This window comes from Numenius arquata, chromosome 2 (genome assembly GCF_964106895.1).
Source record: "Numenius arquata chromosome 2, bNumArq3.hap1.1, whole genome shotgun sequence".
NCBI lineage: Eukaryota > Metazoa > Chordata > Aves > Charadriiformes > Scolopacidae > Numenius > Numenius arquata.
Window position 1 is genome coordinate 41,405,670 of NC_133577.1, and position 121,896 is coordinate 41,527,565.

The 121,896-nt window shown below is 37.3% G+C and overlaps 1 protein-coding gene across 3 annotated transcripts; it reads left to right on the plus strand.

Annotated features, from left to right (window-relative positions):
* Positions 1-59,392: 59,392 nt before the first annotated feature.
* SYT14 (synaptotagmin 14) lies at positions 59,393-120,826 on the plus strand. 3 transcript variants are annotated; one of them, XM_074168217.1, is made up of 7 exons: positions 59,393-59,552; positions 65,882-66,100; positions 94,251-94,519; positions 96,492-96,941; positions 112,573-112,762; positions 115,931-115,987; positions 117,130-117,443. In XM_074168217.1, the coding sequence occupies exons 1-7, from the start codon at positions 59,441-59,443 to the stop codon at positions 117,441-117,443; spliced, it is 1,611 nt and encodes a 536-aa protein (XP_074024318.1). In that variant the 5' UTR covers positions 59,393-59,440. The 3 variants fall into 3 exon arrangements, with proteins under 3 accessions (XP_074024318.1, XP_074024317.1, XP_074024316.1); XM_074168216.1 differs by lacking the exon at positions 115,931-115,987 and having other exon boundaries at positions 59,441-59,552; positions 117,130-120,826; XM_074168215.1 differs by lacking the exons at positions 59,393-59,552; positions 115,931-115,987 and adding an exon at positions 60,747-61,789 and having other exon boundaries at positions 117,130-120,826.
* Positions 120,827-121,896: the final 1,070 nt, after the last annotated feature.

The following is a 121,896-nucleotide window of genomic DNA, read 5'->3' on the forward strand; positions in this document are numbered from 1 at the left end:
TTTTCTATGCCTATTGCTTTTTCTTTTCATCTCCTGCAGGAGGGGCTCAAGGAGAATTTGGCAACGCACAGAGATGTGGTACAGAAATTGTGCCGCAGCTTGCCTCCTTCCTCTAACGCGGAGGGGAGGAGAGAGCAGCAGGACTCTCAACAGCCTGCGGGAGATTAAGGTTAGTGTTTTCACAGTATTGTATCTTACTGAAGTTGTTGAAATAAAGAAAATATATTCAATAGGTAACAGAGAAGCACTGTTGATCATATTAGCTAGAAAGCTGTGTCCTTAAACTTCTGGTCTTACGTGGTGTCCTGCCAAATCTTTTTCCTTGGTCAAAAGAAACAGAATCAATGGCAAATGTCTTCCGTGGGCAAAATGCGAACACCTTCCGTTGGCAAGTGATGAGTAAGATGTCAGGGCTTTTCAACAGAATAAGGAAATAAATAATTTTATTAGGCAAGGTTTAGAGCAGTCAAACCTAAATGAGAGTTCTTTGCCTGAACTCACCTTCTGCATGAACTTTTCAGATGCTCGTGCGTGTGTGTACTAGTAAATTAAACATATAGAAGGGTCCCAACTTAGAGAAACAAAAAATGAGCTATTTGGGGTAACTTCTTTCAAACTCTGGTTCCATCCATTTTTATTTTTTTTTTTGCCCCAGTTTCTGGATACAAGGACTTGGTGAAGGCAGGTATGGAGAGTGTCTTGTTGTGGTCTCCCTCCCCAGGTACTCTGGCTGGGAGGTTCTGGGACACCTGCTTTCTCTTAGGTGGGCTGCAAGACCTGCAATGGTGTGTAAGCTACCTCTGCCACAGGCAGGGGTAAAGCAAGGGGCAGACTACAGTAGTACCTCCAGTGCATTTAAGGTGTTTCTGGTCCCAGTGTGGACACAGAGAAAGAAGGTCAGGAATCAGATCTTGTTCCTCCTGCTCCCTGGAGCCGGTCAGTAGGTGTGTTATTGCGTATGTTCTCGTGTTAAGAAATTCTACTTCAGACAGTGGCACTGTACTGAGGAAACCATTTTAATGCCAAGGCAGAAGTCGAAGGCTGAATCGTCTCTCAGGGATTTTCTGTTACCTGCAGAGTGTTTGGCTCAGGCATTTTCTTGTACTGTGCTCCCTCTACCCCACCCCTCCCCCCAGCACGCAGGTAGGTTCCCAACTGACCTGTCAAACGCAAATAATGATGAGAAGTCTCAGTGATTCACAGCTAGGACGCGCGGAGTGCTCTGTTCTCTGCTCGTACTGTGAGGCAATTAATGCAATTTGTGTTGTTTGGCTGAGTGAACAGTTTGAAATGAACCATCGAGCCATCTGTTCCTCCAGCTGACATCAGGCGTGTCAAGAGTAGCAGTTAGCTTTAGATGGGAGAGAAACATCTCACTGTCATTAAGGAAAGTTCAGGAAAGAGGGGGTGTCTGTGTGGGGTTCTTCCCCTTCTACTAGCTTTCAAACAAACTCTTCCTTTCATTTTTCCTTGTGGCTCACGCTATGTGCCCTGGAGACCTTTCTGGCCACTAGTCAGGGACTTGGGAGCAGGGAAATGGCTACACTGAGCACCTTCTTCCCTCACCTCTTGCATGCTTTTGGTGGGAGAGGGAGGTGCTCTACGGGCTCTGAGTTTTACACAATTGCTTTGCTCTTCTCTTGCTCTGTTCATCCCTGGATGCTGCTTTCTTCAGTTAGGGGCTTCAAGAAATAGTCTCCCTTGAAACCAGCTCTTGGGAGGGTTTTCAAAAAGTCTTTTGGAGGTCGTATTTCACCCCCTGCAATTATTAAAAGATACCTGCTACAAGAAAAAGACATTATCTCATTAGTAGTATCCCATTAGTAGAAGACCAGGAAAAGGTTTGGCCTGTTTCTCAATGGAGAAGTAGTGCTATCTGCAGATGACACAGAGGAATTGGGTGTTTGATGCCTATTCTGGGTTTGTGCTCACTGAAAGAGAGTTCCAGGGAACAGACGGTTAGTGCAGCTAATGCTAGAGGCAAAGGGAGAAGGGGAGCCTGAAACAGAGAAGATTTAAGCAGAGCGGTTTTAAGATTGACCAGGCCTGGGGGACTGCATCCTTCAATACACAGAGGTGTGATGCAGGATTTCTGAAAACTTGTTGTGGACAGGCAAGGAACCAGCAGATTGGGAAAAGCTAAAGCAGTGCCTGTCTTTAAGAGATATATCCGGGGGCAGGTAGAGTAAAGTTAGGGAACTATAAAGCAGTTTGCATCAGCTTAAAACTTTTAGGGCGAATTCCCAAAAACAGTTTAAAAGCACCTGTAAGTGACTGATTTAAAAAAAAAAAAACAACAAACACACACAAAAAACCAAACTAGATCACACCAAGCTCATTTCCTTCTAGGAAAGAGTGGCTAAAGAAGCCAGAGATGCTCTCTATCTTGATTTGCAAGGCTATGGCATAGTGGCACAACATTCCTGTTAGAAAAGCTAGGAAATCACTGAAAGGCCTGAGGGGAGGGTTTGATGCCAAGCTGGAGGAGCAGCATCCCTGGAGGGCAGCAGACATTACATCACAAGCTTTCCATTATAGTCTGTTCTGGAGCAAGTCTTTTAATGGGTTTGTTAATAGCCACTGCTGGACAAAGGCCTATGCTTATTACATTTGCAAATGATAAGAAGCTTCTGGGTCTTTAAAGGGCAGTATTTGAATTCAAGATGTTATCTACACATAGGAAAAATGGCCTGGAAAAGAAAAAAAAAACCAAAAAGGAAATTCAACTAGGACAAGATCAACATCATGGTCCTAGGCCGGAATAACCAAATGCACAATACCAGGTAACAAAAATACCTATAAAAACACAACAAGGTGGTATTGTGGACCACAGATTAAATAGGAGTCCACAGTATGATGATACTGATAAAAAATAAATATAATTGAGAGTTATTTACCTTTGCAGGAGTATAATCTTTAGGTCTTTTGAAATAATCCATCCCTTCTACTCAAAAACATCAGACCTCCTCTGGCCTGGAGTATCCATCTAATTTGGGACACTGCATTCAGAGCAGGTGTGGGCCAATTAGTCCAGGGAAGACTGGAAAACAAAAGAGGTGATTGAAAGGTGAAATGCTTAGGTCCTCAAATGCATAAAATCCTATTGCAGAGAGCAGGAACATCTGCTTTTTATGGTGGATAGGGTACACAACAAGGAAGATTAAGGTTCAAAATTAGGAGAAACATTTTAATGGAGATGGTACGAAGGCAGGGGAACTGACTGCTCGTGGAGGTGGCATTTGTGTGAACTTTGCTGTCTTCTAGGGATAAATGGAAGCAAAACTGCTGCTGTGTGCCTTGCCACAGGAAGAAAAACTGCACATCTGTGCCCGGGGGTGGGAGAAATGGGAGGGGACACATGTTTGTGTTCTGAAATGGGAGAGTGGTCAGGGCCCTGAGGGCAGCAGCAGGCCCTACCACCTCTGTCCCACCCCAGGGCTCAGCTCCCCATCCTGCTGCTCTCCTCCAGGGGTGCCCCAGGGCTGGAAGGGCCCCAGGGGAGGGACAGTGCCCAAGGGGTAGGGTGCCCTGGTGTGGTGCAGCCTGGCAGAGCAGGGTTTGCTCTCTGCTTTGTCAGAGGGCACCTGAAGGGCTTGGTCTCGGGATTGAGTCAGGTGGGTGAAGTCTGAGGGAAGGCCACCCTTTAAGGTGCTCAGCTACCCATCATCCTGCTGCAATTGCCTCAGCGGTGTTTCCCCAGTGAACGCCACCTCCCGCTGTTGGACTTCTCTGTTTCTAGGAAAGAGTAGACATTTTTAGCAGAACAGCTTTTTGTTGGCCAAATGAACCGGGACTCCTCCTTTACTATAGAATGCACCTGCACTAAATGGACAATAATTTAACCAATTTTATGGTCCGTTATCCCATATAGCAGAAGAAAGCCAACTACTGTCTTAAGCAAATAGATACTAGATAACAAAATAATTTATTTTTAATGCAGAATTTATGTTCTTCAAGCCCTGTGCTGTCATTTTTTTTCCATATACCAAGAATTGCAGCCAAACCAAGTTACATGGCTCATCTCTGGTTTTTTGTGATCATTTCATTTGTTCATAATTAATATGTCCTATGTCTTCTAAACCCAAGCAACAGCATCTGAGAGCTTTTTTTTTTTTTCCCTCTCTTCCTTTCAGTAGTCAGTAAACAGGCATCTGCCTGAGACGTGCTTGGCATTGTTTAACCAATAGACAGTTGTGTTTTATGGGACTGTGGCACACTGGGCCAAATTCCAGTCCCACTGGAAATCCCTGGTCCCACTCCAAGGAATCCAGGATAAGGACAACAGAGACGTCGGGGCTCAGTGTTTTTGTTCTGGTAGGTGGATACATCCATGCCTTATCGACAGGTCTTCACCAGTACAGGGGATGTTGCTCTAAAGCTGTTCTGGCAGGTAAGGTGTGGATTTACGTGCTCCATGGCAGGCTGTGAGACAGAAGGGGATGAGGGAGTGACTCAGCATCTAGTAATTAGCCTGATAACCCATCTATTAGCTAAAGATGGTGGCCTTTTTCCAAAAAAACATTTATAAATGGCCCCCAAAGACATTTTGGCTGCCTCTGCACTTGTTATTTCTTATAGCCCATGCGATCCTCTTACCTGTTTATTTGGAGAGCTGGTTAGGATTCCTTAACAGGTAGCACTTGATTGGAAAATGATGAAGAGGTCAATTGTGCTGCACTTCCAACTCAAGCAATTTAGGATGTGGTTTCACAATCGTTTATCTATTTTAGTAGTTAAGAAAATAAAATGTAACTAATTAAGCGAGGTTATCCTCCTTTGGTATGGGCTTTATATTATTCATTGCACTTAGCAAGGTTTTATCCTTCATTTCATCTATTCAAGGTAAACATCCCCTTATAATCTACACTTGCTAAACAACCTTTCCATAATCCTTTCCCTAGGGTATTTTACCAGGATCTCATTGACAAACCCAGTTGTTCTCCTGTTTGAGACAGGAATTGTCTCTTAACCTTACAAAACCCGTACCCTGCCGGGACTTGCCGTCCAGGTAAGGGATGAGCATTAAATCCAGCGAGAGGCTCCTTCTCCCAGGGTACCTGAGGCGGGTCCCCGCCCGGGGCGGGGGAGGAGAGCACTAGGTGGCAGCCCGAGCCCAGCCTGGGCCAGCCCGAGCCCAGCATTGGCCAACCCGGGTGGGCAGCGGGAGTCCCCCGCGGGAAGCGCCGCTCCAGCGCAGCGGACAAGAGGAGCCGCAGCTGCCTCCTCTCCCTCTCCCTCCTCTCCCTCCTCCTTGCTGCTTCCCACGCTTCTCCAAGTGACAGAAATTTTTCATTAAAAGGAAACGCCGGGTTCCAAAGCTCGGCTTCCTATTTGTATTCAAAGGCATTAATGAAACTATTTTCCATTATTTAAAATTTAAATGGAAATAATTTATTTATCCCCTTCCTCCTCCTCCTCCAGAGGAAGGCCAAGAGAGAGCCAGAGCTGTTTTCAATGTCCCAGAGCTCCTCAAGCCTTCTGGGGTTCATGACTTTCTAGTGTGAACATGGTGATAGTTGCTTGCCAGCTAAATATTCTGTACATCGCAGGAACATTTTTCTGTGAGGGCAGATGGTGTTCGATTGATAGTCAGAATAATACATGAACAGCAGAGAAGATGTGGGTTGATTAAATAATTAGCATACTGTGACATTCTATTGCTTCGCTGTAACTTAAAGCTAGGTCAAAACGTTGGTCTATATTGCACCTCCCTCCCTCCTTCCTTTCTTCTGGTTGCTTTTATGTTCACTCCAAAGGAAAGTTTTAACAGAAATTATATCCTTTCTTGGTAGCAAAATGTAAGAATTGGTTACTCTGTTCTGCATGTTATGGAATAAAAGTAATAATGTAAAGGAAACTATATTTTGCTAAATGAATTTAAGTTGCCAGGCAACCCATCATAACCAGTGTGGGATCTACTCCAGCATTATAGCGAACAAACGGCTTAATGTGTGGCGCAGATCAGTGCTTAGACCAAACGGGATGATCTCAGGAAGCCAGGGCAACGAGGACTAGCGGAAGGGCTGAAGGCTGGTTTTCAGCCACCGGGTCCAGATGGATAGCTCTTGGCCTTCACAGTTTTTTTGCATGTCCACCAGAAGTCTAATAGTTAATCTTATCAACTCTACACCCCTTCCTGTCCCCTCACTCTGTAATTGTACAATAACAATAATTACAGGCAGTTTGCTGTCATCCAAGGAATAAACACAGAAAACATGCTTCTCTCAACAAGGATATCATTATTCACTAACTAAATACAACCCACTGAATTACTCATCCTCTTCTCTAAGTCCTGTCATCTATTCTGGGTTCTTGGAGACTTTCTGTGAATAAAAATGAAAGAAGTTGTCCCACTAAGAAATCACTATTTTGTAAAATGTTAGTGCTGACTAAAAAGAGAGCGGTACTTTTGGCTGCCATGTACTCACCGGGCAGGGTACAGGGGGGAAGTTGCCATGGTACCTGGCAGGTTCAGGTGTCTGAGACTTTGGATGGTGGTGTACCTCCAGCAGGAATTCTTACCCTCTAAGTGCTAGTGCTGTCTCCAGAGAATTCTTCTGGACGTCCCCAGTGCTGCAGCTCTAGTGTCTTGTAATGTCCAGGAAGAGGCCCACAAAGCTGGTGAATCTCATTTTCTTGTTTTGCTTTGAAATTAATGTTTTCCTAGCTGATGTCAGTCCTGAAGGCGAGGATTAAAATTTCATGTCTGAGGACAACCATGGTAAACTTGGCTGGAGGAGGCAGTTCATGACCTCTGCTAAGGCAGGCTGACACTGTGATGGGAGAGAGCAGGAGTGCTCCTGAAGCAGCTTGAGAGGACCTAAGTTCTCACTCCAGCATCTATCTGAAGAAAAAAGTTCAACATTTCTGTGTCAAAGTGTGCAAAACAGCCATAACTGACAGCAAAACCAAACTCTAGAAGAAATGCTTATGTCAATGGGTCTCCTCAGAGATTACACTTGGATATCAAATTTCTTGAGGTTCTTTTGCTACTTTAGAGAACGAATGTTCAAAAATTATATTAAAAGAATCCAGTAAAGTTACATAAAGTTATCTGAAATATATTTTAATACAAATTCTACAGTTAGCTATTTTTATTTCTATGACCAACTCAAAACGTATTGTGTGGAAGTAGAGTGTCAACCAGAAGGAATATAAAAAGAAATCATGTGCTTACAGATATGTATTGAGCAGGAGGAAACAGCTGCTTTTAGTGCAAAAGGATTGCCAGAGCCTTTCATTGTGAAGCTGACAGCTCAGCTCAAGACTGATTTGCCCCCTCCTAAAGCCTGCGGAACCTTTTACTGCTCAGGTGTGTGGCATAAAGACCCAGTATTACTCCTGAAGACACCTGCTGCCTCCCAGATTTCTGGATGAACATTTATTTGGAAATTATGTTCTTCGTTTCCTGTCCTAAACTGTTAGTATAATACTTGCCCCTTGTGCTAAGCAGAAACTTTCTTCTTCTAAGTAATTAAATTCCACTGCTGGGAGAACTTATTCCAATGTGATCTTGTTTATCTTACAAAATATTACGTAGCTTAATAAATGCATAATTTTAGAATCTTTAGGTATTACTGCTACTATTAATTTTTAAAGTAGCTTATTAATAAGATGAGAGGTTGGAATTGTTGCCAATTTATGCCCTCCCTGCTCTTGAACTAAAGGAATGACATGATGAAGAAACTTTCTTACTTGGGTACTGAGACCCACAGCTGCATTTCAAAATGTAAGATAAATTGACTTAGATCACATGCCTCAGATTCATTTACTTGTTTTAATTTATAAAATGCACCTTGAAAAACGTTTGCTTAATGTAAAAGCTCAAAGTCAAATATAGACAACTGGACTGAAGAGAACAAACAATTCAAAACTGGCATCCATTTAGCTCAGTCACAAGCTGCAAATTGACGGCGCTCCTAAAGTTCATATTCACCAGATGAGTTATAGGATTAATTTTCTCCCTACCCTAATGGAAGGAAGAAACCCAATTACATTCAGAATCCTCAGCAAGAACAGGTACAACTTTTCATCTAGTTGTTAACATTTCCGACTGTAGTCAGGGGGATTGTTTTGGAAATACAGCAAATCCTCTTTCCTTCTTGACCTCTGGGAGAATTGAAAATGCCGAGTATAAAGCAGTCGCCATCTATAAAACATTGACAGAAATGGTCAGGTTTACACCAGGGTGCTTAGTAAAGATGCAGATAGTAAAGACAAGCTGTGAGTACAAAGCAGATGATTTTTGAGTAAGAGTACACTTGGAAAAGTATGTTTATGGCATTAAGCCGTGATTCTGAAGGTCTGGGAGGGCTGTTTATACTCAAATTCAGTTTAAAGTAAGTGGGAGTGGTGGCGTGATTAGTACATTACAACTCAGCTGGTGATGCTCATCTCAATTTTGTAATAAAACCCCAAACAAGCATACAGAATTATCCAGCACAACATTCTTAGCAAGCTCCAGATATAAATGACTTTGTGGTCTCATTCTCTTAATTTTGCTTTATCAATTAACTATGTTCTTATAATAAATGTGAAGAGGCATCATATTAATGGAACAGGAGGGAGGTTTAGGACTTAATGTCATCCCTTGGTTTGAGGGACCCCTGAGACATGCAATAATGCAGTCATAGTCCACTCGGGTAAAGTGGCAGCAACAAGCCTTAAAAAACATTTATGTTTGCTATTTGAGTGTTATACAAGTAAAGGGGCTTGATCATGCACCATACAAAATTTAGCAAACTTTATCAGTTATCCTCCTTTAATCTGAAGGAATTACTCTGAATAAAAAGCTCGCAAAGATACCAGTTACAGTGTACATGAGTCCTGGCCAGTCTTCATTTTCTTCAAGCTGCTATCTAAGGTCTTTTAAGTAAATCTGTTTGATTGGGAACCTGATCTTGAGGTTATTTCCTAGTGGCAAAAATCCTGACGAAACAAAGAAACGTTTGGGGTTTTGTTATGATTTTTGTTTGGTTTTTGTTTTGTTTTGTAGGTTGTTTTTTTTTTTTTTTTTAATAAAAAATGCCAACTCCACCCATTTTCCTTATAAACAAAAGCATCTTTTTGAAGCTCCTGTGGAACTGGGACCCATGTGATACTCTCTCATACTGCATAAAAGGAGCTTATTCTTCTTTATTATATCTGCATACATTTTGTTTTTCACCATTAGTTTAGAATATTCCTGTTTAGTTACTGCTAATGTTCCTTGCTTGATAACCTCTTTCTTATTTCTAATTATTGTTTGTCTGAATTATAAAGGAGAGGTTGCCATCTCCCACTGCAAAATACGCTTGACCGGCTGTATCAATAAAACCTGCTAAAAAAACAAGGGAATTTTAAGGTTGTATTCTGGATTCTAGCATCCATCTTCTGATTTACTGAGAAGGTAAAAGCATATGAAGCATATGGATGATGTACTGTTTTGAAAGACGCTGTGACTAGAAGTGTTGAAACACGAGACGCTGACTCAAAGGTGAATTTATATGCACCATTATATTTGTTTGGGTTTGTTCCAAATACTGGTGGAATGAACTTTAAAAGCTGCTCTTTCTACCTACATGGATGAAAGAACAAAAAGATTCAAAATCATCTTTAACTTGCTGCCTTTCTTTGGCATTGGCAAATACTCATTTTTTCCAGTTAGAAATAGAAAACTTCTCAGTGCTTTATTTTGTGCAGTACAAAACTATTTTTGAAACTCTTGCTATGTAGGAAAGTATTTAGCTTCCTCTCTGAATTTGCCCATGGACTTCATGAGAAGAGGACCAGCTTGTTGGTCCTGGTGATCCAGTCCTGCTGGACACCCCATCAGATAGCTATGGAAAGCCTCCAAAGGTAAACTTAGTGCTCCCTCGTTGTTTGTCAGCTGCCTGCAGGTCTGGTCTCCCTGAATAATTTAGAAATGTTTTAAATTACTTGGATTGCAAATGGCCTTGAATAGGAAAACAAGTAGCTGAATCTGGTGGGGCCCAAAAACATCCTAGCTGTGTTGCTGAACATGTCTCCATTCATTCCCTCTCTGCTAGCAGGGTAACACAAGGCTTCCTTTGTATGTTTGTGCTCAACTTTGTATTCAGTAGCAAGCAAAGGTTTATTTTAGTATATCAGAGTAGACACACTGCTGTCCAGAGGAAGGATACGCTCCTTTGAGGCTGTACTGCACGTATTGTATTAACCCCATTTCCCTCAGGAAAATTTGCTTGAACAAAGATGGTGGGTCAGGTCCCACCTCACAGTTGTACTTTGTCTGTGTTTGCATTGCTCTAGAATGCCTTCAGCCCTCCCGTTTTCTGTATGTGCATTTAATTATTCATTTTGGACATAGAAGTTGAATTAAAAATGTTAAAGCCTAGGCGTTATGGTTTTTGTGGCTGTGGAAAGTGAAGTGAAAGGTGTTTCATAATGATAAATAGCAAAACTGATATGCTATAGTTCCTCTTCCAAGGTGTAATTATGAGTTTATTACTAATATCTTCAATGCAGTCTTAATCAGTTGTATAAGTTTAGTTTCTGCAAATATAAAACCATTTTCTTATGAGTTTAGCGGTTTTGGGTTTTTTTTTAGACCTGTGCACGTGAGCTTGATACAAATACTGTGCTGGTGCCAGACTGATGTTTGAACTTGTAGAGTTTGACTGAAGGAGGCAGACTGAGGTTTCAGGGATTGGCACTATCTAAAATTAAATTTTAATTTGGTTATATATTGTACTTATAACATTTCATGTCAGTAGCTTCAAAATTAAGTAGCAATAATTAATTAGCAATAAAAGCTTTCCATTAATAAATCTCCATCAATCAAAAAAGTTGTCCTTGCTTTATTTTTCATCATGGTAATGAGTTTTAAAAATGATTAATGATCTAAGCTGTTGATTTTCAAAAAGCCAGGATAGCAAACACATGTATGTATGAGTTGCCTACACAACACCCGCAGCTTTTTGTGTTCTGCATGTTTGAAAAAAGCCAACCCAGGCTTTCCATGTCAGGGGAAATTGATTTCCAAAGCATGGATTTCAATCATTAGTACCTACACTGAAGAAAACTCCATGTATGCAGAGAATAGTGTGATACAAGTCTCTGGAAATAGATATATTTTGTAGGATACTTTTGGATACTGAAAACTGATAAAGATTTTTAAGAGATCAATCCCCCCAAATCAATACTGGAATATTATTTTAAGACTTGTTTATTTCTTGCACTCCATAAAGCATTTACGAGAGATCTCAGCTTGGGACACTCTATCGTTAATGTTACCATCAACGATATGCTGCCAGAAGGTACCGAAGCTAATAGAGCGAAAAATAAAACAGTAAACAGCCCGTGGCATATGCTGGAATGCAGCCACCCATTAATGAATCCACATATATAAACACCTTCAGTAACACCGGGAGATGTGTTTACTCCCAGGTGTGTTTACTACCCAGGAGAGGAGAGCTCAGGCACAAATGCATATGTAGCACAGCTAATGTGTATGTAAAGAAACAGGAAACTAAAAATCTTTCTTACAAATTCTTTCATTGGGTAAACCAATAGTTTACTGGAGCCAGCATCTCCTCAGGATCTTACTTCCACTAATTAACAGATTAGTTGCCTCTATGTTTTAAATGTGTAGCTTAGATTAGAAACTACGGGATAAGATAAAAAAGGAAGAAGCTGAAAGGAAAGAGAGGAATTCACTTCAGAGTGAAAATCTTTATCTTGTGCATAAATGATATGATGTAGCTCTGGAGGAACACATTCTCTGTTTTTCTGTTTTGTGTTTTAGACTCCACGAACTGGTTGTGTTTGGAGACAATGCATAATTGATAAGAAGCAATACTGACTTGATACATTTCTGGCACTCTTGCATACAGTTGGTAACTAAGATAAACTGCTTAACCAAGAGCTGGGAGGTGACAGAATTAGTGCCTGCCCCATTCATCCTGAGCCCCACAAAAGCCGGGAATTATATTTCCAAATATTATTTCTGCACGTCAGGGGAAGATTCTCTCACTCCAAGCAGCATAGAGATGCAAGCGCATTCAAAGAGACCTGCATACAAATACATAAAACAGTACTATCTGGTCAAGTGGAAGATCAATTCCTAATTCAATACAAAGCTTTTATCTTAAATAAATACTCTAATTGCAATCATCCTAGTACGTGGGAATGATAGGTAGGCTGTGGGGATCGTACTGAGCAATATGCTCCCTGTATTACAAAATTGCTTAAATCTGGGTCACTGCTTGCAACAAGTAATGTAAAAGAATGCTTTTTATGACAAAGTAAATGAAAGGAGGGTCAGATTCAGGTATGAATAACTATATTATCCCAGGGGAACTGTAATGATTCTTTTGGTTATTTGGTGTTACTTAATTACAAGAAGGGCTATGTAGAATAACATAGCAAAGCATAACATTTTAATAAAAAAGTGGACTTAAGATGTTTCCTGTGGGCACTGTATATGCAAACTCTTTACAATAGACTTAGGGTTAGGTTAGGAAGGCCATATGTATCCTAGAAGACAGAAGATAGTGCTGCCTTTTTTTTTTGAGATTGTCCTTTTATTTGCAAAACCAGTTGTCTTGTGATTCAGCAGTGGGATTCTCTTCTACCCATCTGATTTGCATCTCTGGCTTGTATTTTCCAGGGTGCAGCAGCTCCTTTCCGAGTTCCTTGCTGTGCGTTGCTGTGCAATGCTACAGCAAATGTGGAGATTGGAAAACAGAGGAGTGAATGGGAGGGAGGCTGGAAGTGGACATCCAGCAGATCCACATGTTCACCAGTAGGAAAAAGGTTGCACATGAGACAAGTAAGTTGGGGAAAGTATTTGTTCCTGTCCACTGAACAGTTTTCAGTGGCCTTGGGGGTAGGGACAGGGTACCACTTCTGTCTGGGACTCAGAGAAAGAGATTCTGGAAAAGGATTTCTGCTATATGTGGTGAACTGAAGCTTAAAAGCATTGATTTAAGTATTACATATCTTTCTTGTGATGTATGGATACATTTCTAGGATTATATTACAAACACTATTACCTTGTGTTGCAGAGTTAGCATCAGAGACTCATTATGGAATTCACTTTATGAAGCTGCATTTTTTCTTGTGGTTGTAGCCTTTGAGCACATTAGTGTTTTACTGGAAGTTTTCCATTATGATAATATTTACCATCTTAATTCTAATATAATTAAGTGCTTTGCTTGGGAATTTTCATGGTCACTAATTAGGTTAATAATGATCATTAGAACACAAACATAATTAATTTCCCATAGTATTAAAATTAGTCACACGTTTAAAGCTAAATTAGATTAGTCAACAGTGAGAATGAACAATGGCTGCATTTCTGATTACACCATCTCAAAGTTTCCCAAATAAAACCTTCACTTGCGCAAGAGAGATGGGCCACGTGTGTGTTTCAATAACTGTCCATCAGTAACAAACTAATTGGAGGGTAAAGAAGAACCAGGGCTGATATTCCAGAATATGCGAGGGAATCATTTAATCTTTTTTGGGGATGCAGAGGGAATTTGGTTTTACTTATAGGCTTTTGCTTCTTTGCTGAACAAAAATAAGCAGGGGCTTCTGAAGATCAAATTCCCCCCAGCTGTGCTCAGCAAAAGGGGTCCTCTGGGTCTGCTGGTTTTCTCAAGCTATTTAGGAGGTAAGGCTTCTAGAGATGTCTACCACTCCTGGGGATGCGGTGTTGTCTGGGCAGCCCTCTGCTGAAGGGTCATATCAAGGTTTCCTCAAAAAAAGATAGTGTTGTGAAACAGAATTGCTGCCTTCTAATTGCCCTGCATCCAGCTTTTACGGCAGAGTTTGGGCCCAGGGTTATCTATATTGGTTGGGTCAGGTGGATACCTCCAGTGGGCTATCAGGCCAAAGAGGATCAGCAAAGATAAATATTGTCACTTTAGGTTCCTGTAATGGTCCTTTCTAATCCTTCAGCTTCCTAGGACACGGGAAAGAGGCAAGAAGTCAAAAGCAATGGCTTCCGCAGGGCTTCCCCCAGGAACCAGTATGAGAAAAGACTCTTCTTTGCATGTAAGCCTCGCCACGTGGTTCTTTCCATTGGAGGTGGGGAATTAGCCCACTGGATTTAACAGAAAATGTAATTAGGGTTAACCTGAATTTAAATAATTGTTCAACTATTAAATAGCTATTAGCATGCCCTATCATTTGCTATCAGAGAAATGCAAATATGCGTCACTGCATCAATTCACGAGAACAAAGATGGGAAGCTGATAATTGTTACTGTAGTTTCCCACCCCAGAGACCCGGGAGGTTTTTGTTCTTACATTTCAAACCACGGGGTTTGCGATAGCCTCTCTGTTAGCAGCAGTAAACCAAGGTGGGTGTTGGCAGAAATATAAAGACATATTCATTCTGCATTTGCAAAACAGATTTACCTTCAGTGATGCAAAATGGAATATATCCAGAATCAAAGCACTGTATGTTTTTATATAGTTTTATAGTAATGATCCCATCCTGCTTCTATTAAAAATTCAAAATTTTAATGAGCATTAGTTGAACATGATCTTTTGGCCTGGGCTCTAGAAGTGCACCACTCTCTAAAAAATACAAGTTATTAAGAATAACTGCAGTCAAATGTAGCATTATGTACTACTTTTGCAAATGGACTCTCTGTGTAAGTACTCAGAAGCTATAAGTTTGTTAACTTTGTCTTCCCAAGCTGCAAAAGGGCGCCATAATAGCAATTTCTCTTGGTTTGCCAGGCATTGAAATTAACTCTAGAAAGCTATGTAACAGATGATTCAAAAGAAAGCAGTATCTAAAGACATAGTGTCTTGTTATTTGCATTAATTACCTCTAGCAAGAACTGAGTAGCAGGTAAATATAGCCCATAATATATCTTTTTTCTTTCTTAGATGAAAATACATCAGTTTTAGCAGTTCTATAAAATACTGATCCTAGGATAAAATTCATGAGGTAGGTCTAATCCATGGCTATTTTTACATGAAGCAGTCCTTGATTACGAGAGAACGCTGTCACCATGTAATGAGAATATAGTTTGATCTGTCTTTTTAAAATCACATTTCTTTGAATGCAGATTAAATTTCTTTTCTTGGCATTTATTCTTGTGCCACCAGTGTCAAAACAGAAACTGCAAGCATTATGATAAAAGAAAAGTTATTTCATTTCCCTGCAGCTTCTGTAATTGCCTTTGTGTCCTTTTTTGAACCACTGTTCTGTAACTCCTCAGAGCCTCTTCCTTCAGCGAACAGCAGTTCCCTGTTCTGAACTCCTATGCCTACTATGGCAACAGGACCTTAAAACACAATAGAAAAACTCCAAGTAGAAAAATCTCCAAGTTGCGTGGCAGCAAATAAACTGATTATTTCTCTCCATTCATATTAATAGATTCTGTTCTTGAAGCTTAATTCCGTTCGCTGCCCCAAGCAAAAATGAGAGTGTTTAGCAGAGGTATACTGTGTCGGTAATAAAGCCGCCCCCGATCCTTTCCCAGGTTGGGCAAAATTAGCATAAGTACTCCGTGCACACAGCTGGAGCCTTCAGCGGGCAGGAGCTTCTGCAACAGCTTCCCTTCCCCAAGAGGGGATTTTGCCAGTGGAACGACACTGGCATGGATTCATCAACCATACGCCTCCTCTCGCTTCCTACGCACTCTTTTGTACTGTCACCACAGATGAGTGTAGGAGCGCAGCTTCACAGGTCAAAGCCTGGTTAGACGCTGCTAAACGCGCTTCCTAAGTGCTGTTCTCTTCCCTGTCCCCAGACAGCAGAATCTATTTCTTTGGGCAAAATGTAAGCCAGATGGGAAAATGTGTTTGAAAGCTTGAAAGTCAGATCCTTTGAATTTTTTTGCTTTATGATCTTAATTTATGCACATATGAAAGTGAAACATGGCTTTTTTCTTTCTCTCCTTGTCTCGTTCCCATCCAAAGCATCAAAAAAAAAATCAATCTTTTCCAACAATGTTTTAAATTTTTTTTTTAAATTTGGAAAGATAACTCATGAAAAACTGTTCTGACAAACAATTTTAAAACAAAACATAAACTTTATTTTTTCCTTTCCCTTATCAGCTGTATAAGGAATATCTGTCTAAAAAATGTTGATTTGTCTAGCATAGCATGAGCAGTGTGTGGTAGAGCTGGCAATAAAACACAGCTCTCCAATGCCTGCCCAGTTCTTTATTGAGTAAACTATTCTTTCTCTCCCTACAGCTCCTCATCTATTACAATGGGCATCTTAATGGTTTCTAAAATAAAGTATATGGGTTTTACAGAGATGACTTTCCTTAAAAAAATAAATGTGATTTTGATTTAAGAGCTCTGTTCAGTCTGTGCTCTGAATCGGAGAAGTCTTCAATGAAAACAAGCACGCACCAGGAAAGCAAAGATCCGTTCCCAATGTGTTTTGGTGCCTTTGGTTACTTCAGAACAATGTGGGCACATTTAATGAAATGCACTGACATTTTCAGAGCAAACTTTCAGATTCTACTGTTTCTGTGCAAATGGTAGTTTACTGTGACTTCCACAGGGGACCACAAAATATGTTGGATTTAGACTTTGACTTGTTACAAATCCCTGTACTGAACCAGGGAAGCGGTAGAGCCAATAGACAGGGGAAAGATAAGCGTTAATAGGTTAATGTTATTGAAACAATCTTTTCTCCAAAGTGCACTCTCACAAACAGAAAAAAGTTTGTCTAAATTTTCCAAAATTTACTCTTAAAGCTGACACTAAAACTGGAAAACATTGGGCAAATGTTTTAAATTTGGCAACTCTAGAGGCAATTGAAAACAAGATATTATAGGGAAGGTTAGGCAACCAAAATAATGGAGTGCTAAAAGGCTCACCCCATTAGAGTTATTACTAAATAACTCTTATTACTGCCATTGTTTGCAGGCAGTGATGGCAAATGCTTGCCTATGTCTTCTCCAGAAGCAGAAAGTTTTAGTGGCTGGCATTTAACTTTGATGTTATGGCTCAGTACATTTTTTTTCTACAATGATACATTTATCACTAGAGTCACTCAGGACTCTGCCTACTGAACATCAGCACGTAATTGCATACTTTCTGTTCAATCACGTATTGCTGGCTCATTTAGGACACAGAACAGTATATTATCTTTAAAAATAAATGTCTGATCATTAACTCAGAAGATAAATGGTATTCATTTTGCGGATCTGACTGGTCTAATACAGTTGTAATGCTGGCTTGAAACAAATGCAGGCTTTTAGAAGACCAGTATATTTTGTGGCAAAACCTGTGAGTGGGAACTGTATGGCATAGATCTTATTTTGCATAAAGCTGGATTATCTCTACTCTTTTGGCCTTAATCATACCACGTGGGGACATAATTCTGCTAAAATTCCCCAGTATAAATACCTGCAGACGAGGTAGAATTCAGTTAAGGACTTTCAACTGTTGAATCTGTAAATCTCTCCTTAAAATTATGGAAACTTTATTCTATACAAACAAGACACTTTATCCACAGATCACAGTTGAAGCCTTGATCTCTAAGCTGTGTCCAAAGGTAGCTAATTACCAGCTCAAAGTAACTGAGATAGAGACATCCAATGACTTGCTCGTGGTCATATGCAGGTTAGTGGCAGCAGTGGGAATATCAAGTCTTATGACTCCAGTCTGGTGCTCAGTGCATTAGATCACAATTGTTTTATTTATTTCACTGTATTTCCTGAAATGTTGTTTTTTTGTTGTTTTGATTTATATTTTTTTTTTAAATCAGATGCATGTAAATTAAGTTGCTGGCTGTAATCAGAAATGTATTTATCGCTGACTCTGGCTCACAACCAAGTACACTGTTATTTTTGCAACAGGACAGCATGTGCTTCTCATTCCAAGGAAAAGTTAATTATGAATGGCAGCAGGGTATGTCATGATTTTGTGGTGACCAGTTGTCCTCTATTGTGTCACTATTGCAATTAGTTTCCTAATTCTCCTTTGGTGCAACAGCATTGACTTCAATGAGCTGTAGTTTTAGTATGCTGATAAAACGAAGCAGGGTAGTTTTATAAAGCTGGTCACCAATGGCAAGAAATAATCCTGATGGGCATGTTTTATAACTGAAGAAGGGTGAGAAGATAAAAAACCCTTACTGCTTATGCTTCAATAATCATCGGATACCCCAGCAATATATATCAATTTTTTTCATCAAGCAAGTATATTTTGAGGTCTATAACCCATCATGTCAGAATGTAAGCTCTAACTTCTGTTTGCTGTGCTATCATGGTAGCAAAAAGCTTCCACTTGAAGGATGGCTGCCTAGATTTGCCTTAACTAAGAGAACTGTACTCTGTGCCAAGGAAAAGGTCTGGTAGTACTGGTCATTTGGATGGATTAAATGATGGCACTGGTCTGCTAGATTGAATATGCCGGATTTCTGTTTGTCTGGTTTTGATGGCAAAGTTAACACATAGTTGAGTGGCAGAGTGTTTCCAGGAAACATCAGGCCCCATATGTTATCTCCTCTTACAGTTTGTATATTAATTCATTTAACATAAGTCTATGAATTCTTCTAAGTTCATTAATTCACTTTGTAGATTAATTCACATTTCACGAATTGTGAATCATAGAATCATAGAATGGTTAGAGTTGGAAGGGACCTTAGAGATCATCAAGTTCAAATCTTATCAACTTTAATAGCTAAATGACTAAGTATTTGTTTCTGTTTCAAACCATATTTTAGGCTAGAGACAGGTAATAGAAATGCCAGAGCAATTTTCATAAAAAAAAAATACTAACCCAAGAGAACTCAGCCACCAGAGAAATATTGCCGAAGATGAGATCTGTTTGAAAATAAATTCCCTAATGGCTTATGGAAGCAACTTTTCCATAGAGAGAATGAACAAAGCCAAATTGTTTTACAATGGTGTCATCTTCCATGTTATGAATTGCCAGGTATCAGTGTCATTGTGTTATCTGTTCACTGAAATACAACTTGTAATGCGTAAGTTTACATTCTAGAGATGGGCCTTGCATTGAATTAGTGTAAGAATAATCTACTGCAATGGATTTTCATGGCTGGGCAAAGTGACCATAGTATATCTAGATGACCTAGTAAGTTTAATTTAAGGGATACGGATCCCTGCTTCAGGGAAGACCACTTATAAAAAGCCTCATAAAAAGCTTGTAAGCCATTTGTGACACCAAAGTTCTTGACACTGGGTGCTACAGAAAAACCTGGACCAGGTCTCTGTACCCTACATAGTTCTCCAACAGGTTCCCAGCAGGCTTTTCACCCGTAACTACCTCTTTGTACCATCATATCATGCCCAATGGCATGCAACACCTACCCACACAGCAATAAATACTATGAATATGCACTCTGATGGACTGCATGTAGCTCTTGCATTATTTGAGACATTTGGAGTAGAAAGAGAGTCATGTATACAATAATAATGTCTTAGGATTGCAGAAGCACATCATGAGACCAAAAAAAAAAAACCCCAGGGCCCTTCACAGTGTGGAGACATCCAGGCTGTATCAACTGACCCCAGAGCCACTGGATGGTCCCTGGTCCTGTTTTACTGAGCAATGTGGTTACAAGCTTCCATAACGCTGTTATTTATCTGTAAAATAAAGGAAATTTTAATTCCTTACCTTGCAATAGTATTGTGGGGATCAATACAATGAAGATGTAACCAAAGGAACGTGATTTCTCTTTGACTAAAATATTCTATTATGCAACAAATGATTAATCTCATTAAATAATTGAACAGAGGGCCAGAGCCTGTCCTAAACTATAGTGATATAATTCCCCTGGAATATTTTTCTGTTTTGGAGAGTCACACAGGCTGCAGTTGGAAGAATATCAAAGGTGAGGCTTGGAAGCCGGTTTAAGTGAAATACAGAGCCAAAGAATGACCTACCAAGGATGCGAAGTGTGTGTAGAGGAGAGGGAATGAAACACACAGATGATAACCAGCAACAAAGGCCAATGACTTTTGGAGAATTGGCAAAGAAAATGGTGGTGGAGAATACAGCTTTCACTTGGACCACCTCTTGGACTGAAAACAATTTTGGGAGCCAAAAAGAACTGCCAAGGCAAAGTAATTGTGTAGATTGAGATCAGAAATGGAGAGTTTCCAGATGCGGAGTAACATGTAGCTGGAAAGAATAAAAAATAAGTTTAACATTGGAAAGGGACAAAGAAGGCAGAAAGTTAGAAAGCACCCTTCTAGACAGCTGTTGCCTCACAGTTTTAACAATATTGTAATAAAAAAAACCAGCATAGTAACTTGGTTTTTAGGATAATTGAAGTTTTGTAGTGGATTTGTGAGTATTTTTCACATTGCCCTTGGATTTTCCATCACATTTTTTCAAAAAGGTAATTGTGTATCTACCTCTCTTAGAAAAGATGTGAGTACTAGATGGACATTTAATACATTTGAAACTAAACACTGTTTATTTCAATATGTCTACCTTAAGCTTTTCGAAACGCAGAGAAATTAAGATACATCTTGTGAAAAACATTCAGATGGCTAAAGTAAATTCATGCCAAAGTCAAACTCACATCAAGCAGAAACACAGGTTTTAAAGTTATATGGCTAATGCATTACTATCCCTGTCATATTTTTCCCTACGTTACAAACACACCTCACCCATTCCCCCACCAAACCAATCCTGCTTTAGTGCCATCGTGGCCTGGCAGCTCTGCCTAGTGCCAGCATCCCCAGGGGAATCATGTTTACTTATCTGGTCTTCTACAGTTGGAGCTATTTCTGTAGACAACCTCCTCAGTTAGATATACATATTTGCAGTATTTGAATTCTTTATTACCATGGCGTATTGGTAGGATGAGAGGACAATTCAGGCTGGAAGGGAATTTAGGAGGTCAGACTAGAATATATATTGCTTTATCTCTTCTAATGGAAGAAGCTGGGTCTTGGGGAAGGAAAAAGCAGGTTAGCTGATTGGCTTTTAAACAGCTTGTTTTACGTACTTCAGTTGCAAAAGATTGGCTTGTTACTGAGTTTTCTTCTTTTTTATAATTTCTGCCCCTGTGAAGTTCCCCACTGATGAGTATTTGCATTTCAAAAATCTTTGTGGAAGTTTCTGCTAAATAACAGCTAGACTGGAAGCTGGGCAATTTTCAAAATCGCATGCTTAAGCTAGCAAATATAAAATGGTTTTAATGAACTAATTCAGTATCTTTTTATTCATTACATTAGAAGACGTAGATAAAGCCTGCGTCCTTCATACAAATAATACTTCAACTTTGTGATTCTACAGCTCTTCTGCAGAATTCTCAATCTTGCTGTAGTTATATAAAGGAGTAATCTTCAAAAGAAGCAGGACTATACTTCCAGTTTACATATAATGTGTTTTTTTCCCACGGAAGGTAGTCTTTTAACAAGGCAATAGAAATGTTAAACAGAAAATGTATTTAAGTAGGTTCCTGCATTTAACAGTGATTTTAACAATTCTGCAGGTTGCATACATTTTTAGTAAAAATGTTTCTTTAGATTCAGTAGTGTCATTAATGCATCAATAGAATATTTGTGGTGCCATCAGAATGAATGACATATTCTGGTAGTTATTTTAAAAGAAAGAACAGAACATATGTTCAGAAACAGCATTAAGAACAGCTCTGCTAAGTCCAAAAATCAGAGTAGATCATATGTTGCTGTATACATTCGGAACATTTGAAACAACTAAAAGGCAAGCTAAAGCTTTTATCAGTAAAAAAAAAAGCATGAAATTAGATGGACACAGCCTTTTGAACCTTTATTACTTTTACATATTTTTATAATACTGCTCCTAGGAGCTAAGTCCAAAGGGAAAGTACTGAGTACTCTGCAGGCTTGAGCTCTCAGCTGTGCAGGAGCATACACAAAATAAGTCACTGCAATTAGAAAGAAATTTAAATGCAGTTTATATTCTCTGCACAAGCCTCCTGGTAGGAATGGTTAAGGACACCAGTTTGTTCCAGAGGACCCTAAGAGGTCTGGCTGTGGCTACAGCCTTATCCTGTTGCTAAGGGGACAGTGTTTGTCAAGCACTTTCTTTTGTTAATGATACTGTCATCCTTTTCTACAGAGACCCATTTCACCTCCTTTACATGCAGAGCAGCTACACAAAAGTACTCTGTGCAATCCAGAAGCGGTGGCTTTGAGCTAACCAGGTTACAGGTGGGAGGGCAGAGAGACAAAGCAGAGCATCAGAGAGTGCACTAAAGCAATTAGAGGGTGATGAAGAGTGAGAGTGAAGGAAGCTGTTTCATGGCAACGGGACTGACTTCGTCAAGGTTAGCCAAGAACAGCAACCGTGGGTAGATTTGGCCAGGGCTAGTCAATAAAACAGGACTGGCACATGCACTGTAAGTAACTAACACCGTAAACCACTTTGTGATTCTGTTATCATTTCCCCTTCCTTGGGGGGCAATTAACTCCCTGCGCTGCCACCACCGCCTATGCATGCACCACTTTTACGAGCTACCTGGGCCACAGGGAGGTGAATCTCTCCCACTACCGTATTCTCAGCGCCGGTTGGTGAGCAATCAGCTTTAAGAACACCCTGACAGAAAAACCTTTGTACCATTTGAAACAATTTGAGATTAAAATGTGTTAGCTACCAACACTGCAACAACTTTGCCTCTGTGTATGCTACGATTTTACAGCTTGATACAGCTCAGTTTCCATTCAAACTGTCTGCAGCCCCTCATTGTGCTATCAGATTGGGTCGTGAGAGCAAGGTCATTTTGTGCTGGCATGAACCAGAGCAGTAGGCTCTGTTAGCATCCAGGATCTTGTTCTTTCTGAAAATAGCCCTCGAGGAGAGCTGGATCATATCTTCCCAGCCCCTTTTAATATTTTAAGTGTGAATAACGGAAATTGAATTTGGTTTTGTTCCGTGGTACTACCTTTGATGACTTTTTGATGAAGAAGATACATTCCTTAAAAAAAAAATAGATCTGATTTTCTGAATGGCTGTTTGTTCGTACTACGAATGGGCCTATTTTCATATCATGCTATGGTTTCTCTAATTAGAAGTCCACATAACCGTTCTGTAAGAAAGTATGGTAATTCCCATTCACTCGTATGGTGGGAGATTCGTATGTGATACCTGTCTTTGAAAAATCGGGGGCTTTTGTTTGTTGTTGTTAATTTGTATTAAATTGTATGTTTTGTTTTGCAAGTGTAGCTGAATGGCTCATTTTTCATATTTTGCTGGAGTTGTGTAGGCCATTTACCGGGCTTTGAGACTTTTAGCCTGATTTCCCAAGCAAATGAGGCTTACATGAACATGCTCTCTTTGTCAAATGCTTTTACCTGTCATAGCTGATGGAAGCTTCAGCTTTGAAACAGTTGGTCAAGATCACTGAGATCCCAGAAATAACTAGGTTCCTTCTAGTTTCATGGAAACTAACTTCTGTGTAAAGAGAATGAAATTAGTGCACCCATTGAAGAAAAGGCCAGGAGAATTAATCAATTATGACATTTCATTGTCTATACTTTTTGTTCAGCAGCTTCTTGACTGTTCAAACAGCATGTGGAAAGCTCTGGAAAAATCGCAACATGTCTTGTTATCACTGAGGATATAACAGAGGATGTGATGGGGGTGAGTTAGGGATGTCCCACTGAGGACGGATGGAGATATGTGGTGAAGAGCTATGTCTGCAGGAAAGCTGCTTTGTTAGTTCAGCTTCTCATGGAAAAACTGGCATGTCCACATGAATGTTGCATTAATTTGGCACAGGAGTTTTTTGGCACAGGTCTGGTTCATGATTTCTGTGGTTTGTATGAGCACATGCGCTCATTGATAGGCACATTTCCCTGGAATTGCACTTAGCAGTCCTAGCTGTATCTTCATGCTTTTGTTTTGGAACAGTGCAAAGCCATGCAGTGGAATAATGTTTACTTTAGTAACTTGAGCCAATTAAGTTTTTTTATGAGTGTACCAAGAAGAGTCAGTATCTAATTTATCCAACTACGAAGTCTGCATGTGACTCATGGCTAACTGAATATTAGCTAGAATAATTAGGCACCAAAATTACATTTTTATTTATGTTTTCAGGTTTTATTTCTGTAGCAGATGCATTGCCCATAGGTTAAGAATGCGAAACTGAACAAAAATCTCTGCTTTTTGCTTTAGCTTATAGGACTTTTTCCAACTGTATCTCTGTCGGAAATCTGACCTTGTTGAGTCCCAAATTTGGCAGAAGGAATGTGCTTCTGGAAATATTCTTTTCCAGTTTCTCAATCATTTACTCATGAATACGAAGTGACACAGTGAGTGGTATGTGGCCAAATCATTTGCTTCAAGAGTCAGGTTTGTGATCCTTTTCCAACAATTACAGACTTGAGGGTATCTGGTAGATCGCTTTTACCAGATGCAGCTATGCAATTTCTGTCAGAGGGCCCAGGCTGTCTTTCCTAGTTTTCAAAACCTATGAGAAGCTAAGTAAGAGTCACAGATTATTTACTTAGTGCCAACAGCTTGATAATGCAAACCTTAATATTGAAAGGTCAGGTATTTAATGTCCTAATAAAGAACACTTTGTGTGAGAAACTAATCTGGATGGACATTAAGTTGCAAATCTGATTGGCAGTGTTTACAAAATTGCTGCCAAAAATTCTTAGGGAAAGTTGTAAACTGATATCCCAAATGAATCGGGGCATGGCACTGTATTATAATTCTTAGCCATCTTTTCATCTGCTAGAGCAATACTATCTTTGGGAGGTATCTCTCGAAAAGGCTTCAGAGGTCACGTTTTAACTTCAACATTATGGGTTAGAACATTTGAGTTTGCCTGTCTCTTCGTTTCAACACTGCTGCACCAGATTCTTTTGCATTCCTACAAATAATCTGTAAGGGTAGAATACCCTAGAACCGCACATTATTCTGCTTCTTGCTGGGGCTTTTGTAAGGCTCCTGGTTAAAAAATAACAACAGAATTTAAATTTTTTGGGAGTTTTGATCTATTTTTTCAAAATCTGTTTTCATTCCAGATTGAAATACAACCAGAGAAAAGGCACACAAACACACAAAGAGGTGCGGATGTGTGTGCACATACACAATCTTGGAACACCCCATTAAGTGAAATTTCAACAAAGGGCTGAGTTTTCTAACTGAAAGATTTTATATTGATAAAATCAAGATGGTTCATTTAAATGTCGGTATAATATGAAGTAAAAAGGCTTGAGATTCAAAATTTTTTTTCTGAAATGAAAGACTTTGCATATGCTCTTAATTTCACTCCCCTCCTCAATGGCATTTCAGTGAAATCATTATGTTTCTGCAAAGTACCTACATCTGAATGAAATGGCAACATTCCATGGGAAAATTTACATCCAGCTGTTAGAGTCTTTCTTCCACTGTTTGTTTAATTGTGAACTCATTTTATTCACATCATGACATTTATAGATAGCTTATCTGTCTGGCATCTTAATTAGCAGATTACTAATCTAGGACTTCAACCTTTCTGGCTACTGACAGGCTGTGTTTTCTATCGCTTCAGTTAGTCTTTTCATTGATATATACTATGGTTTTCATATATTCTATGTCTTCATTAAGCACAGGCTCTTTAATCATATCTGTTTGAATACTAAGATTATGGCTAAGGTGGAAGAGAAAATCCAAACAGGTTTGGCGTGGATCATGCCTTAAATGTGCAAAGAATCAGTTTATAACAAGGATCAGATAACTTAGAATTATGAGGCAATCTCCCATAAAATATTTGCTGGTTTTGAGAAAAATCGGTCCAGAGTTCTACTCAGAAAAAGCAAATATTTTTATATAATGAACATGCACAAAAATGTATATAAACAATGGCACTACGATACATTAAACAGGCTTGGTCTTAAAATGGAATTATATGACCATGCTATCTATAAAAATAGACTATATCTCATACATATATATTACTTTAATACTGTACTTGTTTTCCCAATAAGAGAGACCTTTGTGATCTTTAATGTATTTATCCTCCTATGGCCCTCATGCCAAAGTTTCCAGCCGCTTTCAATTTTAATTGCCGAAGTGGCTTCACATCAGTGCAGTGGGAGAAGTTTCTCCTGTGTAGGTAGTTTGTTGAAAGTTTTAGGGCTTATGGGATAAAACTTATCCTATACATGTCAGTCATTTGTATTAGTGATGCAAACTTGCTGTCGGCAAATTTGTTGTTGCAACAGCTGATAGTTCTTTCCTTTGATAGGAAATTCTTGATAATCTGTGAATCATTTGTACACCACTAAATTATCACTGCTACCGAAGGTCTCGTGTTGAGCTGTAGTCACGATTGTGTACAGCTGTCCATTTCTGCAAATGGCACACTCATAGCATCACGTGTAAATGCTTTCAGCAGAATGAATTGCCCATTGGATTTAGTAGAAAGCCTCTGACACAGCCTGAATTGATCAGCTGTGCTCGTTTTATGTAGGGAATGGATGGAGCTATAGCTTATACTGTCGCAATTATACCATGGGAACAAAACCAAAATAGCTGCTTTTGGAAGTTTGTTCAAGATTTGTCCCTCCTGGTAATGTTGAAAAAATGAGACTCTTATGGTGGTGGGCAGGAATATCTGATGTTTGAGTACAGCTTAAAAATTTTAAACATGTGCCTGTGAAAGTAAAGCACAAATAGAACTGATTTGATTCAGCATAGCTCTGAAAAGTCATGTTTTGGTTCCTCACACTTAGTTTTCATACCATCTCTTTGTTGATGTGATGCTTGTTACTCTTGTCCTGAAACTGTTTTTCCAAATGGAGCAAATCACTACTTTGGTAGAAATTGCGTGTTTCTTTTGTGTTTTGAAAACCAGAAGTCTAGACTAAGAGTTCCAATCATAATGTTACTAATTTACAAACATATATTCATTCCTCATCCTCAAAAAGAGTTTGTCCAATGATAAGAACTTCTGCATCCCACTATGTTAACTGCATACATGAATCACAGAAATGTGATGACATGTGAGGTTCTCCAGAAAATTTTAGATGACTTTTTAAACATCTTGCAAACTGAATCCCAGATTCTATATGGGAGGATGTCTGCGCCCTGGAAAGTTCTGCTGACATCAGTGACAGTTCCTTCATATGGGGATGCTGCCAAAAGCAGTGGGGAGATATAAAAACAAAGGTAAAGAATAATAACTCTAACTATGTACTTGATCCCACAGGAGTCTTCATTCCTGTACTCAATACAACAATACCGTCAGAAAGATGGCTCTCAAGACAAATTGTACAGAAAACTTCAGGGCTGGAACACTTCCTAGGAACGAACAGAAAATCATCGGGGTATCTGAGGCAAATGTCAGTGCTAGTGCAGAGAAATATATTTGCCATTAAGCTCTGCTGACATTTTCTCTTTTAAGATCCTTTTTACAGTTGCTCCTTGTCTGGACAAATGTCTGTCATTTGGGACTTGTGTTTTCCAAGATGGTCATTTTGCTTAAGCTAACTTTGCTTCTTAAACTCCTCACTTTTAAGTTGCTTTTTCTAACTGAGGTGAAGATGGAAATTGAGGAAACATGCTGATTTTTCCATATGACAAAACATTTCTGAAGGCTGCGAGGCTGAAGGAGATTAATGCTTCCAGGATTTGAACAGTGACATAACATTTGGCAGAAAGAATATACTGGTATGAGAGATATTCCTCCTCACAATCTTGTGAAAATTTTTCTTTGTTTGTCCAGTCCACACACGTCTGAAAAACTAGTTTGCATGTACTGACGTGTTCTGTTTCCTTACAACTCCAAATACTAGCGTGACTTTCCTACACAGAAACAGTTTTACGTACATATTGTTGTCTTTCACAATATAAAATCCATAACACAACTGGTCTGCTCAGCTGTTTCCTCTCTTGGTCACAGGAGCCACGCGTGGCATGGCTCAGACATCCTTCTGGCTGTGAGGATCCTTGTGCTAAGTGGTGTGGGGCCCTGTGAGACCCTGTCCCCTTTGCTCACTGTGCTGCTCCTTTAGCATGGAACTTCTGAGAGGTGAGGGCAGAAGAAGGATGTCCTGGGTGGGACAACACCTGCAGACCTCCAGGGGAAGAGAGGCTGGTCCAAGTGCAAGGGAGACGAGGAAAAGGCATGGAAGGGAGAGGAAGGACCTCTGGCAGGTAAGACAGAGGAAGAGTAGCAACAGAGGCAGGACCTGAAGGGTGGAAAGGAGGAGTGAACAGGGGGTATAGCCACAGAAAAGTGCCTGCCATAGCCAAGTTTCAATGAGAAAACACCCCTGCTCCCGTCAAAACCACCTGTGTAAAGTACTGCAGATCCATTAACCCCTTCTAATTTCTTTGAATCCCGTTTAGCATTAAATTCACCTCAAGCATCTGTCAAAGATTGCTATAAATTCAAAGGTGTCAAGCCCTTCTGAAGATACACAGCATGCTTGTGAATGCTGCTCCACATGACAGAATGTTATTTCAGTATTACACCCCCAAACCTATGGGAAATTGGACACTACAGTTACAGAACTCTACGGTTAGAAATGGAAGCCACCAAACCTGAGATTTACAGTACCTTTATTCACCACAGGATCCTGATTCACTCTCAGATGCCATCTGTCTTGTGCACCAAGTCAGTCAGAGGTACGACGGGAGGAAAATAAAGAGTGTGATCACACAGCAGCACCACCATGTTGTGATGTATGACCTGCGCTGGGGTGCACGCCAAGACTGCACGGGCAATTTTAATTCTGACATTTCCTCTCTTTCAGCTGCTTTACTTAGCAAAAGTAAGACTTTTTTCAGCATTTTCACCGGGCTTTAGGGGCACTCAGTGCAGTTGTACCTGCATGAACACAGGCAAGGTCCATACAAGTTCTGGACATAGAATCATAGAATTGTCTAGGTTGGAAGGGAACTTTCAGATCACTGAGTCCAACCGTCAGCCTAACACTGCCCAAACCACCACTAAAACATGTCCCTCAGCCCCACGTCTACCCATCTTTTAAATACCTCCAGGGATGGCAATTTCACCACTTCCCTGCGCAGCCTGTGCCAATGCTTGATAACCCTTTCTGTGAAGAAATTTTTCCTAATATCCATCCTAAACCTCCCTGCTCTAACTTGAGGCCATTTCCTCTTGTCCTATCGCCTGTGACTTGGGAGAAGATACCGACCCCTGCCTCTCTACAACCTCCTTTCAGGCAGTTGCAGAGAGCAATAAGGTCTCCCCTCAGCCTCCTTTTCTCCAGGCTGAACAAGCCCAGCTCCCTCAGCCGCTCCTGGTAAGACTTGTTCTCCAGACCCCTCACCAGCTTCTCTGGACACGCTCCAGCACCTCAATGTCTTTTCTCTAGTGAGGGGCCCAAAACTGGACACAGTATTTGAGGTGGGGCCTCCCGACTGAAACCACTGTTTTAACCACTGTTTTCTCTTTCAACCAACAGCTTTGGGAAGAAAACTCACAAAACAGAACGATGGCAGGTGACGAGATCTTCTGTTGACGGATATCACCATTTTCCCCCTCCTATCCCAGAGGTGTTCAAGACACACGCACCCCTCCTCCACACACACCCAGCCTCTGAGGGACCCCTCAACGGCCGCCTCGCGCGCGCGCGCGCAGGGCGGTGGCGGCGGGGGGTGGAGTGGCGCGCGCCGGAACGCTCCGCCCTCCCCTTCCCCGCCCCGCCGCGCCCCGCCCCACCGCCCCCGCCCGGCCCCGCGCGGCGCTCCCGTCTCGCGGCCGCGGCGCCTGCCAGCGCCTCTCCTGCCTGCGCTCCACTTGGTACGGCCCAGCGCGGGGATCATGGCGATTGATGGTAAGTAGGCCAATAACGGGCTCCTCTCGCCCCGAACCGCTTCCCCAGCCCCCTCCTCTCCTTCTTCTCCTCCCCCCCGGGTACGGGGAGGGGGAGGGCTCCCACCGTGGCGTGAGGTGGGGGGCGCACCGAAGCCGGGCTGAGGAGGGAGGGAGGGCGACAGGGGGGCGCCTCCTCTCCTCCTCCCCCCCCCCCCCGCCTTTCCCATCGGGGGCTGCAGCGGAGGGGCTGTTTCATGGGGGGGGGGAGAGGTGAGTGTCGCCGCTCCCTCCTCCCGTCTTCGTGCCGGAGAGCCGGGAAGGGGTAAATAATCCCTGGCACGGTGGCCGGCATCCTTCCTCTCCCTCCTCCTCCTCCTTCTCCGCCACCTGCCCCAGGGATGCCGGGCGCGCGGCTGTGGGCGCCGCGGAGGGGATCCGAGGAGGACGGAGCCATCCTCTTCGTGCCGTGAGCCGCCCTTGCTCCGCTGAGGAGGCGGGGGCGGGCGGCTCCCCCCGGGGCCGGCGGTGGGGCCGGGGCTGTGCCGCCTCTGCCCGCCGCCGCCGGGTCCGAGACGGCTGGGGCGAGGAGGTGTCTCGGAACAACCCGCAGCCTGGGTGTAGATGCCGGTTGCCGAAGGTGCGCAGCCTTGTCCGTCCTCCCCGGAGAGACTTTGCCAACTGTTTTGAAACTCATCGTCCCTCCTGGCCCTGAAGTCTCTGAAAACTGATTTCCCCAGGCGAGGGAGGTTCCCTGCTCTTTGCCGGTTGCCCAGCTGCCGCTAAGAGCCAACAAGCTGTGTAGAAGCTTGTGTCCGCAGATCTTTCTAGTCATCACTTAAAAACAACAACAACAACAAAGGCGTGAGGTGTACTACACACTTGTTGGGTCTGTTTGGAGATGGTCGTCTTAAAAGGCAGGGTTTACGAGCTTTGTTTCGAAACCTTTCCTCTAGATTCCAAGAGCAATTTTACACCTCCTTAAAAATCCTTCAAAAAGAATAAATCCTAGAATTTTATTTCCAGCAAAAGAAGGTCTTTAGGTATGCTGCTTCCTCGCCCGTGATGTTTCTTTCTGAAAGCATCTGTTGTTATAACTTAAAGTATCTAGGAAAACAGTAAGGGGGGGGAAAAAACAAACTGTTCTTGTTTGTTTTGTGTGTGGGATGCTTCTGTGCTGTCAGTTTCCTTGAATTAGTAATTCAGGCCTCTATAAGGAGAAGTTGCACTGCGCAAGCAAAGCTGCGTGTTCACTTTGTCTTGGAAGCTGCACACACCAGGAGTCTAAGTTGGCCAGCTTTAAATTGGCTAGGTGCTTTTCTGCTGAAAAGCCCTCTTAATATTATCAAGAAGATAGCAAAAAATTTCTGCTGGGTCTGCACTTTTTACATAACTCAAGCTCAGAAAAGAAAATTGTCAGTCCTTCAAAGTCTGTCTCTCTTTTAATTTTAGGTTGCATTATCCCAGAAATCTGTGAGAGTTTCTTAGATCTGAAAATGTGGAATTCATGTTTAATATGTTAGAGGAGTTAGGGTATTACTTCTGAAGAGTTAAAGCAAATACTCATGAATTAATTAAGCAATCTAACCTTTGAAAAGAATGCAACACTTCTCATTAGGGCCAGACTTTAGAAATAGCCCAGCTATTGGGCTATTGTAAATGCTTATGTGAAATTGCCAAAATGGGACTTAAGCTCTTGACAAAATTGGGTGCATAGTTGACAGTTAAGAGTGAGATGGAATTAAAAAAAAAAAAAAATCCAATCACATAAGTGATCTGCTAGGTGTTGATTTAGTACTCTCCCTGAAGACAGAAAATGCAATGTAGTTTTCTGCTGTAGTCTGTAGCAGGCATGCAGCATCCTCTTTGTTTTCAACCAAACAGCTGTAGGTTTGTTAGTAGGTGTTACAATTGTTATTCCTCATCTTGGTGTTCTCTCCATCCTGTTTGTGCAACAGTACCTTGCTTTGACTGTTTAGCAGTACTATTTCCTGGCCAGCAGTGTTACAAAATGAGTTTTATTTGGGTGAATACTGACTCTTGAAGTCAGGATCAAACCACAGGGCTTCTAGTCTAAAGTGTCAAAATACAGAAGTTACATTGCGTCCAAGTAAATTTGTACGTGTATTTAGTTAAGTCAATAGGGAAAATAGTTTGCTCATTTTTAAAGACATGACAGTTGTCCAGATTTTTTTGGTAAGGGCATGGGAAATAAGCGAGATCGAAAACTTCTGATTGAAGAATAAATATAAAATAGAATAAATATAAAAGCTCCTTCAAAGCAGAGCATATACAGTTATATGTGAAGAGTGTGCAAAATTAAAAGCTCAAATTAAAATAGGATTTGTTCACTGCAAGAAATTAAGTGCTTTTGGCTGTTCTTAAAAATCTGTAAGTACCATTTCCAGTGTCACTTTGTCAGCATACCAGTTTACATCAATTCTATTGCTAAACCCCAAAGTTTTTAGAAAAGTGACACTTTTTGTATCAAGTGTCATCGAGAATCAGGGAGCCATTGGCCACGGCCAATGACCGTTGTCATTTTGGTCAGTGACAATGCTTTTTTACTTCTCCTTTATGATCACTGACAGACTTTTAAGAGACAAGTATTCTTCATGTGACCAAGTTGGAAGCCCTAATTTAGTGATTGCAGGAACAATTACATCTTTTTCTTTGGAAAGTGAATTTCATGTTACAACATGTTCTTTTTTACTTCTTTGTAAAGATATCAGGTATATAGTTTGCATAGGTCAGGCAATCTCAGATTTGCTAGGAAAAAGCAGAGGGCAAAGTTGGAAAAAGTTCTGGTTCAAATGAGATTAAAGACTTGCATTTACAGTTCTTATTTCTGTATATTTCTCTTCTAAAACAAAATTAGTATTAGGTAGGAGATCTATTTTAAAATGCAAGTTTATTTATTGCTTAATACTTCCACTTTTTCATAGGGAATTAATCTAATACAGAGAGTATCAGAACAGGGAGGATGGCAAATACATAGAGAGTCAGGCCAAACTGGAAGCAGTAGTAAGCCCAGAGTGGTAGGCAGTCTGTGATTAAGATCCTCTCACCTGTAGCTGCCCAGGCCTGGGGTCTTGTGGCAGTTTGGTGGGATTGGGAAGAGAGAGAGTTGAGGATTCACTTCTGAGAATCCTTCAGCATCACCGTGGTAATATTCCTCATAGCAGCATTAATTTGATTTCTTTATGCTGCTTTTCCTCTTTTGAGCAATGGCAAAACTTTGGCACCTTTGGACCTTTGAGGTCCAGGTGAGGAGCTAGCAGTGGAAATTACATTCCAATTGCATGGAGGAGGGAAAAGAAATGTAAAGGTCACGGTGGGTTGCTTTGTAACCTAAGGCAGAATGGCATATATTGGATATCCTCATCCTACTTTTACCAGGTTTTTGGGCTGCACTTCAACATGCTGTAATGTCATATAGGCTATACAATAATGTACGTTTTTCAAGGAGGGGAATATATTTAGAGACAAACTTGTTTAGACTAGGTTAATTCTTTTTGAATTTAAGCTCTTCCTTATGGTTTCCATTGTGAGGAGTTTAGTCTTAAGAACTGAGAAGTATTAAAGAGAATAATGAGCCATACAGATAAAAGGTATCTAGAAGAGAAGAAAGAGTTGCAGGGTGGTGCTGTCATCTGCTAAGTTATTGCTAGAGTAATGAGGCTAATGAACATAGCTTCCCATATTTTCCCCCTGTGATCCTACCAGTGTAACACTTGCACTTCCTGATGTAATATGCCAAGGTCCTCATCGTATGTCAAGGCTTTTGAATACCTTTCATTATGTCCCTGCATCTCCCGAGTCTCTGAAGTGTCCTGAGCTCTCCAATGTTTCTGACAAGATTGTCTTCCCTCTCTTTCTTCATCTGCCAGCTGTTTGGTTGGGAGCAGGCAGCTGCAGCTGCGAGTGCTGTGCATGGATTTATCGGCTGGTTGGCTGTCCCTGTGTTTGTGTTGTGTTTGACTGCCGATTTTTTATGAAACATAGAATACTAAAATTATTAAGTTCTTAAAACTTTCTGTCAATTTTAGCTTAGATTAGCCAGTGAATTTGTAAGCAATAGAAGGATGGGGCAGGAAACGAACTGTTTCATTATATAACCCTTGTTGCCTTGGGAAACAAAGACAAAAATTTCTGAACGAACCTACTTTTTGTTTATGGATATAAGAAGAGAGAGGATTTAGAATGCTGCTTCATATAGGTTACATGAAATCTATGCCTAGCTGCAAATTTCCAGAATCCAGAAAAAGAAACAAAAGAGCAATGAGCTGTGTACAGTTCTTAAGTAGGAGTGTCGTATGTGTGGCTCATAGGTTGAATGTGGCCTAGGGAACAGTTTTATCTTGACTTCCAAGTTACCTGGGATATTCAGGTGTCACTGCAGCATGTACTAGAAGGGTGTAAGATGACAGAGAGATCCTCAAGTTAGCACTGACCTGAATTGGCCGTAATGCTTCTGAGTCCAGGTTGGTGCAGCCAGGGCAGGGGTTGAGCAGCAGCAGTAGTATTAAATAAAGGCTAAACCTAAGAAGCTGTATTTTGTACTTGGGCCCACATTTAAACACGTTTGTTAAATGTGAGCTGGATCAAGTGTCAGGGTATCAGATTGATCAGCCACACACAATCTGTTTAGTGGTGTCTTATGCTCATTCACTGTCTGTGGTGGAAACTATTCAGTGAGTGTTAACTAGTATTAATTTTTTTTATTGTCATTGTAAGGATGATTCCCTGCATTATTTGCTGATGACAGTAAAACCTTGTGCCATATGCAAAATTACTGATTTCCTAGTTGGACTTGTGTTACATCATCATCACTGTAGTGTTATGGATCTGTTGAAATAAGCAAGCCATTAGGTCTCTATTGCCTTTTAGGTAATAGAGTGGGCTACCTTTTAAAAAAAAAATTAATCTAATCTCTAATGCTTTACAGACTTCTTTTTGACAAGCTCCTCATGGGCTGAGATGGAACTATCATACTAGATATAAGAACAGTTGACGTGTTCAGAATGAAGTTCTCGAATTCTGTTCATTTTTAATGCTTAGCACTTTTGCAAATTGGAACTCTTGGCGTTCAAGATGGGCATGCAGGATGGGCATGTGTGTTCACTTACACACAGTTCCTGCCTCATTAAAAATGTTAGCTCATATTACTGCCCATCAAAATACAGGGGATCTGAAAGAGAGGAAAGGGTTTTGCTGTCATCTAGAGAACTTTCAACTGCTTTAACCATTAGGTCATGTTTTCTCTTCACCTTATTCCCAGCTTGATTCAGTTACACTTCTTCCAGCTTTTGTAATGAACGATGCAAGGGATCCAGAGCTGATCCGCTCAGGCTTTTTCCTCAATATTGTCAGGTTTTGAAGTGCATAAAGCAAAGGTCCTGTATAAAACTAAATGTGCACCTAGAATTGAAGTGGGGATTTAAAGTCGGCATTTAATCCTTGTAATTCCGAAATTTTGAGTGTTTAACTCTTGAAGATGGGAGATGTTTTCTGATTTCTGTGTAAACCTGTCTCTAGAGTGAGATAGAGAAACTTTGGGATGGCTTTGAAAGTTAATTGTAAGACAGCAAATGAGTGTCGAATTTGTGAACTAATAGGTCACAATCTGCAGAGAAACATATTCTTCGATGTGAGAAGTGGTAGGTTCAGTATGTTTGACACACATCTTACAGGTATTTTTGTTTTGTAGTCGGCATTAAGCAGTTTTCCTACTAACTGGCGTCTTTTGAAATATAAATTCTTGGCGGTAGTTTCCCTTTGTATCACAAACTTACTGTTTTATCAGAAAGATGAGAAATCCAGTTATTGATACTATTTCTGTGAGCATATTTTTCTCACAATTTCTTTGAGTAACTAAAATTATTAAAATGCACACTTTTAAAATAAATGATACACACGTCCATAGATCATTAATCGTTAAAAAAAATAAATATTTCTCTGCTTACTTTCTGTTGTGAAACTTTGATCTAGAGTGGTGATTCAGTGCTGTTAAGTAAAAACCGTAGGAATTAGCTAAAAGTCATTCTAATTTTTTTTCCCTATTTTGCTATTCATTTTTGTTGTTGACCTCTTTATTTTTATTTCCAGAATATTTGATAGCAGTTTACATTGCTTGGTAATGTATATTTAATCTTGTCATTTGCAGCGAAGTAACAATTCTTGTAGCTGCTGGGTCTCTTTCTATTCTTATTTAAAAATTATCCACACGTTTTATATCAGGTCAGATTTGGACCATTTATCCTGAACCGTTCTGTTGCTAGTTATATTTACTGTATCTCTTCATTTGTACTAGTAAGACTTATCGGACAAAGTATTTGAATGAGAACAAGGTAAAATAAAGAATTTACTAATATTTTTTTTAGTGGAAATTTTATTTCAGTTGTCAGAAGAGTAGGGAAACAGAAATGTCTTGTTGTTCTGTGTAGAAAGGAAGCTGAGATAATATTATTTTTGTGGTGGGGGAGAAGGTCCTTGAGAACCTCTCTATGACATAGTCAGCTTAGAAAATCTGTGCTATCTCCATTTCTTTTTGGCTTCTGTAAATCCATGGAGATGCTTCCATTTATTTCAGTGTGGGTAAGATCAGATGGAAAATCTGTTTGACAAATGGAAATGGCTATGCTATTCTTGATTAATTGTCACTGATTGCTAATTCATTGATCAGTGTCGCTGGTTCTGTTGATTACAAATATAAGTAAAAATTTAAATATTTTCCATGTGAAAAAAAGTTTTAATGTTTGTCACTGCTTTTAAGGTCAGATGATAACAACAAACTAAATATTCTTAATTTAAGCCAGGACAGGTAGATTACCCTATCCTTAGGCTAAGGAATTAATAGATAGCTATCATTTTAAACGGTGCTAGCACAGGAGATAGTCTTTACAGTAGGAGCTTGTATTATAAAACCAGAATGTTGATTTCTAACTTTTACTCTTGAAAACATCTGGTCTTGAACATGTCTGCTGCTAATTTAATCTGATACTTATTTCTCTTATTAGTGGATTAGAGAGTAAATAATTGTTCTTTATTCACCTGCTTATATCCACCATCTGCTGTGTCTTTTTTTTTTTTCAGGTCCAAGAGTCTTAGTCTATTAAATCACTCCTCATATGGAAACCATTCATATTTTATCCATTTTTATTGACTTTTTTTACCTTTCTCTGTGACCTCTGAGATTCTATTTTATTCTTTGAGGTGATGGGACAGAGAGGAGACCAAAACTGCACAAAATATACAAGATGTGAGCGCATAATAAGTATATAAAAGAGTGGATTTGATTTTTTTTTTTAACTTGCTCTTTTCTAATAAATTCAAACGTTTGCTTTTGAGTTTGCCTTTTGACTACTTCCAAGCATTCAACTTAAAACATTTCATGTTTTACATATGTAATACTATTTGTAGACTAAAATTGTAGAAAAAGATACTAAAGGAATGGAGGGGTGATTTTATACCGTAGGTGTGGATGGACTAATGAGTGTTTGTAACCTTTTTAGGAAAAATACTGTGCTGATGCCAGCTGTAGAGTTGCTGTTCTGTGAAAGCCTTCTCAGCTTTGTTTATTTTCCTTTACAGTTAGCTCTCTGTTCATCTAAAACCAGATTCTTCCTTAAAATCAGTTCATGGTATGAGTCAGTTTTTCAAGGAGCAGTTTTGTTGGTATACGCGAGCCAGAACACTTTCATTAGTTATCTTTTAGAATAAGTTTGTAGTATGTTATATGAAACAGCTTAGCATAAGAATGGGTTTCCCAAGTATCCTGTATTCATAGTGAAGCATTAGTATTTCCACATGCTTCAGACACGTTAACATTAACAGTGGGGTAGGCTTTTTCACTTGTATCCCATTTTATGTTTCTGCACCATAATACCTCTATTTTGTGCATTTGCTGCACAGCACTGTTGTTTCCTTCTCGTTTGACAATCCTTCCTGCTTGAGGCAGGTGGCCAGCCTTACCTGTGATCTGTAGATTGACTATGACTTGTGTCTGACGTGGGGTCACAGAGCAGGAGTGGAGCTCTGCTGAAACGCACATCCCTTGCCATTGCTGTGCGTGGGCAGCAGCTACTCCTCTGCAATTTGACAAGGTGGGCTCTCAAGGGCTACAATGAATGCTGTGTCCCTCACCCTGTTCGCACTACTCAACCTGTGCAGGATTGTCATTCTGCACTGGAATTTCACGGATTTGTGAAGGGAAAAAATAGTTGTGTAATGTTGAATAAAATGTTAAGTGAGTGTTGTTTGAATGTAGTCCAAACTTATGAAAATGCTAATTAAAATGCAATACTCAGCAGGAAAGTGATTTATCATATAAAAAGTATGTCCCAAGTTACACCTGATGACAAAGACATCTGTGATACGGTGTAATGTTCTGGTGCAGCTACTAACATGGATTTGTTGCTGACCTGAAGAATAATGTATTTTATACGCAGTACCCTAAGTTGCACTGCAGTATTGATGCTGGGACTGAGACTGTGTGACCTGTTTGTTGAAGGGATGGAATGCACCCCCACTGAGTTTGTGGGTGATGCCAGATAGGGGAGCAGTTAACGTGCTGGAGGGCAGGGCTGCTATCTGGCAGGTGCTCAGCAAGCTGAAAGAATGGGCTGAAGGGCACCACGTGAACTTTAACAAGGACAAATGAAAAGTCCAAGCCCATGCAGCACTACAAGCTGTGGACGGACTGGCCAGGAGCAGCTCAGCACAAAAGAACCTGAGAGTCCTGGTGAGCAGCAAGTCAAACATGGACCAGCCATGAGCCTCTGCAGCAATGTAGACTGACCCTGTATCCAGTGGTGTTAATCCGGTATGAGGGAGACTGAAAAACTGGAGAGACTCCATAGGCATGCTGTTCAGATGGTAAGGGAACTGGGGTACTTGGCACATGAGGAAGGGCTCGGAAACACGTGTGTAGTCTGGGGAAACCTGAAGGGGACTCTTACTGCAGCATTTCACTACATAAGGGGGTCTAAGAAATGGAGATGAGTTCTTCAGGTGCACAACATGTACACGAGGCGAGGCACTTGAGCTACATCAAAGCAAAGGAAGAAATGCTCACAGTGAGAGGGTGACACCTTCCCTGCCTTCCCCTTGCAACCGGTAGTGCCTGGAGAGATCATGGAACCTTGGTCCTTGCAGAACGTGGTTGGTTGAGGCCCACAGGAACCTCCTGTAAAGGTGTTCCTGCTCTGAAGTGTCTCAGAGCGCCAGAGGTTGTTCCCAACCTAAATCACTCTATGATAATGCCTGTGTTAAATTTCCTAGCCAATTATATTCAGCACCTAGTAGTGGAATTTCAGCCAAAGTCTAAACATAGTAGAACCATGAATTTTGAGTTGTACTAGTTTTAGAAAGAGATAAAACTTTTCAATTTAATCAGTACAAAATTCAGGTGGTGCTTTATCTTCTTTAACTTTTCATCTTTTTGGTGCGGTAGTCATCTTGGCAAACAGAGACTTGGTATATAAAATCTCTGTCTTAAATTGAGAAAATTAAACTTCAGGTGTTTCAGCTGCCTCTAACACATCTGGCCGTACTGTTTGTGCTAAATGTTTGAATGATTTTGATTTAAGGGCCACGAGGTGGTCCTTCTTGCTCAAGAAAATGCAAACGTTTTGTCAAATGAGCAATTCTAAAATTACTTCATCTTTAATTATTTCTCATTTTATTTCCATTGTCTGAAATTATGAAAAGCTTTATGTCCTCGGGTTTTTTGTATTCTCGGTTTATATTTTGGACTAAGTATTATGTGGTTTTATAGGCAAACTCACTTAAAACTTTAAATTGTTAAACAGGAGATGATGTACATAGTCAAGATGAAATAGAATTAATAATAATTTGTATCTAAATCAAATTTAAATTTTATTTAACTATAAAAGTATGGTGACCTACTACTATATTAAAATCAATTAAAGTAACGTTTGAAGATTGTAAAATTTATAAGAGTGGCATACCACTGAACCTTTGGGATTTATGGGCTGACACAAAACCAGTCTTTCCAGGATTAAATGCTAAATTACCAGGTGACATCTTGCTGTCATGGAAAATGTTTTCATATTTTCAGATTAGTTTCTTTCAATGACTAGGTTATTCAAAGCTGAGAGGCTTCTTGGGAGTTGGGAAGACAGAAAAACTTGTTTTTGTTTGTTAATCTGTGAGTAAAAGCAAGGTGTCAATAGTCTAATTGTTCCACAGTTCTGAAGAGCACTAGGGAAAAGAAGAATCTGCTCGAGCCACTTGAGGATAATATTTCATGTGTTTAATAAATTGGTTAATTTAAAATAAAAGATGTTTTCTTCAACTTTATTTTTCAAGACAGGTAGGTCACTTGGTGTATTTTTATTTAAGTTGATTTCCATCCAAAAGCAGTTTGGAAGAAGAGTAGTAGATTAATCACCTATTAAATAAGAAATATAATTCAGCATTTTATAACAAAATAAAAAGGAAAAAATTAGAATCCCTAATTAATCCATGTAAAATTGTATAGATACATTAGATAGTCTTCTGATCAATAAAAAGTAACATGAGGATTAATGTAAAGGCTTTATTTAGTGGAACGCCATCATATTTTAGCATCTAAGTGACTGAAAAAAAGATATCTTTCTTTAGAAAACAATAGGTAGCAATGCAAAATCCAAACCTAAAATTGGTATTTTTATGATGAGATTTCAAGCTGGTTCATTTCGCCGAGGGCAGTATATAATTAAAACCTAATGCTGCTCACTGTTCTTCTCTCAGTCATTTCTAGGTGAATTTTTATTTTTAACTACCTGTCTAGCATCTGTGTAATGAGAAAGTCTTGTATTTTTTTTCAGTGATTTTTATTCTTTCTTCACTGCTGAATTTAAGTCTATTGAGGGAAGAAAATCTAGGGAGAAGAGTTTCAGTTGCGCTTTTAGTTTCTCTTTTGTAGCCTGAATATGATTACAGTGACTTCAAAGAAGCTTGTAGTCTTCTCCCAAAGTTTTGTTTGTTTTTTTTTTTTTTAAATGCCTTGTTGTCATAAAACCAGATTATTTTTTTTTTACATCGTTTTTGCTATGTTTTCCTTCCAAAATGCTTTCTGAATGAAAACAATATTGGACAACTTCTAGAATGCACTGAAAAGAGGGACTTGTTATATTGCTGCTGTTACTGGGTTTTGAAATGGTGATGACTATACAAAACTCATGGGATCATCAGAGTCATTGATACTTGATTTTGCATTCAAGAGTATCTTTGAGGCTTGTTTTTCATACTACTGAATTTGAAAAAAATATGTTGACTTAAAATGAGGATTCTTTTTAACTTCATACCTCACAGACACTTAGTTTTATTTTGGAAGAGTTATGTTTTACTCCATTTTTTGATCCCTTTTATCCTTTTTTTTTCGTCTAGCATTTCTTACAGTTATTTCTTTAAAATGTAGATTTAAGTACAAATACAGGTATCTTCTTAAAACTTTTACACCACCATCTGTTAATGTTATCAATTATGAGATTTAAATATTAGTTGATTTTATATCATAATATCCTTTATTATATGGCATAATTCCTTTATTATGGAATTAAGAGAGTAATAAATTCTATATAATGTATTTCCACATTTCTGAGATTTTAGAGAAGAGAATTCTTTCAGCTTGTTTTAGAGTGTTGTGAAGTGATTGGAGTCCTGTAGTGATTAATGCATACGAAATAGATGTTTTGTTTTTGGAATTGTCTGGTTTGTATTTTCATGTGATTGCAGAGAACTGGGTATGAAAACCTAGGCAGTTCCCTTTAGTTCTGTATTCATATACATATACATGCAGTCTCTTGTCAGTGGAAAAGGGCTTAGTGCGCATTAGGGTACGGTTAAGATAGGCCATAGCTTTGGTGTAGCTTAGAATTTTAAGGTTTGAATGCAGGGCCTGTCATTCCAAAATATATTAATTTAAAAGAGAAGAGGATCATGAGCACAGGAAATGTATTCAATATAAAGTAATCATAATAAAAAAAAGAAATCAACTCTACATTAGTTTCTAGAGACCATAAAAAGAATGTCTTCAACAGTTTGCAATTGCCTGTTCCTCCTTCTACAAGGCTTAGCAATAGCTTGTGTCATGTCCCTTCCCTGTATCACACCTTCCTCTTTCAACGTGATGAATTTCTTTGTGGATTCCTTCATTGTCCTCACTACTTATATTATGTGTTGGTGTTTTGTTTACTCCTGTAATTCTAACATTAAAATGTTTTTTATTGAAATGTAAACTAAAGCTTAATATTTCTACCAACAATTTTGTTATTCTTATATACATGTCTCAAATTCTGTACAGCTATTTTTTAATTAAAAAAAAACTCTTAAGGAGAAATTCCAGGTAAACCCAGCCTTTAGTAACAGATTTTCTCTTTTTTTACCATGGAAGATAATAATAACATCATTTGACATTCTGTTATGTTATAAATATTTTTGATATTTTGAGAATTCTTCTGTAGAAGATACTTCCCTCAGAACAGGACATTATGTTTTATACTTAGGAAATATTAGTGTGGCTTCAGTTAATTTGCTTGTGCTTGTAATTTTATCTGTATAAATTCTATGTAAAATTCTTCAAACTCCACCATCATTAGCAGTCTTAAGCCAAAGGTACATTTATTTTTTTCTCCAAAGGATATCGTGTATAAATTGAAAACTTGCTAAATCAATCTTTTGCATTTTTATTAAATGACATGGTTTTACAGCTTTTTCTCTTACATTGTTTATAAGTCTTATTAAGAAGCCAAATAAATTTTATTTGTTAATATTTTCTAATGATTTATTTCCACATAGGTGGAGAACGAACTTGCGGTGTGCATGAGCTAATTTGCATTAGAAAAGGTAAGCAATGATTTGTGAAGGTGAACTTCTTAGCTTGTGAGTAGTACTGGTGAGAAATCTGCTACATTTTCTGGATCTTAGTGTTGCATCTTTGTGTTGCAGAATCTTTGAAGCTGACAATGTGAATGAAAAAAAGAAAAAATAATGAAATAAAATGTGACATTAGAAAATAAAATTTTAATTTTCTTAAGAAGGAAAAATGTTCTCCAACTCTTCCAATGTTCACTGTTGCATGGAAGTTGTTAATGTCGTTCAGCTGTGATAGGAAACCACAAAAACTTTGATCTTTGTCTTGTCCAGATATTTGTAGGATTATTTAATTTTTAGTAGTAGTGGGAAGTTTTGACAATATTTTGAACAACTGATGTAATGGACTGGTAATCTCTGCCTGTGTTTTCAATTGAGACCATAATGACTCAAATTTATTTGAAAACAACTGTATCAGTAATGAAACCAGTAATTGATAGAGCAAAAAACAGAGCTGTGCTCAAGAGAGGACTTTTATAGATTTAAGGCTGAGTTACAATGACTGAAGTTGGAGTTTCACAGTACAGCTCGGCTGATATAATGAGTAGGTACAGTTCTGTTTTCTGTCCCCTTTGCCAGCCCTGTGCTCCTTTCTGCAGCATTGCTGTTGAATCTCTGTATTCTGATCTGAAAGCTAATCTTAACCAAGAAAAAAAAAAGTTTCTTCAAGGATTAGTTCTTTGCATTGACTTACCTTTAGGTCAGAAGAGTCACAGTGCTTTCAAATGGAAAGGAGTAAGAAAGTGCAGCTGGAAAGGAGAAGGGCTGCAAGACTCGACACCTAAGTGTTAGACAGGCTCAATAGTATTGTCCAATAACATCATACTTGGTAGGAAGAAATTTTGTTTGGCCTCTGAATAGAGCTTAGTTTCCATTGCATTCACTTAAAGGGTTTTTAGTAAAATCAGGTGGTTTTGAAACATTTACTTGATATCTCCTAACCTCAGAATTAAGTCTACCGGTTAAGGTCAAAAATAGCTTTATAGTCACAAGTCATCTTTTCCAATTATCTATTAAGAGAGTGAAGGAGTGTTATGTGTGGTTTGACAGTATTGTAATTAAAAATAAATTTATGCTTTTTTAAACTGTAACTAATTTCATTCTTGTTTTTATTGCTTCATTCTCATTGAGGGGGAGGTTACTTTTTCCTTTTTATATTTTGGTGGGTTTTTTGTGTGTTTGGTTTGTTTGTTTAAAAAAACCTTCTTCATTGCTGTCTCTGTTTTTCCATTGATGGATAAGTCGGTACAGACAGTGCTCTATATTCCTTCTGTAATAGGCTCTGGTTTTGTTTCTGAATTATGAAGCTCATTGGAAGTTCAGGAAGCCTCCTAATAAAGTTTCAAAATCTATTAATCTTGCTAATCCCTATTTATTTCAGGATACTGTAGTGATTTTAAGAAAAACAATTTTTCTGCATTATTGGACGCAGTGCTGTATGGTTTTTAATGTTATTGCTGGGAAGCTAAATTGAAAAGATGTGCATTTTTTTAAGGTTCTGTCTTACGTTTGACTATTAGATTCTAAGCTCTGTTTGTTATTTATATGATAGTATAAACATTTTTTTTTTAATAACAGTTGCATGGAACCTGTGTTTTAGCATTGGTGGTTATAAATTAATCTAGCGATGTGTGATTAAGAGAGAACAATACTCTTAGTGCCATTTATATCTCCAATATGTTTGGTTCCTTTTTTCTTCATATGAGTTTCCATGTGTGTTCTAACCTTGTGTGCCTCTATGTTAACTGACAAATTTCTCCTTGCAGTGTGTGGAGCAGGTACATTCTTTTCTGTCCTCTCTCCCTACTTGAGGTGTAAACATAAAGCAGAAGGCGCTTGCCATCGTACTACAAGTCTTCCAGTCGTGTAGTGTTTTGGTTACTTTATCTAAGACTTTACATGATCTCATACGCATTCAAGATGTTTTTGTTGTCTGACTAATGGCCACACTCTTAAGGATTACTTTATTTGTCAGTTGTCTAGGCCTGCTTGTTTGCCAGGGTCACAGTGCATACTCAAGATCCATATTGATCTTCTCGGAATAGGAAAGCCTTTCCAAGCTGAGAATTTCTGGCTGTCAGCAGTCTGGAGATGTTCAAATCAGACCTTCCAGCTTTGTCCTTAATGCCACTGGGTACTCATTTCAAGCTTATACAGGATTGATCTGAAAACTTTTGTGGCATAGAGGTCTTCTCTTTCACCATCTCTTGTCTGTGCCATGAAAGCCAAGCCCTTTTTGGTCCATGAGCTCACTGTGGATGATTGATGGACAAATTAAGTATTCACATTGGCACATGGATAATTCCCTGTAGTCTTGTCTGGTGCTAGGTAAGTTTGCACTGTCCCCCTCTCCTTTTTCACTGCTGTCTGTGTGACTATTGTACCAGGATGGTACACCCTGGCACTCCTAGCGTTCATTCACTCATTTTCATTGAATGCTGTCTATGAGGCTTTGAGAGTTGGTGTGGTGTTTGCTCAAATGGCTCTGCATTTGCTGTTTGCCTGAAAGCCACTGATGCTTTCTGCCAGGTGACAACAGGTAACCACAACTGCCAGGTGTCTGTGTTAGAGTGCCCATGTGGGACCTCTGGAAGAAAGATTAGTAGTAAATAGCCAGTGTAAGTACCTAGAGTTCTTGGACATCCAGCGTACATTTGTGCTTTGCTTGTCTGCCCATCTTTCTCATAGTCCTTCCCAGTATGTTGTTGTTGAGAAGCAACTAATATGATAAACAGCAATGTTCCATCTTGTCCTGTACTGAGTAGGCAACACAGAAAAGCAAGCAAGCATGTCTTCTATGAATAATGCAAAGGAAAACTTTCCGGTTTCAAGTGATGGAGTGTAATTAGAATTTATATGGGGATTATACAACTTCAAGAACACCTGTTGCTGGTGATTAATTTTTCTTTCTGGTTAGCAAAGCAACACATACCTAAATTGTCGTTTTCTTGCCTGCCCATTCATTTTTTGCTAGGAAAATAGGAACCTTGGGGTATCGGATGATGAAATGTGGAAAGGGACCAGAAAGGTCTGCAAGGACCACACCATCTAGCTCAAATTAGTTAATGAAAAGTTCTTACCTACATATGATGGCATAACTGTTAAAATAAAACCCAATGCTTATGCTTTTCTGGAAGGCCTTAAAAACTTGATTTGTATGTGTTTTTAAACAGAGGTTTCTTCTAAATGCATAAATATAGGGTGCATGTGTGTCCTGAAAATATGCATATATTGTGGCAGTTATATAACATCTAATAGCTGCAAAATACAGAACAAGTCACTTTCCAGCTATAGAAATTTGAAGAAGTGCGATCGGTTATTACAGAAATTTGGTAACACAGCACTGAAATTTGCAACTCCTGTGTTTATCATAGCAAAGTGATCGAACTGTTTGTGTGGGTTTGTACTTACTCATTGTTGAATTCTGGAAATTGGAAAAAGAAAAAAGATATTTTTACTTTTATTATAAATGAACTTCTTGTTTACTTTTATTATTTAATGCAAGCTTATTTTATGTGCTCACACATACTCAAATTCTCACTTCTTGTCTGACAATACAAATTGAAGACTTGGCTAAGGAGAGTCCTGCTTAGTTTAGTTAGTGACTGTGTCATTTGATCCAGTCACTTAGAGTTCTTGACAGCAGAAGAAGGTAACAGGGTTTTTCTTAAATTACTCAGTTAAAGGTTTGCCATTTTGCTGACTATTTTCCTAACACAGCTGTTTTTGAGAAAGTCATGAGAGTTATGTTAAGTTGTTACTTCGGTCATTTGCTATGTACATAAAATAATTTAGGGAACTTAAGATCAGACTTCATAAAAATGTATCTTTTTTGGCTGTGTAGTGCACTGTAGCTAGGCTGCTAGTCTAACTTGGAATTTGCTGTTTTTAGAGGTACTAATATTTTTATTAAGGCTGTTTTCAGGTTCTGTTTGTACAGACCAGACAGACCTGTGATAAGTGTTTACAATATTGAGCTGTAACTGAAGAAAAACCCTATTTAGTATATTCTGATGTGTATAATACTGTGTGACACAGAAGTCACATAAAAGCAGAAAATATATATGGCCGTGTTATTTTCAGGTTTCTTTCACCTTTCATTGTTCCTTTGTATATTTTTGAAGCAATGCAAAGCGATATTCCTAACTCGGCAATGTATTTTGTATTTAATTCATGGAAGTGTAGATTGAGTATCTGAGTAAGGTCTGAGTTGCGCAGATTTTTAAAAATTATTTTTAAGCCCTCTTTTCTTTTGCAAGATGTTCTCTTCTATTATCGTGGCAGTCTTGCAAACAAAGGAAATTATTCAGCAAACCGTCTTTGTGGCTAATAATGGAACAGAAGTGCTCTTTAATATGCAAAAGAAAGAAGTGGCAAAAAGACAATGTCTTTGGCTGACAATGAATAATGTCACTTTTAATAATAATTTTGAAAAGATTAGAAGGTATGAATTTTTGTTTTGTCAGAAATATTCTTTAACTAGAGCGATGTCCTCTTTAATGTTCTGGTCAACTATCTTTATCCATTTGCATGTATCTGAATGTTAAGTTGCCAACTGCATTTAATTCAAATAAAAAAAAAATTAATGAGTTTCATTTTACAAGTGAAACATTGTTTTATTGAAAGTCAACTGTGTCTGATATAACTTGAATATTACAGATTTTATGTAGTACTCTACACTAGGTAAGTGCCTCAAAAAGAAGCAAAATAATTTTTCCTCTTTCGTAGAACTTCTTTTTCTTCATCAAGAGAAAGGTGATACTGCAGATGGTAACAAATTTCTTTAAATTAGGTAACCTCACATTAATGTAAAACATTATAAATATATGTTGTTTCTACTCGTTTAAGGGTTCAGATGTGGACAGTACCTAGTAAAATGCATATTCTCTTTTTACAGAAATAGGAATAAAGCCTCTTAATTAAAAAGTAAACACAATTAAAGCTACTTGTATATATACACAGAAAATAATAATTAATCTGTTCATAATTTTGGACTAGTTAATTTAAAATAGACAAATAAGTATTTTTGTCCAGGCTGGAAGAAGTTTTTATGTCCTTTATCCCATGATTACTAAATTTAATAGGTCTGGGAGACATAAAAGTATGGCTACATATTAAAAAAAATGAAAGTAATAATGTTAGAATTAACAACATTGGCTTAGATATTAAATTTTGCACTCTGTTGGAAAGCTAATCTGTATTTATACGTTTTGGAGTAGAGAAAATGTAGTATGAAGTAAATATTTTTCTTTGAGGTGATGCCCATACAGGAAGCAAAGTTAAGTTTCTGTGTGTTCTCCTGTGTTTGGAGTCTTCTGGAAAGCAGCATCTACTGGGGCCACTTAACTCCAACCATCATGCTCTCTTTTCTTTCTTAGCAAATTCTGTGATTAAGTACTTTGCTATATCTAAACCCTGGAATTTCTTTACTTAAAATGTTCATTTAATTGTTTTGACTGCACAGTACTTTGCTATGTATCCTAGTTAATCACTGTGCTGTTCAGAAACCTGGATCCTGCATTGTCTTGCCCTTTGCTGTTAATTGTAGCCACTGATAGGAAAAATGTGGGTTTAAAAGTTTTTTATTATGAAGATTTCTTTTCCCACAGTAGTGCAGCACTACTTTATAGTAGCTATGAACTTTTAAACCACAAGCCTCGAGACCCCTGCAGGTCTTTAATACTTTTGCACTGGGAGTGTTATTTGAGACTGCCGTTAAAAATCTATAATCACACCCACTGTGTGGAGAATACAGTTGTGTAATATGCTATGTAATTGCAACAGATTATTGGGATTTCGAGGTAATCAAGATGGTTCCATGATCTATGTCTATTCCAAGTAGCAATGCGATGTTTCCTTCACTGTTTCTTTTGAGAGTTTTCTGTTGTGAGATGCTACTTAAGAGGAGATGAATTCCATATTAGAGAGAAAAGACATTGAGGGACTGGTAAGTCAGCAGGGGTGGCAGTTTGACAACTTCCCCAGCCCATAAGGATTTAGGAATTAAAAGATTTGTGTCAAAAGTTTGAATCTCCGTCTCAGATTATGGCTTCTGTTATTCCTAAATTCGTTCTTAGATCAGTAATATTTTGGTCCTCTTTTTCCTATAATTAAATTTATCTCCAAAAGGCATTTTCTGCATGGTATTTTAAAAGAAAGGGAAAGAAATCCTATAAATGACAAACTGCAGAGGCAGTACTAGAGTTGATACAAATATTTATATGCAGTTATGTATGTGATGATTAACTTGCTGAACCAAGACCTTTTTAACACAAACTGTAATTTATGAAATATATTGAACTCTATTTGATATAAATATTTAGTCAAGTAATTTAATTGCTCATAATAAAATTAAATAAACTTAATTTTTTAATTAAAATACATTTTAGACTTTCTTCCTGTGTGAAGGAAGTCCTGGAACCTAGATGTTAAAACATATTTTTTCTTATTAGTCCTTGTAATTAGATATTAAGAAAACAAGGGGAGGGGAAAAAGTCCTGATTTATCTCTGTAGCAGTTCAGATTATCCTTAAGCTAGCATGAAGAGACATAAACCAAATGATGAAAACAGTTATTATTCCTGATAACTTTCCACTGGAATAAAAGTGACACTGGAGTTCAACCAGTGTAATGTACCTGATGTGATACAGTAATTCCAGTAATTTTTTTCATGTAAACAAAAACATTATTTTTTTACTTAATGATAGGTGTATGATATTTTTTATAAATTAACCTTTAAATCACATCACATAACTTTTCAGATAATGTAGATTTTCTGTTTTCCCCAGTATTACTTTGAAAGGTTTATAAATAGAATTTTTAAAGAGTATTGTTATTCCAAATAGAAAGTTAAAAAATCACTTTCATCCTGATTTCATTCTGTCAGTCTTTCATAACTTCTGAAAGGTTCATGTTACTAAAAATTATTAATAATTTTCTTGTTTAGGAAAATCTCTTTTCAGTTCTGCATTGAAATTCAAATTGTCATTTAATGTTTATGTTCAATTAAACTTGCATGTTACTCAGGGTAACATACGAGGTATATATATTTAAAGTGTTGAAATACAGGTTGCTCATGTTGCACATGCTTGTAATTTGTACCAGAGAGTGTGTAAACTTGCTGTATAACAAAGTGCAAGATGGAGGAGAAACAAACGCATAGGAAGGACCATCCTTAGACTAGCAGTAGAACATGTGCATTAAACATAGTAAGCTGACAAATGCAGCAATTAGTAGTGGGCTAAGTTAAGAAGTCTGTGCTGCAGAAGAAAGCAAAATACAAGTTTGAATTGAAGGGGCAGTGACTTTACCAGAAAAGTTTCAGTTTTAATGTAACCTAAATGTAGCTAAAGAATTAAAAACATTAATAGATGACCTTTAATGGCATGCTTTAAGTTGAGCTAAAATACTTTTCCTGATGTTTGTTTTGGCAAAACATAAAAGAAATAAGTAAAATTGAGAAAGGAAGTACACCGTTGCAGTGTTTTATATGAGAAAGAAGAAAGATAAAGACAAAATAAAACAGGGAGCGTAGGAAATACATTTGGAATTCTGTCTTGTGATACACTTGATAAAATGTTTAGAGAAAATTCTGAGTTCATTGTCATTGTTTTTTAGCAGAAACATCAGCTAGTCAATTTTTGTGCTAAAGTTGCTTCTGTTTCTTATATGGGAAAGTATTCCAGTAGTTATGTCAGCTGCCACGTAGAGTTTATCTTGTTTCTAAAGCAGTGCAGGTAGTCAAGAATTTAATTTTTTAAATCTTCTTACACAACACTGGATAAAATGCTGCCCTCTGTAGGTGTAGCATTTTGTCTAGGCAAACTAGGTTCTGTTGACTTGTTATTGCTTCTTCAACTACTCCAGCAAACAGGAAGATAATAATTCTGCTAAATTATTGTGAAACTTTGTGTGTTGAGTATACCTTGTCAAAGAAAAGCTGTTTAGAAAGACCACAAGATTTTAGGTAGCCTTTAAGTTCAGTTATTTAATTCTAGAGAAGATACCATCCTATATAATTAGTCATAAAAGAAAAAAACATAGTTATATGTAAGCTGACATGTACATAAGTACAGTTCTTACTTGTGCTGAGTAATCAGTCAGACCAAAGTATTTTCATTCGGAGCTGACTCTGAAGTATAGGGGGTTTTGTTTGGTTTTTTTGCCATTATGACATGAGTTGTCTGTGAGAAATAAATGTGTGCTGTTTGGAGATAAATAATTCAAGCATGGAGAAAAGGCAATCAAGGCATGAATCTTATTTTGTGGTTCAGTAACCTGTTCAGCTTTCTGAAAATATGTTAATTTCTCATGCAAGTTGGAAAGTTGTTATGAAGTGATAAAGTGCAGTGAATAGCATTTGAATGAAAATATTTTTGAACTGGACAGTATAGGTTATTTTCAGGTAATGTCAAGATGTAGTGGTGTAAAAACTAACAACAATAAATAATTCTTCAGGACTAAATACGAAACAACAGTCCTGTTTCTTTAAAAGAAATTAAAAGGCTAAAATATCCTAGATCAAGTTATAAAAAAAGAGAAAACAGAGGAAGTTATAAATTAAAAACAAGCTTACATTTTTCATTTCAAATGTTTTCGTGCTAGGATCTTAAAGCTAATTGAGATTCTTTGGATCATACCTCTAGTTACTTAATTTGTGCACAGAAGAGATAGTATTGCAATTGTAAATGAATAATTAAAACATCACTAAGGTAACTATGTGGCTTTGTACATTACTAGCTGAGTGAGCAGTATGATGTGGAGTGTGAGAGCTCCAAAAACAATTGGATATTAAATAGAATTGGGAGGAATAGTTACATATTAAACAATTAACTGCTTTTAAATTCAATATTAAAAGCATTAAATGCTTTTATTATGTCTGAGGATTTTTGTTGTTTTGGTGATATTTATTTAAAGATGCCATTATTTTCTGAAGAGTTTGAAACATCTTTTGGAAAAGAAAAATTCTTTAATTACAGGGAAGTTGTTATTTGACAAAGAGAATCTAATTTGATATTTAAGATGAAGAGATGGTAAGTTTCTATCTTCTAATAATCCTAATTCCAGTGATGATGATAATAAAAGTGAATTAGTGATGTTAACATAATACTTCTGTAATGAGTATAGCTTTCTATGCTATTTCTATAGCCAGCAAATCAATTAGTCTTAATAACTTTGTAGCAAAACATTTGTTATTTTAGTATTTCTGAAACTGTTATACGATTATGAATTTCAAACATTTATAGTTGTTTTTCTTAAGAACTGAAGATAATTATGAAGTTTATGAAAGTAGGACATTTGAATTTGAAATATGACTACTGAGAAAGTATTGGTTTGTGATTATAGAAGAAACCACTGGGAACCACTGAGAATTTTTAAAATTGTCATTTAATGTTTATGTTCAATTAAACTTGCATGCTTTTCATGGTACAATTAATGCCCAAACCAATCAGAATTTATGACAATGTGTTCTGAATCAAAATAGTCCCAGTGCAGAATGTAGCACAGACGTATTTTATATGAAAAAAAGTACATTTCTTTATTTTTTCTACAAAGATAATGTATATTGATGTAGAAAACCTTTATTCATGGATAGGAATCCATACACATTTGCATGTGGAAAATTGACTACAATTTTATTTGGTTTTTTTTTTTCTGACTTTATAATGGTAATACATTAAAGGATTTGAACTTGATAATATACTTAATCTGTGAACAAGCATTGTAAGATTCTTTACATGGATGCAAGTTGATATGGAAATAAAATTTTCAAGTCCTGTGTTCACACTGAATTACATAAATAATTAATTAGTCTTGCTGAATCTAAAGTTTCGTTCTTTTTGTAAGGTATCAGCCAATGTTTTTTTTTTACTCCAGGAAGATGTCATCAGATCCTGTGTTTCCATAGAGAACTGTGCAGTTTGCATTCAGTGCCTTTTTAACTGATTAATATCCGGGAAGTACTTGAGAAAAAAACAAAAACATTGTGTTTTTGAATTACTTTTGGGTTGTGGTTAACTTCAAAGCAGCTTTGATTGCTGAACAATATAAGCATAAGTAAAAAAAAATAAAAATTAAAAAATGTAAACCTACAGTTTTAAAAGATCAAATGTGAAATACTTGAAAGTGCACTTTTCTCTGAAGATGTACAGTTAATCTATCCTATTAAAAGGAAACCCAGCAACAGGACAAGAGGAAAGGGGCACAAACTGGAACACAGGAAGTTCCGTCTGAACATAAGGAAAAAACCCTCTTTACTTTGAGGGTGACAGAGCACTGGAACAGGCTGCCCAGAGAGGCTATGGAGTCTCCTCTTTTGGAGATACTCAAAACCTGCCTGGATGTGTTCCTGTCCAGCCTGCTCTGGGTGATGCTGCTCTGCCAGGGGGGTTGGACTAGTTGATCTCTGAAGGCGAAACATTCACTGTCCTTTATTGTGAGTCACAGAATGATTGGAATTCACTTCAGCCTCCTGCTCAAAGCGATGTTGACACTGAATTCAGGCAAAGCTGCTTAGGACAGCCTGCTCTAATAATAAATCCGTTATCTTCATAGATAAATTTCTGTGGTTACATTTTGTTTACCTGTCTAGTCTTCCTAATCTGTCTTCTTTTTCTGCCTTCTCTTCACTTTCCAACGTGTTCTGTGTATTCCATCCCCATGTTGCACCTTCTTCCTAACTCGTACTTCCCATTTCCTTGCTGGACGCCATTAACTTGTGCCTAATTGCCATCTTCCACTTCAGTCTCACTACTGTTGGTCCCTGTGTCCTGGTGTATCGCAGTTTCTTCTTTCTGCCTTTTCTGACACTGCCTCTGTGCTTGATACAACTGGAAGTTATTGAAGAATGAAGATTTTCTGCTCTTGGCCCAGCCTCTAGTCTCGTTTGGGTCAGGATCATTAATTCAAAGAAAACTGGATGTTGTTCCAGTAGACCCAGATATTCTCAGTTATCCATACACAGTCTTGGGAGGGGAGGGAGCATGCCTACTACCAGCAGAACCTTGGGAGATTTCATCTGTTAAACTTTGAGGTCAAAAGTGGATATACACAAACTGAGGCTTTTGTCAAATCTGAGAGTTTTCCCATATTTAGGAAGATTCCATGAAAATGGTAAATGGACACCTGACAAGTGATAAATGAACACCTGACACGTGGCAAATTCCTTGCTTTAAATCAGAGAACAGTAGGGCTTTAAAAAAAATAAATTAGTCACCACAACAGTGGTAATTTTTTTTTTTTCTTCAGCTCATTCTTGGTCATGGCTTAACTTTTTTTTTTTTTTTAAACTTAAAAATGTGCAAAACCCCTTCAGTATGAGGCAGAGTTGCTGTAAACTTCAGCTGTAACAAGTGATTTAAATTAAATTATGAGCAACTCTAAACAGGGAATGAAGGGAATATCAGGTAATCTTAGTATGATGTGCTGCCGAGGTCTTTCATGAACAAAGGGATTTCTTTTTCTATTTGTTCATGGTAATGAAAATGTTAAAAAAAAAAATTTAGCCTCCCTTCCTGTAGGTCTGGAATAGAATTCCACTTCTCTCACCTTGTTGCTTGGCTTGATGCAGCACAACCTCTCATCTTGAAGGGCTGATGAGGAACTTAGTAATTGTATCTGTCTTTGTATTTCTGTTAAACTGCCTGAAATTGAAAATAACACTTACGTTCTCTTCCCTGTTGCACTGTTGGTTTTTTTGGGTTTGTTTTGTTTTGTTTTATTTGGGCTCTATTCAGCAGTTCTTATATTATCAGTAGTTCTTATATATATATATATATATATACACTGTGTTCTTATATTTCTCATTCTGTCTTCAACTTTAGTGGATTGGAAGGTGAAGGTCAGATTTTGAAGGCTGCCAATTATTTCTCGCTTTGCCTTCAGCTCTTCAAAAGACAGTGCTCTCAACTCAGTTGAGAGTTGTTCATGTTTTTCCCAACTTTTCTGATACAATCTAATAAAACAAGAAAAAATTACTCAGATTTGATATTGACTAAATAGAGGTTCTAGGCTAGTTGGGTTTCTGTTTATTCTTTTGGGGTTTCTTTGGTTGTCATTCTGGTATTTTTGTAGTAATTTTGTCAGTGTAGGTGGTTCAAAGCTATTGACAGGTTCCTTTTCTTGTGAAAACTTTCAGGGTTCTAGGCATAACATTACATGATCTGTTTTGGTCAGAGGTAGAAAGTGGAATAAAAATAATTTTCGCAATTTCAGGTGGGTCTGGACATCTAGCTCAAAATAGAAGTGCGAATCTGACCAATTCCTTTTAGATTGTGGAAGGTGCATTTCTTTTTATCTTTTTTGGTTTTTAAAACACAGCTGTATAATTACTTAAGAACAGCACCACGAACACAAATCTTCCCTGTCATCCCAGAAATAATGCCCCCAAAACAAACTGAGGGGGTTGTGGCTCTGTGTGTTTCTCAGTCAGCACCTTTACATAAATGTATGAGCCCAGATTTACAAAGGGCATATGAAGACTCAGAGAGCAAAGGCTGCAGCTCTGGCTGGGGGTTCTGCACCATCTACCACAGCTGTGGCTGATGGTTCCACCCAGATGGAGGTGCTGAAAGGAGAGGCTGCAGGGCAGACCTCAGACTGCAGGAGGTGCCTTGACCTTTCTCCTGGGGCAGGGGTTTGTGGCACACCTGCCTGCAAAAGGTGTGCCCAGGTGGAGGACCTCCTGCAGCCAGGTGGCTGAGCTGCAGGAAATAGTGAGGAGGCTGCCTAGCATCAGGGAGGCTGAGGAGGAGTTAGATAGCTGGTTCCAAGCACAGTCTGCAGTGGCCCCACAGCCCGTGGTCTGCATAGATGAGCAAGGAGCTCCTGGACAAACTTAAACAGAAAAAGGAAGCCTACAGAGGGTGGAAGCAAGGACAGGTAGCCTTGGAGTAATACAGAGAAATTGTCCGAGCAGCCAGGGATCAGGTTAGCAAAGCTAAAGTCCAGAGTTAAATCTGGCCAGGGACATAAACGGCAACAAGAAAAGCTTCTACAGGTACATCACTAATAAAAGGAAGACTAGGGAAAATGTGGGCCCTATCCAGAAAGAAAGGATGGACCTGCTTACCTGGGATATGGAGAGGACTGAGGTACGCAGTGGTGAAGACTGACACAAAAAAGCCATTAAGTGCTCTAGCCACACTGCCCAACTCGCAGAAGGCAAAGGCAGGGACTGGGACAATGAGGTAATGCCCACTGTAGGAGAACAGGTTCAAGACTATCTAAGGAACCTGAAGGTGCACAAATCCCTGGGACCCGGTGAGATTGATCTGTGGGTCCCGAGAAAGCTGGCAGATGAGATTGCTAAACCACTATCCATCATATTTGTGAAGTCATGGCAGGTTGGTGAAGCTCCTACTGACTGGAGAAGGGGAAACATAACTCTCATTTTTAAGAAGAAAACAAAGGAAGACCTGAGGAACTACAGGCTGGTCAGTCTCACCTCTGTGCCCAGCAAGATCATGGAGCAGATCCTCCAGGAAACTCTACTAAGGCACATGGAAAATAAGGAGGTGATTGGTGACAGCCAGCATGGTTTCACTAGAGGGAAATCATGCCTGACAATTTTGGTGGCCTTCTATGACAGTGTTTCAGCATTGGTGGATAATGGAAGAGCAATTAACATTACCTACGTGGACTTTTGCAAGCATTTGAGACTGTCCCACATGGCATCCTTGTCTCTAAATTGGAGATACATGAATTTGGTGGATGGACCACTCAGTGGATAAGGAATTGGCTGGACAGCCATATTCAAAGAGTTGTAGTCAATGGCTCGATGACCAAGTGGAGATGAGTAGCATTCCTCAGGGGTTGGTATTGGGACTGGCACTGTTTAACATCTTTGTTGGCGACATGGACAGTGGGATTGAGTGCACCCTCAGCAAGTTTTCAGACATCACCAAGCTGTGTGGTGTAGTTGACATACCAGAGGGACAACCCTCTAGTTGCCATCTAGAGGGACCTGGTCAAGCTCGATAATTGGGCTCATGAACTTCATGAGGTTCAACAAGGCCAAGTGCAAGGTCCTGCACCTGGGTCAGAGCAACCCCCAGTGTCAATACAGGCTAGGCGGAGAGTGGATTGAGAGCAGCCCTGAGGAGAAGGACATGGGGGTACTGGGGAATGAAAAGCTGGACATGACCCAGCAATGTGCACTCACAGCCCAGAAGGTCAACTGTATTCTGGGCTGTGTCAAAAGAAGCATGACCAGCAGGTCAAAGGAGGTGATTCTCCCCCTCTACTCTGCTCTCGTGAGACCCCACCTGGAGTGCTATGTCCAGTTCTGGGGCCCCCAATGTAAGGGGGACATGGGCCTGTCAGAGCGAGTCCAGAGGAGGGCCATGAAGATGATCAGAGAGTTGGAGCACCTCTCCTATTAAGACAGACTGAGAGAGTTAGAGTTGTTCAGCCTGGAGAAGAGAACGTTCCGGGGAGACCTTATAGCAGCCTTCCAGTACCTAAAGGGGGCCTACAGGAAAGATGTTGAAAGACTCTTCAAGGGAGTGTAGCGATAGGATGAGGGGTAACAGGTTTAAACTGAAAGAGGGGAGATTTAGATTAAATATTAGGAAGAAATTCTTTATTGTGAGGGTGGTGAGACACTGGAACAGGTTGCCCAGGGAAGTGGTGGATGCCACATCCCTGGAGGTTTTCAAGACCAGGTTGGATAGGGCTTTGAGCAAACCTGGTCTAGCAGGAGGTGTCCTTGCCCATGGCAGGGGGGTTGGAACTAGATGATCTTTAAGGTCCTTTCCAACCCAAACCATTCTGTGTTTCTATGGTGTAATTTGCAGTTCAGCCCCATGCTCAAAGCAGAGCTAACATTAAAGTTGAATGCTACAGCTGATCTAGTCAATTTGTTCCAGTGCTTAACCCCTCTTATTCTGGATTTTTTTCCCCTCATCTCCAACTGGAATTTTCCTTGTTGCTGCTTCAGACTCCTGCCTCTTTCTCTTGCAATATGCATCTCTGAGAATGCGGAGCCTGTTGCCAACTTTTCTTTAATCTCACTCCTTTTTGCGTAATGAAAGATGTCTCCACACAGCATTACACTCCTAAAGTGAAGTACCAAGATCTTGAAGGGAATTCATGAATCTGATAAATCTTGATAAATATTCTATAAATAGAAAAAATGCAACTCCCAAGAATGGGATTCTACCAACTAGAGGGACACTTTCTCTAGACACAAGTCTAGAGAAAACAGCAGGAAGAAAGGGATATGTGAAATCCTAGCTTTCATGCAGATGAATGCAGCCATATTCAATCCTGAAAGACGCACCTCTGTGTGGAAGGGCCACAGAAAATACTCTGAGTCTTAAGGTGTCTGTTACCTTAAGGTGTTGCTCTCTTACTCTCTCTCTTAAGAATGCAGGTTTGAAACATAACTCATATGAGAGGCTATAATGTTTATTAATTGGTCAACATGCTACTGATAAACCCATTAACAGATTAATTAGCTAATAAATATACAACTACGAATCACTAACAGTTCTATAACTCTTTACAGTATTGCTAATTGCACACAGTTGTTGAGTTACCATTTTATCACTTTGTTCTTATATTATTGAATGACAATTCTATAACCCTTCACTTTAACCTCCCATATCACTTAGTAACAAATTTCAGATGTAGACCTAGTGGAGAGTCCAGTGGATTGCCCAAGGGGCTTTCTTCTGGTATTCTGACAGCCTTGGTTAATGAAGCAGGTCAGCTTCATTATCGTCTGTGGGCATGCGTACTCCTGTCAAAAGATTTGCCCTCTCTTGTTCTTGAACTGCTTTTACAACTTGTTTGTTATTTCCTGCTTTTCTAGACCCTTCTCTATCCCTTTCTGTACCTAGTCTCCTTTCAAATAAACAAGCTGCCCCTTCATTACTCCTTCCTCATTGGTCCAATTGGCTACATCCATTCCCTGATTTCATATTTCTAAGACCATTTCCTAGGTAATCTTGGTCCTAAACAGTATTACTGATGATGTTGCTTAGAGAGTGATGGACTTGCAAGATTCTACCACTGCAAAAGATGCCCAAAACTTCCTTTCTGCTTAATATCAATTACATATTGTTTATTTTATACACTGTTAGACACGTCAGTCTACTTCAGCCTTTTTTCCTCTGCCTGGTTTTGATTAAGTGTGCTTTATCTCTATTCCACTTACCTCTTCCTTGGTTTGTATACAAGTGCCACAGATGCCAGGGCAAGGAACACACCTATATGTGCTTTTTCTCGTTCTGTGTTTTGCTCACACAGCATACTAGTTGTCAGGGAGCAGCAAGAGGCAGCTAAGGGAAAAGGAGCCAGGAGCTGAGCATAAAAAGGCTGGCAATGGCCAAACCAGCAAGGGCTCTGTCTTTCCCTAGCAGTGCTATCTCAGAGTTGGCCCTGAATCCAGGTTGCCAAACCTCCAGCCCCTTCCAGGAAGGGGGGAATGCTCTTAGCTTCTTTCCTGTACTCTCTCTCAGATGTTCCATCAAAAATCATTAGCCTTGGCATCTGCTGATCACCTCCCCATTTTCTGCAGAGTCCCTGTCTTGTTATGGGGTCCAGTATTCTGGCAGAACTTGCTCACAATGTCAGTCCTCCCTTACATTAGGACCAGATACTTTTCTGTTCTTCGAAAAGATGAGTGGAAGTGAAGAAACTGATGAAATTTAACAGTGTCAAACATTAAGTCAAATTTAAATGGTGGCTTTTCAGGTATATCTTGCTTATATATTTTGAACTTTAGTAGTATTTATTAATGATCAGTTGATCAGTTCTGATAAATATAACTTTTACATGTTAAACTTTTACAAGACACTTAAATATGTGTTTCTTTCTGTTTCTTTTAGTGTCTCCTGAAGCAATTGGATTCCTGTCTGCTGTTGGGGTGTTCATTGTTCTCATGTTGCTACTTTTCCTATATATTAATAAGAAGATGTGTTTTGAAAATGTTAGTGGTTTCCCAGATCTTGATTCAGGATACACTACAAGAAAGAATTCACAAGATAAACTTTGTAAGTATCTGAAATACAGTGTATTAACCTTAATTATAAGAACGCACAATTTTGCAAGGATGTGTAGAAATAACAAATAATCACTTGACTTAAGTGATGAAAACACACAATGTTGACTTGCCGTCACTGTGCAGTATGTGGAAAGGAAAAAACCTTCATATTCACAAGCCACAGAAATTCAACAGCTATATTACCAAAGAGTTGACATTTACTTATGGGAAGATATTTCTCTTGTACTATGAGAATACTCTTGAACATATTTTAAACATTCCATAATTATGTATAATTAAATCTTCTCAAGTGAATTTGTGAATGGGCTTATTGGGTTTTCACTCAGCCTATTAGAATCTTTCACCAACCTTTTGGAGAAGGTCTTGCATTTACTCACCTAGAAAAGTATTTGAAAGAAGTAAAACAATAGAAACTGAAGTCATCTGATCTCTGGCAAACAAATTTTTTCTATATTTTTTAAAATAGAACAATGTCTAAAAGGATAATGTGAAATGAAAAAAAATAGACCTTGAAAAAGATACTGAGGTTTGATAAAATAACCCCTTTCTACTTTTTGGCTGTGGAAATTGAATGGGCTTTGGCCCGGCTTGAGAGGAAGAGAGAGGCACCAGAAAGCAGAATGGGAAATTTGAGGGTTTCTTCCCTTCTACCTCTTTAAAAGGTGCAGCTAAATTTTTATTTTCAGTTTTCTTGGAGACAGAAAAAGTTCTCCCCCCTGGAAATTAAGTCAGTCGTCTTAACTTTCTTTTTGCTACAAAACAAGTCTTCATGTTCTGAAATATCTTACCTTATGTAAAAGACAACAAATGTTTTGGGGTAAAGAAGTCTCCACGATGCGTGTTTTTGTTCATCTATTATGTTAAAAGCTTGTTTTAGTGTGACATTGATGAAAGGACATAATTTAAATGTCTCACAACTTCTTCTTTGCAGGTTAGAATAAAAAAAAATTAATGTTTCCACCTCACACAGTTGTCTTAGTTTTGAAAATAATGAATTTTATTATGGCTAGTTGATGCTGCAGTTGATGAAAGACTATGGTTTTGCTGGTTGATTGTGGCTTCATTTCAAGATATTTACTTAGCTGCTTTCTCACTATTTTCAATGCACATTGAATGGAAAGAGCAAAGCTTCAACTTCCCCTGGTAAATGTATTGAGTTTGAGATAGCAAATCAAATAGCTCCGAACTTGGAAAAATGGAGTTGATCAGTTTGTGAAACGGAGGACCTTTCTATATTAAAAGTTGCTGCTGAATAGATTGGACAAATGGCGTTTTTCAGAAACCTCCAGCAAAATCTGAGCCTTCCCTCTGTGTCTTCTCTGGTGGACACGCTTAGCAGTGCTGTGGATGATTTGACCAGTGCTGTTGGAGAAGTTGGCTACAGTGTAGCTGATTCGGTAACAGAACAAGTAACAAGCATGATAAATGGCCTTCGTGCAGAAGATGAAAGCTCCAAAATGCAGGGTGATAAACCTATGCAAGGGAGAGAAGAACATACACCATCATTAGCTCATTCTCAGGAAATTAATATGAAAGCAAAGAGAGGTACTGCAGAACATAAAGAGACTCATTATTCTAATTCGTTAAGTTTTGTAAAAAAAGATACAAGTCAAGATGGAGCATCTGGCCATGTTGTGGACAAAAAACAGTGCCAGTTAAAAGGCAGAGATAGTGATAATCAATTAAGTGATACAGAAGTACCTCAGAATTTGAAGAATGTAGGAGGACCTTATAAAAGGGAAGCAATAGGAGGAAATGAGTGTTTTGTAAATGATAAGTTCTTGAAGGATAGTAACTTGAAAAGTAATAAATTTGCAATGGAGCAATCTATTGAGGAACAAGATAATTGCCTACGTGCAGTATCAGGTAATTCTAAGAATGAATTGCATAGAAAAATCAAATCACGGTCACCTGGAGTTGATTTTAAGGATTCTGAAGAAGCGCACAGCATGAATGTTCCCCAAGATGTAGAAACAAAATCTGTTGAAATACAGAAGCAAAAATTATCAGACTCCAGCTTGAAGAAGACACACAATGACCATCCCAATTGCATTAATGAATTCAGAGAAAAGAAATCTGAAGCCTTTTTTGACAGAAAAGGAAAATCTGTATCAAAGGATGAAGACAATATGTCAAATACAACTGCAAAAGCCGGTAAAAAGAAAAACTCAAAGAAATCAGAAAAGAATTCAAGAGAGCTATGTAATAAGAAGACAGCAGGAAAAGGTGAGGAATCCGTCAGCAAACTGCATTCTTCAGCCTTTCCTGAAACTTATGATACTTCCTACTTTTTTCACCTATTTTACACATTTAATAATAGTGTTTCCTGTGGATGAAAGTAGGTCTGTGTTGTCAGTGCTTCACTCTCTAATTACGTTGATACTTCTTGGAAGTTAATTACTTTTTAAAGTATTACTTAAAGGAACTGATTAATAAATGGCTTTCCTATGTTCTAACTTTTCTTTTTCTATATACAGTTTTTCTTACCTTCTCTGCAGTGCCTTGTGTGGTTTCTGTTGAATTATTTAATATTGGAATGTAACACTTGCTTGTGAAAGTGGCTTTTATTTTGTATATTTTAAAAGCATTGCATAAAATGTGGTAAGATGATAAAGAAAAAAAACCCCTTCTGTTATATTTACATTATAGTAGGTCTTCAGAATGTATTTCTGGGATGTGCAACATAGTCATTTCAAGACACAAAACTCAACGACAAGTGGCAATTAAGTGATTTTAAGTATAGAAAGAACTGACTGAGGCTTGTCTTAAAGAAACTTGTAGTCTTACAAAGAAAATATATGTATTATTGGTATGGATGCTGTGTGTGCCGTCCTTCAACATCCAGTCTTAAACAATATGACAATGGGATTGCAATAATAGTTTGCAAGTAAGAACTAAAACCTTGCATTTTTATACAATTGTTTTGCGGGCTGTGTAGTGAATTTTTAGAAAGCAACACAGGCTTTTCTGGTGATGCTTTTTCTGAAGAGAAATGAACTATTTCATAATAAATACCAGGTTTGGGGCTTTTTTTCAGTGTGTGTGTTTTCCCTTATGTGAAAATTTCAGTTATTTGTTTTGCTGGTTTTTGTTTCTTTGTTTGTTTTTGTTTTGTTTTGTTTTATTTGATTTAGAAGGTAGTTTCCATGTTTGTTTGATAAACTATGTTCATACCTGTTATTTCTTCAGGTAATATCATATTTATAAAGTATATTCACTATAAAAAATGACATTTTAGGTCCTATAATAAACAAATTAATAGCTTTCAACAGGTTAATAATTACATATGACCCATGTTAGCCGAATAAAGGGAAGCTTTTAAAAAGAACATTAATTCTCTTGGGCAAGTTTCCAACTAAGATATGAAAATCAAAAGAGAATTGACAAGAAGACGCATAAAACCTTGAGGACTCTTTTTAATGTGTAGGAAAGTATTTTTTCCCAGGGAACTGAAACAGATATTTATTGTACATTTTAAAAATGTTTGCATGGATAGCTTGTGTTTTAACGTTAATGAGATTTCTTTAAGTCCTCTGAAGAGGTCTTGTTTCATGACTTGTAATAATAGTATACATCTTCATTCTTTCTCTTTTGCGCTAGGAACTGCAGAAAAAATACCTGCTGTCACTGAAAACTTCTGGATGCTTATATATATGAGTGTATTATTAGAGGCATAACTTTCAGCACTTCTTTCAAACATGTTGCTACTGTGGTTTATACCATTCCATTTTTTAAACTTTTTACAGACTATTTAATGAACCTAATTTCATAGTTGTGAATATATGTCTTGTACTGATAAGTGATGCATCTAATACTGATGCCTGGCACTGTATTTTATGCCCTAATCTTAGCTGTGGAAATCCATAGAAGATTCCTAGGTGTCAGGTTTCAACCTGTTGAGGGCCAGCCTGTTTAGGCTCCTTTTTCTGGGCAGCCTCTGGGCAGTGAATTTGCTAGCCAGAATATATCCTCCTTGGTGTGATATTTTTCAATAAGTGATCAGTGAAATTGAACTTGCTTTATAGCCATCTGTACAATGGGAAGAACCATATCTGTCAGACTTGAATTAAAATTGCTAGTTTAGAGTTGAAATATCTAGATGCTCATTAGCAGTCTTTTAAGCCACCAGTTTTCCTATAAATACTAAATTAAGATTACGTACACATTGCATGTAGAGCGGGTAGCACCATCTGCAGTTAAGGTTCCTGACATTTTCCATTTCAAGACCTTATTTTCAGTTGCTTGTAACTGTGTGCCAAATTTGAAATATTTGGGATGAAATTTGGCATACTTTCCATCTGAGATTTTTTTTTTTTTTGAGCTACAGTTTAAAATCTTTAGCTGTTTCCAGGAAAAGAGTGTGTGAGAAACATGCTGGTTATCTGTGCAAAATAATCACATCTGCTTCACTAAGATGCTTTGTCACCTTTGTATATTGGATTATGTACTTGAAATGTGGGAGAGCACTTTTCCCATGTCAGTGATGCTCATGTGCTTCTATGAAAAAATACGTAAGTTTGCCGAAATTGTACATCTTTGGAAACTATGTCATTGGAAAAGGCATAGTAAACACTCCTTATACTTTGCTTGTTTAATTCACTGACCATCCCATTTGCGCTCATATGCTTCATTGTAAGGGGTTGAAGAACAGAGCAGGTCTTGTCCTGCTTTTTGATACTTACAGTTACTGAAGGACACGGGAAGTCTGAACAGAAGAATTGAGACTAAACATGACTTATGTGAGGACAGAAACTTCCTGAGCAAATGTGACATGAGGCAAGTGGTAGACTGGGATTTGAAGGAGGATGGGTGACAGCTGTGGAGAGAACTGATAACATTTTATGAAAGCGGAGAGACTAAGGATGAAAGACTGAGGTTACATGAGTAGTTGGTTAGGTGCAAGTAAAGAGAATTTGGGACTAAATAGACAAAGAGAATAAAGAAATCCCCATAACAGACCAAAACTGTGTGCTTGGAGCAGGAACCTAGAGTATGGGGCCAGGAGACAGGAATTTAGGATATAAATATACCCTATTATAAATATAAATGTAACTAAACTTGCAGCATAGGTTTTGCTGTATGAGTACCAGGGAGAAATAGACCTGTGGCTGAATTTTGGGTAAGCTGAATCCCTCCTTTAGTTGGAATGTCCAGGCAGAGGAGTGAGATTGGCCAGGCGTGAAGACAGAGACTAATGGGTGCAGAAATGCAGAGCTAGGACAGGGACGGGGAGAAGGGCATAAAAGCAGGGAGGGCAGAAGCAGTTGAGAGTGGCTGGGTAGCGTGTTAGATGGTATTCGCTTGCAGAATCACAAGCTGAAAAACAACATTATGGGTATCTCAGAGTTCTGCCTGTAATGGAAATCCATTGACAAATCATATACCGTAGGCTTGCTCACAGAGTAGTGGTAATGCTGACCTTTATTGAGTTTACACGAACTCTTTTAAAGCCTATTAGAGCTTGAGATCTACGGAACTTCTGCATGGCATGTTAAATTTGCACAGAATCCATTTGAGGTTTGGAAAAGGGAGGGGGAAGCTTTCTTTTTACAGAAATAAAAATGCAGCTGAATCTTTGATTCACGGGAGGAAGTCATACTTGAGATGTAGTTGGAAAAAGTTGCCCACAGGAATGGGCATTATAGAGGAACTGTTATTAACTAGATGGTTTCTTCTGTGCAATTTTTCCTGTTGCCAGATGTCTGCAATGGGAATCTGCATTGATTTCAGTTATTGAACAAGGGACTGTTTATTGTGCACGCAAACATCTTTCACTAGCATTTGCCATTTGTTATTGTGAGTTTAAGTACTACTGACATAAATACCCTAAGATGATTTTGTTGCAGGCTTCTCTTTGTAAATCAGTTTCATTTCTACATTGTACTGCATGCTCACAGCAAAAATCAGCTGGGAATGAAGGATCAGGAGCTGCCTTTTTGATATGATAGGTATCCAAATGTAACATTGAAGCAGTGTTAGATTTACTTTACATAAATTATTTTGAGCATTTTCTTACTTAATGTAGGGTTTCAAGAGCTTCAGTGTGTGCTGCCTTACATAAACGGATCCATTTTCTATTGAATAAGTTTTAGAATGTTTTTTCATGCTTAATGATCTTTCAGTTTTTCTAGAAAAAAAAATAGCTCTCACCAATTACAAAATCACATAGTACTTAACAATTGAACAAGGTGATATTTTAAAAATATTACAGAATTTTTCATTGAAATAACTTAAATATCTTCAATGATAACCTCTTATGGTTATTTTCTTGTATTCTATTTTGAGCTGTAGTCGATTTGCTTTATTTTATTCAAACAGACAACTCTTATATGAGTAAAGACCAGCATGGTTCATCATCTGAGAGTGAAGATGAAGCACTGGGTAAATATCATGAGGCCTTGTCTAGAACCCAAAGTTCCAGACTGCCAGTGGTGGATGGCAGACAGCAAAAAAACTATATATGGGAAACCAGACAAAAATATAGTCCCCTGTCTGCAGAATATGATGGATACAGTAGTGAAGCCTCAATAGATGAAGGTAAGAGTGATTTAAAAGCATTCCTTTTATTCCAAATTTCAGAATTATGTTCTGGATAAGTAAGTGCTAGATGAAGACAGCTTGACTTGCAAATAGTCAATGTCTGCAAGAAGTATCCAGATATCTTTTATATTTGTGCATGCTCCAAAAAAAAAATATGGCGTGGACTTGTGCGCATTTTTCTGGAAATGCTGCAAATTATATTAATATCTTGTTATATTAAGTTTAATACAGTTTTATCATTAGTCATTTTATTTTGGGGGGAATTTAAACTGTTTAGGAAGGAAACATGACAACTCTTGATGAATTCTGTGGTATTTTAAGTACAAAGAAGACATGTTATTCCTCTGTTGATAGGCTGTCATAATACCAAAGCAAATGGAATTGGTTATTGGTTATGGTGCATTGCAGTGTGCATTACTGCAATGTTCTGTATCTTTTTTTCTCTTGAAATCACAGGAATAAATTATTAGAAAGTTTAAATCAATATAATTTTTCCATGGAGTTGAAAGTTGCATGTTAGCAATGGATGCTTTCTTTTGTAGTATATATTTCTTGATTTTAAGCAAGGGTGAGAGCCTGACATAGAGTCTGAGAATTCTGCTGTCAATATCTTGTCAATATGCTTTTTGTGCTTGAAAATAGCTGCATGTCAGGAATGTATCTATAGCCATTTTCTAGCACAAAAAGTAAGCTTTGGTTGAAGTCACTTCAAAGTCAGACTAATATAGACACTGTACTGAGTAAGATATTTACTGGTCTCACTTTAATATGTTCAAGTGGAAGGATTTTTTAGAGAATTGGTGTTGTCTAATAAAAAGTGGATGCATGTAATTGAAAGTCTGTGTTTACATGTTCTATGCCATCCAGAAGTGCTTAAAAAAGTTGAATTTTCTACCATGTGATATAAAAGTCTGTTTCTGTTTGCCACTGAAATTTGAAATTAGTGCATGCTCATTCGTGATTCCAAGTTAAGACTCAAAAGACATAAAAACCATAATTGAAGTAGGGTGCAGAGTAAGACGATTATTTTCTGATAATCAAAATTTTCAGTTCTTTCCTTAGCTGTTTAACTGTAGGAAGGCTAGGATTCTGAGCTCCAGCAAATAGGGAAGGAGGTGCAGGTGTGAGGTCAGGCAGTAAGAAACAATCCTTGGACACTGTGATGGAGAATGACAACAAGGAAGAGGGATAGTGAAAGATTAGTGTTTGGTTTTTTTATATCTACTGAAATCTATCAACAGCATTGGTACGGGGAATATGAAAGATAAGATGCTAATTTTTTATATGGCTCATGTCACTGTTGGGAAAGAATGGTGATGTATACTAACAGGAATTGGAAAGCTCAATAGTATTTATTAGTAAATAATACCAGATACATATTATACAAGACGACTACTTTCAGATACCGAGAATAATGTATTTGTCTCTCTTCAAATTATTGAGGCTGCTTGATGAAATGGTCATAGAATAATTCATGTTGGAAGGAGCATGTGACATTCCTCTTTCTGTTTCACAGTTGTTCAGGTTTTTACTTTGGCTCTATAAGACTTAAGCTCTGCAGATGCTGTACTAGCCAATATCTGTGGGGTTTTGGTGGTTTTTTTTAAATAATTGTCTGTCTTATCATCATCTCAGATCATAAAAAGTCATAGTCACTGACTTTTATCCTTTCTGGGGAACGAGAACTCCAGTCTGGAAATCTATATAGTGGTTAGAATCTAAGGCAAAAGAACCCTCTTGGCAAGTCCAAGTATTGCATCAGGAAAGTTGCAATTCTTTCCCCCACCTCCTTTCTCATTTTTTCATCTATTGCTAAAGATATCTGTCACCAGCTGCTATCCCTTTGCAATGCTATTTCCATTCAGGAAGCTGGCTGGATGTAAAACCCATTTATATATATGCACACACATATTCACTCTAAAATTAGTGTATGCAAATTGAATTTATTATAATGAAAGAACATTCAGGGTTTGGAAAAAAATTTAAAGCAAAAACGATCAAAACTTTCTAACTTAGAAAATTGTAAATTTTTAACCACATACTTCTACTTTAATACTGTCAATATTTGGCTTTTGCTGCTGCTTGTGAGAGCATTCTCTTCCCATATTTTACAGGGTGTGGAGAATCAGCAATGTTATTTATTTGATAGCCTGCAATCATTCTACAGTTTCCTGCAAAATGCTTGCAAATTAGAGTGATGATGTTGTCTCATTATTGTAATCCATTAATATCTACAAAATTATGTTCAATGGTATTAAAAAGAGTTTTGTGGTATTGGACATGGCAGCAGATTATCAACCCAGTATTTCTTGCTTTTTGATGACCTGAAGGTGGCACACTAGAATAATTAGTGTTAGTACTTCCATTGTTGTTTTTAAATTATTTCAAACGTAAAAGAATTTTTGCACAATGATAGAAATGTGTTCAAATAGAGGAACAGATAGAGTATACCTTGATATGTTATGATCATTACAGAGGAAAAGCTGCCCAACCTAGAACTTTGATGAAAAGAGAAGGTAGAAACCTTATGAAGAAAGCCTGCAGTCAAAAAAAAATGCTACCAAAATAAATAAATTGCTACCAAACAGTTCATATACGTTCAGAGAAACAGTTTACTGAGCAGATGAGGTTAAAAATCTCAGATTCCAAGTGGACAGCATCAACATTCTAGATGTTTCAGTGCAATTTTTTAAAATTCAAAGCTTTACTGTTCCTTAAACTTGCAAAATAAATCTATATGACTTGATGATGTAATCCTGAATTTTTTCATTAAATAGTTGTTTTTTATGACTGATGAATTATTTTTATAGGAAGTGTAAAGACAAATGAGGGGGAGCAAGCAATGTGTTACTATATACTTTATTTAATATGAGAAACAATTTTCAATATATCTGACTTCTAAGACTTAAACACTTCAGCTGTACTTCCAGCTTAAGGCACCAATCAGTCCATACATTGAGCAGGGCTCAATAGTGTTAGTGAAGTGATGAGAGGATATAATTCATTTTAGTCTCATCTCTGTTTCCCCTCTGCTTATTGCTAGTAAATCAGCCTCTGATGATATCATTAAAAATTCCATCAGAGGTAAAGTAATATGAGCAATGGAAATGGTATTTCATTTGGGGAAAATTCTGCATTATTTTCGCTTCAGCAGTTAATGTCTATTACATGTTGTATCATGCAACACTGTGCTGTGTGTTTTCAAAGGAGTCAATATACAGTTTTACTAACAACTGTTTACTCTGCACTTTAATCTTCACTTTTAAAATTTGTTTGTTTAGACACATCTGCACTTAGTGCACACACAAAATTTTATGAGGCAAAAATATAATCTTGTCTTTATTAATACACCCTGTAAGCTTTGCTTGCATTGCTAAAAACATGTATAATATTGTGTGCATTACTAAGACCACCAAAATGTCTGATCATGTTATTTTAAGGTTCACTTATTATCAATTGCATAATTAGTTTATTACATCTATTTTCTGGCTGCGTGCCTCTAAAAATGTTTTATTCTGAAGCGTGAAAATGTGTGCGTGGTATGTGTTCACATCATTCTTTTCTCCTCTAGATGGCCATATTAATCTTTCTTTTCAGCATATATATATAGAACTGACATGGCATTTTGTGTAATATTTTTAATAGGTAAAGAAGAAAGCAAGCTTTGTGGGTTGTGTTGGTGGGTTTTGTTGGTGTGTTTTGATGATGGAGTGTTCTAGTAGCACTTTAATTCATTCTATGAAATTTAGGTTTTTAAATTTTGATTCACAAATACCTGCTTACGACGAGTGTCTGATCCACTTTACATATTTGTATAGCACATTTGATGCACTTAGATTTTGATGGGTTTTAATATTGATGAATATTTGATGAATTTTAAATGAAAAATAATGTCATGCTTAGATGCAAGTATTTCTACAGACGCTGTTGTAAATATATAGCTTTTGCAGTGAGCTCCTCATGGACAGGCTTAATTCTAGACTATCTCTAAAGGAAAATCTAGTTCATTAGAAAATCAAGAGGATGATAAACATCCTCATCGAAAGTAAGATGGTACAATGACCAAGTAAATGGTACGGATGGCAAAGTAAAATGGTCCAGAGGATACTTTTACACCTAGAATTTCTGACTCTTGCACAAATGACTCAAAACTGTTAATCACGGAAAAGAGAGAAACCTGTATAACTACAGTATTTCTTGGTACCTATGTGTGGACTTAACCCAGTATCTGTGCTTAGACCTAGATTTCTAGGGTTGGCTCGAAGTTTGAAATCTTATTTTTGCCAATAATTTTCGTTGTATTCTTTCTCATGTTACCCAATAAAGTATGGGTACTTACTGAAGTGACCTTTTCTCCTTTTCCCTGATATATAGAATCATGGAATATTTTGGATTGGAAGGCACCTTTAGAGGTCACCTAGTCCAAAGCTCCTGCAATGATCGGAGACATATTCAACTAGATTAGGTTGCTCAGAGCCCCATCCAATCTGAACTCAAATGTCTCCAGGGACAGGGCATCTACCACCTCCATGGGCAACCTGTTCCCGTGTTTCACACCCTCAGTATAAAAAATTTCTTCCTTCTATCTAGTCTAAATCTACCTTCTTTCAGTTTGAGACTTGCCCCTTGTCCTATAACAACAGGGTCTGCTAAAATGTCTGTCTCCATCTTTTTTATAAGCCCCCTTTAAGTACTGAAAGGCTGCTATAAGGTCTTCCTGGAGCCTTCTCCAGGCTGAATAACCCCAACTCCCTCAGCCTGTCCTCACAGGAGAGGTGTTCCATCCCTCTGATCATTTTTGTGGCCCTCCTCTGGACCAACTCCAACAGGTCCATGTCTTTCCTGGTGCTGAGGACTCCAGAGCTAGACACAGTAGTCCAGGTGGGGTCTCATGAGAGCAGAGTTGAAGGGGGCGGGTCACCTTCCTTGACCTGCTGGCCACACTTCTTTTGATGCAGTCCAGGATATGGTTGGCCTTCTGGACTGCAAGTGCACATTGCTGGCTCATGTCCGGCTTTTTATCCACCAGTACCCCCAAGTCCTTTTCCTCAGGGCTGCTCTCAATCCCTTCATCCCCCAGCCTGTATTGGTACCGAGTTGAGGCTGACAGGTCAGTAGTTCCCAGAGTACTCCTTTCTACTCCGTTTTAAGATGAGTGCAATGTTTCCCTTTTTCCAGTCACCGTGGACTTCACCTGACTGCTCTGGCTTTTCAAATATCGTGGAGCACGGCTTGGCAAACTACATCAGCCAGTTCCCTCAGGACTTTGGGGTGTATCTCGTCAGGTCCCGTAGACTTATATGTGTCTGATATATCCTGATATGGTTTCCCTTTCACTTTTCTATAATGTGCATCCTACTTTTTATTTTTTATTCCCTACCATTTCAAATGTTCTTATTATCCTGTTGAATATGTAGTAATTGCCTTTATGTGCTCTAATTATTTATAATATTTTGGAAGTGGGGATTAATATAGACTGTGATATTACACCTCTGTTTCAGAAAATAAAGAAGAAAAAGAGGAAAAAAAGCCCACAAAAAAAGCAAAAATAACACCATAAGATATTTCTGCTAACAAAGAAGTTATGAATTGAAATAGTGGTCTAAGTAAGGAAGTGTATTTGTTTACAAACTTTCAATTTAAAATTGCCATTATTTCTTGTACTTTGGTAATTGGAAATATTTTTTAGTATCTATACTGGTTCTGATCTTACATGGACCGTGTTTTCTTAGTAACTTCAATTTCAAAAGAATTTCCTGAACTTTAGAAACTCAAGCATTATACAAGCATAAGCTTAATAGGCAAGTACAATATATTTTATTTAAGGAAATGATCCCTTAAATTCCTAAAAATGGAAATTTTTAAACTTAGAAGTATTAGGGTAAATATATTGAAATTAGAGTTTTGCAAGCAGATGTCAAAAGCTATAGCTGCTTCTTTGCTTTTGAAATCAAGATTCTCTGAATCCCTTGAGATGAGAAAGGCAGAAGAAGGGAATAAAACAGTCTGATTTTTTTTATAATTAATTTGTGCTGTTCTTAAAGCCCATCTTTCCCAAATCACCTCTTAAACAGCTGTGCAAAATTCCAGATTAGCAAGCAAGCAGAGGGTGTTGATCCCAATTCTGAGGCAGAGTAAGAGACATCATGATGGAAGAAGTGGTAAGCTTGCTTGCTTACTTAGCACACTTAGATGTACTTTATTTGGCTATAGATTACCAGCTCAGTACAACCACAGGTTCCATCTCCAACTTACTTTTTCTAACTCCTCAATTGATAAAGCCCTGCAGCTGAAGACATATTTGTTCAGAGGCTCTATTTCTGAGATTGGCCCAAGTGCCTTACATTTCACAAGGTTTTTTGGAAACATATGGAAGCACTAAAAGACTGCAGTGAGAAAACATAAGTTCTCTTAAATGAGAATCTGCTGCTCTAGCAGGCATATGCTACTGGATTTTTTCCATCTTTTCCATATTGTGAAGGTAGAGTATGATGTTATTTTTGTAGTTTATCTTCTCCACTTTTATTCTTCTCTAGGCTTTTGGCACTTTATGTTGATGTGTCTGTTGGACATATGTTTGCCTTGCTCCTCAGCGTCAATCTTTGCACGTGAAGGTGGCTGTTCTTCTGGAATCTTGTGGATCTGATTCTTTATGCAGCTCGTTGCCTTTTTTTCTCTCTTGTTCATGTCTTGGGAAAAGTCTCTTCACTGAACTACTTGACGAGAGATTTTCTTTCAGTATCTTCCCAACATAAACACCAAAAGCTGTTTAATAAGCACCTCAAAGCTCGTCTACAGGTGAATCTCCCCAGTTAAAGCAACCTGGGAGAGTTTTCCTCAGTAAATACCTTTGTAAAGCAGGATCGTATTCCTTCAGCTTCTTTGTCAAGCTACGGTGAAAGCCACTGAACAGGCTGAGAGAGGAAAAACAGATCATTCTATAATTATTCCTTACATATAAGCAGATCTATTTTCAAGCCAAGTGTGAATGAAGACTTACTGTTTCAAAATTATGGAGTGAGGGCCTCAGTATGATTATATCATGTTCAGCAAAATAAGGCCACAAGGTTCTTTCAAAATTTGTCTATCTGTACATTTCAGATGCTAAGGATTACAGGCAAGGAAGATGGCTTATGTGGAATAAGAACTATGTACTAGTATTCACACTGGAAAACTGAAAGCTCAGTTGAATACTAGGTCATAACTTAAATAGTTATTTTTCTTCTTTTTCCTCTAATGTTCTTTGAAGAAATACAATGGGAAAAGTATTTAGGAAGAAGGTGGCCACCCATTTTTCTCTGATTTGTCTTTATTGGATTACCTTTGAGATTTCTCTGGTATAATACGTATTCGAAGAAAATACTCTTTTTGGCCCGCAGCTTTGCATAGACCTAGGGCTTCAGCTAGTGCTTTCATCAAGATATTTTGAAAGAGTCTTCAGTAAAGACACTTAAAACAAGCCTTAAGTAATCTTCAGAGAAGTATTTCCCAAATGTTTCAGAATGTATTTTGAAGACTGAGTTGTGTTACGCTTATGAGATATTCCAGATATTCATACTCGTGTACCTCAGCTGATAGTACTTGTGTGCGATCTGTTGATATTGACACTGTTTCCCACAGCATACTCCTGGAGAAAGTGGCTGCTCGTGGCGTGGATGGGTGTATGCTTTGTGGGGTAAAAAACTGTCTGGGTGGCTGGGCCCAAAGAGTTGTGGCAAATAGAGTTTAATTCAGTTGATGGTTGGTCACAAGTGGTGATCTCCCGGGATCAGTATGGAGGCCAATTCTGTTTTTCTTTGTCTACGACATGGATGAGGGGATCAAGCGCACCCTCAGTAAGTTTGCAGATGACACCAAGTTGGGTGGGAGTGTTGATCTGCTTGAGGGTAGGATGACTGTACAGAGGCATCTGAACAGGCTGGATTGATGGGCCAAGGACCTGATGGTGTTGGTTGACTGTTGGCTGAGTATGAGTCAGCAGCATGCCCAGGTGGCCAAGAAGACCAACAGCATCCTGACCTGTATTGGGAATACTGTGGTGAGCAGGACTAGGGAAGTGATTGTCCCACTGTACTCAGCACTCTTGGGTACGCACCTCGAACATTGTGTCCAGTTTTGGGCCCCTCACTACAGGAAAGACATTGAGGTGCTGAAGCGTGTCCAGAGAAGGGCAACGAAGCTGATGAGGGGTCTCGAGATCAAGTCTTATGAGCAGCGGCTGAGGGAGCTGGGGTTGTTTAGTCTGGAGAAAAGGAGGCTGAGGGGGAGACCTTATTGCTCTCTACAACTTCCTGAAAGGAGGTTGTAGAGAGGCAGGGGTCGGTCTCTTCTCCCAAGTCACAGGCGATAGGACAAGAGGAAATGGCCTCAAGTTGTAGCAGGGGAGGTTTAGGATGGATATTAGGAAAAAATTCTTCACAGAAAGGATTATCAAGCATTGGCACAGGCTGCGCAGGGAAGTGGTGAAATTGCTATCCCTGGAGGTATTTAAAAGATGGGTAGATGTGGTGCTTAGGGGACATGGTTTAGTGGTGGACTTGGCAGTGTTAGGTTAGTGGTTGGACTCAGTTATCTGAAAGGTCCCCTCCAACCTAGATGATTCTATGATATCATTCTTGATGCACTTTTTAGAGATTTTGGAGAGAAAAAGGATATTTTTTAATTACAATATTTCTTTAGTTGATCCAACTTCCTTATGCTTATTATGCTCTTATGTGTGTGGGCATCTACCCTTGACAATTCTTATTTTAAGAGTAATTTAAAATCTTCATGTAATACCAGAGAAAGTGCAATGATGCAATACTAATGGTACTAAGTTCAGATCCCTGGTTATGTGTGTCTGCCTGCTCTATTTATTGGTAAATTGGAGTGAGTCTTCATTGGTTCCAAGCCTTTAAAAATTGAAGAAAGATAATTTCTTGTGGTTTTGAAGCCTCTGGGGAGTGTGGAAGTTCAATCCATAGCTTTATCAAGGGAATGCTTTAGGGATATTTTTGTGCAGTACAAATGATACTGCAAGGATCTGCAGAATACTGTCCAGAGCTAACTTGATTTATGTTGCTTTCTACTTAATTTCTCTGATGCTGTGGTTTGTTTTCATTTTTTAAAGAGTTTCAAAGTAGCTTCCTAGTGCATTATGACCATCTTCTATTATTATTCTGTAATAGTGGAAGACAGTCAGTTCTGTTAAGTATTTGAAATTTTGATGCATGTTTCCCAAAGATATAGTCAACTGAGAATTTCAGAGACTAAGTTGATACAAAGATTAACTTTTGCTCTCTTTTATTCAGTTTTACAGAATTCAGACCTTTTTTACTTCCCAAGAAAGCGTTACCCTTTGTCTTTTGAAAAGTTTCTGATAGCAAGGAATTAATGTATTAGGCTATGATCATGGTTATTACGTTACGGTTCTTTACCTGCGTGAATGGCAGACAAGCATAGTGTTTACAGAGTCTGGAGACCTGAAATGGAGAAAGTTCACAGATAGGGATAGAAAGTACATGTGCAACTCAATGTTATTCTTGTAATTTTCTTGAGGAATATTACAGAGGTGGCAAGACGTAAACATGGGACTTAAATACAAAGGAAATCTGTGACTGATTTTAAATTTTGGAAGAGAATGGAGTTATATTGAGAACTTCTAATTTGGAAAGCCATACAGATGATATCAAAGCTGTGCACAATAAGTATCTTGTCAACTGAAGGAAACACATGAAAGTGCTTGATAGAATGAATTTGAATAATTCTGAAGTCATGGATTTATCCTGTGATTAGTAGCAGAGATGCTGGAAAAAGATGTTGTTAAAGGATCCGTGTCATCTACTGCTGATAGAAGAAAAGTAGTAACAAAACTCAAAATCAGTGATGATAAGGTTTTCAACAGGAAAATTCCTTTTCCACCTAGACCAACTCCAAAGAGGAGGAAAAACTGTCTTCCAATGGGAAAAGGGTTTTTTTCCTGATGTGCACAAGTGAGCAAAGCAGTCTCACAAATTAGGTTCCTCCTGCCAGCATTTTGAAGGCTTTGAAGAATATCCTTTGCATTGATGTGAAGACTTTGAAGAAAGTCACCCTTAGCAATGTGATGTCTCTGAAGTGATGTAAATCATACATTAATAATTACAGGAAAGTTTCAATTTTATTGTAAACTTATTATTTTAATAAGTCTCTTGTCTATTTGAATCTGGGATTTATGAAAGGAACAAGATCTGTCATTAACTGGGAAAAGTTCACATATGTATTTGTGGCTGAAATGGTTCTTTGTGGCATTGTATTTGATATAGATGTTCCACATTAACAAAATGTAGAACTGATTTGTGATATAAACACAAGAGGTAGTACTATTATCAGCAAAAGAGATCATTTTCTTGATGAACCTAGCACTTTAGCTGATTCTGAGAGTTCACATTGAAAACTGGGTATTTCTTTTACTAATATGATCTAAAAGCTATTCGGCATTGGCATTCTTTTTTTCTTGGTATTATGGTAATATCTAGTGATACAGGGGACCATTTTCTTTGCTCTTTATGCATGTATGCCGTAAAACATGTCTTGTTCTGAAAGACTCACACAGAACAGACAAAGGAAGGTATAGTTTTCATTAATCTTAACCCTAATTGCAGAGAATCCAATAGGTCTATCGTGGAATGAGTGACTAAGAAACAGTAGACTGGAAATTTCTTTGTAGACATTTTTTAGGTGCATTGGAAAAAGGAATTTTACCCTGCATACACCCAGTGTTCTACTGACCTGCTGAGAATAGTTATGCTACTTGGTCATCAGAATGGAGCAATACTTGTTACTTAAGTATGAGAACTAAAAATGTTATTACAACTTCACATAAGAATATTACAGAAGAACAGTTTATCAGTTCTTTCTCCATAGTGCCTGTGGATAAATGGATCATTCTACTTACCTTTAAAGGTTAAAATCAAAAGATTTTTAACTCTAGTTTGAGAATAATGCTTGCCTCCCAGTGGTGCTTTTTTCTTCCGGCTTAAAGACCTGGTACCATTAGGTCTGGTTTTTATAATCTGGTCACATTACATTTTAACCGGCTCTTTGGTAAAAGAGGAACAATGGGTTATTTTAGTAACTGAACTCCTTTTGTTTTGGTACTTAGGCAGTGTAGATTATTATCCCTATGCATAGGTATCAATTTCATAGACGTGCTATAAATATATCATAAGTATACTCTTGGAGTTATTTAATAAATGTTTTGTCCTTGTACAAGATGAACAATGTCACCATTTTAATCTAATAACGTGTATTTTATTGTTAGGATGACTATTTTCATGGCAACTTTAATTGTGTATATTATTTATTGGGACCTTATCATATCCGAGTAAACAACATGAAATTGGGGCTGTAGCGTCTCTGGAAGTGAAGATCTGCCTTTATCTTTTTTATCTTGTTAAAATAAGCTCTTACATGCTGCTTACAGCACTTTTGTGTTATAAAGTTATTGTAACTTTCAGGAATTATTGGAATACTTACCTTGGGGGAAAGGGAAAGCATGATATGTTATATTATACAACTTGAAATCTTTTTTTTGGTGTGTGTTCTTTTGGCTTGGGGTGGGTTTTTTGGGGTGGGGTGGGTGGTTTTCTTTTCATTTGCAATTACTTTTCCTCCACTATATTTACAAGTAAGCTAGAAATAGATCACTAGCTAGTGTAATTGCCATGCTTCTGGTCATTCCTGTGTGGCTGAAGGTTATCTGCTGTGATGGAATCACGGTCTCATGAAAGCACATAGGAAAACTCAAAGGGAAAATTATTTTATTATGAAAATTCGGATTCTGTTCCATAGAGAGAAGCTAGCAGACATGCTTAACTGGGTATAAGATTTTCTGTGTGGAGTCACCTATGCCCAATTCAATTAGAGCTTGGTCTTTAAATTTGTAAATAGGAAATCCTGCTACGTTCACCTTCCACACCACTTAATATTCTTTCAGCATGTGTTTTTATGTATATATTTGTACATTTTCCTTAAAAAAAAATACAAAAATTACCCAGATCTGTATTTGAAACCTTTGTGCTGTCTTGTTGAACCATTCCAAAATTTGTCCTTAGAAGTGTTTTTTTAAAAGATTTTCAGTAATTGTGATTTTCTATTTGTTTTAATTTTTAAAGAAGATTTATGACATTCCTTTGCAAATATATCAATTTGTCAGATAAAGGTTAAAAATTAGATACATTTTATTCATGTTAAAGTCACACCCAGCTTATTTAAAGGCAGCTTTGACTTAGAGTTGCAAGCCTGAGGATATTGATTTGAATTATGCATGACTGTCTGGTATGCAGTTCCATTAGCCTGCTGGATGGATAATGTAAACATGTTCAGAATTTTAAGTATCCTATATGAGCGGCAGGTTAAAAATAGAGCTGATAAGAGCATGTGTATCTGAAAAATCCAAATCTTGGAGAATGAAACTACAAAAGGCTCATCTCTTCAAGAGGCTGACTTCAGGTGTGATTTTCTTTTCTTTGAAAATGCTCAGCCCGAACAAATACAGCTTATGTATATGACTTGAACAGGTGACATGATTGCTGTTGTTTACTGCAAAGAGTTGACATCTATACCAGAAAACAAACTCGTAACCAAAAGGTCAGGGCCACCTCTGCATCTTTTGGCAAAAAAGAGGGGCAGCATCTGTTCTTGTTTATTTGGTTGAGATTAACACTGGTGATTGGACTCATTTTTTCATATCTTCAAGGAATCTTATTCAGAATGTTACTTGACATTACTCAAACTTTCTGTGACTTCCAGTATCTCATAGTTCCTGTTTTTGCTATAGCTGATATGTTTGGTTATCCTTGCATTTTAGTGATCTGTAGTTTGGTAGTTCATGTAATGACTTCTGAAACTTTGTTTTTAAATCCTCAGCACTAAAACCACTGAGTTAATAAGAATTAAAACAGGTAGTATCGTTTTAGAATTTTGTCCAACTTCCAGTGAATTTTAATCAACAAAAAGATGACTCTGAAATGAAAAGTGCAATGCCATCTATGTTACATTTTATTAAGATTTGTTATACTTTGAAGTGTTTCTGTTGTATATGTAGCATTTGTGGCAATTTGAGGAGCTGAGTGAAAATCAAAAGAATCTATTGCACTTATTTTCAAGATCTGATGGATGCAAATCAGAAAGCTAGTCTTTTGCATTGATTTGTAACTACCTTCTCAAAATTATTTTGTTTGGAGTGCTTCATATTTGGCTATGTTAAATTCTGCACATAATTCCAGAATGTATTTTTAGATTATAAGAATAATGATGTATTTTTCCTGAACTTTATAGTGTTTATTTACTTATGGCTTAGTACAGAAATAATCACATGAAAATTTGCAAGTAAATCTATGACTTAAAAGCTCTTCTTGGAGATGAAGTTGATTGTACTGCTCTGCTATCTTTTTTTCTTTTCCTGTAAAATCTTGGATCATGAATTTTTATGTCCACACATAATTTGGCCAATAGATAACTCTTGAGTAGGTCTGGTAAAATTTGAAAAGATATTTTGAATTGATGGTCATTTTCCCTCATATCTGAGGAATAATTTATCCGTTAAGAGACTCACGTCTAATGCTCTCCTTCAGAGAAACTCATCATCCTTGTTTGATAATGGCTGTTATCTTTGACTATTTTCAGAACAAAATTCCTTTCCCTGTCAATGAGAACCATTGCTTTGAATCATCTGCTTTTTCTGGTGCCATTTCTTTCCTGTTAACAAGAAGGGGCTTTAAAAGAAGAAAATCTGTGGAATTAAAAATACTAGTTGTCATTAGTGTTAAAGGTGATCTTTTGGCATCAGAGGTATAGGCAGCAGCAGTGGCCATTTCCAGATATCTTCGAGATTCTGTGAAGGAAGAACTTAGAACCTGTATTATGAAGGATGGTAACAATGGTAGTTATTTCTTAAAAAACAATAGTTTGCACTTTATTTCTACTTGGAGAGGAATGGGGGATCTCTTGTGTGCTTTTGCGCACATTGCAGATAGTCCAGGAGAGTGTTATACAGAGGAGCTATATATATATATATGTCATGTGTAAAGGTGAATGTGATGGCAGGAGTACACAGCCATTGTGTAAATATCTCCACTGTTCCAGATACTAATATTTTTGTGAGTGGTTCCAACATTAAACTACATATCTGTATTACCAAAATTATTACTAGTTGACTTACCATAAATACCACCATGTAGCAGTCAATTTTGAGTTCCTTTTCATTGTTTTCTAGCTTTCAATTACTTCTAAATTTTCAGAGAAAGAAAAAAGTGAGGTTTAATTAAAGTTGAATGTTCACAGTGGAAGCATTACGTGGATGTTTTTGGCCCCAAAAGAGAGTATCATAACCTGAGACAGTTCAAAGTTATATTTAAAAGTGAAAAGAAATGCATCTTACAAAGTACATGCAAATCTAAGTCTAACCTACAGTGACACTATTAGAAAAATGAAAATGTTTAATATGTCTTTAGTTCATATGTGCCTGTGGAAAACTTACCATTTATTTCATAATGATAATACAAACAAGGATTAGAGTTTGGTTTTTATGCTTCAGTGTCTCTGGCTTCAGAGATATTCATATTATGCTTCAAAATCTCTGTATTTTAAAGCAAGGCTGAGCTTGTGCATATGAAAAAGTCAGGTAAGGTTTTTTTGTTGAGTGTTTTGCTGCAATACTTAGAAGTTTAGATAACTAAGGAAAGGGGGCAAGAAGAGCATTTTCCTACCCTTTCTTTTCTGTCTCTCCAGCTCTTAGTTGCCTTTGTGGCACTTATTTATGTAGCTGATGTCTTTCCATAGATTTAATGGAGTGAAAGTTGGACATGGTTCTAAATGAATCTATATCGAGTTCATATTACAATAATTTATTTTTCCTTCTAGTTATTCCCCTTTACTTCTCATACGTTAATTCAGATTATGTTAGTATCAGCTCTTGGTTTTTGAATCCTGTGTAAATTTTGCTGTCTGAGTGGGAGAGAGTCTTTTGTTTTTAAGAAGAGGTCAGAATACAGAAACATAATGGGAAAATCAGTTTACTAACTGCCCTCTTCTTCACTGATTAGTACAAATTATTCCCAGCTTGTTGGAATGCAATTTGCATTTGAAAATGCCCATAATAAATTGGTATGAAGAGGCCTAACAATTTCTGTTTAAGGGAGTTTTATTTACTGTAGTTGATGTGTAATCTCGGAGTTGCATACAGTGTTTCTGCAACTCCTTTCTGAAATGCTTACTGAAATTTCCTGCATTTTACATCTTCAGTGGATATCTCGATCTAGAAATACTTAAACTCTGTCAGCTCAAAATAAACAGCAAACTTGGAATGATTTTTTTGTACTCCCATTTTTATTTTAACACTGTTTCAGGGTTGATGAGATCAAATTGTTTTATATCTGCGCCTTTTTTCATTTTGTTTTCCTTGAGAAAAAGTACTACATTTTAGATAGTAAAGAACCTGCTTGTTTATTGCATTACAAATGTTAGTGTATGGCGTACCTCAATTTTTTGGGGGGGAGCAGGAGAGCGGGGGAGAGGAACACTTCCAAGAGGTTAGATATTCATCCTGTATAGATGGCTCAGATTCCTACTGTGTCAGTTTTCTGGTGTTTGATAAGGCACACAAAGCAGTTGTGGGAGAAAGCATATCACTTGTATCCATGGTAACTCGAAAGATACTTTGGAACTCAAAGGGATAGAATAAGCCAGAGTAATAGGTCTCATTATAAGGGCAAAATACATAAAAGGTTCAGGCATATGCTTTTAATTAGTTGCCAAAAATAGCTAGAATCAGAGATGATGCAATGAAACAATAATTCTTAGTGTTAGAAACGGCCAACATTTGAAATCTAAAGATGTGCTCAACTGAAAGACTTTTATCTTATCATCTTATGGGTATTCTGTCCATGAATACTTATAGATTTGCTATGGTTTCTTAATCATGCTTAGGACATGAGAGCGCACACTGATAAAAGCTAGTGCAGGTCTCGTATGACTGCAAGTTTCAGAAGTTCCATAGTGATGTTAATTCTCAGGGCTGTGATGCAGCTTCTTATGAATACCATGGGCAAAGCATTCTCTTCTGTTTTATAGGTGCAGTGCTGGAAAAATAAATGTAATGAGTGCTTCTATGTAGGGATAATATAAAAAATGATTGAAAACGCAGATTGGTTTGAGATCGAAGATACAGTGTTTTTCAGAATAAGTCACTTTAATTAATTTTAAAATAGGGAGGTAAGCAATGGGGGAAAGTGTGAAAATGTAATATGAAACTTGAATGGTTGCACTAGAATTGAATCCTGGAGAACGAAAATAGAACAATGTATGACGTACAAGGTATAGGATATTTGAATAACCATTTTAATAGAAATATTTAAATAGAGTGAATAATTTTGAAGTTTTCTGTTTGAACAGCAGTGTTTGTAAGGAATCCATCTTGTATTGCGGTGCAATTCTCCACATTATTTCCTCTGTTGCTATAGAAACTAATTCTAGTGCAGCTGTGATCGCTTATCAAAATTCTAATGTTTCAATACCCGTTTCTTATTTTGAGTTATTTAAATAGCCTTGTCTTACTTTGAATCAAACTGCACATTTCATCACTGCTGAATTGTTGACTGGTCAAAATGTTAATGCAAAGTGATAGCAAATGCTGGGGTTTTTGGGTTTTTTTGTTTGTTTGTTTGTTTTTTTTTCTTTCTGTCATCTAAGCTATCATACTTATTGTTAAAGTTTGAATAACAAGCAAATTAAGGCTTTTTCACTTGATAAATTATAAAGGTCAATATTTGCTGTCTTGCATCAGCATTTTGTAATGGATATTACTTTCCCAGTGTAATCTTAATTATATTTAATATTTGATAAACCTTAAATTGTTCCTGTTCCTGATACAATTGCCATGGGCAGTGTGTATGTATGTATGTGTGTTTACGTGTATGTGTTTGTGTGTGTAAACTATTGTTAGGATATTTTTAACTTAAAGTCTGTATCTTAACTTGTTAATTTTATCGAAGTAAAAATTTCAGTGATACTACGTTGTCTAAAGCTAGTCAGCCACAAGGTATACTCAGCAGAATGTCACCAGTTAACAAAGTATTCTGAATCTTGTTCATTTCTTGTACTGTTTGGTTGGCTGGGGTTGGGTTATTAGGTTGTTGGGGGGGTTTTTTGGTGGTTGTGGGTTTGGGTTTTTTTGGGGGGGATGTGTGTTTGTTTGTTTTTAACAGTGAAAGTACTGTGCTGGTAGGTGTTTGTGTTTAATGCAGCATGCAGCAATGTAACTAGCATATGCAGACGAGCTGTACTTGCCTGTGAATTGTTAGATAACTGTATTATAGAAGGAGCTTTATAGATATTTGAGATACCTGTATATAAGACTATTCCCATCTTTGATTATTATAGTATAGAATTGTATCGTAGAATTAGTGAATAATAGATTGAAAAGGACCTGTGGTGGTTATCTAATCTAATCTCCTGATTGAAGGAGAGCTAACTTTAAAGTTATACCAGGTTGCTCAGGGCCCTAGCCAGGAGACCTTTTAAAACCTTCAAAGCTGTTGATTACAAAGCCCCTCTGAGTAATCTCTTCCAGTTTATAGCCACTCTTATTTCCAAGTTTTTTCCTTATATGTAATCAGAATTTCCTTTGTTGCAATGTACATGTGTATCAGTTACATTTCTATTTTATATCTAGCTTAATAAAATAGTTTATTAATAAAGTAGTTTAAAACTCCTGAGATTTGAAAAAAATTAACGTTCTGGTTATGAACCACATTAAACATCATTCTGCTGAGTGTGTTTTCAATTGTAATGTCAAGACCTAAAACTTTGCCAACACCAAATTATGAGAAAGGGTGGGATGGTGGTAGGTCTGGAGAAATGTTGTACGCTTTCTAATGTTGTAGCAAAGCTACTGAAATGTTCTGGCACTACTTCTCAAGATAATCACTGACTTTCTAATGAGTGTACACTAATTTCATGTAGAGTGAAATAAATAATTTTCAATTTTGAAATTATCATACAAACATTTTGCAGCTGTAGCTGTCAGACTGATTACTAATTAACTGCTGTGCACCACCTTTAAGTCTCTTAGTCAACAAGCAGCATCATACGGTAATTTCAAATTAGGTATATAATTTTTTGCTAATATAAGAAAGGTCCATGAGAAACAAATTTTGATGGATGTGCAATTTTTTAGTCTGTCACAGCAGCTAATAAGTTTAACGTTGTAGGTATAACACCATGTTCATGACAACTTGATTTTCCAGTTAGTGTTTTGGGAAATGGGTTGAGAATGACATGCTGCACTCTGATACTTTATTCAGCGCTATTGTTTCTTTGGGTGGATGACACAGAAGACCAGTTCCTCTCCTACTGTTTGTTGAGGGCTAAAGCATCGTTCTGTAGACCTTGTGAGCCCTCTGTATGCAATATGCAGTTTGGCCGCTGCTCTCTCATCCTCATAAGTTCTTGCATAGCTCTTATGACCAGTGCTATGGCTGGATGAAAGTATCCTCACCAGTCAGACTCATATTCAGGTAGTCCTGTCAAAATCCTGAGAAAATCACCTGTTTTGTGAATTGTACGACAACTATGGAAATGGCAACTTATATTACATACAGGCCTAGTAAAGCAGCTCGTCTGTGACAGTGGGAGGTCTCAGAAGCGCCGCAAAGAAGTGCAAGAAATTTAGTTTTGAGAAATTATGTTTCTTTATGCCTGGAGAAACTTGTTTGAGGCCTTGCTGGAGTGAGTGGAACAGACCGACATGCTCCCTGCTGCTTAATCCATGCCTTTTCTGTGAATTCTTAGCCCTCTTACTGGGTGTGTGAAGGAAAGATGCCTTGGTTTTGAAGCATATCCACTTCCGGTGATTTTACGGTGCTTATTTTGCCTTTCTTTTTCTGGACAGTTGGCCCCAAAGTGGTACTAGTGCTGTTATTCCTAAGCATGCTTTCCACAGGCACTATGGTTTTAGCTAAAACAGCTAAAATGTTTTAGAGGAGTTCTTGAGCATATATAGACAATTTTCTTCTGTTGTTGACCTGTTACGTACTCCTGTAAATTCAGATTGTCCTTGATTTTTCTGGGTTCTAGTTGCTTTTTATTTGGTAAAGTTATGAGACCTGTTTCAAAAGCAAAATAATCTGAATTTTCTAGAATCCTTTTTAAAGGAAGACTCTAATATACTGCAGGAAATAGAGTCTGTTTTACTAAAGCAAGTCACTGAGCCAGCGTGTCAAAGAAAGAAGGGGGAAAGTGCCTGAATAGATAAGAGAGATCAAGATCCTTTGGATCTCAGGATCTGAATAAATAATTACCACCATCTCCCCACTCAAAAGGAAAAATAATAACAAATCTAAAATAAAAATATAAAAATAAATACTTATTCTGGGAAATGTCTTGCCTCTCCTGTGATGTAACTCGCTGTGTTCGCTAGGTTGTGCATATTTTCACCTACAAATATGGATATTCCCACCCATCAGACATCACTGATTTCTCTTTTATCTCTTTGCTCTGTTGACATTACTTTTTTCTCAGATCTGAACTACTTTTTTGCCTGTCATGTGTTGTTTTATTTTCCCCATTCTTTCACCTTTCTTCCTCTGTCATTTTTTCTTTGTTATTTTAGCTGTTTGTAATTTTTCATTCCTGTTTGCATCTTGTGTTCTTTATTCCTCTTTGCTCTTTTTCTTGTTTTCTATACAGATCTACTAAACTTCTCTCCCTTTATTTCTTTTCTTTGTTCATTTACCAACAACCTATCACTTTTTTCTGAATCATTGCACCTATGTTCTCCTTTTGCCTTTTATTTTTTTCTTCTTCTTCTCTTTACTTTTTTCCCCACCCTAACGTTGTATTTTTGTTTTCTCTTCCTTCTCTTCCACTGCAGAGCTGATGATAATGGAAAATTCTGTGGGGGTATATCTCTTAAGAAGCTAGTGTCTTGGAGGTTTCCATGTTGGTGGTGGTACACAATGCAGGTGAATTTTAGATTAATAATAATTTACAAGGCTTGAAGTAAAAATAAAGAAAAATAAACCCCAGAAAAAATAGCTAGGGTACTAGTCTTAAAAGACTTGGTTTCAGTTCTACACTTCAGTGGAAGCTTTCTGTGATTATGAGCACTTCTGAGGTAGATTCACAGCAATCTTTACTACCTCTTATTTAAACCTGTACTTTAATTCTCCATCTGTAAAATGCCAAACACATTAAGTTCTACTATTATAGTAGTACTATTATTCACCATAATATGTATTTCACTTATATATATTAACAGTTACAAGCTACCCAATTTGGGATCATATAAATATCTTAAGAAGATGGGCAGATAACTTAACTCATGCCCTACTGAAATGGTTCATGCAGAATCATTGTAGTGCTGCTCTGTGTTAGTGACTCACTCCAACACAGTATCCTTTGCGCTCAAAATTGCTATGAAAGTAAGACAAAGGAATCAAAGCAAGCTTTGCGTTCCTATTCTGGAAGCAGTTCTTGATGGAAAATGTCTTTCCTTGTTCTTTTTCACCAGTTAGGGTAGTAACAAATAGGGAGCTAAAATACTAGGGAAACTTACACAATTTCTTGAAAAAAAATTACAAAATGCAGTTTTTAAGAAGCTGTGAAGTTATTGCATTCTAAGTTGCAGAAGGAGTTCTCACTAAAGGAAATAGTTGTATTTTATTTAAAATAAAAGCATGGGGAAAAGAACGATGAATTCTGGTAACGAAGGAACATGTTTAAGTGCACCATATACTGCTGAATGGATCTTGTTTATATCATCAAATGAATAATTATTGAGATCTTAGAGGGGGTTCTGTATCACTTAGAGAACTTTGCATTCTTTTTTCGTCAAATAAAAAAATGAGCATGCCTGAAATGAGCTGCAAAAATATTAAGATGTTCGAGAAAATGATACACATAACACATTAACCTTGCTTTCTAATCACACTTTCTTATGTCATTTGAGACCAAATACAACAAGAGCAGGAACATTACAGGAATATTAGCTGTGTGTTACAGTACTGGGAATTGATTTTAGGCCTCAGCGGGATCTTTTTCACCTTTTCAGCACTTTATCCTGCTGCTCGACTCCTGTTCTTAAAACTGCAGCTGTAGTGGTATTAAACTGGACTGGAATTTGAACTGTAATATAAAGTGAAAATTGCACTCAAATGAAGTATAGCAATGACAGGAAAATATTTTCTCAGCATGCATCCAGCTGCTATGGTCCAGAGGTATGAAGGGATGCTAGTGTGCACACACTGGTCAGAAACAGGGATTCTCAGAGGCCTGAAATGGTTTACAGTGGGTGGAGTTTTCAAAGCTTTTAGCTGCTAAGCTCTGAATTTTTGTTAAGCATCCGTAAATGCTGGTGAGATGGCTGAATTTGGGGGAATTTTCACAGAGATGGTAAAAGGCATTTCCTTGTCACCAAGACACTCTTAAGATTTCAAAGGTGGCTGTCAATCACTTTCACCAAGCAGGACTTCTAGTGTATTTTTAAAAAGGGGGAAAAAGAAAAAGTAGGATTCTATTGATTTATTTAACTTACTATCTTTTTGGAAGTGGTATTTTTCTAACAATTTCGAAACTTGGAAAAAAATAAACAGTGAACAGAGATGCAAAAGAATAACTGGTCATTTATGAAGTTAGTCAACATAGTGATCTGAAAAGTAGTGTAAAGGAAAGAAGTGGCTGCTTATAAAAACAGTAAAAGTGAAACCATCATCTAAATGGAACTGAAAATAAGTTTTTCTACCTAAGAATCTGAGTGAACATACTTAGCACAAATGCTTTATCTAAGGAAATATAATTATGGAAATGAAGGCAAACAATTTTACAATTTCACTTCTTAAAGATCACAGTTTCCAAAAAGCTTTAGAGCTGGATGTAGTCTCAGAAGAGTTTTTGAAGTGTCCCTTAAAAGTAAAGTAAAAAGAAAGCAAGAAAAAGGTATTTCTGGAAAGCTTGATTTATTGGTATTTGCATCAATAAAAGATTAAAATATTGAATGAATAGATTTAAGCAGTATTTAGATTTCTTTTGGTCTGGAAAGTATAAATTTCTTTTGGTCTGGAAAGTATAAATACAGAACTAGGTAGCAGAACTCCTTCCTATTCAAATGAGTAGAAATACTGTATAAGGAATCAGAGAATGATACTTTAATTGAAAGAAAATGAATTCAAGAGATGCTAATGTATAATTTTCATTGAAAGACGACCAAAATATTTGGGAAGGAAACAAAAGAATGTCTTTGACAGTTAGTTCACTATAATGCTTTAATAATGTATTTGTGGTTTAAATGTTCTAATTTGGGCTAATTTGGGAAAGAGAAAGCTTGGAATTTTTCACCAGTGCAGCGCTGTTCTGCATTGCTCTGTAAAACAGAACGATAAATTCTTAGAAATCAGAAGTGCTCTAATAAATGCAGAAAAGAGCATATTTCTTTTGTCAGCAAATGAAGCCAAGCTGTAGTTCCTCAGGCTCATGATGTAAACAGGCAAATAATAACAATAAAAAGCTTTAAGGACTGGACGTAGAGATAATTCAGTAATTTTGGTTTAGTTTTATTAAAAAACAAGAGAGATTCTTTTTATTGTATGAATGACCAATTGAATTAGCCTTAGAAGATGAGGAAAATGCAGTGCTAAGACTTTCACGTGACATCAGATGTAAATGGTAGAAGCACTATTTGATTTCTACAAGTCTGGGATTAAAGTCATAGTGTGTGGAGTTTTCTAAATATTAGGAAACAAAGGAGAACTATTTTTTTTACTAAAAAAACCCAACCAACAAACAGATATGATTACTTTTCTTGTTTACTGGTGAATTGCTTAATGTAGAAGATAGTTGAACTGTGAATAAAAGTCTAAAATCTGGCAAATGTAAAAAGAAATCTGATAAAAGATTCTTTTTCTGTTGTCCATAATGACCCCCTAACACTCCTGTATTCCCCTTTCTTCGTTAAACAAGACACATGCCATAACTCTTTTAGAAAAGAAATAGAATAATGCCAAGATAATTTGTTTTATTGTGAAATAAGTTTTTTTTCTGCATAAAGATGCATCTAAGCTTTTCATTTTAAAGGAAGTAGAGCCCAGAGGTTTCATTCAATATTTAATGTTTATATTTTATACTCCTTGTAATATGGGGTAATTCAGTCAACGTAATATTTTTGGATGGTAGAAAAGTTCAAACATGAAAATTCCATTTGGACTGTCTGTGCTGCATATCAGAAATCTCTAAGGGTATTTAATCATTCAGAATAAGAAAGGTTTCTTTAATTTTTAAACAAGTATTTCATTTTATGTTTTATTTAAATTGTCTTAACATTTACATAGAACCCCTTGAAGGCTTGAAAACTTGAAATTTATGTTAGATTAAAAAAATAAAAAATTATGAAGCATAGTGTATGTGGAGATATATTAGAGGAAGAAAAGGTACTGTTTGAGTATGAACATACTCTGATAATTACAAAATATGACTTGCAAAAATTATTAATTTATATAGTGATTATTTGTTTTAAAGGAACTAGAAACCAGATTCCCAAAGAAGTTTTGCGCTAATGCTGCCTCCCACAATAGTATGAATATTTAAAGAAGTAATATATCTGAGGAACTCCAAGTTGCAAAAGTGTACTTAATTACTGCTTATGAGACAGGGAATTAAAACCACTCTGATAGTTTCTTTTCCCATATGTTAAGAGATGGATATTCATGGAAGTACTCAGGAAATATGGGCTAAGATAGCTAGGTTTGTACTACTGCTGTCAATCTTTGGGAAAATTAATTAAGATAGTAAAGTCTAAACATTGTAAACATGGAAAGGAACATCACCAGCTTCATGGTGAAATGTTGTACAGCCAAATGTGGTCCACTAGGGACCAGGACAGAGAGGAGGAATGAGGAGCACTGAGAGTAGAAAATTCAAATTGTAACTGAAAACCTAAAGAAAAAGCATTTCTTATAGTAAATTCATGTATCTTTAGGCTATGATTCCATTCCAAAAAATGACTGAAAAAGTTTGTGTATTTTCTCATAGTTACCAATTGTATATTACTGGAATACTCATTTTGGCCATGGTTGCTGTGTGAGCTTTTACTGAGAGTCCCTTGAAGTTGATGGCAAGAATATGTATCATCGTCCCTCGGCTTTCAGTCAGTGCCCAGAACAGGGACTTCTGAAAGCAGATTAATCTTCATTGTTTAACAAACAGTACTGAAAGGAAGATATTTATTTACTTCTGGCTTAATGTGCTAGTGACAGTTTACATGCTGTAATTTCTGAGTGTACCTGCAAAATGCTAATCTTATTGAGTTTGTAAGGTATTTCGCTTATAGTTCTGGTTTCTTCAGCTGTTGAGCAAGGACTTTACTATTACCACTGTGTGAGTGTTTTCCTAGCTCACTAAAGAAGGATGAAATTATTTTTTAACCTTTAAAAGATAGATTATTTAAATCTGCCTATTGACAGTAATACACTGTATTCTCAATTTAGAGTTTACTAAATATTTATTACTCGACAACTTTGTTTCACTCATGAGAATGCAAAGTTATTTCACGTATTTTGGGTGGAAAATTATATGGGGGGGGGGGTGTCTTCATCCTGCTAACTTTCTTTTGTCTTTCCTCTGTTGTGGCATTTTCTGGCTGGTACGAACCTCAGGCTAAACCTGATTTGTTTTCTCTTTGATTATTCCTTTCTTCCAGGTTTGGGGTATATGTTGGCAGTGTTTCAGTCTGTCTAGTCCAAAATGGTATGGTAATTTAATATGATTTATTACATTGGAGGAATTGGCAAAATTTATTTTCTATCTGGTTTGAGAGCAGAAAGTTTCTTGTAAAGCTTACATAGAAACAATGCAACAATTGATTTTAGATTTTCATTGTAAACATTTGCTTGTTAAGAGTAACTTTCACAGATGTTATTAGCGATGTTCAGTGGTCTTTGGAAGGTATTCTTTGGCTTTCGACAGTATACAAGTATGCATGAGGGTAACTCTGTAAATTTACACCTTAAATAACAGATAGGAGGTTTGTTATAGAGAGTGGTTTTATATGTAGTTAGTTGTTACTTCTATGTAATTTTTAAGGAAAATACCCAGTATCAGATATTTAGTCTTGCTGTATTCACTTCTGGCTGTGATGTCATGTCTTTGATACCATCAGTCATTAGAATTTCTTAATGTAATTCAAATTTGCAGGATTTTCAGAGAGCCATAACGTGAAATGATCATTTTATTGCATCATTTACTGTTGAGAGGGGGAAATTAATTTAAAATGAGACATTTTCACTTTAAAAATTCATTTGAAAACTTTGATATCTTTTTATGTAGAGAAACCTGTTGTTCACAACCAGTTTATGCCTATGTAGACATAGATGTCCTTAGATTTTTAAACCTGGATATTTGTTTTAAAAATTTACATGATATTTCTCTTTTTTAAACTAAACTTTCAGAAAGAAATTGTTAAAACCAGTCCCAGTGTTTCAGCTTTTTCTGAGATTTTTTGAATCACAGCTGGTTAATAAGGGTTTTCTTCACTTCTTTCCCGCCTACATTAAGAGTACCTTTTCTGTCACACAGACTGTGCAGTTTTCCCATAGGGACATATAATGGAGTTCATCAAAGTGAAAAAAGTGAGTCACACAGTCATTTATTTACTCATGTAAGACAATAATGGTGTTGATAGTTACCCGGACATGCCTTTAATTTCTTTAGATTGTGGAAAAGCTGGGAGTTAAAAAGTCCTTGCAGACTAGACTACAAGTGAAAAGAAAGAAATTAAGTCATAGCTGCATGGTGGTTACTGTCTCATTTAAGGCTGTTTGTTGTCTTTTAGCATCAGTGAGCAGAAATGTTGTTGCTCTAAATTTGCTAGAATATTTAATCATGTACGTTATAAAAAGGAAATCTTGTTTCTATGGTATAGAGAGTCAAAGGATATTTGTGATTATTTTATTATGATTAAAATATCAGTTTAGATTCTAAAATTGTCTGTGTTATTTCATGGGCACAAGTTATCTAATATTAAAAGAAAAAAAAAGTGCTTTCCCAGATCTCTCCATGTTTTGCAAACAAAGCTTTCTCACTATTCCTGCATGGAGATTTCAAGATTCTAACTGTCCCACTTAATTCTGTTTCATATGTAAGGTTTTATGTGTATCTGCTGGACTGATGACTACTTTTCAAGTATCGGATTCCCTCCCTGCTCTGTTTTCCTTTCCAATCCTGTGGGACTGGAGTTTCAAGAATTAGTGACACTGGGCTAACAGCAGAGAACCTTTTGCATGAGTGCTGTAAGAGTAACTTGGAATCGCTCTGAGTGGTAGACTGGCTCCAGTGGGTTTATCAGAGAAGAGAGGATTCCTGACAGTGGTATCATCTGGTAGGAGTGCTTTGTGGTGTTTTAATTACTCATTTGCCTTACCTAAAGCTAAGAGGAGTTCCTAAGCTATGCTAAGCGAAGAGCCCTACATTACCCAATTATCTTTGAGGCTTTTGTGCAGTAGATATGCTCCATAATGAGCTGGCCTGTCCCTGTCCTTCAGTTGCCCAGCTTTGGGGATCTGCAATTCATATGGGCTCCCTTCTGGGTTTTTCTTCCTATGGACGGTGTGCACCAAACCAACGGTGGTGGTTTGGGCTTACATCAAATGCCAAAAGCTGTGAAATGTTCCTGCATACCACAGTCAGATCCAGCCCACACCTCCAAAGGCAGGGAGAACAAAAGGGAGCCTTTCACAAATACTATTTCCCAAGAGAGCCATGTTACTGTGTCTTCAGCCTTCTTGCATAAAGTGTAACTCTCATGAATACTCTGTTGATGTGATAAGTTGAACAACTGGTAATTACCTCAGAAGCAGTTAAAAGGCTGACGTACTTGATGAGAATTTAGGACACAGGCAAGGCAATCCTGTATACAAAAATTTGATGATGAAAATAAAATGTACCACCATTGTCATGTGGGAAAGATCAGTTTCTTTCTTAGATGAATCTGAAATCAAAGCTTATATTCTAGTGTTAATGCTTTTGTTAACTTCCTTGTTAGATTTTTTTTGTGTGAGTGAAAGTGGTATGTCTGACACCAGAAAACATCGTTGCCTTGCAATTTTTGTGTGTAAGTTAATTCTACCTGTGAGGGGCATCGACATCTTCATTAAAGCTCTGCAAAGAATGTAAACAAAACATGATGTACAGGTTTTGCCTATCCTTGGTATTCCTTTCATTTCAGCTACTGCACACCTTGCTGTCTTTTCCTAACTCCAGTCAACTGTGTAATGCTGCATAGTAAAATATGAGATCAGAAACTGAAATGTAATTATTTTGAATTAACTATCTGTATCCATAGCCGTGCATCCTGTGTTTATTTTCTGAGGAAATGTATAACCACATTTCTATCCATCTAGTTAGTGTAAGTGAGAAGCAAAGATGGTCAGCATCAGGTATTCATCCCAAGTATAAGATTGCTCATGGTCCTTTTTCCATTGTCTTTAGTGACTGGACCTAGCATCTAACTTCTAGACACTGGGTATGTTCCCTTTAGCTGTCCTTAACAAGTAGTGAAGAGTCTGAGACACTGCTTCCCTTGTTAAATTCACCAGTGATCAGAGTTCATTTGTGTGAAAAGGCTTGTGTCTGCCTTTATTAGTGTCTTATTTGTCTTCAGAGTTTAATTTAATATTTCCCTGGGTGAGCAACAGTATGGGAGGTAATCAGAAGTTTGATATCATGGCTTTAGGGAGTTCATTTTGTTTCCTTAGTTGGTTTACATTCCACCTGTGCAGAATCTGACTTAAGATATCATAAGGTTTTTGCAAGGTAAGCATCCCTGAAATTCAAGCCTAGAATTTTTGTCATGTCATATTTGTGCTATATTTATTTATTTATGGTTTACACAGTCCATTGTGACTATATATTTAATATTTTGCTTTTCCCCACACCTCTTTCATCTGAGAGATCATTTGTTTCCATTTTTAAACAAATATTTTTTGGTAGTATCTGTAATTTAATTTGAAATGTAAAGTAAAAAGAGATATTTGCAGATTTTTAAATACTCTGTCCAGAAATTTGGACTTACTGTTTTCCACAGAACTTTTTCAACTGTAAAAAATCAGAAAGTAAGTAAAGGATTTTCACTTATTCTCAGCAAACTGCATTCAGAGGATGAGAAGAACGCCTCCGCTAGATGAACTGCAGCCGCCTCCATACCAGGATGATAGTGGTTCTCCTCATCTTTCATGTACGCCTTCTGAAGTCGGAGACAGTAAATGTGAATTTTCCCAGTGTAGCAACAGTCCAAGGTGTTCATATAAGTGTCCAAGTGAGGGAAGCACGGGACACGAAATAGAAAGCTTTCATAACAAAGGATATGAAGAGGATGTACCAAGCGATAGCACAGCTGTCCTTAGTCCAGAGGTAAATGAAAACAGTTGAATGTTCTGAAGTGTCATGCAGTGCAACCTTTTGGAAGATATTTTTTTTCCTAAAGATCAATGTATAGGTATATAAACACTAATATTGCAGCTCATTCATTAAAAAGAAAAGTTAGTTTGTTAGAAAATATTACAATAGGATATCAGATTGTTCTTTATAGTTATCTTTATGGCATCTTAACTTTCAAACAAGCTCCCAGGAAGAGTGATTCATTTTTTTTAAACAAGTCAGAAAACTTCATCACATGATAAGGACTGTAGTCAAAGTTCTTTTTCTCCCACATAGTTTTTCAAACAACTCAATTAAAAAAAACCCATAAACAACTGTTAACACTTTTCAGACTTAACACCCTATAATGTAAAATGTCTTTTATGAAAAAAAATTATTACAAAGAATTTTTTTACATTGTTGGTGGTAGTATAGAGATTTATTCCATTTAATTTTTTTTTCCCTGCTGTAAACTGTAATGATATATATTTATTTTTACTATGAAGAAGTAATATTTTCTCACATATATGTCCTTGAAATTACTTTAACAACCAGTTACTGCACTGACATCTATGGATAAGTCCACATTAGTCGTGTCATGTGCAGAAGATGCTCTTTTTGATACAAATTTGTGTTTTGTCTCTATCTGAAGTTTTGAAGTGGATATTAGGGACCACTCCTGATGTGCCAAGAGCTGTTCCTTTCTTAGTAGACCTCTTGGTAAGTTGATGTTGCATGCCTGGGGTGTTGGTGCAACATCTGGAAGGCCCACCTGGTATGTGAATGCAAGGTTCTCCAGTAGCTATCTGTCTAGACATATTTGATGATCAGCTGGGACCACAGTCTGTGTGAACTTCATTGCTGGTAAAGACACAGTGTGTGCATATGGTCCTTGAACCCTAACAGATTGCAGCAAACCTAATCCTAGTTGTTCCCGCTTTGTGTCACACCAGTCATTAATGTAAGCATACACAATAAGAAGTGAGAATACTGCCAACTTTTTTTATAGCCACTCAACAACTTGAAGAATGAAGCTTTCAGAGGAATGAATTCCCACAGCTTATGTAGCAATCAGTTTAAAATAAGAACATGATGGTTTTTTAATCCAAAAGGCTTTATTGTGGCATCTATTCATTTACATGAATGAGTCTATCTTTGATAATATGAAAGTGCACAGGAAATACATCTGTTTTACCTACTTGGAATAACTTATTATATGAACAGTAGGTTGACCTGTATTTGTAAATATTTCATGTTTCAATATCACTGTCAAACTAGCTGTTTCAAAAATATAGAGGATCAATATTTTGTCCAAAATTTTTAGTGGCAATAAACAATTTTTAAATTAAGTTTAAAATACAGTTTTAGGAATGATGCCATTTACAGATTGTTCAGAAAGTGTGTTCAAAACAGACACATCTTACACTGTTATAGTAAAATTATGTTAATAAGCTACAATAATTTTTGGCACATTTATAGGACCCTTGTGCACTGCAACGAGAGTCTAGATACACTCTGCAAGGAGGTGTATTCTTTGCTGGCATCTCACTGTCCTCTCAATCACTACCCGGCTCTTTAAAGCAGTATAGTAATATCTTAACTTAAAAATGTGTGTGTACTTGCACTGAAACAAGGTGGTTCTATCTCGTAACAAGTGTGTACAGATTTTAACATGTGGGGCACAGAAGAAGAGATCATAAATACAGCTTAATTTAATCTGAGCTCTGTCTGATTGGCTCCTGGGTTTTGGCAGTAATGCCCAGGTAAAGTCTTTTGATTTCTTTTTCGCTGCTAGTCAGCCATCTCCTCAGGCTTTTGGTGTTTAATTACCTTGTTTATGAAATGAACAAAAAGATCATAGTCACTTCATACTACTTAGAGAAAGCCATCTATTTCCACACTAGATTTAATAATAGAATACATTAAATAAATAAATAAAAAGCTGCTTTTTCTTCTTCTTTTTCAGGATATGTCAGCTCGAGGATCATCTTCACAGCTTCCTAAACCTTTTGATCCTGAGCCAGTAGCTAAATATGGCACACTGGATGTGACTTTTGACTATGACTCACAGGAACAGAAGCTTTTGGTGACAGTGACAGCTGTCACAGACATTCCCACATACAGCAGGACAGGTGGAAGCTCATGGCAAGTACACCTAGTTCTTCTCCCTATAAAGAAGCAGAGAGCAAAAACCAGCATCCAGCGCGGACCGTGCCCTGTCTTCACAGAGACATTCAAATTTAATCATGTTGAGTCTGAGATGATTGGGAATTATGCAGTTCGCTTTAGACTGTACAGCGTACGTCGCATGAAAAAAGAGAGGATTGTGGGAGAAAAGATTTTTTACTTAACAAAATTGAATCTTCAAGGGAAGATGTCAGTGCCAGTGATACTGGAACCTTCTTACAGTCCATCTGTGAGTATTAAATGAGGCAGAATAAGAATGCAGTGATATACAGTGTCCTGAATTTTGTAAGAATAGTGTCTGTATTTATAGACTCATCACATCCACTCGATTTTTTTCAACAGTCATAGCACCATATTAGCACAACAATTTTCTTAGAGTTTCTTAAGTACATTCACTTTCCACCTGCAAAAGGTGCCCATTTTTTTCCTTTTAATTACTTAAAAATTTCCAGTCTATAAATAGGGATATAGTCATAAATATATGTAGATTTGTATACATGCAAATACATATATATATTTACTAGTATAATCTTTACTCTGCTACCCACAGCATTTCAGTTAAAAAAAAAAGGAGGGGAGGAAAAAAAAAAGCTATACTAGTGAGTGCCTTCCATCTGTTACAATTAAATCTTGGTTGCAATAGGTATTTTCCTTTCAAGAAAGAAAGATAGAGAAGAGGAATTCTGAGAGCACAAACCCATTTTTAATAACTTCTGCTTAGAGCCTTGTAAATAATTGATTTCTGGTTCAGTCTGAAGTGAAAAATAGTGTGAAAAGTAGTTCAAACTGAACAGGATTTTTGTTTGCTGAAAAAAAAATCCTACCTATCTGATGGACAAAGTTTTTTGTCCCCCCAAATAATTAAAATATTTTTAATACAGCAAAGCAATGCTAATTAAGGGTAAACTTCTGTATCGCTATCAAAAAACATAGGAGATCACTGTATGGGCAGTGATCAGTATCTCCTTTTTCTTTTTTGTGAGTATGTCAGTATCCTTTTGTCCAGAAAGGGAGTTGTGGCCAGGGCTTCCTAGACTAGAAGTGCTTGAATGTTCATTGCTTAAGAACTGTGTATGTGGTAAATAATTGACTTCTTGGTGAAGAGAATGTGATTTCCAATGGCATCCTTATTTGGGTATTGTGTGTGTTTTGTGGTTTTTTTAAACTGTCAATAAAAGAAAGAGAAAGTAAGAAGGGAAATAAAGGAAAAGGTTTTTTTCAGGTGAAACGATGCGGTTGATTTGTTCTGCATTTTCTAAACCAGTTTGGATTAATTGAAATGGCATTTCTGTTGAACATGAGTATTAAAAAAAAAATACTCAAAATAAAATGTCACTGTATTTAATGACTAAAAATATATTAAGTAGAATTAGTAAAAAGTGAGACTAAAACTTGGATCTGATAGACCATCAACTGACAATAGCACAGCTTTTTTATGATTCCTTAAGAAGTACCAATCAGTCTATTCCAAGGATGAAGCAGTTCGCTTACCTAGCGTGAACTTTCCTAATGCAGACTTTTCTAGTTTCACAGGTAGGAAAAAAGCACCCCATGAAACAAAACATTGAATATTTTAAATGTATATTCCAGAAGGCTTCAAAGACAAGATTGTAATTTATTATCTGTGATGGTAAGGGATGCCATATCTGCATTTTACTCTCCTCATTATTATGTGTGGAAGGAACAAGAATAAGGAATATTGGTAGGAAGTGAAAGTATCTTCCAAAGTCTGTTGCTGTAATGGGGTTTAGGCAGATTTATCTTCGCCACCCTACCTGTTGCTGGAATGGAACTTCATAGTCTCGATAGCTTGAATGAGGATCCATGACTTTTTGGAACTTCGCAAATCAGTTTTCAAACCTTTGGAAATTCATTCACATCTGAGTTTATAGGTGTTTTTCTATTATTATTTATAGCCTGTATCATATTTTTTTAGTGAGTAGATCTATTACGGGATTTAACATATAGTTATTTTGCAGGAGTGTAAAAATTTATTGTGTTTTTAGGATGTATGACTGGAAGCAGCTTCCCGGGTCACTTGAGTTCAAGCCCTTGTTATTGCAGACAGCCAGGGCATCCTGATCACAGATTTCTGAATAGTCATCTGAAAATACCAGGTTGTTTCATTTCCAACCTGAATTTCTTCATGACCGATTTATAATGATTTGTTCTTATGGCAGCATGGTCCTTAAGCTTAATTAGTTCTTACCCTTCTCAGGTGTTTGCCTCTGGGTCTGTTTATGCACATTGGTCTTATTCCTTCTCAAGTGTCCTTTTGCTAGAACAAACCAACAAAATCTTTATGTCCAACTAATCATAAATGCCAGGCAGGAGTTATTTAACAGGAGAAGGTAAGTGTTGTTTCAGTTTGGAGAGATCCAGCTGTAATTATAAAATGCATGATAAAGTACATTGTAAATCCTGAATTAAATTTGCCTTGTTCGGTTGCAGAGTGTTTTGTTGCTGTGAAGTTGTTATATTTGACAGCTTTTTTACGAAGATATTTCTTGGACACATGACAGTTGCCCTATTTTTTTTCTTGCTTCTCATTATATGGATTTTATATCATAAATATACCTTCTGTCACTGAAACTTCCTAATCCACGGTAACATCTATGCTAATCTCTTCTACAGAAATGTATTTGTATTTTCTGTCTGTGCCTGATATTATATTAATGTATTTTATTAGCTACTCATCTGCCTTCTGATTGAATAAGAGGAGTTCATATCCTGTGAAGTTTAGTATTTTTTTCAGTTGTACCTTAAAGCTATTCACAAGGGAATATGGTTAAAGGTTGAGCAGCAAGTTCATCACCGTTGAAACATAGTGGCAGGCTCGTATGAGTGGGGCCTGCAACTCTCTCATTATTGTTAAAATGTGGACAGGTGCATGTCATGGTGAGTACATGATAGTAGTATGTTCCTTAAATAGGTTTCAAAGCTGCACATGGCTTCAAATTTACAAATTGATTCACAAACCATCTTCCTCACCCAAGATTTCACCCTGTTTCTCGCCTTCCTACGTTGCATATAGTGTCATGCATTAGCAGCTATTATCCACAGTACTGTTGCCATTTGCCTTTAACAGTTCTGTGTTGCTGCGATTCTCCCACATAACAGGGAATTCCTCACACAGTATCCTCAGCCCCCTTATTTATCGCACCCTTCCTTCCAAGTTCAGCGTAGGTTTGAGTGAGGAAGAAGCAACAGAACCAATATGGGCTAGCCAGAGTGCAGTTGTCGCTGTGCTCTGAGTCTGTCTCTTTCAGATTTTATAGAAAGTGGCCATTGCATCAAAAGCTAATAGCAGGGCTGTACGATGTGGTTTTGTCTGAGTATAGTTTGCTTAGGAAGACCTTTGTTGATCCTTTTAGAGAAATTTTCCTTTTAGTCTACAATGGTAGACAAATTTTTGTTCACCCGCTTTAGAGTTTGGAATCCATTGTGATGTTTTTTATTTTTCTTCAAGAAATCCCCATGGACCTGTTTTTAGTTGCTTTTCATTCTTCTCGCGCAAAGAAATTTTCCTGACAGTGAACAACAGCCTCCAGTATGATGTGATTATAAAAACATATAAGCAGTTTGAGTGAGATCTGTTTGGAAAAGATCAAAAAAACCAAGTGTAATCCTCTTCACCTTTCCATAGCTTGCTTTGTGATGTAGAAAAACAACAATCAATCATGTTTTAGATTTTTATGAATTGATTTTGGAAGTACAGTTTTGACAACTGAAACATACACTCTTTCTGCTAAGCAAATCTGGTAATCGTTCATTATGTACTGTCAATAACAAGTTATTTGCTGTGGACAATTACATTTATTTTTCTTTCTTGCTGTAACATTCTCTAACATATTGAACTCACAGATGTGATCCCTATAACAAAGAATAGATAGTGTAGGCATCCATATGTGCTTAAAGGATTATTTTGTGTATGTTTACTATAAATACCTAGTGTCCTAGAATTATTTTAATTGTAATTTTTTTTGCATTAAGGCATTTTTGCATGCAGTGTAGAAAAATGCTCACTCTTGCACATGCATGTGCGCGCTTTCTCCACTTTGAAGGTGATGGTTTATGCATAGTGCTTAAGGCATTTGTTCCATGTTGCCATTTGTGTGGCATATCTTTAGTATTCTTTCTAATGGATGTTTATTGTTTTATAAACTCAGGAAAAAAAGCTTTCAGTGTGGCATTTCTTTCTTGTGAGTTCTTGGCCATTATAGATTTGAGCTTTCAGGTTTTGTGCAAATCCTAGTATTTTAGGCCTATTGATGTTCTTATGGCATGGTCTATTGAGGATTGTATTGGGAAGGCTAAAGACTCAAATTCATATGTATAAACAAATCTTTACTAAATTAGCTACCAGTACTATACTTTCAAACAGCTAATGAATAATACTTGTCTAGAGGGGAAAAAAAAAAATAATATTTTGCTCATAGTACTTTATTTAACTAGAATTCTACCCAAAAGGATCAGTTCCTATGCGATGGTGCATAAATGCTTTCAGTTAGCTTGTAAAAATTATGTCCATCAAAGTAAGGGGCAATTATCTTTAAACTCTGAGCACATTCTTATCTTGGGAATAGCTTACTGAATTCATTTGGGTTAGTGGTGTAAAATGTGGAAGATCCTGTGACACAATAAGAAAGATGACTCTTTGATTTCTTTGAAGAAAATTATTAGGTGGTTGGAAAATGGTGATCATGTTACTGAGGCTGCAGGAGGACTTCATAGTACTTGGCAGATAAGGTGGACTCCCTGTGTTTGGCTGGCTGTGCAGGATTTCACGGCAGTATGGGCAAGCAGCAGCCAGTGCCTTCTCAGTGTCGTGGCTGCCTCAACTTGTGTGCTTTTGTGTGGTGTTTCCCAAGCACTGCTCCTGGCAGCTGAAAAGATAAGCGCTAGCACATGGCACTCTCTTATCAGTTCTTCATCAGGGTGTGAGGGGGTGGGGAGAACCCAAAGGCAACTGTGGCAACTGTGCTCTTTTTAGACACACACAGTGGTGTGTCTGCACTGTTCTGACAAGTGCAAGTTTCAAAAACTCACATAGAATCTGACCGATTGATAAGGACCTCCCTCTAGGTAAGTTCAGTCATCACAGTTAAAAATAAATTGCTTTCCAAATCAGTGCTATTTGCTCCTGATTATGTAAATATGTCTAATCATTCATGGCAAACTCTGGCATCAGTTCATCAAAGAAGCACTGGACTAGGCATTGAGACTGTGGGACTGTTTCAGTCCCAGGTAATATAACCGTGATACTTTTTTTAGAACACTTTTAGATAGTTTTCGAGAATTTTTTTTACAATAACAACTTGTCTCAGGTGACTGCAGCCATTCTGTCATCTCAGGAGCACAATGGGTGACCAGTTTCAGCATGTGCTGCTTGTTTTTGATAACCATGTCACCCTCCACAACAGCAATCAATTATTTCTGTCACAGACTGAACAAGCCTCTTGAGTGAGCTATCCAGAAACACTAGAATGTTTCCTCAACCTGTACAGAAATTCATATTCGGTTATTTGAATGAATCCAGAGTATGATGCAATAGTCCTTGCAAGTTGTTTTAAACTCTATAACCATATTCAGTGCTTCATCCCTTTTCATGGGTCATTTGTTATCTCCAGTGTGTTCAAGAGAAGGATCTTTGTCATCAGAATGCTCTGCCTTATACCATTGTAGGCCTGGGCCATATTGCTGCTATTTGTCCATTGAAAATCAAGTCCAAGATCAGTTCAGGAAGCTTTCCACAAAGTAGCGCTTCAGGGTTTGTTCTGTTGTGTCTATGCTATCTAGGGTTGTGATTCCTGCCCTGTCAGTTATTGAAAGAGCATAAACCTCTTCCAGATGAAAAATCCTAATTCTCTGGAACCCAGCGTCTGACTTCTCAGGAGGCTTGTGAGAGCCCTTAGTTGAATCTTGTACATCCACCGTGTTTCTCAATTAATTTGCTTTTCTTCCCTTTATTGCTGGACTTTTTTGTAAGATACAAGAAGAGTAATTTGATTCCAGTTATTGCTGACAGTCATGGACAGTAGAGCTATTAAAAATGCTATCGATGTAGTATTTGTATAACTTTTCTGGGATATGCTGGCCAATGTTGCTAGTGAAAGCATTCTGAATGTACATGCCTTTGCCATGGCAGAGTTAATGAAGTCCACCTGGTCTTCGAATTTTGAGAGGTTTAAAAAAAAAAAAGAAAAAGGGCTTTCTTCAACACATTAGCAAAACCAGAACTTCAGTTTAACATTAACTTTCAACTACCTTGTGATCTCCAGGTGGGAGGCAAGTTCCTACTTTGGTAACTAGATCAATTATCCTGAATGTAGGATATTGGGAGAATACTTTGAAGTCACCAGTGTAAAGAATTTCATCTACTTGTCAAAATCCTCACTTGGTCACATAGCCAGAATAATGATTGTACATTGTCTATTTTAATATCTGTGCACTGAATAAAATAACAACAAAAACTGGTATCCTTTGCGTTTAATCAATGAGTTGCTAGAAAAAGTTTACTCACTTTGATCCCCACAGTCTTTAATATTTGTGTCAGCAAATAATAGAAACTACATTTCAGATACAGTATTATTATTTTGAGTGTATGATGATGCTTTTCAGTCTCCAAAATGCCCCCAGTCAAATGACAGTAGGCTATGTATGACTGTTCTAGATTAAATCAAAGTAATCCTCTTGAGCAATACTCTTATTTCCTCAGAAAGCCAGTCTGTCAATGACAAACACATTGTCTGGAATCGTGCGTCTAGTTTTGATCATCTTCAAAAAAAGTATATAAAATGGAAAAAAAACCAGCTCATCAATACATAAAGGTAGAAAAATCAGAATTTCATTGGGTAACTGTGAGATTCTCAGACTATCATTCTCTGTGTCATAAGTATGATCTCCCAACCTGGACTGCAATTGCAAGAGCAGTAAGGAAAATAATCATACTGTAAATTTCCCAGAAGTGGCTATGTAGAAGGAGTTATAAGTAAAGATTATCAAGCTTGTCACTAGCATGAAATTTCTGCTTTTGAAGACTATAAGCTGCTGCTTAAATCTTCCTCGAGCAACTCTTTCAGTGGAGATACATTATTTAACTTTCGAATCCAAGTGAAAATTCTGTTTGCCTTAGAGATACTGTGTTTCCAACTATTTTGTTTTCTTATAATTTGAATTCTTCCTTGTTTGCATATAGGTATACATGCAAACATCTTCACACTTTTGTTACTGTCTCTCAAGGAAAAAAAGAAAAAGGAGAAACATAGAAACAGTTCCTGTTTGCGGGTTTGAGCATCCTTCATCAAAAGCACGTGCACTCTTTTCCTCCAATTTGTTTCCATTGGGGGGAACCCTAATCAGAGACATTGCACAAACAGAATAGGTTACCTGGTCTGCAAACTTAAAACTTGCATGTTTGTGGAACTTTCAGTTTTAGTTTTTGGTTTACTTACTGGGTGATTCTTCTTCTCCTGGGCTTTGCAGTATAAAGTAAATGTTCTTCATTAGCGTTCTTCGTTTCAGACTTGAAGATCTTCAGGTAATCGCTTCTTTTGTATACTCGAGCAGCCTGTATTTGGTATCAGATAAACATTTCTGTTCATAGGGTGCCTTTAGCAAGGAATCCTTTTAGCCTTAGTGTGTTAGCCTCGTCAGGCTTGGTCCTCATATTGTCTGACATTGAGCTGTGTCTTTCACAGCTCCAGTTTTTCTGTTGGGCTTAATCAGCTGCCCGCTGGCCCCAGGAGGATCCATCTTATTTCCACCTCTTTGTGGTGTGTATGATAGCTTTAAGAACTGAAGCAGTTCCCTTCCAACTTGCAAATATCTGGTAATCCTCAGATCATGAGATTAAACATGACCTGAACAAATCAAAAGGGGTACCACTACCAGACTTAATTAAACCTGGGTGGACTATTAGTCGCAAATAGTTTAACTGACAAGTGCATTATAAACATACCTTTAATGTTACGGATTGTTCATTGTGAAAATAATTTCATGAATGTTTATGCAATCAAATACTAGTCTGTAGATTGACTACTCATAAATTATGCTTACTGTTGGATCGCTGAATCTTTCTCTCTTTTTCCAGTTTGAAAGAGTCTAATCAAGAGAGAAAGGAGAAAAATGAAATTATTTGCCATTGATCTCCTCAGTGAGCATAGAGAGTAACTCCATCTGGACAGAGCATTGTCATTTATAGAAGACTGTCCCATAGTAAATGTCTCCATGGTTTTACAAGTTTGACGGGGATTAAAGAGAGGGGGAGGCGTGAGTGAGCCTGGGTAGGAGCTGTTAGCACAGCTTCATCGGGAGCACAGGTAAAAGGTCTGCATTTTGTGTCAGATGTTCTTAACTAAATTGCTAGCACAAACATCTAACAGCTTTTAGTGCTTGAATGTTTCTTTATGCTATGTGTCCTGTCTCAGAAAACAGACTTCAGTAGTAAAAGGCCTCTTGCCTCTTTTCCTCCCCTCACCTATGGCTGTATAAAAAGCTGGTAGACTTTTGCAGGATAAAAACGGAGCACTTCTGTAAATGCTGTAAATTCCATTGTACATTCATTTCCAGTTGCTTCCACTGTTGCTCAGCTTTGCTGCGCAAATTTCAGGCCCATTAAGTCTATGGAACAGCTAGGTGGCCTTTCATAATGTGACAAGGAAGCCAAAGGTGTAATTTAAATACAGATAAATAAAAGTTAGAGAAAGCTTCAGATGTTTCCCTTTCTGTAGAGAATTAATGTTTTGTTCTGCAGAGCTGATAATTTTAAAAACATTTAGACGTGAAGTACTAATAGTAAATTCTCATGAAATATGGAAGGCAACACAGAAATCTTGCTATGAACTTGTTCAAAATCTTTCAGAAAAGTGGAATGTTATTTTGCTATTATTTAGAATGTATACATTTAATTTTGTCAGTTTCATTTTATGACTAAACTATAGTATCCTAAAGTTTGAAAACAATCCTCATTTTAATAATGCTGTATTTTTCTTACTAGAATACCCACAGAGGCTTTAATTTTTATTAAAACTAATCAGTTTTAAATTACTTTATAATTGAAATTTATGTAGTATCGTCATATATCTAAGGAGGTTTTATAGCTCCATACATTATAGTATCTATGGGAAATTGAAGCTATGCATAGAATTTTTAAGGTTTTTAGTCCCTTAACTGTAGTGAATAAAAGAATTCTTACTTTTCATTCGATCTCCATTTTCGAGTGTTTCGTCTGTGAGAAGACAATGTGTTTTGTAAAATTCTACATCCAGAAGTCTTTTTTTTTCTCTTGAGAGTAAAAATAAAGTTTAGAGCAGAAGCTTTTGATGAAAAATGTGAATGTTATCCCTTCAGATAGTCTGATTTTTAACTACATTAATATTAGTTTAATAATAAAAAAATTCCATGTTTGATGTTAAGAATACTATGAGTGTTGAATGTATTTATTTGCTAAAGATTTTTAAATTGGAATTTTGAATAGGAAATCCTGGTAATTTTTAAAGCAGGCCATTCTATGCAAAGTAAATATGTTTTAAAATCAAATTACATAATGGAAATGTTATTAGAATATTTACTTTATGATTTAAGTTGACTTAGATATTAATACTGTAAAGTGTTAAGTACATGAATAAAAATGCACATTACACTTAATTGGAATGTGCTTCAAGGAAGCTATTAAGCAAAAAACCCAAATAATTGCCTGTCATAAATAGTGATGCTTTCCTAAACTTGAATCTTTGTGAGATGCCTAAAACTGTATGTTTCAATGTTTGCAAGTTCGGGTATTAGTTTAAAGCAAAATACTGATGGCTTTGTGTTCTCTTAATTTTACTATACAGGACAGCCAGCTCCAATAGGAATTGGAATTTCCTCCCTAATGTGCTGTGATGATAGATAGCTTTGTATGATTTCAAAAGTATTGGTTTTCTTTAAAACAAAAAAACAACCAAACAAACAAACAAGCAAAAAAACCCTAGAACATCCGGATTGACAACCATTTAAAATCAGGTATTTTTTAAAATCGCCGAAGCTTCAAAATGTCAACTGTATACCGTACAGAAGAAAATTTTTTTTTTAAATAAAAAAGCCAAACATTTTTTTTGGCACTTACTCTTTCATTTAATTCTTCTTTTGCAAAATCTTTGCTAAATTTTATTATTATTAATCTTAATAATAATGATATTATTTCAAACTTTTACTATCATTTTGAGCATCATTTAACACTTTATTTCTACCTTTAGAAACAAAAGTTGATACTTTCTGCAGGCATTCATATATGGAAAGAGTATCAATTGTTTAAAGGAACTGTTTTGTTATGAGTATCCTATTTTTGAGGACTTTCTGTTTTTAAGTGTATCAGTCCTTGCAGTTCTTCCAGGAGTTAGGGGAAACAGAAGCAGAAGTGATGAACTGAGACAAACATCTCCCCAAAAGCACCGAAGTGTCCAGAAGAGCATGTAACTGGGATTTAGATTCCAGAATTCAAAATTATAAAGCTCCATTCTTTGACATGCCTAATGATTTCACATGCCTCTGTTTTCAGGGCTGAGTTCTTCAGGTGGTTTAAGGTCTCTTTCCCAGGAATGATCTTGATACTTTTTCAAAAGTGTTTTAGCTTTGAAACATGTTTTTTATAAGGTACCTAGTGCTTAAGCCACTAATGAGGGATGTGGAGCCTCTAGGTTCGGTTTTCTCCTCCTCTCTGACTCTCAGAGCAGAAGGCAGGGGATGGGCCTCAGGCTAGAAGCTGGTCTGGAGCTGGTCTGTTTGGTGCCTGGGTGCTCTCATCACCTCAGCAAGCTTTTGCCTCAAAGTGGAACAGTAGCTTCAGGGCTCAGCACTGGGCCAGTGATTAAGAAAGGTGAATACTTTTATCTATGTAAAGTGTTGGAGACCTGGATTCAGCTCCCTCTTTTGCCTACTAGAATTCAAATTTTCTTCCCTAACCTCTCAGTTGTATTGATATAGGAGTAGAAGAAGGTAATGTGCAAAAAAGAGATTAGTGGTATAACATTAACATTTAAAATTTGAGAGAGACATTTTGACAAGTAGCATGCTGTGAATCAGATTTTTGTTGCTGAAGGATTGTCAGCAAGGTTTCATCTTTCCTGTGTGTATTTTGAAAAGCCAAGAGAATCAGATGTTCTTGTTTCGTAAGCCTACAGAGGCATGATTTTAACCTGCGCAATGAGGAAAACGGACTTTTAACTGCCCTCAGAGCATGGCCACGTTATTCTCTGTGATTAACTCCAGTTGGCTTAAGAGCAGAATTTGTAAGCAGAACTTCAGGGTATAGAAAAAGAACAGTAGGAGATGAATATGTAAGTAACAAATACCCTGTTTCCATGGAATTATGGTGAAGGAAGACAAATAAATACATTTTACGTATATTATAATTGTTGCAAATAGAGGGTTCTCTATGTTGTCAAAGAGCAGAGAAAAAGATTATTGAAAATACTTCTTAGGGGTTCAGATCTGACACCATGCATTGTATGTGTTCACTTCCATTGGCACTAGGGAAAAAAGAGCATTCTTTTTTTGATTGAATATGTCAAATACAAATACCACTTACTGGGAATGTTCTTCTTATATATTTATTAAAAAGTTATTTTTCTTCCCTAGGTAAGATATGCAAAGAAGTCATCAAGGACAATAGTTTGGAGAATTAGGAATTAATTTTTTGTAGAATATAGCACATATCACTCATAATGCAGTGAAAAGCAGTGATTCTTGTAAATTTGCCTTACTCTGTAATAAAGTAGTGTCCTGTTGTGTATATGGGAAAGGTTTGGGTCCTTTGCACAAAGCTCTGTGTTATAAAATTGAAAAGCTGAAAATTTGTAATTTACTGTAGTAAGACAGACCTTTGAACCAAATATTTGGGATAGACTTTACCTAATTTTTTTTTTTTTTGCTTGTGTTTATTGTTAATACTATATTTTTGTTATGGCAAAATCGACAAAAATAAGTTACAGATTTAGCATTCATATCCTGGAGACAGCCTGAAGAGACAGCTCCTTGCACTGTGGCCAGATCATCAATACTTTGACAGTTCATCTAGATTCTTAAATATCTGCAGTTAAGATTTTACAACAGTTCCTACTAGGCTATTCTGGTGCGTGGAACCTTAGTCCTTTTTTCCCCTGCATATTAAAATACACACGGGTTTTATAAAGGAAGAGAGGGAAGAGTTATAAAAATAAACTTATGTAGACTGATTATTTCAAACAAGTAGTAACTTTTGGTCTAAGTATTACGTTTCCCACAGTGAAACTACAGTATCAAAGTGGCCTACAGATAGATTGAATGCAGATCTGTATGGAGATGAAAAGCATCTGGTAGCACTGTAACGTTGTCATGAGATGAAAGCTTCGTTGTAGCTAAGTTTATATTCATGTTGTACCAATTAGCAGTTTCAGTGTTAATATTTTACAATTTGGCATGTGATCATGAAGCTTATATTTTGAGCAGGTAAAAATGTAGCTTCTTGTCTTGCTTTTTTCTTGATGAGTTTGTTAGCACTGTTCTTGAATTTGGACAGAACCAGAATAAAGAGAGACTTGAAAAACTTATCTTCAATTCTAGTGCAGCTTACGCACTAACACAAAGTCAGGTTACTTACCAACAGATGTGGTTGTCACAGAATACCCTACTTAAAACAATGAATGAATTTACACATTGTGAACAAACTCTTTGCTGGAGAAAATACTTTTGAGAAGACATCTAATAATACTCAGTATCCCTCATTTTAACTTTGTCCTGCAATGAAAAGTCTGTCTTCACTTGTTATCTGAGCCCTGTTATCTCAGCTGTCTCTTTTCCTGATTCCTGCTTCTTCTCTTCCTCATAGGATCTTTCTGTTTTCTTTCAAAAGAAAACTGACAAAATACAGCCTCACCTTCCCCTTTTTCTCATGTCTTTTACCTGCTTGCCCCCAAACTCTGTTTTTTTCCTGTATCATAGACACAGAAATTATACTTTGGTTTAATCCTGGTTTTATCGGATTTTTACCGGACAGCAGTCTGTCTTCTAATCTGCTTCACACCTCACTGCTTCATTTTTCTTCTTAACATCTCACTTTCTTTTATATTAGGATTTTCCTGTTCATAACTGAAAAGCAGAGTATTTTTAAAAATACATTTGGGTCAGCATGAAACAAATTGGGTTGGAGTCTATTTTTTATGTGAAATTGAAAACAAAATATTGTTTAGATTGTTTCTTCAGTGAATTTAGTTGCTTTATTTTAATGTCTTTAAACTTCTGTCACCACAACATTTTGTAGGAAGGAGATTCATAAGTTTATTATACACTAAGGATTAAACAACAGGCTTTCCTTTGTTTCAAACCTGCCACCTGTTGCAAAACAAAAGGCAAAATATTTTGTTTTAGAAAATACTGTAGCAAAAAAGTTAGACCATTTCTCCAGATTTTCATCAAGGCTACATCTACCAATTCTTCCTGTGCAACAGTTCTAAGGTACAGCCACTTAGTTGCATTTCCATCCACTTACCACTCTGAAGCATCACCCAAGTCTTCCTGTCCCACCGTTCAGCTGGTGAGATCCTTGTCTCTGGCCTTGGCAAATGCAGTCTTCTCACATCCACTCAGGATTCTGTTGTAAAGGAATGATATTTCTAGCTCATCCTTATGTAACTTTGTAATATCACACTTGTTTCATTTTTTCAGTTGTTTTCCCCCTTCTCTATAATATCACACAGAAGCTACTTGTCTTCCTTTTCAAGGTACTTCAGGACTCATTCCCACTCAGTAATCACTTATTTACTGTTTACTATTTCTAACATTCTAAACGTTATTCCAATACCTGTTGTAATCAGTTTAACTCTGTCATAAAATAATTTAGACTGAGTCCCTATTAGAACATCAGTAAGCTGCATGAATGAGTCACAATTAGGAAGAAGCGCTATCATCACCTTCTCTCAGCACAGATGTCAAAGCCCTTTGAAGGGGGAGTGTTACCCAGCTGCTCACTTTGTGTTATGTCTCTTTTCTGGACATGCAGCATGATCACCATCAAGTTTGAGACCTAAGCTTTGAACTGTATCAGGCTGACTGTGGTTAAATTGCCAGCTCAACAAAATAAGATGGATAAGCACCATACGGGTAATGTGTTACAATTTTAAAAGACTAGAAAACTTAAGTAATACCTGCGGTTGTGACAGGCTGAGGCTTTCAAGTGTGCAGTGTATACTATGACTGCTGAATTAAGCCATCTTTCTTTTAAACTTTCCATTTTGTATTCTACTGTTCAAGTTAGGAATCAAAAATTTCCTGTTTTGTGAGTGGCAAGAACCAGGGTATAAATGTATACTTGTAATTCATTTTCAGCAATTTACAATTCGCAACCCATTTGAAATTTATTCTTGAAATTCAATAAAGAACTTTGGAGAAATAACCAAAGATGTAAAATTCATTTGGAGCTTGGAAGATGGAAGTCACAAAATTTTGTTGAGGTCGTTCAGTAGTAAGAATACATTTGCTAACAACAATGAATTTTTATTAATGAGGAATTGGATTGCTACTTGAAGCTTCTGTCAGACTTCGTGGAAATGTTCTTTTGAGGACTAGTTAAAATGTCAATATGAAAGCTATTATTGCAGCTTCATCATTTCTTCTTGTATGTATTGTTTCTATAATTTGAGATTCTGTAATGCATTTGGGCTTTATATGTCAGATTAAGTTACTTGCTTTTAAAATTAACTTTTATCTTGATGAGGATTTGTGCTATTTAGTTTTTAGGACTGATCTCGTGCCCATTTCAGCTGTTGCTGGAAATGATAGAGACATTTGGAATCTGGAAGAATCAACTTCACAAAATCATCATGTCTCCTTGAAAGAATGCTGCCAGATTTCCAAATGAGTCAAGCCATATTTGAAAAATCTGTGGATCCAATTTACTTTTCTTCTGAGAGAATCATAAAGGGATGTACTGATAATTCAAAGGCTCTTCTTGGCTACCATGTGCCATTGGCTAGATTCCGTCCAGTTTTTTGTTTTCAGTGCTACAACTCTATGTGCCAGTGCATGAAAGCAAGAAATGGAAGTAGGAACAACTATGGTATGATTAGCATGGCAGCATTAAAAAAAGTATATTTATTTATTTATTTTTATAATAATGAGGGGTTAAAATTATAAAAATTAATATTAGAAGTTCCTCTCAAAGATATGACATGGTGAGAATGCATGAGAGCTGAATTTTTTGGAAGCTCGCAGGGTGGAAATTAAAGCAGCACTTGCTGAGCCTTAGGATGGCATTCTTCCTTTCCCACCCAAGAAAAAGTGTCTATTGCAATTCTGTACCCCTGAAACAATTATATTCCTTGTAAGCTAATGTATTCTAGGCGGAGTCCATTTTTCTATTTGCATGTGTTGTGTTATTTTGCTACTCATAAATTCTCAGCCTAGAGAATAACCTTTACAAAGGATGAATAAGAATTTCCTGTGGTTTATTATCTTCAAAGTTCCACTAGTGTTTTCCATTTTTGGAAAGTAAAAGATCCAAAGTTTAATGTTCTCCAGGATGCTGTCAAATTAAATTACAGGTCTTAGCAATTGAAGCAAATAGGGACCATAAAGGACACTCTTCATCGTCTGCTATTATTTCTCCTGAATTATAAAGCAACAGAAACACCAAATTAAGAATTTTTTTAATTCCAGACCGCTATATCTCTAACATGTGCAAACTGAGTATATATTAAGGATGTACTTTTCTTATTGGGTGATTGAATGGAACTTCTGTTATTGTCAGTACGTTACTTTCCTAATTTTCTATGCATTATTCTAAAAATGGACTTCTCAGTGACATCGTTGCATAAAATACATGGAACTTTTTATCTGTTTTATAGGGTTGTGACTCTCAAATGAGCATGTCAGAAGTGTCCTGCAGTGAAAGTACCTCCTCTTGTCAGTCTCTGGTACATGGCTCAGCTCCAGAAATCCTCGTTGGCCTCCTTTATAATGCTACAACTGGAAGATTATCAGCAGAAGTGATAAAAGGCAGCCACTTCAAAAACTTGGCAGCGAACAGACCACCCAGTGAGTGAAAATCTTTTTTCATCCTAATGCTTCTGTACTGGTGGGGCTCTCAGTAGCAAGGACTTCAATCCTGTCATTTAGTCTTACCCAATCAAAATGAAATAGAGCAATCATCAACTAATCTGTTTCATGTTTTATATTTCTAGTCAGTTGGGAAATAGCAAAAATCTAAAATTCAAAATATTAATTGTAAGTTGACAAGAATCTTTTAATTTTTCATGATGACTGACTAATAAATTACCTTTATCATAATGATTAATTGCTAAATTACTAATGCCTCACATCATAGGCCAAGAATAAAAAGTTGGTGTTTAAAGAGAAAGTACATGCCAGCTAATATTAATATAAACACTGTGAACTATTATTGCTGTTCCTAGAGGGGTTGGTACCGCCGTCTTTAATTGCTTATGTGCCTGTGTATATGTGGTAGTGATATATGCAACTTGGGAATGTCAGTGAAGACAACAGAGAAACAAATTGAGACCTTTGGAATATTTACTGTGTAGAGGAACGTTCATCATTGGAAAGGACTTGAACTGTGTGTTCGAGCATTTGTTCAAAAATATATTTGTCTGAAATATCTGTGAACTTTATATGCTTTTAGATTGGAGCCAGATGGAATGTCACACACACAGAATGTTTTTACTGTCTCTAATTCTTTGAACTCGAGAAAATTCAGTAATGAACTTTTTTAAAAATTAATTTTTATAGTTGTTTAGATGTTGAGTCTGATTTACATAAGTTGTAGCCAGACATACCTGCCTCTTCCTCTTGATTTTTTCTGGAGGCTTCAGGTTTTAGCCCCTTTTTCTTTTTCTTACATCTTAGCCCCAGAATTTTATGGCACTAGCAGATTATCTGACATTACTAGATTATGTGGCAGGCTGCCAACATTTTATGAGTGGTTTGCACATCTCACTTTGTCTTCTAAGTTAAGGAAGTAAGCCAAACAACTTGAGACTTCTTTCTTTCTTGACCCAAGTTTTATGCCATTTCTTAATTACATTTGGCTCAGCTTTACTCTGATTTGCTTTCTCTATACTTTTCACACTGATGGAGCCAGACTTTGATAATGTGGCCAGAGAAGAAATGCAAAAGAAGAATCTCTAATGCTTTTATAAAATTAGATAGTTGGCCCAGAGTCACATAATTGGAGGCAAAGCATAGAAATAGATGGGGAGAGTCAAGAAGGCCCAAGGACACTGGGGAGGGGAAGGAATGAAAAGGAGAGAAGACCTGGAGAGAGGGGACCATGTGTTGCCTTAAGCAAAAAACAGTAGGTGGCTTATGCTTATCTTTCTGGAATCTCTGAAGAAAGCCAAGTTTTTCTTGAAATTTAGAATATGAAAGTTAAGTGGAGGTTCAGTACTTGTTTTGAAGACAGATATGTTCATTCCCTGGTATGTTAATTCCCTAAATGTGTTCTGTGGGCACATGCTGTCTTGCTAACCGTTGTGTGTGTCACTGGGGTCAAAAATCAGTTTCAGATTGCAAGAAAGCAGCATGGAACATGGGACATAACCCTGTAATACCATGTTCTGTCTAACCTTTTTGTAGGGAAGACCTTGTGTGTTACCTTTTGTTACCCCCTGTGAAGGATAGGAGGAAGTTTTGATATTCATAACAATAATGGTCCAGTTCTATTTAAGCAAATAACAGTTTTGTTGTTTCTAGAAAGCTGGAAACTAATACACCTCCTGGTCTGGTAAGACCATGCACAGAGTATTGTGGAATCCAAATTTCTTCTGTGGGCTGTTTTGGGCTGTCCCTCCCCAGCCCCTGGTAGCATCTTCTTGTAAGCTCCTGGACCCAGGTGCATACCACTGCCATTTCCTAACTCCCTGTCAAGTGCATTGTGGATGTGTGCCAGCCTCTCTCTGTGCCATCATTTCCACACAATGAAAACTAAGGCCCATAGGGCCTTTGCTCTGATCAAATTTGTTGTTTGGTCCATCAGTGGTCCAAAATCCTACGTACATGCACAGGTCATAGAATGACTAGAGTTGGAAGAGACCTTAAAGATCATCTACTTTCAACCTCCCTTTCATGGGCAGGGACACCTTCCAGTAGGCCAGGTTGCTAGACAGACAGGTCAGTGTTCATTCAGGTCTTGAGAAACTATGATAGAAAGGGAAGCAATTATTCTTTCCCACATGTGTTCCTTTCTGTAGTCTAGGGGTTGTGAACCTATGCAATTTTTCTTAAATGCTTCTGCAGAAAATATGGATTAAGTCCTACATTTCTGCTTATTGGTAGTGTATACTCCTCTGCTGAGTATTATATGTTATATAGTAACTCGTTTAGCAACTGAGTACAGGCAAATAGGCCAAATCCTGCAGGCAATAACATTTGATATTAGAATGCGTCTTTGTTTCTTTGTGTGATATTTAATTTCATCTGATAAAAAGATGCTTCTTAGTAACCTTTAAAATGTTGTTGACATGGTTACAAGCTTTTACACATTAAATGCATGTGTGTGTATGCATGCAAACATACATTAAATCCATAAATACATGGATTTTAACCAGTGAGATCCTTACATTTTAAATAGAGACCCATAGCTGAATTTTAGATGCCAGCATCCCTGGCTATTTTTAGAGATTAGATCAGAGTCATTCTCGTGCCCAAGTCCATCACTACTCAAGAACTAAAGTATTGTAATCAAATGTCTGTAACTATAAAAGCTAAGGGCAAAACCAGCTTAGTTTTCAGTTCAGTGATTTTTCATTTTATTGCTTTTAATATATGAAGTATAATTACTGTGTGCAGTTTTTCTTAATATGCTGGAGTTTGCATGAAAAAGCATGAGGCTTGATAAAAAGGATACAGTGATTTTTACCCAGTCTTTTATAACCTAATCGTTTGCATGATTCTTTTTATGAATGTGATTTACAACTCAGTAGCTATTAGTGCTAAGATAACCCATTATGAAAGCAGTGTAATTTTTGTTAAAGATTACACAAAAACTGCACAAAATCTTCATTTCATGAAGTTTTACCCAACAATCCTTTTGTTCAATCCTTTTTCTGATCTATGCTGCTAAGGTTTTGTGTTCTTCCACTCCAGTGAATAGTGTTTCCTCTTAAACTTTAACCTTTGATCCTCTCTCACCCAACTATTGACATCTGGTCGTTATTTCTTTTACTGCTTTCCACCCCCTGTTGTCAGACGGACTGTTCTGTTGTCTAAAACACTTGATAGGTGGACAGGTTTATATAATCCGAGGTGAGTTCCTGTAGAAACTAATTGGATGTTGTCTTTTTCATGCAAAAGAAAATTTGCCAGCAGTAAAGCTATCCACGGCTGCATACCATATTGGTTTCTAAAAGTATATCTTTATTATTTGTGGCACTCTGTAATGCAAAAGTTGCATTTATCTCTGATTATGGATGTTGGAATTTCAGTGTACCTCAAAGTGAAAATATTCAATTTGCTTCTTTTTACATAAACTGCAATGTTATTCATTAACATGAATATGACAGGAATAAAGAATGAAAAAACAGATTGTTTTATACAGTTCTGTATTTCCTAAAGTCAGTTATAACTTCATGAAATGCATATCCTTCTGCAGGAGCATGGCTCGGTGCTTCTAGTCAAGTGAAAATAGAGCTTTAAAAATAAAGTTTTATACCCAAATAGTAACACCCAATGTGTGCTAACCACATTTACTTGCATCAGCTTCTTAAATGTATTTCCTAAGAGCACTGTACAAGCTATGTTTTAAACAACTGTATTGAATTATGCAAAACCTTATTTCTCTTCAAAGGTGTGTTAAGTGTATTCCTTCATGAATCCAGGAATTCAGAGGGTTTTTTGTGTTGTGTAAACTTCCACCTTTGAATGCACTTTGCTACATTTTGGTCTTTAAACTAAATAAAATTGAAAATTCCGAAGTGAGAACCACATCCATGCAGAGATTATTCTTAAGCATTTCATTCTGGCTGGTTTGATATCATCACTGCATATCAACGCGGTTTTTTATTTCTTTTCATTAGTTGCTTTTGTTCTACTTTGTTTATTCGTATTCTCTGAAAATTTAGTGGTATGCTTTACAGTGTTGTGGCTAGTTGGAGCTTGCTAAGTGTTACTGCAACTTAAGTTTGTTTAGAACAACTAAAGCGGGGGGGTCAACGGGAAAAGGATTATGAAGTATACCTTTAACTTAACCCATATACATAGTAGTGAAGCTAGTTAATTTGTTATTGTGTTTGTAATATTTTGCTTACTTGTCATCTTTTCATGTGTCTAAACTAAGCTGTGTTCAGTCAGCCTGGTATACACCATATCCTTGCGTCTTGTAAATATTTCATTCTCAAAAACTTTTGTTCTAAGATATCTGATATTCCAAAATATGATTTATTTTGTAGATACGTATGTTAAGTTAACACTGCTGAACTCGATGGGGCAAGAGATGTCTAAATGCAAAACTTCCATCCGCCGAGGACAGCCAAATCCAGTATACAAAGAAACCTTCGTTTTCCAGGTGGCACTGTTTCAGCTTTCGGATGTGACGCTCATACTCTCTGTATATAATAAGCGCAGCATGAAACGAAAAGAGATGATAGGGTGGATTTCCTTAGGTCTCAACAGCTCAGGAGAAGATGAACTCAATCACTGGACTGAAATGAAGGAATCTAAAGGACAGCAAGTATGTAGATGGCATACTTTACTAGAGTCGTAATGGATGCTACGAAGTGCAGTCATGGTTTTAAGGGAGTTTGGTCTTTCCAGAAGATGATCATCCGTGGTCACAATCAGCAGATTTGTTGCGGAAGTAAAGAATGAAAGTTGAGGTCAACATTCCATCGTAAAAAACATACAACATGCAAAATGGTGGGATTTAATATATAGCCTTCACTTAGTGTCAGACACTTCCTTGGTGTCAGAGAAGCCTTGCTGTACACAGATACGTTATTGGTCCCTCCCCCATCCACCTGATGCTGTATTCGTTTGGGTTTGTTTTGTGGTTTTCAGAAACATTTTATGTAAGATTATCCAAAGTAATGTAAGCTCCTCCTTGTGTACTTTTCGTATTGCTCTAATACTGTAGCTTCTGACCTGCCTGCGTTCAGATTAAAGGTCAATAATTTGCACTCTGATAAAAAGTTAATGACCTGTAGAGCGAAAGGAAAAAGAAAAAACCACCGGTGGAGAAGAACACTTAGTAATATAGCATGTATGGATATACTGTTGTTTTACACTGAGTTTCTTTCCAGGAGCTTAGTACAATTAAGTTTTCATTTTTTGATATGCAGTTGGTTTGAAAAATACTAGCATTTGGGCATCAGGTGAGCTTTGACATCAAACTAATGTTTCTTCAATCTGTGACAGGAACGAGCTCTATATATGGCATAAATTGGGTTTTTCCCTCTTGCCTGTACTTCTGCCTGATCCAAAGAGACCAGATCATTAGTTTGGTCCCTTCCGAATCTCCTTAGACAGGTTGTACTGTAAAACTATGTAACTTTCTGTTGAAAGCACTTCCTGTATTCATGTATTCCAATGTAGGAAGCTCATAGAGCATGACTTTACTAAAAAATATTTTCATTAAACAAATTGATACAGATTTCTTTTAAATGTCAGCAGTTGGAAGTTAGGTTGAAAGACTGTGAAGGAAGTGGCACCAGTTGAATTACTCTGAATGACACAAAATACTGTGACTTTGGTTGAAATAGGTATCTGTTTGAGTCTCTTCTGAGCTGTTTTAGGGATTACCATATGCTGTTTGTTGGAAGTAGAGAGCAGACCAGGAGTTTTTACCTTTCTTCTTGCAGAAGAGAACATCAGTAAGTTATTTTTCTAGTGATGTGCCAGCAGTTGAATGATTGTTCACACCCAAAATAGAGGTTTGCGTTGCTTATATTCAAGTTGGGAAACACAGCTTTCTAATGACACGATTGAGAAGCCTCAGTATCTCAAGAAAGTTTGCCATCAGATAAACACTCATGGCTTCCACGTAAATTAGGGAAATATCAGTGCTTCTGAGATTCCTGTTTGTCCCAAATACTTTAATTGGAATCACTCTAGTTGAATGACTGCTGAATCTAATTCATATTACTGAAATTGTGGATTATTGAGTAAACATTTTTAAAAAACTTCCCAATTCAAATATTCTTTTTGCCTGTAATTACAAGTTTCATTTAGTATTAGTTGTTTCTGTATGGAAAGTGATTTTTTTTTCTTATAAATGATGATGATGTCTTACTAATACGAGACCTCACTGACTGTTGTAGCACTTGGTGGGTAGAAGAGTGAAGTTTTGGATTTTGTTGAGAGAATTAGTGGTAGCCTAGAGCGTTCTCATTAGGACAAATGTTTTTCTCTCGAATTTCTTTATAATACCTTTGAACAATCCTGGCTTTAGGGTATACAGTCAAGTACAGTGAGATTGGATACAGTGAATATGCTATATTAAAGGTATTTCACATGGTTCTCAAATTCTCACACGACTTAACAATTTCATTAAGGCCTTTTTAGTAATTTCACTACTTGGTTTATTTGGTGCCTTTTGAGGGGTTTATTTGCAAAGCCAGGCTTTCAGTTTTTATTGATTTAAAGATTTAAAACATTATTACAGGCCTTTTTTTTTTTTCCTTCTGGTATTGCACTGCTGCTTCATTTACAGAAGCTTTATTTAGTAAATATACAAATAATGCAAAAACTTTCTTTAAGCAGGAACAGTCTTGCAGTAATACAATACAAGTTGTCTCTTTCAGTCCTTTTTGTTGCTCAGTTTGTGAAATGTAATGTTGTGTAGAATTTAATAAGAAATCAACATTAATTTTATATGCATAAGAAAAATGCTCAGATTTTCCCAATCCTTTCAGCTTTTCACATAGTAGAAACTCTGACTTAGAAGCTGATCAAAAGCAATTTTTCAATGGATGTGGAAGTGTTTTTACTCATTCTGTTTGTGGATATTTGGATACTCTTTCCTAAAGGTGAAAGTTGTCTCTTCATGGTTGTCTCTGTGCAGGTTTTGCTTTATAAAATGATGTACAGTATTTAACAGCAAGAACTGAGCAAATTATTTCCAGTGGAGAATATACGTAACATCACTATTGAACAAATGAAGATGTCAGTTTGGAAGACGAAGCAAACAACCTCTTACAGAACAAAACTAAACTGTAATATGACTTGGGCTTCTGTTTGTAGGTTGCATTGCTTCAGTTCTACATCTAACCACTCAGATTTCTAAGGCGCTGAAATCTAAATTTAGACACAGAGATTTATAGTAGTCTATGTTGGGCACATTTGGGAAAAGGAATCTCTTTCTAGATCATATGACTTTTCCCAAGGTATCCAGGTCCAGTCTGTGCTTTGCAGGAGGTTTGACTGACTTGGATTTCTGCTGTACGAAGGCTGGGAACTGAATGTATAAAGAACAGAAATGAATGTTTAATTTTGAGGCAGTAGAATACGGATTTGCCACGCAAAACTGGTCACATCAATAATTGGATTCACCCTGGGATTGTTATGATTTAGTTACAGTATCAATAGCTGTCATGTTGTTTTTCCTTCCTGGATCCCATTCTTACGATTTGCTTCTCATTTTGTTTTTCTTATTGCTTTATGCAAACCTATACTTTTGTATTTGAAATCTGCCTTTAGATATTGGGGTTTTTTAAACCCTGTGTAAGGGCTTATACATACAGTGTGGTTTTGTGCATTCAGTTAAGTCTTTAGCATGGAACAGAATTTCTAAAGAACAAAGTATCCGAAGCAAATTAGAAAGAGACATTTGTGTTTTCCTCAGAGTTGTCTGTGCTTTTTTTTTCATAGCTTTTTGTTGTTTACCTTTGTTTGAAAGTACAGTTAGTACTTGGAAGAGTTTATCAAATTACTTAATTACTTTTCTGTGTGCCAATATACCATGTAGAGATTACAGTTCTTGAATTGAATCTGATTCCTGACAGCATAGCCTTAAATAATTATAGACCAGTGACATGCTTACAGATTCTGTTCTTGAAAACACTGCATCCTTTCTGCATATGATCTGTTTTATTTAACGTTTAGAACATTTCACAAAGTTTATCTCAAAGATAAACTCTTCTTAAAATATTATAAATATGAGAAAAGCTGGTTGGTTCCTTTCTGTGGTAAGGGCGGGACTGTGAAGGGCAGTAACAGGCGCACGTGAAATCACTGTGCAGAAGGACGAGAGGTCGTGCAGCCTCTGCAGGACGTCGCAGTCTCCCACGTATGTGGAGGCAGGCGAGGAGTCAGCAGAGCCGTGCCTCTGTTCCCCATTCAGCCAGGTGCACAGGGAAGGAGGATGGCACTGGGGGGATTCAAAGCTTGGTCCCCATGGTGCTCCCTCACGCTCAGGGCTTGAGACGGCCATGTTGTAACCACACTGCGAGGTCTGACTGCAAAGCAGAACTCGGGCAAGGTCTAAGTTCTGCTCCTGGAGAAATATGACATAATTTCTAAATCCAAGGGAAATCCTCTAACCTCATTAATAGTTAGATTTCAAAATATGGTGAGCCCTTGGAATGGATGGGCTCTTACTGGAGCTGAACATTGTTTATCAATTAAGAGAACACTTGAGCCAAAAACAGATTTCATGGCATTTACCGTAGAAGATGTTTTCACCTGTAAATTTTTGCAACCAGTCCTGATGGCAAATACAGTGCCAGCATCAATACCTTCCCATTTTTCACACCTTTCCAGCAATATGTTTTTGTTGTCTAAAATTTGTTTGTGTTACTGATTTATCCTCTTTTCTCCCTAATGACTTGCTCCTTGCAAACTCCCCAGCACCCTGAGAAGCTGTCTGTGGCAGTCACTGGACCACAGAAGTCAAGGGCACTATGCACCTCTTGCAATAAGGTACTGGTGCCAAATTGCTGTGACCTGTCTAACTCCCTAAGATTTCTGAAATGCAAACCATCAATTTTAATATAGTGAAGCAGGGGAGGAAAACGTTTTGTTTGAAGGAGGCATTTTAATGTAGGAATTGAATACAGATCACTCTTACACATACAAGTTCTAATAAAAAGCCTGTGGTAAAATCAGAGAATGAGGTTTGAGGGGAAGCCTTTTGGCCTGAGCTGTTCCAACCTGAATCTAACAGCAGAATGCCCTTTCAGTTGACTCAGAGCTGTATCGAACCCTTTACTTATTCATTACAC

Excerpts from the sequence above, each read along its gene's own strand:
- SYT14 (XM_074168215.1), top strand. The coding sequence starts at position 60,829 with ATGGCGTTTTTCAGAAACCTCCAGCAAAATCTGAGCCTTCCCTCTGTG. Across the intron at positions 61,790-65,881 it reads TAAGAAGACAGCAGGAAAAG|ACAACTCTTATATGAGTAAA; the intron begins GTGAGGAATCCG and ends TTATTCAAACAG. Across the intron at positions 96,942-112,572 it reads AACCTTCTTACAGTCCATCT|GGTTGTGACTCTCAAATGAG; the intron begins GTGAGTATTAAA and ends TCTGTTTTATAG.